The 124466-nt window shown below is 47.1% G+C and overlaps 1 long non-coding RNA gene across 1 annotated transcript; it reads left to right on the forward strand.

Moving 5' to 3' along the window:
- The first annotated feature begins 2223 nt into the window (after window positions 1-2223).
- LOC138527285 (uncharacterized) lies at window positions 2224-86226 on the forward strand. The gene is made up of 4 exons (XR_011283856.1): window positions 2224-2296; window positions 44259-44313; window positions 59788-59809; window positions 86149-86226. It is a non-coding gene; the product is annotated as an uncharacterized lncRNA (long non-coding RNA).
- The last annotated feature ends 38240 nt before the right edge of the window (window positions 86227-124466 follow it).

A 124466-nucleotide genomic window follows, 5' to 3' on the forward strand; every position in this document is an offset into this window, starting at 1 on the left:
CACGTAGTGCTCCAGAGGTGGTAAATAGTATGGCTCTGGGGAGCGTCTCAGGATTTGCAGTGTCCAGAGTAGGAAAAACCACCTGGAAGGGGTTTCCGCCTGCCTCGACTCTGTTTTTTAATGTTGTGTCCTGGGCAGTCACCAGCCCCGACTGAGGCAATGAAGGATGAGGGTCGGTTGTGTACCCTGGGGCAGTCCGGTACAGGCAGGACCGCGCCCGCAGTCTAGGTTGGTGGGCAACAATGTGATTCAGCGGGGGTATCCACCTCTCCCTCCTCCCCTATCCACAGCACGTACCTCTTTCTCACAGTGCATGTGGGTCGGGTGTGGGCCAAGGATCAAGCTGCACGCAGCAGCACAGCACCAGCACAGTCTGCGCCAAAGTGTGCATCAGTGTTTGGCGCTTCAGGCCCGAGGTCCACCGGCAGGATCTCGTGTGGTCGCGGACACCTGGCCCAGCATGCGTCGCCTCCACAAAGGCTCCGGTGATCACGGGCATCGGCAAGACCGAGCCGCCGGCATCCCGGGGCGGGCAAGGGCCTCACCTCCAACCAGGATCTATGTCGCGTTGACTCGCTGCAGGTCGGATGATTTCCACGGATCGCCGGGGCTCCCCAGTCGCCGTAGTTCTCTCGTCTTAGGCGAGCAGCAGGTTGCGTCTCCGAACCGCCTGGAGATAGTGCACGCAGCGGGATCGGTGTTCCGTGCCTCCGAACGAGGCGTTGTAAGGGATACGTGGTCTCGGAGGTCCGGAATCAGCCACACCACTATGGCGTATACGCCGCTTCTCACCCACGGCAGAGGCGCCAGAGAGAGCCTCGCATCCAGTCTCAGGGCATGGGCCGCGTCCGCAGGCCCCGCCTTCTCCCTGCCTGGCGCCGGATCGCAGCCCCGGGCTGGAGTTGATTCCTCTCAGAGCCTCTAGGCGAATCGCGTCCCCATCAGGGGCCGGTGAACCTCCAGGTCCTCCGAACTCCGGTGTTTTTCAACGCAGCACCCCAGGATTTTCAGGAAACAGGGACAAGTCCTTCGTACACCCGTGACTCGGTTCTTGCTTCTTGCGGCGGCCCAGAAAAGGATTTATAGGCATAGGATTTTGAGGTGGTGCCGGAGCCCGAGTATTAGGCGGCCATCTTTGCAGTGCGCAACAGCGCCCCCCCCCGCAAATGCCTGATTTGAGAGTAACTGGTTTGATCACTGTCTATAAATTGACCTTCATTGTAAGTGTGGGAGTCCGTCAACAAGGGTGCCAGTAAGCTCACTGGCACCCTTGTTTCCAGACCGCCACACTACGACTCTGCCTGCCGTGGACGCTGTGCCTGAAAGGTCTCACCGTGCCAGGTGCAGCTGCCGTGGTAGGCAAATTCATCACGGAAGCACTGGCACCGTTAGCAACAGTACTGCTGCTTCTGTCTCCACACTCCCATAGAGTCCTATGAGACTCCAAGGGAATGGGGACTTACAAAATCTGGCACCTGACTTCTCACGCCACTGGGATTTGTAATGTCCCGGTGGCACCGGGAATTCAGGCGCTAGATTCGGTGTTACAGGTTTGGCGACAACCCACCAGTGGCACTGGCGGGTTACCTCCAACCTCGTTATGAGGCCCAAAATTTCTTTGAATAAGGCACGGTAGCTCGCTGATTTGAGAGTAAGTGGCTTGATCAGTATCTATAGAATGTCTTTGAATAAGGCACGCCAGCTCGCTGATTTGAGAGTAAGTGCCTTGATCAGTGCCAAAAGAATGTCTTAGAATAAGGCACGCTAGCTCGCTGAATCAGGGCCTATAGAATGTCTTTGAATAAGGCACGCTAGCTTGCTGATTTGAGAGTAAGTGGCTTGATCAGTGTCTATAGAATGTTTTTGAATAAGCTGATTTGAAACTGACTCGATAAGCCGGAAACGGTATAAAGTCAATGGCGAGTCTTGCGTTCCTCCGTCTCAATAGAAGCTTAATTTTTTGAAATGTTGGAAGGTTTACCGTAACTACAGGAGCAAAAACAACAATGTATTTTTTTTGGGGACTTTGTTTTAATAAGACTCTTTGAGGTAAAGCTTTGATTCTACCGTGGTTTGCTTATACAACCAAAGCCATATGACAATGGCTTCCCTTGGGCATTCATTAATTTACCAAAGGCACAATTATTTGTCGGCAAAACATGTGTCAGTCAAGCACGAGGTGTAATAAAATGTGGTTCAGAGCTTTAAAAGGGAGGGATCTATGACCAGCTGAACATCTTCCTGGTGAAGCAGCACACAACAGGTGGTGAAGTCAGAGGCCAGGCGTCGAGCTGAGGTAATTGATTCATTCATGACTAGACACTTATTACACGTGTGTAATTATGACACGATCTTCTGTCATTTTACAAGTTTGATTGCATTGTTGGAAGGCCTTTTTTTTTTTTACAGACATGCTTTTCGCTCAAGAAACATAACTTTACTAGACCCTATGGGTTCCATGTGGTTTTACCTTTGAATTTTTTACCGGTTACTTTTTCACTGCATTTTTTAACCGACTTTTAACGATTTTCTGCTGCAAAATGCAAAACCCCTCCTCAGCCCCTTGTTAAACCGCAACCCCCACCTCTATAACTTAATTAACCCTTTCCCTAAACCAACCATCTTTTTATAAATGTGCATGTTAGAGGAATTTCTTTCAAATTAATATTCTGCTCTGAAAAATGTGTGCAGTGAATATTCAACAATGACATCACGTGGTAGAATACGGTACCAAGCAATTTCGTCTGACATTGGTGTCTGTCTTATCCATAACGAATACTTCTAGACTACTAGGATGAATGGGAAGTTTCAGTACAAGTCAGCCTGGCGAACATCAGATTGGACCTAGAAGCAACCGATTCTATCCCCGAACCGAGGAGTGGGAGAGGGCACAGTAGAAAGTCCCTTTGGATATGGCTGCACACATCTTTGCATTTTCTCTTTCCCGATTTATGAAGACATTGCCTCATCATAAATTGGGCGCTGCAGTAAATTGCGGCAGTAACACTGTATACTGCCACATTACCACACCGCCCAACTACGAATCTGGAGGCAAGGTGGAGGAAAAAACTCCAGCAAGAAGCTGGAGTTATTTCCTCCACCTTACTGCCCAAAATCAACCAATTCGGCGGTATTACCGCTGTCAGTAATAGCGCCAAAATCCCCCATGGAGTCCTATGGACTCCAAATAATGGGGACTCACACCACCTACCGCTACTCGTAATCTGGCAGTAACACTGCCGCACAAAGTGGCAGTAACGCTAATACTGTTTGTTGGTATCTCAGCGGATTTACCGTCAATATAACACCACACTCGTAATGAGGATGATTGTGCTGTAGCCCCATACTGGCTCAACCTCTCCCAATATTTAATGTGAGGATTTCATTGAATCAGGAGTACATGTCTAGAACATGGTCTGAGAATAAATGCTTGATGCACTTCAATTCATGAAACCTAAAGGCAACTAGCAGTCCCGGAAGAAGTACTGATTTAAGGTTGTTTAAGTTGCAACTAATTTACAAAAGGACTAATTCCTAAAAAAATATTCAACTCAGGGTATTGCAATCCTTTGGCATAAATTACAAAAGATTGTGCTACTCACACATGCATGACTTAATAACATGTCTGAAAAAGTAGGCATTGCAAGGGGTGCATCAAGGGGACTAATGGGCCTGGGCGGGGGGCTCTTGGGGGGGGGGACAGAGCAAATGTTGACGGAAAGCAAGTTGAGCCTACACGGGTAACAAAAAGCTGAAGTGCCTTCACTGTCTGCCCTTCCAGCCAATGTTAAAATATTGTCTGCTTCAAGGAACAAGGACTGTTTGGAAAAAGAAACTGAAACGTAGCCCTTTATGGTTCATATGCTATTATTAGGCAACATATGTCATAAGGTTTATACATATGAACATAAGACTTCACAAATTGTAGCTCCACAAATAATTAAATATGTTGAAAAAAACTCTGGAATTCTGTTACAACGCGACCGGCTAATCAGGCTTTAATTTTTTTTCCGAAGGCATTCACGCGGTAATTTGTTAACACTTGGAAGCTTAACACCATTTACTACCAACCAGCAACCAATTTCTTTAGAAACGACTGCTACGGAGCTTTCCCAAATCTGCCCACTCGCTTATTACCTAAATGCAAATGGATTTTTCATACTAGGGACGTTTTAAAAGCAGGAGAACATGCACCTAAGCATTGTGTGGGAACACACGACTAACTAGTACCTTGCCCGCAATTTGTCAGTTACTTATAGCTTCACACGCCCTGAGGACGGCCTGGTTAGAGTTGAAACACGTGTTGGCGTTTTCTGTTGGCACTTTATGTGAACAAGCGCCTCTGTAGGAATGCTTATAATTGTTGACACTTAGGAGGTTTTTTCAACATATTTAATTATTTGTGGAGCTACAATTTGTGAAGTCTTATGTTCATATGTATAAACCTTATGACATATGTTGCCTAATAATAGCATATGAACCATAAAGGGCTACGTTTCAGTTTCTTTTTCCAAACACTCCTTGTTCCTTAAAGCAGACAATATTTTGACATTGGCTGGAAGCGCAGACAGTGAAAACACTTCAGCTTTTTGTTATTAAATCTAAGGGTTTTAAAAAAAAATACCCCTGTTGTTTTTCACTGCTGATGCATACCATTTAACAACTATTCGTAACATTAGATATTTTTTGACTTTTTCTATCAGATTGTCAGTTATGCGCACATCCAGTTATAGGATAATTGCTCACACTCACTGAGTCTACACGGGTATTCACACAAAAAATGTAAATGCATTTACTGTATTTATCTATATTACACAGAAGTGATCTAGCTGTAAACTGTGCAATGTCTCTGGGAAAGCGCATAGATTGTTCTGAAATTAGCAGCATGTGTGTAGGAAATGAGAACACTCGTGGGGAAGTGACTTGCAGCAAGATAAAATGGGCATTGGCAAAGCAAAAGGTTTTTTTGCACCCTCAACTGACCTAATAAAGCCATCATATGTTTGTTGTAGTCACCATGTGTTATAGTATTTATTTATTTATATATTTATTTCAAATTCTTGTAGAGCGCTACATGCCCGCAGGCCTCAGAGCGCTACACAAAAGCAAAACTTAAGACAACATAGACAACGTTTATATACAAAAAATACATAAACCAACAATGCGAGAAAAAAAAGCATCAGTGGGGGCTCTATAAACAAAGGACATATCATATAATTAATTCACACTATTAATCTTAAATTTGAGGATCCCATTGGCAAATATTTACACATACTTAGAAACCCAGGGAGGTTACTGGTTCCACACACAATCACAACGCAATCCCGGTTCTTCAGCGTACACCAGCCATCAATTTTTAATCTGCGTTAAAACCTCAGATCAGAGCTTCTGACTATATCCGGGCCCGTTCTTAGGCGAAGCCATGCCAGTACTTTATTTCGCAGATCTTCCCTAGGTTCTCTCTCGCCGGGTTCATCAACTTTAGTAATTATAAAATTCCTAAGGTCAGTGACCACGACTCTAGTTGGACCATCCTTCGGTATAGTCATATGGGACATTCTTACACGTAAACTCCCAAGGGTAGCTGGTTTTGGGGCAATGTCCACAGACCCAGACATGCCAGCCAGGCATGACTTTGCTTTTCTGATGGAAGCAGGAGGTACAATGTTGACAGACTGTAGGGAGTCTGTTCTAAGAGTGGCTGTCGGCGTGGAAACAGACTTCACTAACGGCCTTACACAACAATTCGGGCATGCAGACGGTCCCTGACTATCAAGGTTCACAGGCGGCCGGTCAGTTTGACAGAAGCTATCCACTTTGTTAGTAACCACGTGTGCTGCTGAAGATACCAGGGGGGGTCGAAAAGGCAGAGTTTATCAGATTGAACAAATGATGATTCTTAACGGATTTCTGTACATGTTCCAGCCATGCCATAAAGTCACTAGGATTGGAACACTTGTGAAGATCGAAAATAATTTCGGCCTGAAAGAGCTTCCATGGCTCAAACGAAAGATTTTGCTCCGGACATGAGCCAGACGATGAAATATGATCATGGATGGTAGTAGAACTATCATGAGCCAGACGATGAAATATGATCATGGATGGTAGTAGAACTATCATGAGCCAGACGATGAAATATGATCATGGATGGTAGTAGAACTATCATGATCCGGATGGTGTAATCCAATAACAGGAGACATCAAAGGAGCGCAGCAGCTTGCGGAGCATGAACTCACGCCTGCGTGTGTTGCCATCACATGTTGAATGCAGCCTCGAAAACCCAAAGAAAACCATTATACGACACCATACATAATATACAGCCTCGCAGGTTAATCCATATTATGGCCAATGCTGCTTCAAATCCCAATAATGCCATCACATGCCTGGTATTGCCACCATAAGTAAGGTATAGACTTGTGTGTCCCAATGCTGCCAATGTATGCCAAGTCCACCATTAAATGCCCCAGTAATGCCATCATAAGCATGGTACAGTCAATGTATTAGAGTTTACAAGTACGCTTTTAAATGATTGGGCTCTTTCGGTTCACTATTTAAAGACTTACCAACAACCACAAGCATCACACCTCTTGTCCCATTTAATATCCGTTGATGCATCGGGAGGGCATTCTCAGATAATATTCAGATAAACAGCGCCAATACACTCCATTCTATAACCAAAGGACAGCAAAAAGGCACAAACCAATGCAAGTGATGACAGTCATTAAAGGACTCGAAACAAAACAGGGAGTAAAACACACATTGGGCCTCAGAAGTCTGTAGGTATACGTTAAAAGTGTCGGTAACAGTATGACCACCACTTTTACTGCACCAACAAATTAAGAGGTGATGGAAATACCATCAGCGGTGATAGCGCCATTAGCAATACCTTTGGTGGAATTAACGCTGACGGTATTACCACTGAGGGAATTACCGCAGAAATAACAAAACTGCATTACAGCTTTATTACAGGTTGAAATATGGTGGTAATACCGTTGAAATTAGGTGAGAATACCACTAAAAGCACAGTGCATTTACCTCGACCTGAAAGGTGGAGGAGGTAAATGAATCCAGGTGATGGAAATTAAACCACAGGTGCACCCAATCCACTCAGGAAGGGTACGCAAGGCCCACACCTCCCCAAACACACTTTCCAACACCATCATGTTACCACTAGCTCTTGTGAACATGGATGTGCAGCTGCTCCAGCTCCGCATTGAGCTACAGGGGCTGGAAGAGCAACAGAGGGTACAGGATGCAGAGGAGAGGAGGAGGGGGAGGAGGCACCATATAAGACGAGCGCCCATACCCCCGGGTCAAGCCCTAACCCTGGACCTTGACAGACAACCAGCTGATCACCCACTTCCGGCTGAACAGGGAGACCATCACTGAGCTGCTCATTTTGAGGATGGCATACAGAGCAGGATCAACATCAGTACATCCTTGCCCCTGCTGCTGAAGCTTGTGTCGTCCTGCATTTCTTGGCAACGGGCACCTTCCAGCACACTATGGGCATGCTGCAAGGCATATTGAAATGTGCTTGTGCATGTGCTGGAAGCCCCTCTGCATCATGTCTCCCACCACATCTCCCTGCCTAATACCCCCGCACAGGAGAACGCCATGAAGGCACGTTTCTATGAAGCAGCCCACATACCTAATGTTGCTCTGGATAGCACCCATGTGGCATAGGTGGAACCCCCAGGCATCTGAAGAGGTATACCGCAACCAGACGTAGTACCACTCCCTGAATTTCCAGGTCACCTGCGCTCCTGACCTCCTCATAACACACTGCTGTGCCAGCTTCCCTAGATCCACCCATGATGCCATGGTTCTGAGGAACAGCACACTGCCTGGATACATCGGGAGGCACAGAGGGCATCAAACATGGATATTGGGTGAGTAAAAGTGCCATCACACAGATTATTTTCACAGCACAAGTGAAATGTTGTGAGGCGGGATTACCACACCTGAAGAATGCATGCCCTGTACATGCAGGATCTGCCCTCTAACCACTCACATGACAGACTTGAACCCACAGGACTAGGACGAGTGACAAAGCTGCAGTAAATTGCCAATGCATATTGGCTCAACAAGCTATCAATACACCCATAGGACTACAGGAACCACAATGCAACATTACATATCCATATACATGGAACAACACTTGTCATCACTGCAACAAAGTATTGTGACACTGGCACAAGTAATGCCCTGTACTCAGTGACCATTTATGTGAAGTCATCATGGAATAGATGCAGACAACCTGTACATTAGGGCACATGTATGGGAGCAAATCCCAGGCCCAACACAGGCACAATGGCACTCTGGCCTGTTAATCACAGACCCTGAAAACGATTAGTGCTGGCTGTGAGCTGTGTGCATGATGTTACACGACAGATCAAATGTTCCTCCTGAGTAAATGACTCCACATGTAAGCACTGTCATGGTAAATCATGTTGTGTGACAATACTTGGGATATGCACACACAGACTTTCTATCAACATGCCATTGTAACGGGCAACACATCCACAATGCACTGTGACTGACACCTATGACCTTTTCCCTTGCAGGTGACTCTGGATAGCCCCAGCTACCATGGCTGATGATACCGAGGCAGAATCCACAGACGCCACAGGAGGTGGCCTACAACAAGGCACATATCTGGACCAAGTTCTGCATCGAGCAGACCTTCGGCTTGCTAAAACTTGTTTCCGGTGCTTACACCAGTCTGGAGGGGCCTTAATGTACAGGCCAGGAGAGGTCGGGCAAATTGTGCCTTGCCTGGGCCTGCACAACATTTGCCTCAGGCAGAATGTTTCCCTGCCCTGAATGAGGACATGCCACCCCCAGAAGAGGAGGACTCACTACCTGCGGGTCCTTTGCTGCCACGCAGTGAGCAGGAAGAGGGTAGGGATGGACGTCTGGTTTGGCAAGAACTGATTGCCATTTTGTTTAGGCTAATTGATATGCCCTTGCAATGCACCTCTGTATTCAGTCACATTGTGAATTAAATGCTAGCATACAATAAGGAATGTCCTAGCATTGGTTCAAGTGAACAACTATTTAATGTACAAATGTCAAAACACCCTCCCCAAACCACCTCCACCCTCCCTAAACAGCCCTCCCCAAAACAGCATCCCCAAAACCCCTCCCCCATCTCAAAAACCCACCCAAAACACCCTCCTCAAAACACCAACGCCAAAATACCCTTGCAATGTCAAACAAATAACGGTCACTTCCGGTGCCTCTTGGCCTTGGTAGCCTGCTCTGACACCTTAGGTGTCAAGTGGCGCATTGAGCAATGCCTTGGGATGCTGGGCTGTGACCCCTCTCTCGGGGGGATAGAGGTGGAGGGCTCAGACCCCTGACCCCACAGGGTCAGCAGCATGCAGGCATTTAGGGACTCTACAAAGGCCGATATACCCTCAGTGGGTTCCCTCATCCTCTGCCTGACCGTGGTGATGGCAGCGGTGGACTGGCAGAAGGAACAGGAAATCCAGCAGCACGACCCCTGCAGGCAGTCGCTCATGGCCTGCATGTGCTCCACCTGCTCGCCCGCCATTGTCTCCAGTGATTCCTGGTGCTTCTCTATGGTATCTAGCCATGCCCGAACGGCAGCCATATTGTGCAGAGATAGAGGCTGTGGGAGGGTTGGGGCTGAAGTACGAGGAGTGGAAGCCCATGCCCTCCTCCTCCTACTCCTTGTCAGTGGTGTGGTCGCTGCCAGTGACACAATGGTGTTAGGGCTGGCAATGCACTACCCGAGATGGTGAGGAGGTTGTGCTGGTGCCCTGATGTATGGATGCCAGTGCGGGGACAGCAGCCTTGGGGATTGCCACAGGGGCCAGTTGTAGAGTGGCTGTGGCAGCTTTGGCGACAGACGTCCCACCTGCATGCCAGGTGGAGGGGCCATTCGGCACTGATGTGGGGATGGTGCTTTCCTCCGTCCCTGCCAGAGGTTCCACACCAGTGATATCTTGTGGCCTTGCTGCCTTGCTCCCCCTCTTACTTCCACTGCCTACGAGTCCGGTCTGTGCAGGGGTGGAGATGGACGGAGTGGCAGCAGTGGAGGGTCCAGCCTCTTCAATGTCCATGGACTGTGTACCTATTGGGAGTATAAGGACATGAGTATAAGGGCATGCTGTCAGTCATCTTGCAGACATGTCAGCAGGATTGCAAGACACACAAATGCGACATTGTGTTTTTTCTACATAAACATATTTTGTATGATTGGCATGGGTAGTTTTAGGCCGATGGGTGCAGCTACTGCCAGGTGGAGGTAGTGCCTGCTGATGGTGTCCATTGTGCATGGATGTGCATGTTGACTGTTGGCCTGCCACATTTGCTTGTTGTCGTGTTTGTGCTCGGGGTGCACTTGCCAAAATGGATTGTAATGGCATACATGGGTGCTCCTCATATTTCCAGGAATCATGTAGACTAAAAAGAGTGTTTTGGCTGTGGAGAGCCATTACATTTGCACAATGATGTCAGTGGCACCCCAGTGGAAAATTCTGTCTTTTGCACTGCAGCGTGCACAAGCAAGGGGCAAAGGGTGGTATACAAGCATGTACCTCACCTCATGCCCTTCGCATTTGCACTCCAAAGTGCAAATTGTGTAGATGCTGACTGGCATGCATGCACTTTTGTTTGTGAGCGCTGATTGCCATGCTCACATGGCAGGAAACGTGTACAATGGTTCCCTATGGGGACCTCTTGGTTTATGCGGTTGCATGAAGCAGGCATACCCCATAGGGATTGCCACCATCTGAGCTGGCATGATGATCCATGTCAGCTTGAATGCATAAGCATGTGTATGGCAGAGAGGAAGATGGCTGCGGGAATGCAAGTTGCGTTCTGCCCCTCCTCTCCGCCATACACATGATTGAATATAAGCAGTGGTAACAGGAGGGATGGCCCAATACAGGGACAGGACTATGGGCTATCAATAGATACAAACGAGGGGGGCGTCCTGCCTATAATTATTTACTGATTGCAATGTATTTTAATGCAAATTCGGTCAATAGGAGACATTCATACAAAATACTACTTTTTGTCATGCAATGTACTAATGTGTAAGATAAAAACGAACACTCAGTATTGGAGGTATAGGTCAGCTTTACATTTTGCTGAAATTAATTTTATTATTTTTTGTAGATTTTTTGAAAGCAAAAAGTCTGTCTGTGGTCAGTAATTGACCTTAATCCATTTAACAAGAGGTTGGCGTAGCTCATTCCCTCTGTACAAGTATCCAGATTACTTTATAAAACATAAACACAAAACTGTGAACAACATACGCAAAGACAAAGGTTCACAGGTAACATTGCTAGCTGCAAAGCAGCCAAATGAGTGCAAAGGAGTACAATGTTACAGCAACAGTGTGGACTGCATAAACAAGAAAAGAGGTCAACAATAAGCATTACTTCATGCAGTTAGGCAAATTGGTGCAAAGCAATGTAAATACGTACAAAGCAGTTTAACATGTATCAAAAAAGGGTGCACACATATCTAAACTGACATGGAGCAACAGATACTGTATGTTAGTGTCTAGGGTAAACACTAAAGCTTTGTATAGTTTTGACATCCTAGAAAGAGCATAACTAATATAGTTTGCTAGGAGACATGACCTTGGAGAGGTCTACCAGAGCCAGGCTAAAGGGTGACCCACAACAAGGTAATACATTGCAATCAGTAAATTATTACAGGCAGGACGCCCCCCTTGTTTGTATCTATTGAATATAAGCAGTGACATTAATGATTGGCATCAAAGCCTGATGCATGCCTTTTATGCCATTCATTGATTTTGGTGTCTCATGGTTTTTTAACTCCTCCATGTTTGGGCATGAACGTTTGGAGTATGGTGCATCTGCATTGTCACATCCACCCACTCCCCAAGCACATGTGTGTAGTCACTGTGCATTTGAACAGATTGTCATGTGTCTGCCCATTCCTCTGCCCATTGTGGCCATCTGTGCTGGCGGATGCATGCTTGTGGCTAGTGCATTGACATGTCAGTTGGTTCTGACAGCCATCACTGTGGTTTCTTGCTCCAGTCTCTGTGCTTCCCATTCCCTTCAATACCCTATATGTGGATGATGGAGCTCTCCTTCTCTTCTCACGGCATGAGGGTGAAGGGTTCCACCGTGCCATCTCCCGTGGCTTCACTTTCCCTCCTGTGGCATGAGATGAGGCTGCAGAGTCATTCCACCATTTGGGGCAGTCCTCAGGCATTTTCTGGACTGGGGCGCACCGCTATCAACTTGTCCTTGATGGAGGACCATATTGCTACCTTCTTCTGGGCATAGGTCTTACGCTGCCTACTGCCAAACAGCTCCTTTGCATGGTGCATTACTTCATTTGCCAGTGTGTTCAGCGCTGACTCCGTGAACTTTGGCTTACGCAGCCTCAGTTAGGGTAGGCAAGGCTTTCCCTTGTGCCCCCCTTCTCGCACACAGGTCTTGCCAGTTTTGCTTGATTCTTCTACCCTGCTCCCCCCTCCAGCCTACTTCTGCAGCAGTCTGTCCTGATACATTCTGGTTTCACCTTCACCGTTTTTTGACCAATGCTGGATTTGACTTTTATGTACTTCATTGATTCACGGTGTGTCACCCTTTCGCAACACTCATGCTGGACTTCCTTTTCATCTTGTACTCATGGTGGCCCTGAATCATGCTGTTGCCATCTTCATCGTGTATCCTGACTTGCAACATTATGTGTTACTACTGACGTCTGCAATTGTATTCGCTCTCCTCCCCTCCTCCCCTTACTTTATTCTATGCACTTACTCTATCAGAATTGTCCCTGGACCTAGTATGATAGCAACCCCGTCTGTCTCCTCCCTCCTCCCCTTTCTTCTCCCCCCCTCCAGCACTATCTGAAATGTCATCAGGCCTAGTACGATAGCTTATTGTTTTGTTTCTCCCCTCCCTTTCTGCACCCCTCCCCCTCACCTTTTGTTTTCGCCGGCTCTACCGGAAATGTCGTCAGGACTTGTATGGTAGTCGGCTGTCTGTTTCCATTTCCTTCCCACTCTCCCCCTCTATTCCTTATCTATGTCTTAGATCTTGCACTATCTGAAATGTCATCAGGCTGAGTACAATAGTTAATTTCACATCCTTACTGTTCATGGCCTGTAAGAATGTAATTGGGCCTCATTACGACCCTGGCGGTACGGGTACGGTATGGACGGTGCCGGTATGGCACCGGCACTGTCCATACCGTACCACCTTATTCCGAGTTTCCCTCGTGGGTCCCTGACAGCCCACCAGGTCTGACCTGGTGGGCTGTGCGGCACCCACGAGGGAAACACATGGATGCACCGGCACCGTTAAAAACGGTGCCAGTGCAACCATGCTCCTCATCCCCACTCTGCCCTATGGGGCAGAATGGGAATGAGGAGCCTGGCATTACAGCCACCCACGAATAGGCAATTACCGGCTCATTCAACTCGTAATGGGTCGTTAGGTGCTCGTTCGCAGGTGGCGGTGCCGGATGCGAGTTCGGCAGTAGCCGTGCCTGTAATGCAGGCACGGCTACCGCCGAACTCGTAATGAGGCCCACTGTATTTTCCCTTGTTCCCCTCCCTTGCCTTGAAGCGCTTTAAAACACGTTGGGCCTCATTACGAGTTTGGAGGTAGCCATGCCGTTTTTAGCGGCATGACTACCCCCAAACCGGGTACCGGGTCCCGCAAAACAGGACTTACCGGCCCATTCTGACCTTGGAGTGCCCGGTAATTCCCTTTTGCGGGACCCGGTACATCCACATTCCCATTTGAGCCCCCATAGGGCTCAATGGGAATGGAGAGGATGCTAACAACGAGCCCATTAATGACCGGCCCGTTGTTAGCATCCTGGTCTGCTAGCGGGTCCCGCTCTGCACGTCTGGTCTGGCCAGGCGTCCAGAGTGGGACACTCTGCAGACCTCGTAATGTGGCGGCCTGGAATGAACGGTGCCGGTCCCTTAGTGGCACCGTTCATTCCGCGGCCGCCTTCCGTGTAATGAGGCCCATTGTGTATAGGCGCTATATAAATAAACAATCATATCATATACCGTTGTGTCTGGGTGGTATTACTGCCAGATGACCATTATCAGTGTTACCACCATGGGGGGTGCACGTGCCCATCAAGTCATGATACAGCGGTTATTCCGCCAGTCATTACAGCAGTAATCGTAATACAGCCAGGACGTAATTACTGCCATATTTGCACCAAACTCCCGATGAAAGTGATTGTGCTGTCATGTCCCTGACATCTGCACCTCTTTTCTTTGGATTGCTGTAACTAAGCCGCAATCAGAATAGTCACATCACACCAACATACAAAGATGGCATGTTTTAATGTAGTAAAAAGTAGTGATGATTTTTTGAAGAAGTTGGATTTTGTAGCTAATGATGGTCACTGATTGGTCAGCAATTCCCCCTGCTTTCCACAGTATTTATACACCGTTTTCCTACCATTGTCATTGATATTTTTCTCCTTACTAAATTTGTCTTGTTGATATTTGTTACACTATTCTGGTTTTATGTATTTCATTAGGACTTGTATAGATACCCAGTTTTTTTAATCTTCATCAATAAAATGTGATGTTGACTGCTGTAGATCAATCAATCAAACCCTTTGACCGCAAGCCAGTCGACAAGTCCAACCGTCCCAACACAGAGACCCAAAATCCCTCTAATTTCAAAAGTCAACGCAAGAGAGAGCATCCCCCGAGCCTGTTGCACCCTAAATGTTGAGAGGTTTTAAAGCCTGCAACTATACTGGGCCTGTCAGGGCCCTATTCTCCATGACCATGTAGTCTAATACTGGATTTTGGGAGGCTGTGAAGTAATTCTGCCATTAGACTTTTCTTGCCTATAACATGCCAAACCTTGTTCAGCCAGACTTGCCACAATGGTATTTTCATCTTCCCTGAGAGGAACCCCACAACTAGTTTGGCTGCTATTGATGTGGTGGTAATCAACCACCCCACAGAAGTGCAGAATGGTTCTATCATATCAATTGGGTGGCCAAGCAAGCCCACTCCATTCTGGTCAGATCCCTGTACGCTCCAGCAAGGTTCCGCCTCAAGAAGATGCAGGCAGTGCTTGAAATGCAGGAGCTTGGGGAGAGCATTCATCTTTATCAAACGGACATCGCCAAACCAAGAAAGTGGCAACTCCTCCACTTCCCCAGTTGAGCCCTGTGCAAAGTACCAATTTTAGCGGTAATGTTGACAACCTAATATTTTATAAATGTCCGCCCATTTGTACTTCATCAACCTCCGAAATCATCTTCTTACCCCTTTCCACGAGTCCAAGACGCAATAGCTCCAATTTTGAATCTTGGAGATCTTTGCAAATGCCCTAATTTCTTTATCGAATGTGGCCAAAGTTGTAAGAGAATAATCCCTTATCTAGGGAGTCAGCAGCAAACAATGCTAATTTGTGCTCAGACTAACCAATTTCATCCCAGGTATTCTGGTATTTGTCCTTCCCCCCAGGCAAATGGTTCCATTGTGAGAACAAATAGTAAGTAGGAAAAAGGCCAACTATGTTGGACATTCGTACCAGTCAGACCCCACCCCATTGACCTTTATCTTTGTGATAGCTTAGACATAGTTTACAAGGACATCCATGATGGATGAATTAATGAATCCCCACCTTTCAGAGTTTGTTCAATAAACAACCATTCCACCTTGTCAAATGATTTCCAGCATCTAATGTCTGTTCCTCTGAGAATTTATGTCATTTACTCAACCAGTGAGAGACCTTACGAATGCTGTTGAACTTTTGATGCTTGAGAAACAAAACGGATTGGTCTACAAGTGAAACTTGCAGTAAAATCTTCCCAGGAGTGGATTATCGTCAAGAACATGTAAACATCAATATTGAAGACTATAGGCCTGCAGGAACCCCAAAGTTCTTTGTCCTTGCCATGTTTTGGGATGAGTATTAAAGCGGCCTCTGTCATCTATCCTGTGATGACCCTCAAGCCTGGAATGAGTTGAATAGATTTGCAAGATTGGTCACAATCCTATGCTACTAACCCATAAAAAGTAACCTGTCTTCAAAACATATAAATGCGTTGCACTTATATGCAAATCCTCTTTCTTAAAATCGATGTCTTCTCCATGACTTCATTCTTGAGACTAACACCGACCTTGTATGCATTACAGAAACATGGCTTAATATTAGTGTAATATGCAAACACTGAACAAAGCAATTCCAACCAATTGGAAAGCTAAACTACAAAATCATTCTTCATACCTTGTGGTGTTGTTTCTCTTATTTCTAAAGTATTGGTTCCTGAGCTGTAAGGAAACTAACCTACTTGATGTAAAGTTTGGCTTTACTCCAAAGGTAACAATTGAGGTCAGTGGTTGAGCCAGGTTTTGATGTCGGGTGGGGCGAAGTGCTCCTCAGGGGGCACCACGGCAGTCGGGTCAAAAAGTGGTCGTGGTCAGTACCATTTCCTTAATTTTGCAGGTATAACTAGGAACTGTTGATGGGGAGGCATACTTTTTCATGCATTATGTCTGTATCTTGCAGCATTTATTTGGTGTTCAATTTTAAATTAAAACAATTACTATAATGTGTATGTTTCAGCATTCTTTTTCTCCTTCAATGTCCACAAACTGCTAATTGGGATGCTTAATATACAAGGCAAAACTCGCAGGTTTGTTTAGTTGTTTTACCCGATGTATGAATTGCCCAGAAGCAAGTGCTGCATGCTTTCAGGAAATGCCATTCAAAATGTACTTTCAGGTTCCAAACTTAAAGTCTCCGAATGGCCATGCAGCAGATGGAATTGTTATAAAACATTCGAAAGTTAGTCTAAAATGCAGCTGCTTATTCCAACGGCATTTATGGATCAACATAATTACAGTGCAGAATAGGGCTGGTAGTGGTATGCATTTATGATAACAGTACAGAAGAGGCCCTGTGCATATGCCAAACAACCAGTTGCCCCATTGCCCCTGAGTGTGCGCTGCTCGATGCACGCTCCCACATATGCAGGTGAATCCATGGGTCGAGTGCGCTATGAATCAAAAAACTGATGCAGATCCCGTTATGTATCCCAAAGTTATATATCCCAAAGTTTCGGATTGGGAAGTAACACAACACAGCTCTGTGGGGAGAAATGCACTTGTGAACACCTGCCAAAGAATTAAATGCACGTGTCACGCACTTCAACAGAGGACGGTTGCTTCCCAAAGCTAAGTCTGCACTAATAATAATAATGAAGCTTAGTACATTTGATCCGCGCAAGAACAAAGCGGTCTTGCCTTGCTCCGACCAAGGCAGCCCACTTGTCTTTCAGATCCTATACAGCCAAGAGACCATGCAAATGGCAGCTGAGAGTGGTATAAGAGTCACATGAACCATGAGACTACTTAGTTTAGGTTTAATGGCCACAGATTCACTGATGGGAAGGCCTACTTGCAGGCGATTCATTTCAAACAAACTGCACGGCACTGCGGGAGGCCTTGATGGACACTGCGCTTAGCAGCAACGCTTATTACTTGGTGTAATACTCCCATGCTGGAAAGAGCAATGCCACCCTCAGCTTAGCTGCCCAGTGGCCCCATACATACATGCCAACCATCCTAATTGATGCAGGAGGCACCTGATTTTTTAAACAAAATGTTGAAATGTTTAACTTTCTGCGTACTAAAAAAAATCCAACCCGAATGCAACCAAATGGCAAAATTACATCTCCCGCTTTCCGTCAGAAAATGTCTCTTCCAGGTGGTGCAAAATGTTAACAGGCCGATTCATCGAAATAATGTGCGCTGAAATTTTTGGCGCAAGCGTGCAAAAGCGTGCGAATCGCAGCACAAGTGCGAAAATCCCAGCGAAACCCGCGCACAGCGATTCATGGAAGTCCATGCGCGTGAAAATCCCTGGATGTGCACTAAATTCCTGCGTGGCGCACGCTGGGGCACACGTCTCCAAACAGCGTGCGCTAATCGCACAGCGAAAGCGCACATAGCGCAGCACACACAACAAAAGTAGGCGGAACAGGGGGCGTAACATGCGGAATGGGGAACAACACGTGAAAATGTGGGCGTCACGGGGGAAGTACAGGAGGCAAATGCGTGGAACGCCCACACGCGCGTCTACAACACGTATTCATGGAATCGAACGGGGCTAATGCGTGCGCCAAAAAAGATGCGCTAATCCAGAAACACGTACGCCAGCAGGAAGCAGGTGTACGTGGACCCGCACAGCATAAAAGTGCGCGCAAACAACAAACCAGCCCAGATGCAAAGATGAACATACCGTTCCTAGCAGCAGTGGTCGTGGCATACCGCAGGAGGAGGAGGAGGATAGTCGGGGCCAGAATTTTTACACCCAGAACCAGACTTTTTGGGATGCCTGATGACCAGGTGTATGGGAGGTACAGGTTTCCACCTCACATTATACTCGACCTGGTGAGTGAGTGGGAGGATGACCTCACATCACCCACCCTGTGCTCCCAAGCACTCAGCCCCCTGGAGAAGGTCCTCAATGTACTGCACTTCTTGGCCACTGGATCATTTCAGCGGACTAGTGCGATAGTGGGGGGGGGGGGGTGTCACAGGCCACGCAGTCACACTGCCTACACCAGGTGTTGGCCATCATGACTACACGCCCATCAGTCCGCAGGCACATATACCTGCCCAGAACACCTGCAGAAAGGCAGGCTGCCGTCCAGGATTTCTACAGGGTGGCACAATTCCCCCAAGGCAGGCTGCCGTCCAGGATTTCTACGGGGTGGCACAACTCCCCAAAGTGCTAGGTGCCATTGATTGCACCCATGTGGCTCTACGTCCCCCCAGGGCATCTGAGCACATCTATAGAAACCGCAAGCACTGGCATTCCATCAACGTGCAGGTAGCATGTGATGCCAAGGGAATCATCACCTCAGTATATGCCAACTATCCAGGGTCCACCCACGACAGTTTCATTTGCAGAATGTCAACCCTAAACCGGGACCTAGAAGCTGGGCGGCATGGCGATACATGGCTGCTTGGTGAGTATAAATGCCACTGCACATGCATGCATGTCAGATACTGAGTAATGTCACAACCCCACTAATGATACCCATCACCACCTCCCCAGGGGACAGTGCCTACCCTCTGAGCACCCACATGATGACGCCAATTCGGAACCCCACCACGCCACGCGAGGTAAGATACAACAAGGCCCATATTGCAACCCGGGGCATAGTGGAGCGCCCATTCGGAGTGCTCAAGTCACGCTTTCGCTCCCTTGACCGTTCTGGTGGGCAGCTGTTATACGCTCCCCCAGTAGTGTGCAGGATCATAGTGGCAGCATGTGTCCTGCACAACGTTGCAACACGCTGGGGCCTGCCGGTGGACATGGTGGTGCCCCCACATCCCTAACCACATACACGCCCGCTGCGCATGGGAGGCGAAAGGGCACGTGGTGAGGCAGCCCGTACGCAGTTGGTGGCTAATTACTTCACCTAAAATCACACCCCTGTGGAGTGCACACAGCCCTGGCACATACCAGCTGACAATCAATGATGATGACATAAGGGACAGTCAACTGTCACAACCATACCAGCCTGAGAATGGTCACCTGGAAGTGTTACATTGTGTGCATCCCTACCTACCCAAACACCACCAATGCTGTGTCATCAAAAGACATACATCTATGCTGCTAAATTCATTACCCCCTTGCCAAACACAACATGAGAACAGCGCCATGTCACCCAACCCCTCCCCAGCTCCACCACCAAACACACCATGGCATGTCATGCAATGTGAAAGCAAACAAAGCAATGCACAAGACCTGACACAAGTGTCACGAAGTACACTGTCCCTAATATAACTGCCCACACACAATATGCTCCCAGTAATGTATAACTAACAGCACACATTACCAAATACTTACCAACAACACAATGCTGCAACACACCATGGAAAAAAGCAAAAACATGACAGTACTAAGTTCAGGTAGTGGTAGTCTTACAACCTGAATACGCCAGCACATCGAGCCCTTCCAACTGTAGAGTGTTGCTGCCACGCAAATGTCTCAGTGTACTGCATACAACATGAACTGCATCTGTAAAGTAGACGGCCTTGTGAAGACATGAGGAAGAAACCTGCAAATTATGAGGAAGCACATATCAATACACCATGCAGTGTACAATACAACAACAATATCCACTAGGGATGTCTAAACACGAAAAATTGACTACAGACTGCCCACACAGCTCATGGGAGCCCAACATCACTGTGAAATTCACTGTCACTTGGTCACACCCTGTGCAAGCCCATGGAAACAGGAAGCAGGAGGGGTGTGTGTCTCACAAACCCAAGCATCTAACCCAAACTCAGGACAAGCCTGCATGTGCCCAGTCGGAATACAGTGGATGCCCACGGGAGCCACACAAGGCAACACACTGTAAAAAAAGAAAAATCAAAAATGGCCATGTGGGGGCCAGGTAGGGAGGGGGAGGCCACCCAGGAGGTTCGAGGACAGGGTGCACACCAACACCCACCTGCGTGGATGTTGCGAAAAAAAAATACCTCCTTGGGTTCATGGCCTGCACGGCTATGCCATTGTGGGAGAACTGCTGTCGCTCTGCTCATCCTCTGCTGCTGCATCAGGAGGTGGTGGCACTATGGGAGGCAGCCCACGCAAAGCCCTGGTATGGTCCTCCATGGCAGCAAGCATGCAGGTCTGGAAGGTCTGATTCTGGAGGATTAAAGTGAGGAGATCCCCATGCAGCACATCACAGTTTGCCTGCATTTCTGCACGCATGGCCTCGAGTGATGCCCGGATCTCCTTACGTGTTGCATGCAGCTCAGCTGAGAGCGAACGTGTGAGCTGCTCCAGCTGCTGTTCTGCCCTGAAATTACTGGAAGCCTCAAGTTCAAGCAGAGACTGCCTGAGGTTATGTAGTTCTACCCTCAGGGCTTCCCTGTGGCCCTGGGACTCTATTGTTATGGATTCGCGCAGAGACTCCAGTGCCGCCCGTCGGTCCCTGTTGGATACCAACATGTCTTCCCTGTGTGATTGGCAAATGGAGTCTGTTGCCTGCTGTTGTTGCTCCATCTGCCTTTCAGGGGGGATAATGGAAGTGGCCACCCTCTCCATTGCCTGAGCCATCATTTCTACTGATGCTGCCTGTTGGGTTGCCATTCCGTACATGGAGTTTTCCATACAGTATTGCCTGGTGGCGCACGGCCACCGTGTTGACGGGCACCACACCTGTTTGGGGCAAGGCGATCTGCGCCTTGCTGTGCTGGCACTGCCTGAGGCTGCATGACTGCATTCCCCCTCTGATCTGCTGGCCCAGGAACAGGATCAGATGCTGTGGAGTGTGACCCTGCATCCGTAACCGCCAAAGGCGGACCAACCAACACTGACATCCCCATAGAGGGTTCTACCCCTGGTCCAGGTGGGTTGGACAGAACAGAATCCCTGCCAGAAGCACTTACCTGCGACTGCACATGTCTCATTATCCGACTCAGCACCTGAATAGAGGTCTGTGGAGGTGCACCCAGAGGCACCCCTGGACAGTATGGTCTGCAGTAACATTGGGTTTTCACCCACCACCACACCACGTCCCCCACTGGTGCCCGGTCGTGCCTGAGATTCCTCCTGGGTCTGCACCATCTCCTCAACCTCAACAGCACCAAGTGCGTCATCATCTGCAAAAACATGAAAGACAACAAATGGAAACAGGCATGAGCACCATAGCACACACATAGGCCGTGACAAGCCAGAGATCCAGTACATGAATTACACATCTCCCACATGACTACAACCCTGCCATGCATGCATTGTCAAAGAGTTGGATGTGGAGTCAAAAAGGCAGACACTGGGGAGAGCAATATGGATATGCAACACATTTTCAGCATGTTGGGTAGCACTGGCATCACACATCAGGCTGTGAGTGGCATGCCCAATACACATACATGACACATGCCACCACACAGATGTCATGTACCATAGCCACAGTAAATTACAAAACTACAGCAATATGTCAGTGGATGAGTAATGTCACACATCCATGTCACATTGACATGATGCGAAGATTGATGATGAATAGTGTTGCAAAATATGCATGTGCCACACACTGAAACACATCCAGTGTCCAATAACACAGTCATTGTGGGCTGATCAATGGTTGGTCCCTTTGACATCACAGGAAACACCTGTCATCTTCCACATGCAAACAGGCCCTTATGAAAATGTTCTGCAGGCCAAGACTCCATCGGCCTGAATGGTCTAATCATTAACATAACCATGTGAAAATAGTGCCCCAGTGTGGGCTGTGAACAATGACCGAAACATAGCACATATGTCGCAATAGTGCAGAAACATGTCTAGCAAAAAGGGGAGAGTGGAAACAATCAGCCTGAATGAACACTTGCAAAATGTGAACTATGTAGTTGCAAGATGACAGTTCAAGGTAAAGTGCACTAATGTGTGCCTAATTGGCAACTGTGGGCAGAAGGGATACAGTCATACCCAAATCCAAGGCACGTGAATGTATGGGAGGAAGCAAATGGGTGACCCATAACACTCAGGAGTACACACCCTCACCTGGCACTGAATCAGAACCCATCACCCAAACAACATACACATGGATTACACACACACGCATGGCCACTCACCGGACAATGCTTCGTAATCAGGTAGATCTCCCACACCTTGGATCTGTTCCTCTGTGATGAAGGTCCCAGCAACAGACTCATGTCCAGTGAGTTTGTTGTCCTCTTGTGGAGACCCACCGCCAGTCACCAGAGTAGCGGCATGATTTGAGGCCAGCTTGTTCTTTGCTCTGCGTTTCAGGTCATTCCACCGCTTGTAGCAATCATCAGTTGTGCGCCTCACAAATCCAAGGGCACTTATGCGGTCCGCGATGGTCTGCCAGTGTGCCCTACGTTGACCAGGTGTGGTCTTGCACCCTGCAGTCACCAACATTTCGCGGCTATGTGCCGACACATAGGTCACAAGTGCATCACGTTCCGCGTCATTAAAGCTAGGCTTCCTTGACGTGCCGGAGTGTGTAGCCGTGTCTGGGGTCTCAGCCTGTTGTGCCAGAGCACCCTTCTTCCTCTTCTTCAAAGGTGGAGCGGAGCCTGAGTGGCTTACGCTGCTCTGGTCAGTAGGGGCAGAAGCGCAGGTGGACTGGATACTGGGAGTGTGTGTGAATGCACAATGACCATAGGTCCTGGTGTAGGCATTGGTTGCAGGGTGATGTTGGCAGGGGGAGCGTCAGTTTGATGGACCTGGACCGACACTGTCCTCGCTGGGAGAGCCAGAGCTGGGGCGGATGGAGCTGCAGCTGCCCCTGCAGCCTCCCCACCCTGCCTACTTGGGGCAGCTGATGACATAGCTGCCCCAGATTCATGTGGCTTGATGACAACAACTTGCACCGCCACACGTGGCCTAGACTTGCTGACCTGGAAGTCAGCCTGGGAGTCATCCTGTGCCAGGTCAGGTGCCACAATGGGCTGGTCCAACAAGGGCTAAGCTGGGATGGTGTCAGCCACGTTTCCCTCAACCATGGGGGGGCATGGGTGTCCCTGATTGGTCCTCCACACATGGGGTTATAGGGGCACCCTGCAAATCCCAGCCACGTCCCCTACCGTGCCCACCACGGCCACCTTTTGAAGGTCAGCCACCTTTGCCTCCCTTACCGCTTGGTCGCCTCCCAACCATGGCACTGATGTTGTTGTGCGTATGGGAGTTGCAGTAAACAATTGTCCTGGGCAATTGGGAGTCAAAGGGGTAGGGTACTAGATGGAATTCGTACCATAGTGCTCTAACAAGGCTGTCTGTGACCTCTGGGGGAAGATGACGGGTCACGCAACACACAGGCAGCCCAAAATCAAAAAATAACGTGCACGCAACCCCTCGTAGACCACGTGCGTGAAAAAATGAACCCGCACTACGCTGTGGCACCCAGAAACACAAAAATAAGCGTACGCGTAATGCACGCAGCCTACAATGACCTGTGAAGGGGTACGCGACACACGGGGCAGGCACAGTTGGTAAATAGGTGCGTGACTCCCCGTCTGCCTGGAAAAAGAAAGTGAAAAATACGCGCGTGTGCGCGTTGGCAACACCCCCAGCAAAAGAAGAATTGTACGCTGTCTGAGGAGACGGGACAAAAGAAGAAGTGAACGCTGTTTAAGTAAACAGGCCCAACAGAAAATCAGAAAAAAGCTGTCGGAGGTAACAGGGAGTACGAACTAGAAACGCTGTAAAGTAATCGCGTGTGAACCGACAAGAAGTACAGATTTCGCCCACTCGCTCTCCACGAAAAGCACGTACAAGGAAATGGCGTCCTACACGTAGCTTTTAAACCGCCCCACATGTACACGTCACATACGCGTGTACGCGGGCCCTTTCCTCCAATTACACGCGATGACACTCGGACGTGCAGTTTTTCCACGTGTGCTCTGTCATCATGTGCTATGAGGGAAACGCCTGTGCGCGTAATGTAACTTACGCGCTTATGCGCTAAGGGCCTTTGGTCCAATGAAATCGCGCGTACGTGTGCTGATGCGCTTACGCGCTAAGGCCCTTTCCTCGAATTACACGCTGACGTGCAATTTTGTTCACGTGCCAAATCACTCCGTATCAAGTTGGCCACGCGAAAACACACGGAAGACCACGCTCCTGCCCTGAATGCCAAATTACTGCCCCCAGACCCCCGAGCACACTCCCACCTGCCATCTGCTGCTGCCTGACTGCCTGCTGCCCACGTGCCCTGCCATTTGCTGCCTGCACGTCAGCCAGGGGTGCAGTTGCTGTGACCACCCCTGCTGGAACCGAAGACTCCCGACTGGGATTCCATCGCTCCACAGCCCAGCCCCAGGACCCAGTTGCCCACCCACTCCTGCCTCTGGGGTTGCCATGTCCAGCACAACACCATCTGGCAGCACTGGCAACCCCCAGCCAGAGAGGCAGAGGGCCACCAGCTTCAGTGCCAGGGAAGTTGGTGTCCTGGTGGAGCAAGTTCTGGGGCAGTATGATGCCCTCTTTGGAAGTTTGCGCGCCGACAACGAAGGACGGACTAGGATCTGGATGGACATCGTGACTGCCATCAACGCGGAGGGGGTGGCAGTCCGCGACTTACATCATGTCAAGAAGCGCTGGGAGGACTTCAGGTCCAGGACCCTCAACAAGGCCCGGCGCCTCGCTAAGGCAGCGGATGCCAAAGGGTGCCAGGGCCAGTTGTCGAACCACCAAATGAGGGTCCTCGAACGCATATGCCCAGCGCTCTACGTCCAGATCCTTGAGAGGCAGACCTGTCTAGAGTCGAGCTGTAAGTTTACATGCATGGTGATTGGACGCTGTGCGTGTCGTGGTGTGCCAGTCGTGTGCAGGTTGCACATGTGTTTTTGTAGGGCCATGTAGGGATGTGTATGAACATGGGCGTGAGGCTGCCACATGTGAGTCCTCTCAGGTGTGAGACACATTGATGGTGTATGTGTTGGTAAGCATGCTGGGCAAATGCAGGTGTGGGAGCACACATGTTTGAATTTCTGTGTATGTACATTGGCATGGTTGTGGCATGGATGGTGGTTCATAATGCATGTATCTGCACTGTGTGCATGTATGTGGATTTGACAAGTGTGCAACTGTGATCCAACATGGATGCATGTGACACTGATATGTAGAAGGCTGAATGTCAGATGTGACATGTATGGCGATCTCATCACTGCGACAGTTGGAGATGTACACATGCATGTAAGTGTGGTGGCGTGTGTGCATGTCTAGTGCACTCATAGTGTTTCATGTGATGTCAGGCTCACCTTTGGCTGTACATGCTGTTGTATGTGTATGGATGGTGCTGCCTGGTGAAATATTGCTGTGGAAATGCTCATGTGTGTGAGTTAAAATGACATGTGTGTCGTGGAGTGTGATGCTGTGTCTGAAGTTTGACAATGCCACTCATTTACAACTGTCGTGTGTATCAGTCCAATGTACTGTGCCCTGATGCCTGTGTTTTATCTCTCCCTGTCTGCAGCGTCGACTGATGAAGAGGGTGGAGAGGGTGCTGTGGAGCACAGCGGCATGGATGGCACCACCAGCCGGAGACGCAAGGCCCCGCTCCCCTCCCAGATTGTCATCTCGTCGGGGAGTGAGGAGTCTGGTGCCGCATCACAGGCCGCAGCTGCCGAGGGTAGGTCCAAGAGGTGGAGGTTGGAGGTGGACTCCTCTGCAGCAGAAGGGGCAGCTGAGACCCCACAGGGTCCGATGGATGAAGATGGCATGGAGTCATCCAGGTTGGTGGGGGGTTTGGTGGAGGAGGAGGCCGTGGAAGGGACACACACATGGTCTGGAGGTGGGGATTCCACTGGTGCTAGTGGTGCAGTGCAGGACCAGGGACAGGAGGCAGCACAGGCCGCTGCAGAGGTGCCTGTGTGCAATCCTGTCCCTGATCCTGTCACTGCATCATCTGGCACCAGCAGGGATGCCTACGTCCAGACCCGTTTTCAGGGAGGGGATGAGCGCACAACAACTGGCCTTCCTCTCCCTGCGGGCGTGGCTATCCGGGACCGTGTTGAGCCAATCCTGGCCGGGATAGCGTTGTGTCAACGGGGCATGCAAGTTGACGTGCAGTGTTTTCGTGAAGAGACTGCATGTCATCTCGGGTGCCTCTTTGACCGCGTTGACCTGCTGGGACGGGTCACCAGTGCTGGATTCCTCCGTGTGCTGGACCTCCTTGCGACCCCCTCCTCACCTGAACCCCCTACACGCCAGTCGTCCTCCATGCCATCTTCCCACCCATGTATCACCTGGGTACCCTGTGGAGCTGCCTCTGACCCTGCGGCCAGGCTGGTGGAGGACACATCCCTGCCACAGTCGGGAGTCGGATGTCCAGCAGGGATGGCCACCTCAACAACTGCACCCCAGCCGGAGGAGGATGTGCAGGCAGCAAGAGCCAGGGCACAGCAGCAGCAGCAACAAGGTGGGAGCCATGATGGCTCTGGGCCTTCGACATCGGAGGGGCAGGCATCAACCAGAGGGCAGGAGGACCCAGGACTGGAAGTGTCTTCCGTGTGGCAGCGGGTAGGCCATGCTATAGATGCGGAGCGGCAGCGGGCAGAAAAGGCACGGCTCACGATGGTCAAGGCGGAGAACTCCATGCGTAGGGCACTGAGGCGGGCCGAGTGCCTCGAGGCAATTTGCAGGGAGTTGGGGGAGATCGTCCCTGCGAACCCTCAGGGCCATGGAAGAGGACCGCCTCCAGGACATTGAGCAGGAGTTCGATGATGCCCTGGCCTGGGACATCCAAAAGTGAGCCGTCGGACTAGCCCGCTGCCATTGTAAACAGTTTTTAGAGTTAGGTTTCCTTTTCCTTTTCCTTTTACTTGTGGTCAATGGACAATGCCACACACATTTGTATATAGTTTTATTTTTAGGTAGTTTCTTAGGTAGGTTTCACTTGTTTGTTTGGGCTCATGGACCCTTTACATCGTTGGACAATGGATTGATTTCTTTTTTGTAATTTTGCACGTGGATTAATGGATTTTTATTTTGGACAATGGATTGTATGTAGTTGGATTATGGATTGATTTCTCTTTTTTATTTTTCATTATGAACATGAAACAATGGATCTCTTTGTTTTACCTTTCCTTTGGATTTGCGTTGGTGGAGGGAGAGTTTGGACTGTTTTTCTTTCAAATTTTTTTGGATTGGTTATCATTTTCATTCACTCTTCTTTTTCACATGCTTTTCATTTCATGTTTGATATTTTGGTATGCTTTCATTTCATTTATTTATTAATGTACATAATACATTTTCATATTTTAGTTCCATGTGTGGGATTCGCTCATTGGGTTGATGCATGTGAAAATGTGGGTTTACACAAGCAATGCCAACCAGTGTATGTGTGTGATGGACATGTGTTGATGTACATAGTTGAGTTTTGGTTTGTGTCTTGAGCTAGGCATGTCAGTGTGGGGTGGATTGGGAAATCATTGCGTCTCAAGAATGGGGTGGCGTGATGTGGTTTTTTGGTGTAGAAGTGGGCCATGATTGTGTATCTTTATTTTGTGTAGGGGGGCATGAGTGGGACATGAGTGGGGGCCTGCTGGCAGGTGCACCTGACTGCTGGGAGGTGGGGGTGCAGGGGGACATGAGTGGGGGCCTGCTGGCAGATGCCCCTGACTGCTGGGGGGTGGGGGTGCAAGGGGACATGAGTGGGGGCCTGCTGGCAGGTGCCCCTGACTGCTGAGGGTGGGGGTGCAGGGGGACATGCGTGGGGGCCTGCTGGCAGGTGCCCCTGACTGCTGGGGGGTGGGGGTGCAAGGTGACATGAGTGGGGGCCTGCTGGCAGGTGCTCCTGACTGTTGGGGGGTGGGGGTGCAGGGGGACATGAGTGGGACATGAGTGGGGGCCTGCTGGCAGGTGCCGCTGACTGCTGGGGGTGCAAGGGGACATGAGTGGGGGCCTGCTGGCAGGTGCCCCTGACTGCTGGGGGGTAGGGGTGCAGGGGGACATGAGTGGGGGCCTGCTGGCAGGTGCCCCTGACTGCTGGGGGGTAGGGGTGCAAGGGGACATGAGTGGGGGCCTGCTGGCAGGTGCCCCTGACTGCTGGGGGGTGGGGGTGCAGGGGGACATGAGTGGGATATGAGTGGGGGCCTGCTGGCAGGTGCCCCTGACTGCTGGGGGGTGGGGGTGCAAGGGGACATGAGTGGGGGCCTGCTGGCAGGTGCCCCTGACTGCTGGGGGGTGGGGTGCAAGGGGACATGAGTGGGGGCCTGCTGGCAGGTGCCCCTGACTCTGGTGGGTGGGGGTGCAGGGGGACATGAGTGGGTGCCTGCTGGCAGGTGCCCCTGACTGCTCTGGGGTGGGGGTGCAAGGGGACATGAGTTGGTGATCGGTAGTGCAAGCTGACATGTGGCTTGGCTCGGGGGCATGCCCATGGTGGATGGGCTGCCTGCGGGACATGACCAGGGGTGCAGGGTAGTCCCCTGTGGTGTGGGCTGCCTGCAGGGGCCGTGGAGGGTGTAGAGGGAACACCTCGGAGGACCCTCACTGCCAATTCACGTGTAGGACTCCCCGCGCACCCCCAAAATTCACGTACCCCCCTCTAACAGCAAAATCACATGTGAAACTTCCCGCGCATCCCAGGAATACACGTACCCCACTCGCACGGGCCCTTTTGCGTGTGAAACTTCCCGCGCACCCCAGGAATACACGGACCCCACTCGCACAGGGCCAATTGCGTGTGAAACTTCCCGCGCACCCCAGGAATACACGTACCCCACTCGCACAGGGCCAATCGTGTGCGAAACCTCCCGCGCACCCCAGGAATACACGTACCCCACTCGCACAGGGCCAATCGCGTGTGATACTTCCCGCGAACCCCAGGAATACACGTACCCCACTCGCACAGGGCCAATCGCGTGTGAAACTTCCCGCGAACCCCAGTAATACACGTACCCCACTCGCACAGGCCCTTTCGCGTGTGAAACTTCCTGCGCACCCCAGGAATGCATGTACCCCACTCGCACAGGGCCAATCGTGTGCGATACTTCCCGTGAACCCCAGGAATACACGTACCCCACTCACACAGGGCCAATCGCATGTGAAACTTCCCGCGAACCCCAGTAATACACCTACCCTACTCGCACAGGCCCTTTTGCGTGTGATACTTCCCGCGAACCCCAGGAATACACGTACCCCACTCGCACAGGCCCTTTCGCATGTGAAACTTCCCGCACACCCCAGGAATACACGTATCCCACTCGCACAGGCCCTTTCGCATGTAAAACTTCCCACGAACCCCAGTAATACACGTTCCCCGCTTGCCGTGTGCCGTGTGGCGGCCCTGTATACTGGTCCAGGGTTATCGCAGCCCTTTGCGCTGGATTGGTGATTTTGATGGCTTTTCCTTGCACGAGGGGCGTTCTTGGGGGCGTAACTGGCGCTGCTGCAGGGTCGCTGCGCCACTGTGCGCCACGTCTGGTTTTGGTAGCTAAAATCCATGAATACGCTGTGCGCGGAAATTGATTTTAGCGCACGCGGCTGGTGCAGAGATTTGCATGCGCACACTGTGCGCCAGCCGTGTGCGCCACCTGTGCGCTGAATTCTATGAATCACCCCGTGCATGTCTTGTGAAAAACGAAAGTTACTGAATAATTAACACTGTTACTTACTTGTGCGGGGCTTGAGGACCTCTTCCATGTCAAGGGGAAGTCAAACTCAAAGTAATACAAAAAAGCACAGACTTGCTTAAAGGAGGGAAAGCAGCGAATGAATAACCAGAGGAATTGGGCTTAGTCTTGGGAGGTATGTGTCTCTGAACCTATTGACTGTACCGCTTGGCTGAATCCGGAGAAAGGCAAAAGGGCCCGTGAATGCCAGAGTGATTCAGGTGCCCAAGTGTCACCTTAAATACACAGACATAAAAGGAAGTCTTCTAGGAGCAACAAACGGCCAGGCGTGCGGGACACCATCTCGCCTGCTATGTGGGCGGCTCTCTCTCTGTGCTGCAGAGTCTCCGACTTCAGCATAGGCCAAGCAGGCAGCGTGGAGTGCAGCTATGGGCGGGGCAGTCCAGGGCACCATGGAGCACCATGGCACGCTTGCACACACATGGAAACACTTGTGTATTGGTGCGTCATAAATGCCATGGTATATCATATCACGCCCAGCGCCTCGATGCCTTCGGGCTGCAAGTGCGCAATACAAATGCAAATAAATAAATAAATATCATGGGCAGGTCGGCAGGGGTGGTTGAGTGATCCTCACTGGGGGCAGACAGGCAGTGTCTTGTTTCTGGGCTGCACGTGCAAATGGATCATTTGCTGCTGTAGCAAATGTGCCCTGCACGCTGTTATGTCACGGGCCCGCGGCTCCCTGTGCGTGGGAGCTAGCGCGCGATGAGCGGTAGGCCGCACGGCCTGTGGCGCAGCTCCGGCAGGAGCTGAAGAAAAGCACATCACATGCGTGAGGTGTCTGCCCGGAACTACCTCCCCGTGCACGGGGCGGGGCTTTTATTAAGACGCCCTGCGTCACGCGTAGCGGGACGCAGGGCGGATGCAACATTCCTCCTTAATTTTAACGAAACAACAATAATACTAAACAGTAGCATAAGCTTACAACAACATAACCATTAATCACGAGACCACTCAGTCTCTACCGTCTACACACTATGGGCCAACATTACCACACATAGTCATTTAGTCTGGCGGGCGGTTTTGTAGCAGTTCTCAGACCGTACCGCCCTACTCGGGGGCTAACCCCTACTGTCCCACTGGGTGGCTCACCTTCGCTGTCCGGGTCCCCCTGATTCGGCTCGCTCTCCAGTTCCCAGGATCGATCCTCCGCCACTGCCTCATCCTGGATGGATATGGGCTCTTCTTCGTTGGGCTGACCTCCTTCGTCTTCCTGGTGGCACTCGCCATCGGTCCACAGATTCTGTGGCACCGCCTTAAACTAAGATGCATTTTTCGTCACCTGGCGGCGCCCTCTTGTCACAGTCACCATAGTGCCTTAGTTTTTCCGAATGGATGCCATTAATGATTTGCATCTGGATCTCCTTCTCGACATTTGTAAACTCACAGGACATGGCTAACTTCCTCAACCGTGTGTGGTAGGCATCCAGTGTTTGATCCTCGGCCTGAATGTTGTGCAAAAGACGAATGTCTCATAGTCCGGGTTTAATTGTGGAAGGAAATGCGCCGTTAGGGCACCTTTCGCACTCAGATATGCATCCTGGCCATAGTCCACATTGAGGGAATTAAAAATGCGTAGTACCTCATTGCCCCCACGCTTAGCAGTAGGTGCGCTTTCATCTTTCTGGCCGTCGTGATGTCCTTGCATTCCATCGCCATTTCGAACTTTTGTATCCATAGCTGCCACCTGGGTCCACTTGATGACGGGTCGGTGAATGGTTAGACTAGTGTCGACGAACTCCCTAGTGGGCGAGACTGTGGCGAAGACATCGACAGGTTTGCCACGATTCTTGACGGCGTGCCAGGTTGAGGGGTGGTTGTCCCGGTGGCCATGGTGTTCTCCGTCGATGTGGGTCTTTGTGCAACCCTCCGATTGCGCCACAGCGCAGTGGTTGCCGGATCCGGCACTCACCTTGTGTGCTTCCTTGGAGTTAGGCCCGCTGTGGCAGTTTTGGGCCTTCCCAGATGTCTTGCCTGGTGGATTCTGGTGGGATACATATGCTCCTTTGGGCGGATTCCATCAGGAAGAGGAAGAGAGAGGAAGAGAAAAAAATATATATATATATTTTTTTTTGGGGTGGGGGGTCATGTGTGTGGTCCCCCCACCGGGTGTCCAAAAATTTGGGCACGATGGTTTTGCGCTCAGTGCGTCCGTTATTAGGCGAGCGTGTGTGTTTACGAGCTCCATCTTGTCGCCATTGTTATGTCGCGGGCCCGCGGCTCCCTGGGCATGGGAGCGGGCGCGCGATGAGCGGTAGGCCGCACGGCCTGTGGCGCAGCTCCGGTAGGAGCTGAATAAAAGCACATCACATGCGTGAGGTGTCTGCCCGGAACTACCTCCCTGTGCTCGGGAGCAGGGCTTTTATTAAGACGCCCTGCGTCCCCACGTAGCGGGACGCAGGGCGGATGCAACACACACCTGCCTGCGCGCCCTTGTTTCGGCTCTAGATAGTGTGTGCCTAGGAGCCCTGGGCGCATTTGCAAAATGATGCGATTTTCAGCACCTAAAGGCGGACGCCTGGAACAAACACTGTTGCCTGACGCTTGGATTATTACACCCCCTGTTTTGCAAAATGGATGGTTTCATAACAGCCAGGCAGCAAAGGAGGGAGGGCCGCCCGCAACCGGCGCCCACAGCAGTGTCGCGCCCATGGGCGTCATTTTAGGGGGGGACAGGGGCGTTTGTCCCCCCCCAACTTTCATGACAAACCATTTTGCCTCCATTCATTTGGCTGGGGCAACATTTATTCAGATGTCATTCCCCCCCCAACATTTTCAGCAAACTTACACCACTCTCTTGTCTCCTTATTGCACAGTACTCGTGCGTGCACATTGTACAAAGCATTTTTTGTGCCTTTTTTTTTACATGCTGTGATGATTCATCAAGTTCATCACGGCGTGAGTAATTTAGTGGAGCTCCGCCAGCCCAGGACCAGTGGGAGCCTGGGGGGGCACACTGGGCACCAGGTTCGAGCCGGTCGGCAAGCAACCCCCCTACCACCCCCGGCTCCACCACTGATAGAGGTTCTCCTCTGTCCCCTGTGGCCTGGATTCAAAATCGGTTGATTTTATTAAAGGTTAAGTGAAACACATTTGCCTTCTGTATCTCAATTCTACTTCCTCCGCAATTTTACGTTTTGATAAAAACACTCAAGTAATACAAAAAAATATGTTTACTTCTAGACGCCTTAGAAACATGATCTTGATTCAATGTATTACATCTAAAACACAGGGTTGAGCCCTCACCTTGTTTGGGATTTTGGTGCTGGCAACTTTGATTGCCATTGATGAGATCAGAGACTTGAGCTGAACAAAGCATTCTCTACTAATAATCAGCACCATTCCCACTACCAATAAAAAACAAGCATTGGGAATGGCAACGATTTGGGCTTTTGTGTATGCATGGGAAAGGTGTTTTTCCGGCACTGCGTAGTGGTATTCACTGCCCATCCATGGAAGCAGCTGTAAAATGGTGCGGGTACCTTGCCATAAAATAGCAATGCCTGGGAATTGTCTAATACTTATGAACAAGCCGAAAATGTTAGCTTTGCCAATGCTTGTTTACAGGACGTCAGTGAGGGACATGCGTAGTGCTTATAAATCGAGTGACTGAAGGTAGACCTGGTTAAGACATTTTTGTTACAGCAGTAGTGCGTTTACAGCTCCAATTAAGTTGTTAGTCCTCCAAAAGACTGCTTTGTACAAGAACTGGCAGACACTTCTGATTGGAAGGCCTAATAAAGCGAGCTCAAAGAGATCCCAGGAGGATGTGTTTTGGATGGAGAGGGGCAGAATATGGGTGGGAATGGCTATAGGGATTAGCATGGCCATGGGAAGTCAGTGGGTGGGTAAATAACCAAACAATACCATGCCATTTCTCCCTAGCTGCACTCTAAATAGTTTTGGCTTATAGGTGGTGCTTTAGCGCCGCCTAATTGGCAACACTAAACATTGATTCTGAAAATGGTCACCAGTACCTGTATATGAAGTGTCTGGCACCATTTCTTAATAATTTTACAAAGCAATGAATGTGGGAATCTCAACATGAAACAATACTTATTTCCACAAACACTTGCTTGAATCAGGCATTAAAAAAAAGTCCACCAACCAAACAAAACCTATACAAACTCAAACATCAAGGTTTCAGCTATGGTGCACACGAGAGAGCCCAATTTAAGCTCCGTATAAGGCAACTACTCATGGAGGGAGGACGCTGTAAAACCTGTGCGATTAAGCTCCCCCATAGTTTTGCAGCCAGGAAATATAAAAAGATAATTATTCCGTTTGACTATTTTATTTTTAGATAAGATAACTATGAAAGTTTTTATACTTGGTGTAATGCAATTACCAGTACTAGATTTGAATTACGTGTACACTGCTAGTGCAATCAATAGTAACTTTATTTTGGGAAGATAACACCCCATGCAAGCACAGACCAGTGTATAAAAACTTACAACAAATACAGACTATACAGAATATATCATAGCAAAATAAAATATTGATAAAACAGTTAAATACTTGGCGTTCCTTAGCACTTGCCTAATTCCGAATTGATCCACCACTCCAAAAAGTGAAGTATAGTCATCACTATGTTCTTTGGTCCCTTAGTCAGAAAGCGCCAGAGGGCCCTAAACACTTCGCTATAGGTTGGCCACCTCTCCTAAAAGATAATGGGGGAGGTAGGCGTACACCTGTATAGTTCAATTTTTGTTGTTGGGCATAATAGCTGTATTGACTATGTTTGCGATCGAAGGCCCTAAAACACAATGGGCCAAAGTCCTTTCAAGGAAAATGTCTCTATGCAAGCCCTTGGGGTCTCTTTCATCTCATAATGTGGACATAACCACAATACTCACATTTCATTGATCCTAATTCGGGTGGCAAGACGTTTAGGGATTTCCATTTGCTGGTACCTCTTCCCAGCTTTTTCTGAAATTTCTGGAACTCAAGTTAATGATTCTGCATCAATGTATGGTCTGCTAACCATTCAGTAGTGGACTGGTCTCTGGGGAGCTTTGGGGATGTCAAGTGGGCCTGTGCACCATGGGCTTCTTTTGAGTGCTGACTCTGCACTTTTTACCTTCTGCATGGCACATGCACAATGATGATGTAAAAAATAAAAATAACATGCACCATTCTCTTAAAATGTCACTCAGAAATCTAAACAAAATGGTAAGAAAACATTGGCCAATCGAAAGTCTGGTCAAGTCCCATTTGCAGATGAGATGATCTCTTAGATCTGGATAGTCAGTTTAGGCAACTCCACCAGCTCCACCTGAAGTGTGTGATGCCCCGATCCCGCCATGTTAATATTCTGACTCAGTGATCTGCTTAGAGGTGAAGGCTTGTTCATGTAATCAAGGGTGCTTATATCATCAAGTCGGGCCATTACATATCGATCCATGGCAATGCCAAATCTCCATCCCAGTGCCAGATGTGTGCAATGATTTTCCATCTTCATGAGGCTTTGGGATTTATTAGCGCTTTTAACAGCAGGGTCATGGGGCTCAATTCCAGAGAGGGGCCAATCCAATGTATTCGTAGCCAGATTCCTTACGAGATGCAAGAGTAGGGGCGGAAGTGGGGAGACCTGACACGTTTTACGTTTTATGGGATCATTTGCAAATACTCCCCATATTTTAAAAACCAATATCCTAGAGCCGTAGAGGGCAAGTGTTTTGAAGCCGAATTAAGTACCCTGGCTGGGCCTTTAAGCTCCTGGCAAAGTGGAACATTCCACCTGTAGCTCGACTCATTCTAGCAGCTTGCCTTTCCCTCTGTTGTTTGCTTGATAGAATCAGGCGTAGACTGCGTTCCATCAGACATCTACAAGAACGACATAGAGGATCGGTACCCTCATTTTCTTTGTGCTGTGGTTTTACAGAGACAATAGCATGATTCATGGAGCCAAGCGATCATTTTTCCACATTTTCGAAAATGGGAGCTCAGTCTATCACATGTACCTCCAAGCCGATGATCTCCTGGCTTGAAAGCTACATCCAGCTGTTCATCAGGGTTCTTCTGCCGAGAACGTCTCAGTGGCTAGCGACAAATTGTATTGACAAATTGCGACTGGAAACTATGTCCATCCGAAGAGAATAAAGCTAATTTAACTAATATCTCTCGGCATTATAAAAATGAAATCTGCCTAGCGAAACGTAATTCCTACAATGTTCGCATTGCCAATGCCAATTCAAGTATGAAGGAACTCTTCTCTATCTTGAAAGAACTTGAGTCCCCCATCGCCACACCAGATACCTGCCTTAAAGACCAGACTTGGTGTACAGATATCCAAACAGCCTTAGCAAATAAAATCACCACACTGCAAAATAAAATTCAATTAAAAAAAGACTCCCTAAACCTCATAAACAAACCGCCACTTAACAATACCACTAAAGACCCAACCAACAAATTCTCCTTCACTAAAACTACCATCTTAGAGGTAGAGAAAATCATCCTTTCCCTTAAACCGTCGAATTGCAAAGGCGACATCTGCCCAGCGCAACTAATAAAAGACGCTGCCAGAGACCTCTCACCGTTCATTTCAAAATTGATCAACTCCTCCTTCGCCACAGGTATTATCCCGGCAAACCTAAAACAATCATGGGTGCTCCCTCTTCTCAAGAAGCAGACTCTTGATCCCCTCATCCCCACTAATCATCGGCCCATCACCACCGTACCTTTCCTTTTGAAGATACTAGACAAGGTTGCCTATACACAAATTCAAAGACACCTTGATTCTAACAACCTACTGGGAGCCAGACAATCTGGTTTCCGTCCACTCCACGGTACTGAAACTGCACTCATTGACCTAAAGACCCAGATAGACGATCTGAGAGACCAAGGCAAGACGGCACTCCTCCTCTTACTTGATCTCTCAGCTGCCTTCGATCTGGTGGATCACAGGGTCCTTTGCAAACACTTGGACACTGCTGCACACTTCTCCACGCATGCCACCAAATGGATTGAATCCTTTCGGAGTGAGAGAACAATGAGAGTCTTCTCCCCTTCAGCAGCAGCCGACCCTCTTCCTATCACATGCGGCGTCCCTCAAGGCTCCTGTGTTTCACCAACCTTGTACAACATATTCACCAAACCCCTCTTCGATGATCTGGACCTTCTAGGTATCACCTACGCTAACTATGCAGATGATACACAGATTCTCCTCCCGCTTTCTGGGGATCACAGCAGGGACAGGGAGTTGGTGAATAGGGTGTACCTCATTATTCAGGCCTGGATGGCATCACATGGCCTCTGCCTGAATGATGATAAGACTGAGTTGATCATTCTGGGTACGCAGGCCAATATCAACAAACTAGGCAAGGACTACTCCACATTGAACATAGATGGCAATAGCATCAAGGTCTCGAGTGAAGCAAAACACTAGGCTTCTATCTTGACTCCACCATGTCTTTTGCCAAACAAGTTAACTCCTTAGCCTCCACGACAGCCTATGGGCCTCATTACAACTCAGGCGTTAAGGGTTAACGCCGTTGTTAACCCTTAACGCCTGATTCCGATTTTAACGGCTGCTTTTAGCAGCCGTTAAAATCCATGGCGCTAAACCGCCTTGGTGTTAATTACGCCACCGTAATTTACGGTGGCGTAATTAGCGCCTTCCCCATTCCCATTATGCCCTATGGGGCAAAAATGGGAATGGGGAAGGGTAAAATGGGAAATGGGGATTTACCGCCCCACTCACCTTGGAATGGGACGGTAAATCCGCCATCCACCATGGTGTAAACATAGTTTACACCATGGTGGTAAAGTCGGCGTACTTACCGCCTGGGTCGTAATGACCCCCTATGCCTGCAAGTTAATGAGAGCAGGTAAACCCTTCTTATCTAATAACAGTTGCATGATCCTAGCGAGAGCCTTAATACTATCACGACTCGATTATTGCAATGCCCTTTGCAGTGGTGCTAAAAAAAACATCACCAAAAGGCTACAAATCCTACAAAACAACACCCTCAGAACCGCCTTAGGCATAAACAAAAGGGACCATATCTCATTCATTAGACAACAATACAAATGGCTCTCCACTGACAATAAAATTCACCTAAATATGCTCTCCCTGACGCACAAAGCCCTCAATAACGCTGCCCCCATTTACCTGATGGACAAAATAAAAAGAAACATCTCCAGCAGACCTACAAGAACTCCCAACTCCAACTGTTTGGAAATTCCTAGATTTAAACTTGCCAAAATTGGCGGCACAAGCTTCCCTGTGCTAGCTGCTAAATGGTGGAATGCCCTACCACACAACCTGAGATCAGACCAACCTTTCCTCCACTTTAGAACAAATCTTATCAAACACCTCAATGACAACAATATGTAAGGTCTGAAAGACTCTAATCTGTGTTATGTTACTTATCTGTATGTATATATGTACCATCAAGATTTATCACTATTGTACATTTTAACTATGCAACACTGTAATTTGCTGTAACACTGTAATTTCCATGCAACATTGTAAGCTTCGTATATTCTGTTCACTGTGCCCGGTTACCCTTGGGTCTGGCGCGCAATACAAATAAACAAACAAACAAACAAACAAATTATAATCTCTCCCCTAGTCACTTATGTTTCCAGGAGGGAGTGGGTACTGTCTAGCAAGGCCATTTTGTGAGGAAAGACATGCTCTTTGGTTCGCTTGTGCACCTGGACACAGCTTTCTATTCTCTTGACCATGTAAAATCATTAGGGACTTCATATAACCTGAGGCCGACTGATTCACTGAAAGTCATTGTGCAGTCCATAGCATCAATACATCAATGATAAGGTACAACGGAAAGGGGCAGGTGACCCGTCCTAATAGAATGGAACGCGATGTCCGCCTAGGATGTGTCCTGGCCCCTCTTCTCTTTAATCTGTCCACCAACTGTCATATAGGCGACATGAGCATTGCCATATTGGCATATGCACATGATATCATGCTACTAGCGCCCGATCCAAAGTCTCTGCAGAAATTATTAGATGCACATATTCGCTCTATGGAAACGCCTGAAAGTTATCACAGCCAATTAAGACGTAATGGCATTCTCCATAGAAGTTTCAACTTAACATGTGCTTTTAGAAGCATTCTGGTCAGTGGGCCATCAGTAGACCAGCTGCGCATGTGGTTTGACTCTCTTCTACATAGGGCAGGAGCCTGCATCCTGGGCCACTACACAAAAGGCCCAAAGGCATGGATTCATCACTGCCACACTAACACGCTTTGTCCCCAGGGAGCACAGACTGCACTGTTCCCACAAGCAGGAACCAACCATCTCCTCCACCCAAGCAATCACTAATGACTGGTTTTTACAAATTAATGTTTAATGTATGTGTGCTGTAAGGACACCCTCCTACTCTTGCTCTCTAGAACACTGTTTGACTTGATGAACATGCTAGTTTCATGTGCCCTTTATTGGAGGCAGGCAGCTTTCATTGGTATAGAGGTTGCCTTACTTTCATGATAATTAGCATCAATTAGCAGGATGAGTTTACTTGAGCAATGTTTTAATGTATTACTTATGGGATGGGTATTACATGTGGATGTTCAGGAAATAAAGCAGCAGTGGTAGGACAGCCACAGCCCTAGTCTGCGGCAGCATGGGCGGCACAGCGATTACACTTTCGCAAGTTATGGCAATCCTTAACTCATTGAAACAATCAAATACTGTGTGGCAGAGGCAAGTGCAAATATCCTTAAAATGAAACACTTAAGACCAGAGTGGGCTTGAATGTGCAGAAATTAGAACTGTATGCGCCTGCCTGGCGCTGTAGCCTTCCGTGATTTGGGAGGGTCTACTTCTAGATATGAGAGAAATGGTCAGTGGGGTACCTTGGTCTGGATTCCACTTGATTAAAACTGAAGTTTAGCCTTTACTGGCAGATCCTAGTTATGGACATCTCTACCCACACTAAGAAGATCCATCTGGGAACCCCCAAGCCCCCAACTCCAACTCCCCTCTCGTTTCCAATTTAACACTTTAAACACCCTGTGGCCAATCCTAAGTGGCAGATTAGCAAACTAGATTTATTTTCTATGTGTGGAAGAATGTGCTTTAAAATTCAACAATTGTCCACATTTTGGCCAACACTTCCTGAGAGAGAATCTCCACAAACACGCCTCAGAGAGTTTGGGCTTCCTCTTTACATTAGTTTGCACCTTTTATTTTCCAGTTCACCCCACTTTAAAGGAGATCTGCCAGTATGCCAACACATTAATTGTTTTAGTTCTTCAGAAGTGGCCTGTTTGACAAAGTCACAGGACACCTTTTAAATGTAGAAGGACTAGAACTCTGAGCAAGGGCAGAACACGGCTCCCGCTTTAGATCCCATTAAACAAGGAGGCATGTGAGAATCAGTCTTTGCCTGCAGCCATCTTCTGTTCTGAAATCAAACCCGGATGGCCGAACTTGCCTTTATTTGTCCTCATAAGGGGAAGATCGGCGCAATCCCCGGAGAGAAGACAGAAGGGGCAAACCACTGCAGAGTCTTTGGCAATGAGAGCCACCATCATAGGTTTCATATGGCCAAGACCCACTAAAGCAATAGAACCTCAGGAGGGGGGACATTACCGGTCTGGTAATGCCTCTGGGCATCAGTTACAAGCCCCAGCAAAGTGAGGGCTTTAACGTAAGCCCCGGGCATTACCAGACTGGTAATGCCGTCCCCCCCACCCGAGGGTTATATTGCTATTAGTACCCTGGGACATTATACCAGGGTACTAATAATAATTTTTCTTGGGCTCCGAAATGGCGTGAAAGCCGTTTCTGAACTTGAGAAAACCAAAATGCTTCCATGGATTGGGGAGAAGGGACTACAAGTACTCCCTTCTCCGTTTCCATGGTGGCCATTAAAAAATAGTTGAAATAAATAAAAAAATAAAATGGCCGACAGGGAAGGGGAGAAGGGACTTCACATACTCCCTTCTCCCTTTCCATGCCGGCTAATCGCGCAGAGGAGATGCGCCGGGAACCGTGCTGTTCCTGGTGCAAGCGAGGGGCAGAGCAGCGCAGGTAAGTGGGCTTGGGGTAGGGAGGGGAGCGGATATGTGAAAAATGGGGGTGGAGGGCGGGGTGAAAGGCTGGGGGATACAAGAGCACACTTCACTTCGATGGCGACCTCTCGCTCTGAGGAGGCTTGGAGCAGGGTCTTTCCTTGTGTGGTAAGGACTCTGTTCTGAGCCTCTTCATTGGCTGGAAGGCCACCACACCCCCTATCTGGGTATTAATGGGCAATACTAGTGCCTCAGTATACTGTAGAGCTGTTCAGAAGCCAGGACTTAACCGAGGGCTGGTGACAGGGGAACCAAAGAGGTGAGGCAGTGGAATGGGATTCATTGACCCATGCAGAGGGCATGATCTGAATCTTTAAGAATAGGACAAAGATATGGGTCAAGACATGCCCTAGGCAGGCTGTCTAGTTTTAAAATGGCAGCCTTGAGAGAAAAAAAACATTGAAATGTGGAGCTAAGGACCTCCCAAGCCTCCCATTGGTTCCTTTCAGGGAAGAAACTGCTCAGTTATAATCCGACTCGCAAGGCGAGATAGAGGTGCATCTAAAGACTTGTGGTCTGTTTCAAACAGCCAATAATGATAGAGATAAAAGGGGCTTGGCATAGAGCAGTAACATTCACCATAAGGAGAAGGAGCCAGGCAGTGGCCAGGGGACGTGAAGCCAGGATGCTTGAGACGGAGAGGGGCAGAAGGTTGACAAGGGGAATGAGAGCCATTGAGTGTCACAAGCTGACTATGAGGGACGTGCCACCGAGAGGGACAGCTGAGGACATAGAAGAGGAAAGAAGAAGTATGTAGTTGACAGGGGAAGTGAAATTGTTGAATTTGTGAAAAAAGGTAGTGAAAAGAAGAGTAGTTGCAGACTTAGGACAGTAGAACCAATCAAAATCTACGGAGAGGTCATGGGAAATTGGCTGTGGAAGGAAGGGCACAACAGTAAATAAAAGAGACTAGAATGGGCAACATGAAAGAGCCGGGAGACAGAAGACTGGATGAGAGAGAGAGAGAGAGACAGAGAGAGAGAGAGAGAGAGAGAGAGAGAAGGAGGGGACAAGGAGGAAGCACATAAAAGAGATGCTATCTGAGACACCCGAGTCAGGATGGAAAGAAAACGAAGGCACAGGGGAAAGAAAGAGTACATAGAAAATACAGCAAAGGACTGGGGGATCATTCTGAGCCAGAAACAACAAGAAAAAGAATAGGGCCGAAAAAGGGTGGAAAATTAACTAAACCAAAAACCCTAACGAGGAAGATGAAATGTTAGAAAAGGCAACAAATGAAAGGAGGTGAATAAGGGTGAAGAAAAGGGAGATGGGGAGAGAAAGAAACGCAGGACTTTGGGAGAAAAGTAGAGGAACCCCCTGGAGGAATCATTGGTGATGTAGATAAGTGGTGTTTGGGAGAGAAAGGTGGAGAGTAGGACCCAATTGGAAACAAAGGTAACGTAGGGGGAAATTAAGAAAAATGTATGAGACTGGAACCCAATCAAGAGGAAGCAAAGGGGTTTGCAGGGAGTGCGTGTGAAGAGGAAACGGGTTCAGAGTAGACTACAGAAAAAGTGACAGGAAAGTGACCAACCTGTGACATCAGACGATCAGCAGACAGAGAAACAGGGACGTGACCAGGAAAAGAGGACCGAGTGGAGAATATGAGACACCAATGAGTCAAGAAAGAGACACAAAGAGAGGTGGGCTCCCGGACTCGTGATGAGCTGCTTTGAGACAAGAACAGCAGTAGGTGAACCTTTCAAGGAAAGAACGGAAAAGGGGACAAGAAGAAGGACCCTGTGCATTACACCAGCAAGAAGTGAGGAGGAAACAGGTGAAACTGAGCAGAGTCCTTCACCAAAAGGTGGGGCCCATAAATCTGGGGACAAACTGGGAATCTCAGAATAAGAAAAGAATGGATTGACTCAGAAAAGAACCCGTCGCAAATGGAGACGATGGGCACTAAAAGGGCTAGAAAAGGTGTCTTTCATTTGTCTTACATTATTCTATGTACCCCAGATGTGACTTTGTATTGCTTGCATATTGTTGTTCTGAGATGCCAAGCTGGACCCTAGAGACTTCATTGGATCCATGTATGGGTTGATCAACACGAGGGACAAGATAGAGCCCTCTAATGCACAGAGCAGTAATGTGGCAAGTTCAAACTCCCCACCCACCCCCATGTATCCTGAGCTTCTGAAAGAGGCAAGAGTCATTCCAACACCCTGCCATCAAATCCCATAGAATTGAGACACTGAGACATTGGAACACGGGTTCATTGAATGCACTTATCTTAATAACTTGAGAGATTTGACCTTTGGGCATTTTTTCATGGTAGTGACTTCTGAATGGGTTTCAGGTCTCTTTGATTATTGCAGCAGCACAATTTATCATGCCAATTTTAAAATGTGTACAATGAATGTTTTATCTCTTGGGATTGTTAGTAACATTGGTGATTCAGTTACATTTTGTATAGCAATATATTACTGTTTATTTTCTATGAAGTTAACTCTTTATGTTAACCTCCAGCACACAATACAAAATAAAACAATTCAATAGAAATCTCCAGATAGTTGTGGGAATTTGATGGCCATTCATATCCAACACCACCAACAGATCCAAAGCATGCATTGGACTCCTTTGCTTCTTAGGCGCAAGAATTAGAAAAACACCTAGAGCAGCGCACCTTTTTTAAGGGGCATGCTAAGATTTGATGCTCTGTATTGGATTCCCCCCGCAGATTTTATAAAACGAAGGAATAACGCAATCCGGTGAATTTCCTCCTGATGCATTTTCAATTTTTTTGTAAATTGAAGGTATTACCACTTTTGAAAAAGTCAATCTATTTCCATTCATATTTGTGAATATGCAATGTATTAACCTTGTGTGCGCCCTAAAAAGTTGTCTTGTTTTGCTCTGAAAGCATCCAGTGTCCTCTGGGCAAAGAATGATTTTATTCTTGCCGCTCTGGCCCGTGTGGGCTGGCGGCATTCAAAGGGTTAAACTACCGTTCTTTCTGTAAACAGCATTTAGCTTAAGGAGTTGAAAGTTGCCATTCAGTACTCCCATTGTATCGTCTTTAGTTCTTTAAAGAACACGCCTATGTTTTTTCTTGTCTTTTAGGTGTATCTTCAATCATGCTGTACTTCATGGCTATAAGTTTTCTTTTTATTTCAATGTAAGTAAAACATGTTTTCTGAATTCGCCATTTTTTTGTAATGCTTGTATTTACTACTTTAAGAATAGTAATATTCTGTAAATTTTTCTAAAATGAAAAGCAATTGTATATATGTAGGTGGTGTACCATAGTAGAACTAGCGCTCACTCTCACTCTCAAGCTCTCTCACACACAAACCAAAACACACATCAAAGTAAAATAACAGCTAGAGGGGCAGATGGGGCAGATGTGTCTTTTTTTGCAAAAACATATATAAAAATTGAAATTATTTGTACTAATATTTAAACAGTTTTTTTTATTTTTAAAGTTTACTAAGTTTAGTTCTAAGGACCACGTCTGTAGATATTTTAGTCATAATAAGAATGTTACACTCGTTTTACTGAGACTAGCACATGATCAGAAACTAGAATAACAATATATATCATTTAACTGATATAAGATGTTCATTCAAATGGCACAGTGTGCTACACTCACGTACTTTTTCGAAATACCCTTGTGAAAAAAGGAAAGTGGACCAATAGCACTACTCAGGGCCCGATTCTCATCTTGGCGCAGTGAGCATGCTAAATATCACGACTCACTGCCCCATTTCTTGACGCCCAGGCACCACTGCTATTCTCATGTGGGCCTCTGCATCTTCGCAAAGCACGACAGTGCTTTCGCTGTAATCCGCCTGTTTCTAATGGAAACAGGCGGATTGCAGAATTTCAGCAGCATTTTCGTTAAATAACAAGGGACTCGTTATTTAACGAAAATGCTGCAGAGAACACAGTTCCTATACACCAAAGTGAGCAGCTTCAACATTGCAGGATGTTGAAGCTGCTTACTGTGGTGTATAGGAAAGTGTTCATATACAACCGTGTGGTGTATATGGACACTTTCATTTTCGTTATTTAACGAAAATGCTGCAGAGAACACAGTTCCTATACACCAAAGTGAGCAGCTTCAACATTGCAGGATGTTGAAGCTGCTTACTGTGGTGTATAGGAAAGTGTTCATATACACCCGTGTGGTGTATATGGACACTTTCATTTAAAGCAAGCAGCTTCAACGTTGCATCCTGCAACGTTGAAGCTGCTCGCTTTGGTGTAAATGAAAGTGTTCATATACACTCGCACGGTGTATATGAACACTTTAATTTACACCAAAGCGAGCAGCTTCAATGTTGCAGGATGCAACGTTGAAGCTGCTTGCTTTGGTACACATGAAAGTGTCCATATACAACACGGGTGTATGGACACTTCCATTTACACCAAACAAGGCTTCTTGTGTCACTCCTCCAGTTTAACGGCACCAAAAGGGTACCGTAAATGTGCGCTAGTTTAGCGCACATATTAAACTGGAGGAGTGCCACAAGAATAGGCTTCCAAAAAGCCAGTTTACGAATGTGGCGGTTGCTAGGTTGGTTTCCAACCCATCCTAGCAACTGCCACATGTATTCCGAACGTGGCACATTCCTTCCAACTTCGGAAGAATGCGCCACCTTCAGAATAGGTCTTAAGTACCGAAAAGGTTGTTAAGCCTTTTAACGTCCATTTCGGTACTTAACACCTACATGAGAATCGGGCCCTCAGGGTTTCAGCCTGATTTGCACAAAATCAAAGTACATGTAAGAATGAGCACAGATTTGGTAGTAAAAGGGTTGTATGCTTGAATGACTGAGTACAATGCCGTTGATTTCATTTTTTCGCAACACGTACCCTCACATTGAAATGTTTGTAATATTAACCCCTTAACTGGCATGGGTTTTCCCCACCAGTGCCAAGGCCTTTTTTGGTGATTTTGGTATGTCGCCATTCAATTCCATGTAACTTTATTGTCACATGAGATATCTCAGCCAAATTTGGCCCCTTTTTTTCCCACATGAAGCCGGTCGCAATGGCACCAAGGAATCCTAGTTTGCTGTAGGGGGGTGAGAGAAAATAACCAAAAAGTGAGAACATTTTGGGTTCTTTCAGAAAATACCAATAAAATGATGAGCTAGGAACACATTGTTTGCTGTTCTGAATTTGTAATCTTCCAGGCTTTCAAGAACAGGTTGAGTGGAAACCAAAAAAAAACATATTTTGATATGGTTACCAGCCGTTTTGTGAGAGGTAGGCAATTTTGGCCTTTTTTATCCAATAGGCATCGTGGAAGGAATAGAAGAGAAGGGTAGGAATGGTAAGGTAGAAAGGCATACATTTCTGAAAAATTCCAAGTTTAGGAAGGGGTGATTTGCGCAGGTCAGGCAACAACTATGTAGGAAAAAATTCCATAGTTTGAGGAAAAATTGGGAAAATGACAGAAAAAAAAGTATGTGGTGGACATGGTTGGCCCGGTAATGCAATGGCTTCTGTGAATTGTTTGAAAAACAATGCTCCACTACATTCCCCCAACTCTTCCAGTTAGGAAATCACACATTTTTCGTAATATTTCACAAAACAAGCAATACCACAAGCCAAAAACAGAGCCATGGTACACAGGATTTTTATGCTTATGGCCTAAACAGACGTGGTTAGCATGTGTAAATAAGGAAAACAAATGTTGAGGAAGGGCAAGCATACATTTCTTGAAAGAGCAGAGGCAGACCTTTTGAAGGGTAGGTAACTTGTTCAGATTGCAAAAGTGTATAGTGCCTAAAGCAGCCACTAAATGTAGGTCACATTTGGGAAATGAAAGGGTTGTGTGGCAAAGTGCAGCAGCAAACGTATCGAAATGTTATGAAAACCAAGCAAACACAACAAATGTCCTAGCTTCCCGCATTCCCACAGGCGTCCCAATGAAAACGGTATCTCACATGTGTGGGTGCACCTACCTGGGCGCAAAGGGAGAAGGCTAAACCACTTGAAAACCCAAAGTCTTTCAGCAGAGCAGATTTTGCGGGATTTTGCTCATGTGGACAACCTACAGATTTGGGCCTAGGGTGTCGAAGCCACAGAGGAAAACAGGGAACCCCATGCACTTCCGAAAAGAAGACACCCGTGGGCACCCTCTTTATAGTAAAAACATCCATGGTGGTTTAGTGGCCTCCCCCACACCCACCCAAAACAAGTTATAATTTATTTTTATTTTGTTTTTGTTTTGCCCCTTTCCTAGGGGAAGATGGGCAAATAAGTGTGCCCATCTGCCCGTAAGGTGGGCAAAACGTACTGCCCCATGCATTGGGGGCGATTCCAATGTTTTCTGGTGGCCCAGCCCCCCCCACCCCAAATGGATAGGGGGCATCTCATGTACTCATTTCTAGGGGCAGATTGTACTTTTAATCTTCCCCCAGGGAGGGCTACATGAGATGCCCCCCATCCATTTGGGGTGGGGGGAGAGGGCCCCCCCTTTCCACTAAAGATATTCATGGTGGTTTAGTGCCCGCCCCACACCCACCCAAAACAAGTTATATATACATATATGTTTTTTTGGGTTTTGCACCTTTCCTAAGGGCAGATGGGCACATTTGTGTGCCCATCTGCCCCCGGGTGGGCAAAACGTACTGCCCCATGCATTGGAGGGCCATTCCAATGTTATCTGGTGGCCCTCTCCCCCACCACCAAATGGATGGGGGCTATCCCATGTATTCGTTCCTAGGGGCAGATTGAACTAGCAATCTGCCCCCAGGGTGGGCTACATGAGATGCCCTCATCCATTTGGGGTGGGGGGAAAGGGCCACCACACTTTCCACTGAAAACATCCATGGTGGTTTAGTGGCCCCCCCCACACCCACCTAAAACAATTTACAATTTTTTGTTTTGTTTTGCCCCTTCTCTACGGGCAGATGGGCACATGAGTGTGCCCATCTGCCCCCAGGGGGGGCAAAACGTACTGCCCCAGGCTTGAGGGGCCTGTCCCAATATTTCCGGTGGCCTCTCCTCCCACCCCAAATGGATGGGGGTCATCTCATGTACCCCTTCCTAGGGGCAGAAATCTGTCCCCAGGGAGGGCTACATGAGGTGCCCCCATCCACTCAGGGTGGGGGGGATGGCCACTCCCCATTTCAATGCATGAAAATCCTGGTGGTCTAGTGGGCCCCCCGGTACCCACCACCCCACCCAAATATTGTTTTATTTAAAAAAATGTTTTCTTTTCCCCTGGGGGCAGATAAACCCACATCGGCCCCCAGGGGGCCCAATACTTGTGGCCCCATGCTTTTGGGGACAGGGAGAGAAAGGGATGCTTACATAGTAAGCAGCCCCCTATCCCCCACATCACAAACAGAACCCTGGTGGTCTAGTGGCATTGCTGGGTACGGATCGGGCCCTCTGCGCCCATCCGCGCCCAGCAATGCTTAAAAAAAAGATGTCTTTGGCAAGGGGAGAGTCTCCCCTTTCCAATGAGACCTCACTCGATCTGAACGGCACAATACCTTCTGTTTTCACTGTGGCAGTCGATTTCGTGTTGATGTGAAACTGAGGGAAATCCAACAAGGACACTTATTAATTACTCCTCGTCAGCTGTAGTTATAAAAATACAATTACATTTATTTCAAGGCCTTTGAAAGTCATACTTATAATAATACTCCACAGTAACACTATTAAATCAACACAACACAATCACAGGATATATATACAAGACCAAGGGGCCTAAAGGGTTAACTACATAGAATGGGTCCACAACCTAGAAGGAAGGAAACAGATGTGCAGATATAGTCTTTAGGCAATTTCGGCATCAATCACAATTCTAACTGAAAGGCAGTCTAGTCCCTAAAATGAGGGGACCCTATTGCTCAATTGTACTTTCGATGCTGGTGCACGCAGTAGTGAAGATGGGCTGACCGGCGTCTCTTCAGGGGTCTGTAGCAGCTGAGTAAGGTGGCTGAGGTGATGCAGAATAAGTTCCCACTATTCGAGGACGGACACCCCGACAGGGCAGAGCGATTGCCAAGAGATGGGAATAGTTCGCCAATTCCCACTAGCAGTGGAAAGGAGAGGGGCCCCCAGTGGCCACTCGTGCGTAAAAAAGGATGGAGGGGCCAGGGGCCACCATTAAGGGTCGTAAGTACTCACCGCCCCCATGTGCACTCTAGACCAAACCTCGGCTGTCGAGTCCACTTCGGTTGCAGGTTCAAATGCAGTAATTTTTGAGTCTCTGTGGCTTTCAGTCGTGAAGCTGCAGCGTTGATTCCCAAACGGAACAGTGGCGATTTCTCCACTCCTGGTGGATGGATCAGGCCAGTTTTACTGCAGCAGGCTTCAGGGGGCAAGAGGGACACAAAAGTAGTGCACCTGCAAAGTTCATCACCATAGCGGGGCGACACAGTAACCGCGGTTTCTCTGGTTCGGGCTCTCTCACTTTACTCCAGACCTGGGAACTCCAAGTGTACAAAATTTGGTGTGAGAGTGCCATGAACACAGAGCTTACAGGATACCAAGTTTCAAGGGCCTCCTCGAAACGGCAGCAGAGACAGAACAAAGATCCTGCGCAAGCTGCTCAGCCCACTGGTTGGCCCAGGGACACTTCCGAGTGCAGGGTTTGATGAAGGTGCCGAGAATAGTTGGTCCCACTATTTTAATGGGTCGAAGCGTCTTCGCAGACCTTCTAGTTCGATCAGGTGCCAAGGGGTCTGATGGAATGGCAGCAGGTTCAGGGTGCCAAACCTTCCAGCGGGTCTCCAGTGGTTCCTCGACTCAGCTTCTGGGTTTCAGGATACTTGGATCCTATCCTTCGTTCAGTGAGGATTCCAGAGATCGACATGGTATGGCTGTTTGGGGCCTTCTGTTATCCAAAGTCTCCTTCGCGCCAAAACGGAGGGGACCTAATGAAAGATCTGCTCACATACAGTACCATACGTGGATCAATCATGGACCACAGTGGTCCGAGGCATTCAGAGCACTCCAGACTCTCTGGCCCCCAGGATGTGTATTGGAACTTGACAGTCCAGCCCACATCCTGGGGGTGCAAACACAAGGCATGCAGAAGCCCGCGAAAGCAGAGTCCCTCACAGGAAATTGCATGCCTAAATAAGGACTGCCCCGGGTCGGCTTGACCTGGGGAAGGTGAAGGCGCAAGATGGCCAAAGGACAGGACAAAGAACCTCGTGGCATGGCCAATTTCGGAGCCAGGCCACCTTTCTGTGCCAAGCGCGGTTAACGTGGTTTACATGGCCAGAAAGGGTTACAAATACACAAAAAGATAAGCTGCCAGCAGCCCTGTCTGAAGCACATCTGCACTTCTCCAAGAAATCCCTTTGAGAGTGTGTATGGCCCTGTGAAATGACTAAAGGTCCCAAGCACACTTTACTGTAAGGACTCTGTGCACTTGTAACATGTTGCAGAAACGTTGCAACATGACAAGGACTAAGGGAAACAAAGTATCCCAGTAGTGACTGTCTTTAAGGGCATTTCACTTTCCCCATAAAAAAAGTGAGTGAAAAGCCCAGTGGAGTGCAGCTGAAGGCTGTGCTCCACTGGCAAAGTCAGACTATGGTGTTCAAATCAAAGCAAAAAGTTGGGGGCTTCACAACTGCAGGGAAAATTACACACGAAATGGAAATTTTTCCCAACACTCGCCCCTCCCAGACCAAGGACAGGGGCAATAAATACACCCCTGTATGAGTCTCATGTTCAGGTCGGTTAAACATTCTGGACAACCCATCAGTATTGCTATGTTGGACACTTGGACTATGCTCAATAGTGAAGTCAAAGCCTTGAAGATTTATGGACCACCTGAGCAGCTTTGGATTCTCTCCTTTCATGTTCATTAGCCACTTTAAGGGCTTGTGGTCAGTTTGCACAGTGAAGTGGGTCCCATAGCGGTAGGGCCTCACCTTACTTAGGGCCCACACAAAAGAGAAACATTATTTCTTCACTGTGGACCATCTGAGCTCTGTCCTTAAGTTGGCAACTAATGAAGCCAATAGGGTGTTCCTTACCCTTCTTATCTACTTGTGATAGTACAGCTCTTATCCCAGTGTAAGAGGCACCTGCTTGCACAATAAAAGGTCTTTGGTAATCAGGGGCCCTGAGAACAGGGGCCTGACACAAGGAGTCTTTTAAGCCATTGAAGGCCTTCCCACACTCTACAGACCAAGTTACCTTCTTGCGTTTCTTAGGAGTTGTGAGAGCAGTCAGAGGGGCAGGTATGGTGCCATAGTCTGCCATAAAGTTTCTGTAGTACCCAGTGAGTCCTAAAAAGGCTCTCACTTGGGTTTGAGTAGTGGGGTTAGTCCAGTCTTGTACTTCTTATACTTTATTGGGTAGAGGCTGTATCCTCCCTCCAACTACTTCATGTCCAAGGTAGACCAATGATCCTTGTTCAATCTGGCATTTGCTAGCCTTTATGGTCAAGTGGGCCTTCTGAAGAGCCTGTAAAATAATCCTAAGGTGCTTCACATGATCCTCCCAGGTGGCACTGAAAACTGATATATCATGCAGATATGCAAGACAGAATTCATCCAACCCATTAAGGACATGATTTTGCCTCTGGAAAGTGGATGGGGCATTCTTCAACCCAAAGGGCATTACCCTAAACTGGTAAAGACCCTCTGGTGTGGGGAAAGCTGTCTTCTCCTTGGCATGTTCTGCGAGGGATATTTGCCAATAGCCTGCTGTGAGGTCAAATGTGCTTAAGGCACCAAAACTATCTACCAGCTCATCTGTTCTTGGCAAGGGGTGAGCATCTGTCTTGGTGACAGCATTCCGAGCCCTGTAATCCACACAGAACCTCAACTCAGAGGTGCCTGTCTTTGGTACCAAAACCAATGGGCTGGACAAAAGGCGACTAGATTGTGCAATCACTCCAAGATCCAACATTTGGTTGACCTCTGTCTTAATGTAAGACCTTACTTTGTCTGACATCCTGTATCCCCTACCTTTGGTAGGTACACTGTCTCCTGTGTCAATGTTATGTTTGCACCAAGATGTCAAACCAGGGGACTGTGAAAACAAGGGGGGAAATTTCCTCAGCAAACTTTTCAGCTCAGCTTGCTGATCAGAAGTCAGGTGAGGGGCCACTTGGACACCCTCAATGGAGCTATCTGAAGGACTGCTTTGGACCAGCTCAGGGAGAGGTTCCGACTCCTCCTCGTTAATGTCTGACGCCAGTAGCAGTGCAGTTATTTCAACTCTTGGGATGAAAGCCTTCAGCCTATTTACATGGAACACTTTTGGAGCCGGACCAGCCATTCCAAGGTCCACTAAATAGTTCACCTCACCCAGTGACTCCACCACTGTGTAAGGGCCTGACCATTTGTCCTCTAAAGCTTGAGGCCTTATGGGATTCATGATCAGGACTTGCTGACCAGGTGTAAAATTGATGAGGGAAGCTTTCTGGTCATACCAATGTTTCAGCAGTGCTTGCCCTGCCTTCAGGTTCTCACTAGCCAGACCCATCAGGAGTACCATCCTTTTTCTGAGTCCCAGCACATAGTCTACTACATTGATAGCAATAGGGGGAGAGGGCATCTCCCACCCCTCCTTGACTTTAGCTAAGGGTCCCTTCACAGGGTGACCAAACAGAAGTTTGAAGAGGCTGAAGCCAACACCCTCCTGAGGTACCTCTCTGTAGGCAAACAGTAAACATGGCAACAGAAGATCCCATTTTATTCTTTGAGGTTCTTCCAGAGCCGCAATTATGCTTTTTAAGGTCATGTTAAACCCTTCAACTAGACCATTGATTTGGGGGTGGTATGCAGATGAAAACCTATAAGTGACACCACATTCCTTCCACATGGCCTGCATATACTTGGACATAAAGTTGCTGCCTCTGTCAGACACAACTTTTTTAGAGAAGCCAACTATAGTAAAGATGCCAATTAAAGCTTTTGCAACTGACTTGGCAGTCACAGTCTTCAATGGGATGGCCTCAGGATACCTGGTTGCATGGTCGACCAGCACCAGGATAAACCTATTTCTTAAGGATGTTTGGGGTTCAAGGGGACCAACAATGTCCACCCCTACCCTTTCAAATGGTATTCCCACAACTGGAAGTGGTACCAATGGAGCTTGGATTGTTGTGCCACTTTTTCCAGATAACTGGCAGGTAGCACAACTCCTGCAGTGACTTTCTACTTGTACCCCCATCTTTGGCCAGTAGAAGTGCATGGATAACCTTTGCTTGGTTCTCTTGATGCCAAGGTGACCAGTAAGGGGCACTTCATGCACCAATTGCAAGAGGAAGGGTCTTACAGCAAGGGGAACCACCAACCTCCTATGGTCTCCTTCTGTAGACTCTGTAGGCTCACTGTACAGGAGCCCACCTTCCCAATAAATCCTATGCTTCCCAGGAGGTTCACCCTCAAGCTGGGAGCAGGCCTGTCTCCTTAGGCCTTCCAGAGATGGGCACTCACATTGGCCCTTACTGAACTCTATCCTGTCAGGATCACCTTCCACTAGAAAACTTTGTAGTTCAGGATGGTCATTAGGATCAAAGACTTCAGGCAACCCCTCTTCCTCGTCAGGTTCAGGGGTTTGACCAACTACCTTTACCTTAGTAGTAGGTGAGTTTGGGGGAATGTTTTCTTTCCCTCTTTTCGATTTTCTGACTCCTTTAGTCTTTGGTTTCCCCTTTGGCTTGGGCTGGGCATTCCAGTGCAGCCCTGGTTTGTGACCTTGTGGAGGGTCTCTCTGCTGTGTCTCCCGCAAGTCCTAAAGCTCTGAGATCATTCCCCAGAAAAGACCTTCCCTGGGACATCTCTCTGAATGCTCACTGGAATCCTAACCACTGTACCATTTATAGTAAGATTTACAGGTATAACTGGGAACTTGAGAGGTGGGCCATGAGCTTACTTAGTGGGTAACAGAGGAGCTCTGGCAACTTCCTCTGGGTCTACCAAGGTAGAATCCACTACAGTTCTGATGCACTCAATTTCCCTAAGGGCAGGAGTATCTACTCCATTAATCAGCACACTGTCCTTAAAGTAGTGCTTGGTATTATCAGGAATGCCAGGATAAGCCTTTGAGACTTTAGGCTCCCAGGAACCCAGGGAAACTAAAACTACTTCAGAGTCTATCCCACTGGGGAAGGAATCCGAAGAGAAGGATGCCCCTGTAATCTCTTCTTCCTCATAGGCGGAGAAGGCCAGATCAGCAGAGTGGACCCCCAAGGTTTTGACCCTTCACATCATCACCTGCTCCACAAGCCACACAAGAACCACTGGGTCTTGGGACATAGGGAGGCTTACTGTAACCAGAGTTCTGTTTTGGAGGATAACCTCCACTACCCTGTGTGTTCTCCTGTGACTTATCCTTATTTTTCTTTTTGTGGCTCTTTTGGGAGGAAGATTTATCAGATCCCCACCATCCTTATCTTTGGACTTTCCCCCTCCTCCTGCTTACCAGGATGAGTCTTGTCCTTATGGGACACTCTATGTGAAACCCACAGATCTGCTGCTATGGCCAGTTTCTTAGGATCTAACTCCTTTGAATCTGCCAAATGCTGCTTAAGCTCAGGGGCACAAGATGAAAAAATATGTTCAAGCATGGCAAGACATATCATACCCTCAAAGGTGGAGACTTTATAACCTTCAACCCAACCAGTCATGTTTTTCAAAGAATCAGTCACATATGACACCTAAGTACTTCCTTCTTTCTTTTTATACTACTCTCTGAACCGTATAAGGTATTGGGCAGGAGTCTTCCCAAACGTCAAAATGAGAGTTTGCTTCAACATTGCAAAATCACCTCTTTCAGGCTTTCACATTTCCATAATGGCACTGCAGCCAGAATGGGGCAGTCTGCGGAGCAACCATGCAATCTTATCAGCATTCACAACTTCTTCAACTTCACATGCATGCTCAAATGCATTCAACCAGTCCATAATGTAATTCTTCTCATCATATACAATGAGCAGATCTTTAGGAAACATTGGATGAGAGGAGGACCCAGACCCATGTCCAGACCCTTTGGATCCATTTGAAACCTGGAGCTTGGACATTTCCAACTTGTGATCCCTGTACTTCTGTTTTTCTGCCTGCTCTATTTTCAGCTTAGCCATGTTAAATTCAAGCGCCTTCTGCCTAAACAGCAGCTCTTGCTTCTTGAATTCTAACAGGGCTTCACTTTCAGCACTGGCAGAGGAAACTTGGGACAAAACATCATCTTCAGCTTCCTGGGCACCATGGATGAGGGCAGCGACAGGACTGTAATTCCTGTCAGTGGAAGCAGCCCCACCTCCTTCTGCACTCTCATCTGTGGTATGGCATCAAGCTGTAACTTTTGCCAATCTATGATCTTGTGGATCATTTCACCCTTTGTGCCTTGAGCAGGTAAACCTCTCTCAGCACACATCTTTCTTTATGTTTCAGATTTAGACGTGTTTAAGTTCATAAAGTTACTTGTTTCCATTATTTTGGATAGGTCTATGGCCTTTTTAGATATGACTATACAGTTACAATATGTCCTGGATAGGTGCAATCTGAAATGCCTTTATCAGTGTGCAACACTGGATACCTTCAGTCCTATCCCACCGCTGTACACCAATTTGTTAAGATGGATTTCTGAACTCTGACCTGGTGGGCAGAGTTTCAGGAGACCAGCCTAGTTTCTTGGAACAGGGTAACCTTCTGGACAAGCCAGACCAATCAAGGTAGCTTGGCGCTGGTCAAGACTAGATCTCAGGAGGGGTGAGGGTGACTGAAGGACCTCAATGAGCACAAAGAACAAGGACACTTACAAATTACTCCTAGTCGGCTGTAGATATAATAATACAATTACATTTATTTCAAGGCCTTTGAAAGTCATACATATAATAATACTCCACAGTAGCACTATTAAACCAATACAACCCAATCACAAGGTATATATACAAGACAAAGGGGCCTAAAGGGTTAACTACACAGAATGGATCCACAACCTAGAAGGGAAGGAAACAGGTGTGCAGATATAGTCTTTAGGCAATTTGGCATCAATCACAATCCTAACTGATAGGCAGTCCCTAAGATGAGGGGAGCCTAGTGCTCAAATGTACTTTCGATGCTGGCGCATGCGATAGTGTAGATGGGCAGACCGTGGTCTCTTCAGTGGTCTGTAGCAGCTCAGGAAGGTGGGTCAGGTGATGCAGAATAATTTCCCACTATTCGAGGAGGGTCACCCCGACAGGGCATAGCGATTTCCAAGAGATGGGAATGGTTCCCCAGTTCGCACTAGCAGTGGAAAGGAGAGGGGCCCCCCAGGGGCCACTCATGCATAAAAATGAATGGAGGCACCAGGGGCCACCGGTAAGGGTCGTTAGTACTCCCCACCCCCAGGTGCACTATGGACCAAACTTTGGCTGTCGAGTCCACTTCAGTTGCAGGTTCAAATGCTGCAATTACGGAGTCTCTGTGGCTTTCAGTGGCAAAGCTGCAGCGTTGATTCCCAAACGGGATAGTGGCGATTTCTCTGCTCCTGGTTGATGGATCAGGCCAGTTTTACTGCAGCAGGCTTCAGAGGCAAGAGGGGCACAAAAGTAGCACACCTGCGAAGTTCGTCAGCCCAGCGGGGTGACATGGTAATCTCAGTTTCTCCAGTTCAGGCTCTCTCACTTTACTCCAGACCTGGGAATGCCAAGTGTACGAAATTCGGTGTGAGAGTGCCATGAACACAGAGCTTACAGGATTTCAAGTTTCAAGGGCCTCCTCAAAACGGCGGCAGAGACAGAGCAAAGATCCTGCGCAAGCTGGTCAGCCCACTGGTTGGCCCAGGCACACTTCTAAGAAGGCTTACTTGCAGGGTTTGATGAAGGTGCCGAGAATAGTTGGTCCCACTATTCTAATGGGTCAAAGCGTCTTCACAGACCTTCTAGTTCGATCAGGTGCCAAGGGGTTCCACAGGACGACAGCGGGTTCAGAGTGCCAAACCTTCCAGCGGGTCTCCAGCGGTTCCTCGACTCGGCTCCTCGGTTTCAGGATACTTGGATCCTATCCTTCATTCAGTGAGAACTCCAGCGATAGACATGGTATGGCTGTTTGGGGCCTACTATTATCCAAATTCTCCTTTGCTCCAAAACGGAGGTGACCCAATGGAAGATCTGCTCACATACAGCACACCATACGTGGACAAATCATGGACCACCATGGTCCCAGGCATTCAGAGCACACCGGACTCTCTGGCACCCAGGATGTGTATTGGAAGTAGACAGACCAGCCCACATCCTCGGGGAGCACACACAAGGCATGCAGAAGCCTGGGAAACCAGAGTGCCTCGTGGGAAAATGCATGCCCAAATAAGGACTGCCCCGGGTCAGCTCGACCTGGGGAAGGTAAAGGAGCAAGATGGCCAAAGGACAGGACAAAGAACCTCGTGGCATGGCCATTTTGGAGCCAGGCCACCTTTCGGTGCCAAGCGCGGTTTACACGGTTTACATGGCCAGAAAGGGTTAAAAATACAAAAACAGATAAGCTGCCACCAGTGCTGTCCGAACGAACATCTGCACTTTGAGAGTGTATATGGCACTGTGAAATTACTAATGAACCCAAGCGCACTGTACTCTGTAACATATTGCAGAAAAGTTGCAAAATGGCAAGGACTAAGGGAAACAAAGTCTCCCAGCACTGACTGTCTTTAAGGGCATGTCAGTTTCCCCATAAAAAGTGAGTGAAAAGCCCAGTGGAGTGCAGCTGAAGGCTGTGCTCCACTGGCAAAGGCATGGTGTTCAAATCAAAGCAAAAAGTTTTGGGGTTCACAACTGGAGGGAAAATGACACATGAAATGGAAATCTTTCATAACACCCACCCATACGCCACCCATACCTTAAGTCTTGCTAGTTTAGCTTGTTTCATTCTTTCATGGGAGTAATTATTATGTGAAATAAGTACGCTTGTGTGATTGATTGTGATCCCTTGACTAATGCACATGGCAGACTGAACCTCCTCTTTGGTGCTCCCTCCTCTTATACTGCCCTTCCATCCACTGTTTCTAAAATGGAACACAGTAAAATCATATTCCCAAATACATTGCATGCAGAGAGGTGAAATAAATGCCTTGGAACAGGAGTCTTCAAGACCGCTCTTCTGGTGCTCCAAACCAGAGCAGGCTCTTTTTCAGGATACCCATTGATTGTGTAAATCACTTCAATCTAGGCTCCATGTGTCAAATGCTTGTTGTGCCAGTATCCTGAAAACATGGAGGGGATTTTGCACTTCAGCATCGAATTTGAAGATGCCTGGCTTAAATGACGCAAACAGTGAAAGCAATCCGAAGCCGGCCTTGCACTATTAAAATGAAAAAATTAAAATAGAAAATGTGCTTTTCCAAATCATTCCTGCTTCATGGAGATACTTGTGGGCTGTCAAAGGCACAGTGTGCTGCTTCCAAAATTATTTACAAAAAAGCAAAATACCAATGATGCACACATTTTTATTTATTAGAACTTGGTGAAGGGTGCCTCCAAGCCAATCAGGAGGCTCAGAACGGGGCTTTACCAAACAGTAAAACCCCGGTGCTGACCCTCCTTGGAAGCGGGATCCTGCTATCTTCTCTGCTGGGGATTCAGGTAATTGTACTGTGCCCCCCTTTCCCCTCCTTTCCCCTACCTCCACAATCCCAATGTCCATGTCCCCACCCACTCCAGATACACTTATCTTGCCCTTGTTTGTCCCTGGACATTCCAAGAGCATCTCCATCACGTCAATAGCCGCCATGGAAAGTGTAATGGGACTATGTGTAATTCCCTTCTCCCTACTCCATGGTGGCCATCTTGGTTTGTAGTTTTTTTTCAGGTTGAGAAACAGAAAAACACCATGTCTCAACTTGGAAAAAAAACTATTACCATCCCGGTAGAAGTGCTAGGATGCTAATAGCAATAAACCCCTTAGGGCAGGGGCAGTAAACCCCGACAGACAGGGGCATTACCGGATCTGGTAATGCCCTGGGGCTAACGTTAAGGAGCCCCGGGGCATTACCAGACCCAGTAATGCCCCTGTTCGTCTGGGTTTATTGCTTAAATAATAGCGTAATATTGTCTGGTGAGAAGATGGGGCTCGTCAGGTGTGGAAGAGAAATAGATATCAGGGTGATATTGGTTAACTACCCCAATCACAGTCCTGTCCTTCACTGGTATTGATAGTGTTGACAAGAGTCACTATGTCCTTTTACTGTAAATATCGTGCAATGCATCCTCCATGTTACTTTCTGGCCTGAAGGCAAAGAGATAAATGGATTCAAAGAATTGAGGTTAATTGACACTCTTCTCCCTAAGGTGATGCTCCAGCATTGATTATCTGTAAAATACTGTCCAACAATATGGATTCAATTTGCAATATGTTTACTCTTCATATTTTGTAATGAAAATGAACAAATGTATGCTTTTGCACACAAAATACTTGTTGGCTCCCTGTGCTGCAGAAAAAATCATGTATTTCCCTAACTTGCAAGAATTCCGATCTTAAAGGTAAAGTTCTCGTTGTTGGATATTTGATCCTTATGCTATAAACAGTTGGGTCAACACGTGTTTTCATCCTGAAAAGGTCACAATACTTACATAACTTTGTAATATTAGTATATAAAACATATTTGTGCAAGGATAGTATTTTAAAATATTGATGAGCAAGCAGATACTAATACCCCTTTATTCCACTTTTGGTCTTAGGGCATCAGTGAAAGCAGCATTTGTAAGTTTATTTTTTTAATATATTTATCCAATTTATCATCATTGACATGTACAGATATCCAAATGACCTACGGCATAACTGAAGTTTAGCAGCATGAAAGGAGAGGACAGGGTGAATATTGCACACATTAAAGAGAAGAAAGTGACAAATGCAGGCTTGTACAAAGATATATACAAAGCAATGGATAGTGATGAGTCAAAAACGACCCCAAGATTGCAGGCAGAAGTCGAGAAAGGTAGGAGAGAAGCTAGAAAACAAATACCAGAAGGAGGCCCGGGGGAGTGGGAGAAGTAAGGGGAAAATAGAGGATCTCAGTTTTTCCAGGGATTAAGATTAAGAAAATGGGAATGCATCAAACATTGGATAGCAGAAAGGCAGGATAAAACAGAAGCATGAAGAGAATCAGAAAATGTCAGTAAGGAGACAAAGGTTTGCAAATCGTCTGCAAAGAAATGAGAGGAAAGATGCCTGTGCTTACATCTCTTCCCTACCCCTCCCCACATTCTATCGCTCCCTCCCTTTTGCAAACACTCCTTAACGTTAAAATCTTGTCGCTGATCTCCCGTTGCATCCCTGCAACTTATTTTCAGGTCTTTGGGGATAGAGTGTTTAATCTTTGAAAATTCCGGCCTCCTTCACTCTTTGCTCTGCCCCTCGGGGTACGAAGCCCTCGAGGTCCACAGGAGCCGGTTTCTATGCCTGTTCAGGTGCTGTCTCTTGGGGTCTTGGAGAGGGATGACAAAATTCCCTCTGCCTCCTCTCTAGTGGGGAACCAGTAATATTCGCTGCCAATCTCAAAACTCAGGTTAACTGGGTACCCCAACTATATTTCACTACTCGTTCTTGTAACCTGGTGGTCAGGGTCTTGCATTCCCTCCGCTTAGTCAAAGTGAAAAAAGACAGATCTTGATGGATGGTAACCCTGGAGCCCTCAAACCTCCATTCTAAGCATACCCTAGCCCTGGATAGTATATCAACCATATACTTGTAGTAGTGATGTTTGGCCAGAATTGAACACGGTCCCCGTGGACTCCCAGCCCAATGAATCCTATCAAAGACAAAGGATCTGTCCTGCCTTCCTTCCGCATCGAAGAGGGTGTTCAAGAGCATTTTGACCTTCTGCTCAAGTCCCTGCAGGCTCTCGCCCTCTCCCTCTCGTAATACCAGAATATGAGTATTTGCTCGTCATTCTCTATTTTCAGTTCAATTCACTTAAATTCAGCTTTATTTTGGCTATACACCATAAAAGCAGAGAACTATTACAAAGGGTAATAAAACCACATCTCATAACATTTTACAAAAGTCGATAAAACAATTGAGCTAAGTATCAATTAATACACAAAGTATCATTAATAACTTCTCTCATCACAATTCATATTTTTGGATATAACACAGATCAATGTTTTCACTGTTTGAATGATTCAGAAAACTGCTATCTAACAGTTTTTAAGAAACCACTCCTTTTTTTGAGGGCAGTAAATAGCAATATAGAAACCGCATTAAAAGCATTAGGTGAAGAAGATAATTTCAAAGCAATGGGAGCCTCTCTTCTAGTGCTAAACCCGTGTGGATTTATTACTGGCTTCAACCATTTGCATCTCAAGTTTTTATACAGTGGACAAAGCAGTATAAAGTGCAATTCATCTTCGACTAAAGTGGGACATACTGGACAATATGCAGACAACCTCTTTCCTCAATGTCTCGTAAATTTCGCAAACAGAATTTAGTAAACAGACATTTCTTCTTTCTTCCCACTGGGTAGTCAAGGTATGACTCCATAGCCATATTGGATCTAAACACCATGTAACTTGTGGATAGTCTGCCCGCATAACAAATGTACAGTCTTGTACCTAGGACCCAATCATAGAATTTCATCTTCAGCACTTTTTTCGATTGGCGATTTATACTAATAGGGCAAAGCCACAAAGAATCAAGATCTAGCACCGAAAACAGGTGCTTAACCTGCTTCAACCACAGTATAGATTGTACACCTTACATTGCTAGAACTTCCACAAGGCCCTCCTGGTGTGAATCAAGTTCCACTGTGGTCCAAATCTTAATCCATTACAGCAGGGGTTTCAGCATCACCTCATATTTGATTTCTACATGTCTTAGTTCTAAAGCCACTGGGGCCGATGGAGCACTGACAGGGAGGCCTAACAGACGATTCAAAAATGTATTTGCCACTGTCTGTAGAGAAACAGTTGGCATATAGTCCCACAGTTCGTCACCATAAACTATGGCTTGAACAGGCTTCATCCTATATAACCATTGCTGAAGACACTGACCTGCCTCCAAAATGAGCTGAAAAGATGGCCAGCGCGCCATTTTGCTTAGCCGCTGTCAGATTACTTTTTTCCATCTGTTTGGTCCATTTCAGATTATTCGCAAATGTTATCCCCAGATGCTCAAAATTCTCCACAGGGATCAATGGATAATTGTTTACACTCCATAGTCTTTTTTTTAGATGCGTTTATGGTCACACTTTTGGCCACACAAAGCAACAAAAAGGTCGTCAATTGTAAATTATCTAATTTGAGGGTTTTGCCATATTCCATCACTTCAAAATCCTTCAATCTCATGTCCTGCTGCATATACAGAATATCTACTGCCAATTGTTCTCCAAATCCTCAATTTTCTCTTCTGTTTTGTCAACTGAGTTGGATATCTCTTTCAAGGACGCATGGATGCCCCCTAGCAGTGATCTCATTTATTTAAGAAGTACATTGATGTTCACCATTCTAGCTGGTGCCTCTCTTTACAGCTATTGTGGTAACGTCGTCGGTGCTGGCTCCATATCTGCCCTCTTCTTACTTCTCTCATGAACTTTTGAAGACCTGAAACTGATTGGTTATTGCACATCAGGTCAGGGTCCACCAGTCCTGTGGTCCTCTGTGCTACCGGGTAGCCCTATATAGGAATACCTCAGTCACTTTTGAGGTGTCTCATTTAGCTTAAGTACAACGCACCTCCCCACCCCCTCAATCTGCGCTCCTCGCCACACCTAGCAGGCTTGGTTTCACCATCAAGATAGAAAGCCAATCCCCACACACATGTTCCCAATTTCTCACTGTCCTGGGTGCATGGAAGGCCACCCACTGCTTTTTCATGTGCCCAATATGAAAGTAGTTCCTGATGTGCCTATAGACCCTACATGTGGGTCTTACCTGATAGGTTCTCCCTGGTATAAACCAAATTTTCCGGGCAACCTCCATCTCCCTTCTCTCCACTGCGTCCCCTTTCTGCAGTTTCTCCTCTTGCAGGGGACTAACCTGGACTGAGTCCTGTGGCCTGCGGGATCCTCACACCACTGTCCAGCCCCTCGGGTACCTTGCATGCTCTCACAGGGCTCTCACGGCAGGCACTGCACCATTGCCCGGAGCTACAACCCCTGAGTTGGTTCATCACACCTCTGTTACTGCTGGTCTCTGCCTTGCATCTCCCAGGCTCCGTATCATAGTCGACTTAGGTTCTCATTCTCCCGTTCTCCCTGAATCCACCGTCACGACAGGAGCGACAGAATTACCTCAGTGATGCAAGCCTTGCTCTACCTAGACTCCTCTGAGGGTGAGTTGCTCTCTTCCTTGGAGCATTTCTTCACCATGGCCGTCAGTCACCACAGCACCGTGACCCTTCCAGCTTCACAGCCGGTTCTTCCCGGGTGCTTATTTACCTCTTGAGTTCCCTTTTTCCAGCCACCCTCGCCATAATTAGAGCAGCACCCGGTGGTCTTGAGGGCTCTGGGCTGCTGGGGGTGGGCCAATCATGCTGTTGCATCGTGCCTTTGTGGTTGCCGGTCCTCTTCACATTCTGATTAGGAGGAGCTCTAGACTCAGGGTGCCTTCTTGCTCATGCCCCTGGTGGTTTTCATTTTTTTTTTTTTTAACTCCAAATTGATTCTATCTTGATTATATGGATCAGCAAATGGAAGTTCACTTACATTATATTATGCAAAAAACAAAGTATTAAAGGGAATGACAGTGTGTGGCAATTTATTATAGGGAATAAAATACCCCATACCATACATAAAAAGGATATTGCAAGTCACCTAGGAGTTCCGTGACTCCATTTGGTCATGAGACTCCTCAGTGACTTGTAATATCCTAATAATGTAAGCTAGGGAGTACTTTATCCCAATTATAATAACTGACTACAGAGAGGTACTTTAAAGAAAAATTCTCGCTTAATATACCTAAGAGATGCCTCAGATCAGCAGATGTAGGTCTCCTGAGGGTCCCAGAGGTCAAATGGGCAGCGGGTCAAGGCAGAGCTTTTCCGGTCAGGGCAGCCAAATTTTGGAATGGGCTCCCGGCAACCCTGGACAGGAAAGTAATTACATCACGTTTAGGAAATCACTGAAAACATTCTTATTTCAGTGAATTCCAAGGTAATAGGGCACTTTCAAGGCATAGTTTTGGTCAACCTAAAACCCAAAACTCCCACCTTTTCATGCAAATCTTATTCTTAGGTTTCCCCGTGCCCTGATGCCTGCGGGCTTTCGGCGCGTTACAAGCACATAGAAATAGAAATAGAAATAGGTAGTGATGTCTTTTTCTTATCATAGGCCAGTAGTGATGTCACAATTAGCATGTAATAAGAACATTATTTGCAGGTTTTTATGCAAGTATTGCAGGCTACCATGTATTACACAAGTATACAATGCACTTCCTGAGGTGGACTCTCTAGTCTTTGCCAAATGCAGGAAGGGGAGGTGGGGGTGGTGAAGAGAAGAGGATGCCTTGTATAGAGCAAACAGTTATGAACGTTGAATTATGTATGTGCATTACCTCATGGGGAGGTTGAGAGGAGAGGAAAAGGGGGCATCTGTTGTACTGTGCCCTAACAGAGATATAGGGACCACTCCTCTGCCAGTGTGCAGCATTTGCTTGAAAGGGCAGGGATATTCGGTCCAATCTAGGGCTTGGTCCACAATACATATTTCGGCCTCTAGTGTGTAAACATGGAAGCAGTAGTATTCATCTTGGAAAAACAGATTATAGTAATGACCACTTAACTATTTATTCTGGATGCTCAGAATCAACCTGGATTCCGAGCATACAGAGGCACGGAAACTGCTCTTCTGAACACCTGTGAAGAACAGCTTGCCTCTCTTGACTCCAACTCCCCAGAGGTCCTTAACCATCTTGATCTCTCCTCTGCATTTGACACAGTTAACCATTGCATCCTCATATAAAGGCTCCACGATACACTTGCTATCTTGGAGCGGGCACTGGACTGGCTGTCCTCTTTCCTCACTAACCGCTCTTCCGAAGTCATCCTGGGCCCATTCTCCTCTCCTACTTCCATCTCCACCTGTCACGTCCCCCAGGGTTCTATTCTCTCCCCCTGGCTCTTTAACATTTACCTTGCTCTCCTTGCATGCCTCATCTCCTCCTTCTCCTCCAACTTCCAGTGTTACGCAGACTCCCTGCTGACCCTTTTGCACGCTCCATCATCCATGACTGCCTTTCTGCCATCCAGTCCAGGTGCGCCGCCAATGATCTATGACTCAACGCCTGTAAAACTGAGATCCTTCCCATTGGGATCCCTGTTCCCTCTTTTTTCCCTTCACTATGGCCTTCCTCCTTGGGTTCTCCCCCTGCTCTTTCAATTGAAGCTAGCAACCTTTGAGTCATCTTCGACTCCTCTCTCTCCTTCCTCCCTCACACTCAGCATATTGCCAAGAAGTCCAACTACCAGCTCTTCCTTCTAAAAGGAATTCTACCTTTTCTCTGTTTACCGCAGAGGCTCAATGTCACCGAAGCCCTAGTTCTCTCTAGACTTGACTACTGTAATAGCCTTCTCCTAAATCTTCCATCCTCCACTTTGTGACCCCTTCAGCTTATCCAAAATAGGGCAGGAAGGCTTATCCTTAGCCTGTAGCCCAGGGACCGCATCTCTCCTGCTCCAAAAAACCTTCACTGGCTCCTGGTTACTGCACGGATTAAATTCAAATCCCTCTGCATCATCCACACGGCTGTCTGGGACAGGGGACCACACTATCTTCAACTCTATCTCACTAAATACTCTCCCACTAGACCTCTTCGCTCCTCTGGCACCAACTCTTTGTATGTAAAGTGTTTGGCTAAAAAGAGGGCAGGGGATCACTTACTTTCCTCTGTGGGCTCCCTCCTCTGGAAAAGCCTCCCCTTCCCCTGAACCTTGAGCAGGATCTTCTCAAATTCTGGGAAACTCCTTAAGACTTTCCTTTTTTCTCCTCCTTCCCACCTTCTCTTCTCTGCTAGTCCCACAGTTGCTGAATCAGTGTCCTTGGCCGTAATGCACTTTTTTGTTCGGGCCTTGACCTCCTTCACCGATTACTCCCAGCTCCGGTCTATCCGCAGCACTTTGCATCTGCACACCCTCAGCTCTGGAGAATCGCACTTACACCTGTTGACGAGGAGAGGAAATTACTGACGGGCCCATTGGTCAGTACTCACTCTCGAAAACTAGTAATACAAGATAGCTGCACCATGCGAGGACAGAGTGCAGGATTCACATACTCCAGCAAGGTTCAATAATCAGGACTCAGTAAATTGGCAAAGGGAAGTCCATTTAATGATGCATACATCAGCTTATGGAAATCAGCAGCATCCCGAACAACTGTCTTACCCCGACTTCCTCGAACTTCAGTCAAACAGTCTCTTTTATGGGCAAAATCCGTCATCATTGACGTCTTATTCTACAAAAAATCATCATGCAATATAATTGGTTGGGAAAGGTAACTTAAGTATAGGTGCTATATCTGTATATGGAAATAGCGCAAGTGGATTGGATAACTCTTATCGGGTGGGCGTCTACGCCCATCCCTCTACAACACACGTGATTGACGTCACTACAAGTACGACGTCTCATTGGTTACAGTGTCTATAGGACCCTAGATTACATGGTCCCTTGTGATTGGGCAAGTTACACCCCTAAACATAAATCTCCATTTTAATTAGCAGCATGCAGAGTAGACACCCAGGTGCCTATTGTCCCAAGATTCACCCTTCCACCCTTCCATCAATCAGTGTTTTAGGGCTATGTGTCAATTAGTTGGCTGGGTATGGCCTTGGATCTGTAGTCTCTTATCAGGAAAAGTTATGGCACCCTCGGGTTCTGGATGACATCAGGCGGTGGTACATCTTCGCACCTGTCTGGTCACATGCTGGTCCACCGTGAATCTGCTTCAGTTTCCAACCTTTTGCGCATTTAATTCTGTGTGCGCTTGGCCACCTTCATGGGCCTCCCTTATCTTGACCTTCACGGGTGGGCTGGTATCCTCTGAAGCTGGAGTCTCGTGAGCTCATGCTCACCTCCTCTTCTCTGGTACACCTCGATCTCCCCGGCATAAGCCTCTCTTTGTTGAGTTTCAATTCCGCTCCTTGTCTGGTCTTTGCTGGGTTTCGAAACTAGGCCTTTTCAGGCCTTTGGCCGCCTGGGTAAATTTCTGCTTTCACAAAAAGGAGTTGCACGTGTACATTGTGCAGTATTGAGGTAGGTATATGGTTGGCGCTTGCCGCTCTATTCTTCTACTAAGCATTGCAGGCAGTATCGATTTCTTAGCATCTTGCGTTTCAAGCTTATTTACACACATTCAACAGGGTGGTTGCTTCCATCTTGTCTCATGGCACCATTCTCTTACGTTTTAACAGTGTCTCTCCCCTGCATCCATTATAATTATCCTTGCAGTTACTAGTACTGGCATACGTGCTTTCAGTAGCCAATTCCGTTTGTTCTCGGGGCTGCTCGGGCCCTTGGTTTATTTCCATTGGCCTTCCATTAAGGCTTTAGGGGTCTCCTCGTGGACGGTATGTAGGCATTCCTCATTTCGTATCAGTGGCTGGTAAGGCTGTCTGATAGGGTACCGTGCTTCCCAGGGTTGTCGTGTTATGGCTGCTTCAACCGGTACTGATCTCCTTATGTACACGGGGCAGAGTCCCAGTGTGGCTCTCTGTTGGTTCATTTGCTCCTCATACGTCAAGTACCTCGGCGAGTACCTTACTGGCAACTCGCAATGGGGGGCAGGGGTGCAGGTCATATCTGGGACCTCCTCTACACTCCCCCCTCTGGTTGGTTCATCGACCACTTCTACTTCCTCCTTTATATTCATTTACTTTGATTCCTCAGATTCTTGCTCATCGTCTCCTGGGTTTACACAAGAAGGCGTGAAAGTATGCAATTTTGGTGTCCATATCTTTATCACCCCTTTCAAGCTTCCTGCTGTTCTCACATGCTCATCTTTGTTCCAGTTCATCAACTGGCATTGTCCATTTGGACTGCAGTAAATCCATTTGCCTTCATACCTTCTTTGTTTCTTGGGATAAGTGAATTTTGTTCCCTCTGGTGCAAATTCACTGGCCTTCACAAAGTCCTTTATCTCCTCATCTGTCAGGTATCTCGGCTTCCAGCCTGGCTCGACATCGACCATGATTTTCATCCCAATGGCCTTCTTTGCCATTTTCTGGCATTGTGTGATGATTATCTTGATTACACAGAATCCTAGCAGTACCATTGCTAGCAAGGCTCCCAGAAACTTGAATATATCAGCCATCCACTGCGGGGCCCAGGAGAATAGGTTTCCAAACCAGCTGTCGTCGTCCACTTCACCTGTTTCATCGATCATCTGGTTCTTTAGGGTTGTCAACATGCTTATGGCCTCTGTGAGGGTTCCATTTTCTTCGTCGTGTGATGGTGTAAAAGTGCAACATGATTCTCCAATTTTTTCGCAAACACCTCCATCCATTGTAGTGATCATGTCAAGCACATATCTGTTCTGGAGGGTCATCAGTCTGACTGCTCTCAGTTCTTCCTTGATTGCGTTGAACCCTTTCATGGTGGTATTGATGGTCTGCAGTAACTCCCATCTCGTTATCTGCAACCACTTGGTATTTGCACCAACCTGGATGTGCGGCAAAAGTATTGTTGTAAATACGGATGAAGTTAGGCTTAACAGCCTGTGTTCGTAGGGAATGGCATAAAATGCGTCCTCTGATTTGGCAGAGAAGTAATTCTCTCTCATCATTCTTGACATTAGTTCCACAGACCTCCTTTTCCTCAAATGAGCATCTGCTTTCGGGAAACTGTCCAAATTCAGTTCATTTTTTGGGATCACTAGTGCTGGAACGTGGACGTTCACCAGTGTGCATATGCCTCTCCAGTTCCTCGGTAGTCTTATGTAGGCTTTGGATCCACATGCCCAATAATGGTCCATCAAGACTGCGGTCCCTTGCGACATCCCTGGGGCTTCGTATATTCACCCGCAGTTTTGATTCTCCCCCATTTTCCTTGTGCCATTACTTCTAAAGCACAGTTTCGGGTTTTCCAGCGGTACTATTTGCAGGGGGCCTCCTCTATCTTCGACCCACGTTAACAGCTTTACCAATTTTGGCCAGAGTGGTTTACAGAGTCTTTGTGAATTTTCTATTGCTTCTTGGCAGGCTCCAAGGACCATCCACGCTCGGCAGATCACGACTCCTTCTTCCCAACCGTCTGGGGAGACTACTGATCCCCAGATCTGCATTTGGCCTCAGTTCTTCCATATTTGCGCTTCTTCTGCCATTTTCCCGTGGACGTTCAGTCTTGAGTTTATTTCCCACCTTATTTCTGACCCTTTGACGTCAGGGTTCTCATATCTAATCACATGATTCTTGGTGTGCGCCCTATTTCTTGTTTTGATGTCCTGGACATATCCGTCTTCATCAGGATAGTCCTTTTCGTTGGCCCATATCAACGAGGTGTCTCTCCCCATGAATTGTCCTCTGGTGTTGTACATTGCCACATGTGACATGCAGTGTGCTATGGGCACATCTATTTCTACAGCCACAAAGATTTTGGACTTGCCCATGCTGTACGGTAGGAGTGCACAGACGAAACATTCTCCTTCTGATTGCCTTCGTCCAACTTCCTTCATGTGCTGGTACCATATGTTGTTTCCAAGATGGGCCGTGCTGTCCAAGTAATCGTTTAACTCATTATCTGTTTCATATGGACTTCTCTTGATCCTTAGCGTTTTTCTGTAGTTGGCTATCACTATGTCTCTGAATGCGTCTGTACTGCTCTTTCGTTCAGGCAGACTCTCGGGTGTTATCCTTGGAGGGGCAGGTTTCATTTCCTGCCCTGCAGTAATAAGGGAGGTTTTGCGCTTCTTTTCCTTCCATCCTGAATTCTTTTGTAGACCTCCTCCCACCACATGTGACTTATCATCCTTCCAACACGTGGCTGTGTCGTAGGCTCGGTAGTCACTTCTGGCGTTGGAGCTGGCGTACTCGCTATCACAGTTGTGGTGGTTGTCTTGCTCAGCTCCTCATGTAGCGTCTTAGCTCTAAGTATGAGTGGAAACACATACTCAACTACCGCATGTGTTTTCTCAGTGAGTTCTTTCATTGCTTCCTCTGTTCTATTGAGTGATTTTGCTATTTCACTTCTGTTCGGTTTCTCACGTTGCTCCCGGCTTTCTGGAGCTGCTTGTTCCACCGGTAATTTCTCTCTTTCAGGTGGTTTGGCCTGTGGTTTCGTAGCCATTGACACTTGCCCTTGTTCGTGTGCACTCAGTATATGGGTGCGTGCCGTGGCCAGTGCTATGTTATCATTCATTCCGTGCTGACCCTGTCTACAGCCTTTCTCACCATTCATTACTTGAAGTGTATACATATTACTGCTAATTACATTCAACTGTAAATCGTTTGCTTTATCATCAGTTTTTCTTGGAACAGGGATGACAATATACGGTCTGGGTGCTTTTGTGGGCTCCAGATGTTCATTACCTGGTGGATGCACAGACATTGGGACGCTTCGTGCACCAATAAAAAATGCAGTTCTAATAGTTAACGATAAAAATACTACAATAACCACAATGCATATACATATGACGGCTTTGAAAGACAGCTTGCAGCATCTCCTTCCAGGGAACCGTGGGCGCCCTTCCACTGGTGGCATGACTAAATTACTGTTTTGGGCCCCCATTTCAAATATGTCCACAGTCAATAGTTTATTTTTCTTCTTATTCTGTTTTCGGCGCTCAAAGTTCAGTAAACGCTAAAGTGACAAGTGCAGTTCAATGTCCCCCCTCTTACGAGTGATGATGTTGATAGTCTCTGAGTATGGAGTACAGTTCCTTTGCTAGACTATGGAAAAAGGTTAGACTGTCGTTTTCAACACATCATAATTATCCTGCATTTGTATGGCCATCGCATTTCCAGGGCACTGTTCCAACTTGCCTTGGCCCTGGGGACATAGAGGACTTTGTTTGCAGTGACACCAGGAAAGGATGGATTTGCTACAAATCACGCAAAATAAAGTTTTGAAAAAATAGAAATAAAAATAAAAATAAAAGTGAACATATGAGAAGGTAGGAAAAAATAAGAAAAAGGTTGAAAAAGATAAACACGGCAGTGAAGTTTGTGTCTCTGTTCCTTTCACTTGGTCTTTCGAGGTCAAGTTGGTGAACAGTCTCTCTCTCTCCCCCATTTACTCCACTGCGGAACGATGATGCAAAAATAGAAAAGGTAAGAAAAATAGGAAAAGAAGTTTAAGATGTCGTTGTCCTTGTTTCCGCCTTTTCAGTCCGTTCTACGTTGGAAGCATGAAGAACTGTGTCTTTGTTTCCTTGCTCTGTCCCCGCTTAGGGGATGATGGAAAGTTTTATCTTGGATCTCCCCCTTCTAAGGCTCTTCTTAGCAGTGGATGTGCATAATTGCTTCTTAGTTGTGATGCAATGGCCCTCAGGAGCCGACTCAATTGGGCATTTTTTGCTGGATCATTAAGAAAAGCGGGCACATCAATGTTGTGGGGTCTGCCCACTAGTTCTGGAAAGTTTTCAATGAGATGAAAGAAAACACGAAACGCATACCGACTGTCTTTGGGTGTTAATGACATCTGCTCTGACTCTTTGGCTCTTAGGTCACAGGCCTTTCATGCAGTGTGATCAGTCCTTGCCTCCTCGATCTGTCCCTCGCCGAATAGTCTCACAGGAATCTCCTTAAGAATTCTCGCTGGAAGTTGGACAGCTCCACTTGGAGCATGATTCCATGGAGACGGGTTTTCATGTGTAGGAAATTGACTGGGTCTCTAAGGAAGGTTGCAACATCGACATCAGCAGGCCTTCCCACCATTTCTGGATAGTCTGTGACTAGCCTGATCAGGACGTTGTGGGCTAGCTGCGTGTCTGCAGGGGACATGGACATTTGCTTTGTTTTGCTGGGTCCCGATCACAAGTCTTTTTGTTGTCGCGAACAAGTCTGTCACTTTCCTGCTGCGTGATCTGCTACCACATTGTTCAGTTTACTCCATATTTGATTCAGGATGTGATTATTTCGGGGGTCTCTGATGAAGGCCAGGGTATCTGTGGTCCTCCCGACAAGTTCTGGGCACTCCTCTATGATTCGAAAGAATAAAGTGTAGGTAAGGTCATCAATGACCGCTTGAGGTGGGAGCATTAGTCTTTTTGTTCACTGTGTTCGGGCAACTCGGCAAAGACCTCTGCGATGACAATCAGTAGTTGCCTGATTACCTTCTTATTTTCTGGATCTTGAATATATTCTGTGACACTTGTTTCTCTCCCTATGAGTGACGGATAGGACAGTACAACTAGCTGAAAATAGGTGAGCACATCCCACTTGAGACTTCTGCTGGGGTGAACCATATGTCCGTGAACAAAGTCTTGATACTGGATGCTTCAGGGTACCAGTTTTAGTTTACAAGAGTGTCTTGTTTTTACAGTTTATCAGAGTCTGAGAGTTTGTGTTCAATGCTTTGTGGCTCAACATGATCAAGCTATCAGTGTCACTGCAGGTTCAGAGTATGCGACTTTTACCTTTACCCTGCGAGTTCAGCTGCACTTTGCGTTCGTTTGAAGGTCTTGTACCTCATTCAGTGCCTGGAGGAGAAGCTCAGTGTACAGCCACAATTTCCACAGCGAGTTCCTTAGTTTATGTTTTCTGCTTGTGCGTCCTTCTTCCTTGCCATAGACCTTGTCTGCACGTGCTGCGGTCCTTCCCCGTTGTCTGTGGGTTCCTCGGCAGTAGATGTAGTAGGAGTGCTCTCTCCTATAAAGGGTTTTGTATCGTTCAGGAAGATCCAGGCTCTTCTGCCTTTGAGCTTGACAGCTGACGGGGTGCAGTCCTCTACGATGAACGGGCCATTAAACCTCGGCTCGTCCCATCTTTTTCTTGTGAAGTTCTTCACGAGGACGCGATCTCCAGTGAAGACAAGGGGCATGCATGGGCTGTGAGTTGCGCCTGCATCAGCACTATCTGTTGTGTTTTGAGCCGTGCTGTCCCCTCTCTGCCGTCGCTGCAGCTGGCCTGAAATGACAGTGGCACTTTTCGTGAGACAATCCAGATATGCTTTCATCTCCTCTCCTAGAACCTCCCTAGTTGACTGGGCATCACATCTAGCTCTGTCTCGGGGGTTAAGGGGAGTTCTCATTCTTCTCCCAGTAACTATTTCGTGCGGCGTAAGATGATGGTCGGAGCCTGGTTGGTTCCGAAGCGCATACAATGCCAGTGGTAGGCAGTGCATCCATCCCTTTCTTAATGTGAGCTTCAACTTGGCTATCCTTTCCTTAAGCAAGACGTTGATCCGTTCACATATCCCGTTTCCCTCTGGGTGATACGCCGACGAGAATTTGTACTTTATACCAAGCAACAAGCTAATCTGTTCAAACAGAGCATTTACAAAATGCACCCCATTATCTGATCATATTACTTCACACACCCCCCACCTAGGGAAAACCTCCCTCACCAGGAATTTGGCAGCACAGGCAGCGTCAGGGTCTATACAGGGGCCTGCTTCTACCCATCTGGAAAAGGGACACACCATCACAAGTAAATATCTGTACCCATTACACACCTGAATCATATCGACATAATCAATATGTAGGTGCTGGAAAGGTCCATTTGGTCTGGGGATGACTCCTCTCACTACTTTTAATGTGTGCCCAGAAGTGAATTGCTGGCAGACAATGCAGTTTACCACAAAGAATGCAACATGCTCGGCTAAATTCGGTATAAACCAGTCTTCCGCGAGCGTAGCAGCAAGATTTTCTTTTGACATATGAATGGGGTAGTGAAGCTGTTCTAGCGCTACTTTTAGAAGGGCGACAGGCATTACTGGTTTACCAGTGCTGTCTTGCCTCCACAATCCGTCAGAGGGGTTTAAAGAACACCCTCGACGCTTCCATAAATTTTTCTCCTCCTGAGGTGCCTCCCCCTGGAGCTCCATTAATTGAGACGGCCCCATATTGCTATAGGCTTCTGGAGTGGCTCGTGCTACCATCATTCGTTCATGGGTACGTGCCACCTCCACGTCCATGATTGTTTCAGTTTTAGATGCCATACGTTTGGCTTCCGTGTCCGCTTCATGATTCCCACGTGACACAAAATCTGTCCCTTTGGTATGAGCGGCGCATTTCACGACCGCTATGCCCACTGGGAGCTGTAGTGCTTTTATCAGCCTGTTCAACAAGGCTGTGTGTTGCACTGGCGTGCCATCTGCTCGGAGGTAGCCCCTCCTTTTCCAGCGCGCTAATCCTGCGTACACTGTAGACGTCACATAGGCGGAGTCACTGTACACTGTTACTTCCTGGTCCGCGTGATTCTCAATGGCGAGTATCAATGCCACTAATTCTGCGGCCTGTGCCGAATAATGAGATGGTATTCGTACACTGACAAGTACTTAGAACTCTCCATTCGCCATATGTTTTATCACGGCCATGCCTGTATACCTTTGCCCGTTATCTTGGTCAATTCTCGATGACCCGTCAATAAAGACGATCTCTCCACTTGGCAGGGCATTTTCCTTGACCCTGGCGATCTCATCATAGTATTCTTCATAGTTCGCACAGTCATGCACAGGTTCTCCCTCTGTGACTGGCTCAGCAATAAACATAGCAGGGTTCACCGTTTTGCACCACACTATTTTGATCGATGGATTGGAGATAATCACCTCGTAGACTGATGCTCTCTGAGAAGTCAGCGTACCCTTTGGTTTGTCTAGTATGGCGAATAATGAGTGCTCAACATATAGTGTCATGGAGCACCCCATCACAATGGATGACGCCTTCTCAATGGCGAACGCGGCGGCAGATACATTTTGTTCGTACGGAAAATGGCCTTTCATGACCGGGTCCAAACTTCCACTGTAATATGCTAGGGATTTATACCCCAGCGAAGTTCGCTGCGCGAGCTCTGCAGTCATAAAATTGACATCAGTATGAGAGAATAGATAGAATTCCTCAGCATAATTAGGAATGCCGAGGACTGGGGCCTTACAAATTGCCCCCTTGAATTCTGTAAACCCTTTCTCCATCGCTTCATTCCATTCAATTTCTTCTCTCGTCGCCTGGGCCTTTTTAAGGGCCTGCAACAGGTGCTTGGTATATGAGCTGTAGTCAAAGATCCATGCTCTGACATAGTTGCACAGGTCTAAGAAGCTTTGCATTTGCTTTACTGTGCGCGGCTTGGCTGTGTTCATGATGGCCTCAGCCCTTTCTGGGGTTACCCTTTTCCTCTCATGTGAGATCAGTTGCCCTATGTACAACACCTCCTGTTGGCAGTACTGCAACTTATCCTTGTCTACTTTGTATCCCTTCTCAGCTAATATAGTCAATAGCTGGACAGAATCATGTTGGCATTGCTCTTCAGTGATGCTGCAGATTAGAATCTCATCTACATGCTGCAACACAACACTGTCCACAGCAATATTGCTTAGGTCCATTTGCAGGACTCTGTTGAAGATAGATGGGGACTCGCAATACCCCTGTGGCAGCCTCGTACTTTTCAGGCGCATTTGTCTGAAAGTAAATGACGTCAGATCTTGCGAGTCACGGTGCAATGGAATCGAGAAAAATGCATTTTTCAAATTGATCACCGAGAAGTATTTTGCCTCAGTGGGTATGTTGCACAGAATTGTGGATGGATTAGGGACTAGAGGGAATTCGGCTTCGACTATGTTGTTCAATGCTCGTAAATCCTGGATTAAACGCCAGGACCCCCCTTTAGATTTCTTGACAGGGTAAATCACTGTGTTGCATGGTGATTCCGACGTCACCAGGATGCCCTGTTCCATCATGGTAGAAATTGTCTTTGCGATCCCTTCATCTGCTTCCCTGGACGTGGGATACTGTCGTGTCCGTGGCAGAATTGCTCCTGGTTTCAAGAGACCTACATCATAGGGCCCTGTAGTCCATACTTTGGCCGGCACTAGGGCCATGTCGTTTTCAAAGTATTCTGGGCGTACCAATGCTAACATCCTTCTCTGTGGTACCTCCCGCTTGATCATTTTGACCCAACATATGAGACTCACTTCCACCCGGTCTCTTCTAGGTCAGGGTGTTCCTCGAACAGATCGTCATCGGTGACATCAGTCACTTGATACCCTTCTTCGATGGCGACAATCGCACACCAAGGCCTGCCCTCGTCGTCACATCCTTCAACTAATACTACTTTTTCTCGCACCGCGGCAGATTGTATCATTAAAGGAAATACTTGTCCCTCCTCTTCGTGCATGGGTATTCTTGGCCTGAATAGAAACTCATCAGGGGTTCTCATAGGTTTGTCTGCGAGGCCTGGCAATCCCGCCATAAGCACTCGCATGCCATATGCGAACACTTCTGGCTCCAGTGGTATAGCTCTCACGGCTGCACGTCCAGAATATTCTCTGATCATTTCGCACACGTTTGAATAATGCATTCCTGGAGTGGAGCATACTATGCCATCCTCAGTGAACGAGATGGTCATATTCAACTTTGTCATCAAGTCCCGACCCATGATATTCACCGGGGACTGACGAGAATACAATAAGGGTACATTCATGTCGCACCCTCCCACTGAGACTGGGAGTGCATCAGTAAAGGGAACTCTGCTATGAGCTCCAGTAAAACTCTGGGTATCTATGGCCTCGCTGGACAAGGAGAACCTTCCTTCTCGTATGCACGAGCGTGTTGCACCCGTGTCAATTAAGAAGGAATATTCCTTCCCCCCTATGATGACATTTACCCTAGGCTCCCTGTTAGGGTCTGGTGTCACTGATAGGATAGAGCACATCAGAGTTCCCTGTGAGCCGTCCTATTTCATATATAGGTTCGGTCCACTGTATACCTGTGGGTTTCCCCCACCGGAATTAGTGCCCTGAGCCACTTGCGGCAGTGTCTGCTGGGGTTGTCCCTGTGGTACATTCTCCATGTTCTGTGGCTGGACCATTTGCTGCGCACCTTGCTGCAAGCCAACCGCCTGCTGCTGCACAGTATCGTTTTGTGCACTGCCCTGTTGTGGGGTAGCAGGTTGATTCACTATGCCTGTCCCCAACCCTTGGTTGATCTGCCACATGCTTTGGCTTCTGCACATGCACGCCGCGTGTCCTGTTACTCCACACAACCAACACACTGGCGGCGGTCGGGCCATCTGTCCATCTGGCATAGTCGGACTGGCCATCGGTGCATTCTGGATACCATTTTGAACATTCTGTAAACCTCCTTGGTTACCTCTAAATCCTCCCTGATTGCTCTGCCATCCTCTTCCTCCAAATCCCCTTCCTCTCGGGTAATATCCTACGTTATCCTGATTGTTTTGTGGCGGGTGAGAGGCACGTTGTGCACTCGATTCAGCTGGACTTGTTAGCATGGCTCCCTCGAGAGCATAATTTGAGAGCTTCCTTTGCACCAGCTTCGCCTCCTCTCCCTTACGCGTTGCCTCTTTCTTCCGATTCTTTTCTTGCAACAGTCTACAATAATGGGCAATCGTCAATTGGATTTCGGCCCACGGTTTCGCTTCTATTCCTACCAATTTTTTTGAGCTGTTTTTGCACCGGTTCTGGTAACCCTTGGCACAATATATGATAGAGTACAGGGATAGATTTCTTCCAAGACTCATGCGTTTCGAGCACCCACGTGTCTTGAAAATTCTGGATATAAAGCAAAGGGTCCTCTGACTCCTTCATTTTTCTAATCATTATAGCTCTCATATCAGATGTGTCTGGATATAGCGTACGCAGCGCTTTCCACACTGCGGCTCTACAGTTGTTAAATGGCGCTCCGTCATGAGAGGTGTTAGTTATGGTTACCCTGGGGTATCCTGCCCTTTTCCACACGTCATCTGCTCTTTCATGAAAGTATAGCAATTAGAAGACCCTTGATGTCCCCTATGGCTAGAGTGACGCCCCCCCGACATTTTCTCTAGCTCATGTATTCACTTTCCGGCTCCCGATGTCAGCATTGGAAGCTTATTTTTAAGATTCTCTCGGTCCATGTGTGGCCATGGAATATATTGCGGTCTTGCTCCCCCCTTTTCTAACAGTGGGATTTGGAATGCGCAATCCTCCTTTTCCTTCTCTATACCTCCTCGGTCTCTTGCCTGGGCGGCGTTCCCGCCTTGCCTTCTACCTGGCAATGCCCTTAACCTATCTGTATAGGCAGGTGCCGACGCTCCCCTCTGACCGTGGGGTGTCTCTTCATGTCGGCTGGACCGTCCAGCGGACTTCGATGTCCTATTTATGGACCCGCTAGCATCTGACCATCGTATCTCTCGGTTCCCTGGGAGTCACTTTTCACACCGCCTCTCTTCGTCATACGCCACTTCCTCTGCTTCCCCATCGGAGTCAGACTCTGAATACTCCCAGTTTACACAACTTCTTGCATCATCTTCGTTCTGCCCAATTTCTAGTCTATCTAGGGACTGTCCCCTACTCCCACTACTTTGGGTGACATCCTCAGTGTCATATAGCTGAGTGCTCTCTAAGCGCTCATCTTCCCTTCCCTCTTGGGAGATTCGTTCCAGTCCCATCTCATCATAGATTTTATCAATCGTTTCCCTGATGCTTCTGGTGTCGAAGTCATCATCAATATTTGTCCTGCTTGTACCTTGTACCGCATCGCTTGCAGGAAAGAACTCTTCTATGTCTTGCCAGTCTACAACAGGATTGGGTTTTTTCACTTCCTGTTGCAAATATTCTAAATCTCGCGCCCTTTGCCTGCATTTACTTTCTGCTTCCTCATCCATTTCTCTTCGCTTCTTCGCTTCCTTTCTATCCTTATCCACTTCCCTCATCCGTTCATCTCTACGTTCCTTTGTCCTTCCACTTTCTTCGTCTTCTCACTTTTTTACCTTTCTTTCGTGCACTCTCTTCCCTTCCTCTAACCTTAGCATGTTCTGACTGTACTTTTCATAGGCTGCATATTGAGTGCGACTGAGCGGTATACTTTGCTCTTCGCGATATAGTTGTTCTCGCCTCAACCTATCCTTTTTTCTTGCCCTCTCGTTTCTTATGTCCACTTCCTTCTCCCTTTCCTTTCTTTGCGCCTCATCAGACCATTCACTCGGCCTTGCACCATCACTTCCTTTTCCATCTAACTTCAACAGTATCTGCCCTCCCATCCATTCGTCCTTTATAGATGTTAACTCATCGGTTCCTTTCCCCTTCTTTCCCTCTCTCTCTCTATCGAGAGGTGCACTTGTTTGTGCCTGGTCCTTCCTTTCCTCACCTTGCCTCTCTTTTTCCCATGGGACTGTGGAGGCCGAGTCAATTTCCTGTTCCTTCTCTTTCATCTCGTCACTGCTACACGCAGGTGACTCATATGCAGGGTTGCTATAACCTGTGGCTGCCTTAAGTTCTCTTAGTGGGTAAAGACCCTCCGACTTACTTCCCTCAACAACTGGTTCCGGCGGGGCAGGTGGCGCGGTAGTTGTCTCACCCCCCTCCGTAAATATATTTAATATCCAGTCTGTGGGGGGGTTCTTCTTCTTTTACTTGTTCAAACATTTTCCAGAGCTCGAGAACAGCAAGGCGTTTTTCGAGATTCTTCCCGCTATATGTCTTCCCGCTATATGTGGCATGTAAGAAGGTGGTCATGTGCTGTAAAACAGCCTTAGACAATGACCCATTTTGGGGCCACGGCATAAACATTTTATTTGCGGTGCCCTTAACCTACTCCTGACTATATTTCTTCAATTTTGTTGCGTGCTTTGGCAACTGCTTGCACAAATGTGCAAGTGGGGTAACTTCTTCCATTCTTAATTTTGTCATCAACAATGTTCATACAGTTTTTCAACTATACGCTATTATGAGCAAGCACCACATACGTGAGCTCCAATCCGACTTTCCCGCAAAATTTTATACCAACAGTTTTACTCAGTGGCTATTCCCTCTCATTTACAGAATCGCTTAAAGCAAAAATACATTGCCATCAATTAATAACACAATAATTCCACATTCAGCAAACACAGGACATATAGGACAGACGCTTGACAGACTAGACAGACACCAGCTGGTCATACGTATACCTGCCTTCTAATTGTTACTCCGTCATGGGATTTGAACGAACCCCATTCTTACGCCTTTAAACGTAAGCGTAGCCTACTATCCCCCCTCTGTGGGCTCTGGGTTCACGTTCTTTCTGACCACTCTTTAAAGCACAGGAACAAGGCGAATTTTACAGTTTTCTCTCGGGTGCCCCCCGGTATTCCTTACAGTTTTTTTTTCTCGGGTGCCCGCCCAGTATTCCTTACAGTTTTTCTCTCTCGGGTGCCCCCCCGGTATTCCTTACAGTTTTTCTCTCAGGTGCCCCCCCGGTATTCCTTACAGTTTTTCTCTCGGGTGACCCCTGGTATCTTTCCCCAATTACTTCAGGTGCTCGGGACTTTACCCCCTATACATATACAGTCTTTTCTCCTTCTAGCTGTTTTATTTTTTCTCTGCCACCCTCCGTTACCTTTCCCGTTCTTACTCTGAGGCCTATAAGATCTTTGCCAGGATAACGAGTTTTGTTGTTTCACTCACCGATCGCCTCTTTTCCTCTCTGGAACTTCAGGATCACTGCCCTTTCCTCTTCCTGCTTTTATGGATTTCGTCCGATCCGCTGCCCGTGGGAATGAGAAGGGTTATGCTTGGGAAGCCGGATTCCTTCAGACCCACTGCAGATTTTTTGGGGAATAATTACACTATCATTGTCCACGGGTTGCTTCTCAGCCTACTCAGCCGGAATAGCGAAAGGACTCGTGATGTAACCGAAGGCCCAGAGTTACTTCGTGCCGCCAGTCTAAAGGTGTCTTATAATATATCAATCGATAATCTATAATCGATGGCCGAAACCATCCTCACGCTACCAAGTGTTGACGAGGAGAGGAAATTACTGACGGGCCCATTGGTCAGTACTCACCTTCGAAAACTAGTAATACAAGATAGCTGCACCATGCGAGGACAGAGTGCAGGATTCACATACTCCAGCAAGGTTCAATAATCAGGACTCAGTAAATTGGCAAAGGGAAGTCCATTTAATGATACATACATCAGCTTATGGAAATCAGCAGCATCCGAACACCTGCCTTACCCCGACTTCCTCAAACTTCAGTCAAACAGTCTCTTTTATGGGCAAAATCCGTCATCATTGACATCTAATTCTACAAAAAATCATCATGCAATATAATTGGTTGGGAAAGGTAACTTAAGTATAGGTGCTATATCTGTATATGGAAATAACGCAAGTGGATTGGATAACTCTTATCGGGTGTGTGTCTAACGCCCATCCCTCTACAACACACATGATTGACGTCACTACAAGTACGATGTCTCATTGGTTACAGTGTCTATAGGACCCTAGATTACATGGTCCCTTGTGATAGGGCAAGTTACACCCCTAAACATAAATCTCCATTTTAATTAGCAGCATGCAGAGTAGACACCCAGGTGCCTAGTGTCCCAAGATTCACCCTTCCTCCCTTCCATCAATCAGTGTTTTAGGGCTATGTGTCAATTAGTTGGCTGGGTATGGTCTCAGATCTGTAGTCTCTTATCAGGAAAAGTCATGGCACCCTCGGGTTCTGGATGACATCAGGCGGTGGTACATCTTCGCGCCTGTCTGGTCACCTGCTGGTCCACCGTGAATCTGCTTCAGTTTCCAACCTTTTGTGCATTTAATTCTGTGTGCGCTTGGCCACCTGCATGGGCCTCCCTTATCTTGACCTTCACGGGCGGGCTGGTATGCTCTGAAGCTGGAGTCTCGTGAGCTCATGCTCACCTCCCCTTCTCTGGTTGACCTCGATCTCCCCGGCGTAAGCCTCTCTTTGTTGAGTTTCGATTCTGCTCCTTCTCTGGTCTTTGCTGGGTTTCGAAACTAGGCCTGTCAGGCCTTTGGCCGTCTGGGTACATTTCTGCTTTCACAAAATGGAGTCGCACGTGTACATTGTGCAGTATTGAGGTAGATATATGGTTGGCGCTTGCCGCTCTATTCTTCTACTAAGCATTGCAGGCAGTATCGATTTCTTAGCATCTTGCGTTTCAATCTTATTTACACACATTCAACAGGGTGGTTGCTTCTATCTTGTCTCATGGCACCATTCTCTTATGTTTTAACAGTGTCTCTCCCCTGCATCCATTATAATTATCCTTGCAGTTACTAGTACTGGCATACGTGCTTTCAGTAGCCAATTCCGTTTGTTCTCGGGGCTGCTCGGGCCCTTGGTTTATTTCCATTGGCCTTCCATTAAGGCTTTAGGGGTCTCCTCGTGGACCGTATGTAGGCATTCCTCATTTCGTATCAGTGGCTGGTAAGGCGGTCTGATAGGGTACCGTGCTGCCCAAGGTTGTTGTGTTATGGCTGCTTCAACCGGTACTGATCTCCTTATTTACAGGGGGCAGAGTCCCAGTGCGGCTCTCTGTTGGTTCATTTGCTCCTCATACGTCACGTACATCGGCGAATACCTTACTGGCAACTCGCAATGGGGGCAGGGGTGCAGGTCATATCTGGGACCTCTTCTACACACCTCCCCTGGATCTGGCTGTGTAGCGCTCAACATTCCTAGCACTTCCTCCATGGCTCTCCCAAAAGCTCCGACTCCCCAGCACTTACCCCCTCTTCCTATCTGCACTTGTACATTCTGAATACTCACAAGGCATAGTAGGTTCGTCCCTCTTCCTCTTCCCCTCAGCTCTTAATATTATGTTATAATGAACCCTCCCTCCCTCTCTGCCCTGTGGGCACTTTGAAACAGTATATTCTTATTGTTTAAGTGCCTAACAAGCAAACAACAACTAAATAAATACATAATTACTGTAGGAAATTCAGCAGGACTTTGCCCCTTCCTTATGATGCATAAAGCTAGTCTATGCTTCCAACCTACAGTCTCAGCTTTTATTTTGTTGTCATTAAAATGTTTATTAAATATTATTTAAATAATACACAAAGAAACACAAAGCACTCCCAGAAAGCGAGACCAGATATCATCATAAAGGGTAATCTTCTTACAGGTTTTCTATAGGACTGCATAATTCAGGAACCCATTCTATCTTAGTTGGAGAAGGCACAGCTTTCCTCCCTTTCAAGATACATTTTTTTGCCATTGTGGCTTTTCTGAACACGAAACACATCTGTGCAAAAAGACAACTCATCCAATTGTGTAGCACTGCCCAAAATGGGAGTGCCAAAAGTATAATCCAGATCCATAAGCAGTACAGTATTAATGGGACTTGTTACATCAGACCAGAAATTATAGATTTTGGAGCAGGCCCACAACATATGTTCTATAGCACCTTTTCTGTGCCTGCACCCCCAGTATATTTCAGTCTCAGAGACCTCTATCAAACATAGTAGCTGGTGTCTAGAGAACTGTGCAGTAGCACCTGGAGCAGAGGTGTTGCTAGTGGGGGGGCTGAGGGGGCTATAGCCCCGGGTCTTTTGGTTGTAGTCCCAAATAGAAGCTCAGGTGTTACATCCACATTGCTGCCTAGCCCTGAGTCCCGCCAGTCCTGACATTAGCTGAGCCCCTGATCTTCTCCAGACCTAGCAAAACCCCTGACCTGGAGCATTCAAGTGCCAGATGGAATTACCAATAAATGATCTCAGACCCAAATACCCAGACAAACTCAAGGAATATGGCAAAAGAACTACGTTATTATCAGCTCAAATAAAGTAGGGAAACCTAGAGAACAAACAGATTGCAGCTCACTGACTCTCAAATAAAGTTCAGTTACGAAAAACCTTTATACCTCAATGTACGTCAGCCCTGACGGCATCCTACATGGCAAATAGTAAAAACCTGTCGAAAGGAGGGGTTTGTTAGGTGAACACCTATACATATACTTAGTTTAGTTGTTAGTAACATAATTGGCTCTCCCTTATCTTGTAGGCATGCCTTAAACTTCCTTTAACTACATGTAATACAGATTAATGGTAGAATAACAACAGTAGATTGGCTTCTGCAACAATGTATGGTTCATCCTTACATAGGCCCTTTGGATTGGTTGGCATTCTCTCCCCACCTTGGACATTCGGCTTGTTAGCAGCACGTAAGCAAAACGAGACCCGGGTGCGGGGAACAACGCCAGACCACTACCCACTTGACCAATTAGCTTACCATCTCTCATCAGTTAGGCCCTAAACCAATGCTTTTCTGTAGTTGACCTTGCCGATTGTGCTCTTCCTCTGAACTTTAAAGGGAGTGAAGGTATATTGCTATCTTCACCTGGAGCTTCATGAATAGGCCTTGTTTTCTGGTCTTGCACCACGTGCGAGGAAAACAACATTTTGCCCATTCTCACCATTTTATTTAGTGCTCTTTGATTCAACTATACTGGGTGCTATTACTTCTCTTGGCCTCTGGAGACTTGGTTGCTCCGTCTTGCATATGCTTTCTGCATCTTTAATTGTTCAATACTTGGCACTTGCAAATGCTCACTCCTTTGCTTAATTTAAGAGAAATATGTCATGCATATGTAGCTTATCCTCTTTGACTCTGTTTGTGCCTTGCAGTTGCATCTTGCTATGGCACACTTGATCGCAAGCCAAACTGATATTCTTAGTTCTTCGCACAAATCTGTTTTCCAGCACCTGTCAGCTATGCAGCCTTGGTCTCTCTCCTCGAGGCTTCTCTTACTATTTATACAGAGTCAACGTCTATCTTTTCATCATGGCTGCTTTACCCATGTTCTATTTTCTACTGCAGAAAGCTTCTATATGATGTCTCATCTACCTTGCCTTTCTGTGTATATACATCTACTGCATCTCTTCTCACTTGTCTTCTCAGTGTATATAATTTCTTTGTGTTTACATACATGTTCACTTTGTTACCTCAGTTACATCTTCATTCTTCAAGTATTCACATATCATTTCAATGTGTCATCATGCCTTCTCTTCATGACATCACTTTACACTTGTCAGATTTCACTTCTAGCTCTTCTATGTTCTATGGTGTATACAGACATCTTTCTACCACGTCAGTTCGAGGGTACATTCGATGCGGTTATCTGAGTGCATAACGTCTCTCATATCTTCGATGCAGTACTGGGCTGATACCTGGTGTCATGCACAGTGCCATCTTGTTGGTCTTCCAATATGACGGAGGTGAGGGGCCAGGCACTATAGATGACATGTACATCTGCCTCTCTACAAAACTCTGTGCAGAATTTTGAACGTTCGTGCTCTGTTCCCCCGTTCAGGAAAGACAATCTTTTTTCCCACAACATTCAGCTCAGTATTTATAGCGAGAAATCAGCAGTTACTGATAAAGGAGCAGACAAAGAGACAGACAGTAGAGAAAGAGGAAACCGATGTTCGTATAAAATGATCTTAAAGCAATGAAAAACAGACAGGAACAATGATAACAAATAAACAGAGGAACACATTTTCCTGCCTTAACACATATGAAATGACTTACATTGCTTTAGCCCTATTGCTTGCTTTTGCGGTCAGTAATCCTGATTTAAATGTATGAATCTCCAGTGAAAGAAGGGCAGGCTCTAGGGATGAAGGCTGATTATTGAGGTATTATTGACTGTCAAGGGTACCAGTACCTGTAGCAGCACATAGTGAGTGTTTATTGATAGGTAGTTTATAAGAAAAATGAAGTAAGTTGTGTGATAATGCACTGTGGCACTTGAGGTTTGTGCAAGTTTGTTGAAAAAATAAAATATAGACATTGAAATGAAAACGAATATTTGAGTATTCTGTATTAGTAGGTAACATAAAAAGAGGGACATATATGTAAAAACGTATGTTTAGAGGTAAAGAAATAGTAAAGAAATAAAAATCAACATAAATGATATTTTGCTGTAGTAATAAAGCCACTTGACATTTCAGAAATTGATTTTTATAAAAGTAAAATAAAAAAATACATTAGAGGAGAAGATGAATGTGTGTGGTGCCATTAAGAGAATTATGTAAAATATTACGTGGATGTTGGGCAACGCCCCAGAAAGGCAATTAGTGGAGGGGGAGAAAATGTCCATCGACAATCTGCTAACAGAAGTCTAGGTGTGACATCCTTATCCCACTGTGATTTAGCCATTTAAAGGTATAATGCATATTTTGGAAATCAATATTGGCAGCTCGTCAGTGCACCTATTTGTTAATGCCCTGTTTCCATTCACAGATAATGCCTTTCAATGGAGGATTACAATCTCATCAACGAGTAAGAGTGGTATGTGCTATTCCAGCTAATGCAACAAGGTATGTAAGAAAATCTCTGCAAGTGATGCTGTGGGAGAGGGACACATGTTGGTACTGGATGTTCAATTGCAGATCTGTGCATTTCCACATTGGCCTTCTTTCTGGACACAGTCTCTACATAAGGCTGCATTGCCTTGAGATGGCAAACTGATTTTCCCTTTTAGTACTTTTTATGGGTCCCCCGACATGGGTATATTGTGAAGAAGGACCTACAGAACACACACGTCATAAATGTATATGGTTCAACAAAGCTTGTGTTAACTTTATCAGGATTGAACTCCTATAGGTTCTCTAGGTGGATCACTCTACAACTAATAAGGGATACTATGTTAAAGGTCTCAGGACGGGGTAACGCAGTAAGGTTCCTAATGCCTAACTATGGGAAAAATGATCTTCCGCCAGATACTCTACTGTATGATACAATCTCAGGGATAGATCACCCAGGCGCTTCTTGCTTCACACTTAAGGCCTTAGGGATATAGCTCCCAGCTCACTTTCAACCTTCACAGTCTCAGTCACGCGGATGCGCCACCAAGCTTCTACTGTCACCTCTCCTCCTCTTAGGGTGCTTGTCAGGCAACCCTCCAGCCATGGGTCGCCAACAAGTTGCCACACGTCTAGATATTGGAACCTATCAGCCATGGGTTGCTCTCTTGCGCCAACATGCAACTCCCTACCATCTCCTCATTTATTTCTCTGGTGTGTTTTTTTTCCCAAGGATCTCATGCAGCACTCGGTAGATTCTTGGGTCTCTCTCTAACTCCCAATGTGTGAGATAACCCTGAGCTCTGGGGTTCTCTTCTCAGATTGGTCTCTCCCAGCGGTACACTAGAGGTTTTTTTTTTTTTTACATTTATAAAGCGCTCACACAGCCCGCAAGGCGCTGTTACAGGAATTGTTTTTTTTTTTTTTTTTGTTTTAGTTACGTATTTATAACGCGCTTAAACACCCAGAGGTTTTTAAGCGTGGACCCGGGGATCGAACCTGTTGTTGCTTCGTGTCGTCTTGCTTCCAAGACGCGCACGCTGCCACTGAGCTATCCACCTGGGTTCCCCAAGCTGCTTCCTTTAGACTCCTTACCTCCTGCCCCTGCTGCCTGATTGGTAGCCTGGTATCTGCCCATTCTTAGAGTAAGCTCAGCCTTTCCATTGCATCTTGATTGAGGTAATTGCAAACTAGAAAACCTGATATGTTAGTACATATTCACCCTGTTAGTAGTAGGTTATTCCACTTTCCACATGCCATTCAAATAGCGGGTGGGCATCCCTGGTGCCCAACGCCCCTCTGACCCTCCATGGAGAGAAAGTGTGTGTGACTTCGACAAAATATGTATACTCAGCCCGTTAACACTAACTTCGTGTTTGCCTTTTGTCAAAAACTGGCAACTCAGTGGTGCAGGGCTTTCTGCTTTTTTTCTCTTGCAGAATACCTTTTTTCTTTCTTTGTTGTTGTGTGTTTGTTTCTTGATTCAGCATATTGCTCTTGCCCGATGGCCTGAAAAATGCTGTTTCTATTGTCAAGTGCTTTCCTATTGGTCAGGTGTTGGAGTATCACTCTCTGATATACTACCTCTCGGTTATTCCCACACAGAGAAAATAACCTTTGTAACTTGCAGACTAATTCAAGTTTGATCTGCATTCCTTGCTATTTTACGAGTAGGAGAATGCTTCTGGTGCATTGTCCTAGTTTAGATTGGTCACCTGTACTTCTTTTTGATGTATTTGTTTGTTCTGTAACATGCCGACATGCTGTATTCTGGCTACTTTGCAGCGTTTGGGTGCTCATCAGGATCATGACATCATGTAAAGATTGGGAGCAATGTTTGCCTTTTTCCATTTGATTGATTCGTGTATCATTGCAAATTTAGAAAACACCAGATCTTTATTCGGTTTCTTGGATTTAGTGAGTGGGGGTCAGTGTTTGAGCGTTTTGGTAAAGAGGGTAACCCCAAAACTGTGTTGTGTAGTGCTTTAAATGATAGCATGCCATTCTATTTCCAGCACTGGCTAATACTGCAAATACCATAGGACCCATTTTTCCCAGACCTGGATTAGTTCAAGGTTTTAAGGCCAGGGTTCTTCAACAAGATAGAATACTTTGATAGTGGGAGTCTGAACAACTTCTTACAGGCTACATATCTACTGTTATTTCACATTTTTGACTACAGGATAATTGCACAGTGATGACGATTTAATGATTGACTTCTCAATGGCCACCCATCTAGAGGAGGTTTAGAAATCCTGGATCAAACAAGTATCATGGTTGGTGTAGGGTAGCATTCACATGAGTGTGAGGGAGCCAAAGTCCCCCCCTTTCCATTGGCATACAGACATTCTGGGTAAATATTCATTATTATGGCATTCAGTTCAGCGGAAAATGAGAGATTAAGGGTGTCCCACCTACCAATGTCAGTGTCGAAGCTGACATTTTATAGATATTGGTGGAGAGAGATTTATATATTTTTTTTTTACAGAGGATAATATCTATGTATGCAAGATAATTGCCCATCAATTTCAAGGTCATTACATACCATTTTGAACAATTAATTGTATATCCCTCAATGGCGTTGAACATCCCAATTAGCTATAGGTGATTTGGGATTAAGATGAGGGGGTGATGGAGTGACCAGCATATTGTCTGAAAGTATTAGTCTTTTGGTTTCTTCTCTGCCAAATCTTATTCCTTTGTTTTAGGTGTTGTTCCAGATCACAGTTGCCAAGGGGTGTAGTGCTATTACGGATAGGAGGGGGTACAACTGGCAGCCTCGTATGGTTCCTTCCCTCATTTCAGGTTTGTTAGATAGGATGCAGTTTGCAAGTATTTGTGCTGCGGAACCTGTGTCTATGACCTGCTAGCCTGGCACAATCTTTCACAGTGGAACATTCTTTTAAGTAACAATGGTCTTTACCTTGGAGGTCTCATGTGTCAGCTTTCTGCCAATGTGGATCTATGGGTTTCTGTGAACAGATTATGGGGCTCATGCCCTTCATCCCAATAATGGCAGCGGGATGGAAAATATTGACATTTAAATATATGCGTTCACTGTTCTCTCTAAATAAGGAAAACTGGGCAGGTTTCTCAAGGGTGGATTTAGGGTGTTCCAGAGTTTTTGGGCAAGGTCTTTAATGGTTTGCCTCTGTGCTTCAATGGCTGAAATTAACTTAGCAGGGCCCTATTTTAAGGTTTAGCACAAGATGTAAAGGCTTTGTAAATAGTGCACGGCTATGGCAATTTCATTGTTTACTCTACTGGGAGTGAGTGTAGTTCTTTCAGTGTTGGGGCAATATCATCCAGCTTCTTTGGGATTTAAACACAGCCTAGTAGGTTAACAACAGAATTCCTGGAGTTTCTGGATCACCTTCTTTGATGCCCATACTTAGATTAAATAGGATTATTTTTAGACCAAATTGAATGTGTGATTTCGATCATTTGCTTTGTTTGGTGGATTGGTAGTTATGCTTCTTAGTATCATGAGTTTCATGATCCATTTTAGGACATATGTTCTTCTTTTTAGACAATCAGAATGTGTGGAATCCAGGTTCTAACCACCAGTAGGGGTCTGCAAACCATGCTTCACCCTTGTTCTTTTCACCTTTTCCAGCTCTCTTCCCAAGCAGCAAGCATTGAGACGAAGCTCTAACTCCCTGTAAAAGCTGCATTGCAAGTTTCCCTGTGTGATGTGTACACACTGAGCACAGGGCAAAGAGATACAGACAAGATCTGTCACAAGAGGTCCAAGGTGAATGTTCCCTTTGTCCCACTACACAAGCTCTAACAGTGTGAAAGCCCTTAATATCAACCTCTATTGAGTTCCTGGTGATTGTCACCCTTTCTAATGGTCTTCAGCTGTGCCTCAAGACTACTAACTAGGGTGACTGTCCTCCACTTAACAGTGGAACCCTCTGGAGCAGACTCTAATGCTTCAATATCAAATGTTGGTCACAGCTCTAAACATATCAGATCATCCGGTTATCCCGAGCCATCTAAAAATAGCAGATCCCCTCTACCATCAGCTAAAATCTTTTAAGTGCCCGTCAGTCTTCTTAAACAGTTTTTTGGTCATTAATGATATGCTGATATTATTATAGTTCTGGAGCTTTTGTTTGACCTCATCCTCCACGATCTTGAACAGGACGGGAGTTTGGGTCTTGTGCCATAGCTAGATTTGTATTTGGAATTGATTGCTGGCCTTTGCATATATGATTGGGACACTTGCCGTTGTACATTTTCTGGTGGATGGGTTTCTCAACTCTACAATATTCGGTTCTCAAGCATCCACAATGGCCTTGAGGTTTATCAATGATCATGGCTCAGTCAGGAGGTTGCACACTTTGATCATTCCTGCCACATGGGTTAGTTAATGTTCATCGTTGAGAAAGAGCAAGTAGGGTGGGGCACAGTTGTAATGTTCTGTGACCTCCTGGATGGTAACTGTGATATTTGGCTATATGTGATTTTACCAACAGACATTACAGAGTGGTACATTTCATCCAGAACAAAATACAGAAAAACACAGAATATTCTTTCATTTTTTATTTGCCCCCTACCCCCCATGCCTGCTGGTTTTCTACCCTTATAATGCCACCCAACCCCCTCCCGGCTCATTTTAACCCCTTACCCCACTACACTTTATATATTTATTTAATGTTTTTGGTGTTTTCCGGTATTATGGTCCTCAGTGAAATGTACCACGCTGTAAAGTTTTCGGTAAATTGACTGGGTACCTGCTATTCTTGATGCTGGTCTCAAAGATATCCAGGAGGTGATAACTGGTGGTACTATTCTAGTAATCTTCTCTAATTTGCACCTCCTTTCTTCCCTTTTTTCCTAAACCCTCTCCTCCTCCTGCTCTGGAGAGAATTGTGAGGTAACAGTGAATATGTGTGAGAGTGTGCTGTAAGGGTCTAGAAGTAGGAGACCAACACACAGGCGCCATCATTTTGGTGATAGTCTTTTATTAGTGAGAATATTAAAGAAAAAAGCCCTATCTGACCCTAGTTCTAAGAGGGTTTTCCCTGCCTCAACCAAATACTAAGGAGTCTGTTAGGATGTCCGTCTAAAGAAAAAGAGTTCACCGTCCCGTGGCCAAACCTATTTCCAGCCTTATACTATAAACTAAACTTAACGAAAAGGGGGGGCCTTGTTGGTCCAGAAGAATTCTTTCATTTTGTCATTTGTTATCATGCCTTTCACCATAATTATGGTTCCAACACGCTTTTGGTTGAATGCCCTCGGAGGGACTGGAGTATAGAAATTTGGAAGAATTTGGGAGTTGCTATTATGCGTGTGTGCATTTCAGCTATAAAAGTTATGCAAGGGTGGCCAAGACCGTGCTAGACACCCATGTCCATGTCTAAATGGAGTGTGTATGAGCGCAGCAGAGGTATACTATGGACTAAAGGGGGCGATTGTGTTTAAGGAGATAGAGTGTTATGTGGGAAGCTACAGTTTGAATTGTCATTAAATGTAGCTTCAGTCTTATGGCAGAGGTGATGTGCAATAGTGTTTGTGTGATATCTGAGTGCAGGGTGTGAGGGTGAGACTGTGTGTTCCAAGTTGTGAATGTGCGGTCTGCGAGAGGAGAAATGGGTTAGCTGTACAAACAATCATGCCTACTTCCTGGGTTCCATCTACGTACAAGGAGCAGTGCTACGTATCATAGGTGATCTAAGTGCTAGATGAATGCATTATACTCACCCTCTGAGAGTGGGAGATTGCCATCCCTAGTTCATTCTAGTGTGCAAGGAAGGTTCCCATTTCATGATTACATGCAGTGGCATGGCCCACCCTCCTGTGCTTTAGAGTTACATGCCGTGCCAGTCACAAGCGAGTGGTCTGAGGTGCCTAATTGTCCTCCTACGGGATGATCAGTGTGTTTTTCCGAAGGTGCATTTTAAGTGTAAAGCATTGCACATATGAGTTCAGTACCTGGGCCACTGTCAGGAATTGTTCCGGGTACAATTTGCTAGAGTGACTACCAGAGTCCTCCATGTGCACTTGGCATCCCACAAGGAAGGTTGGGTGTCAGAGCAAAGCGGTTGTAAGGAAAGAAGGGGCTAGTAACTGACAGGATGGATGGGAGGGGGAGTGTGCAGGGGGTAACTGCAGGATGATTTGTGTGTGCGAGAAATGGGGAGTGGGCGCAGGGAGGCAGGGGAATCAGGAAGTCTGGGGGAGCAGCTAGGTTTTGAGGGCTTTCCTGAAGGCCATGTGATCCTCTATGAGGTGCAGCGCGAGGGGGTGGGAGGTCCAGAAGGTGGGTGCGAGGACAGAGAAACATGCACCTCCTAGCCTGGAGAACTTGAAAGGAGGGACTATCGGGGGGTGGGGTGGTGTGGATCCTGATCTGAGGATCCTGATCTTGCGATTATTAATGATCATTATTATTATTATTATTATTATTATTTAATTATTATTCTAGTGGGGCATGTGAGGACGGCATGGTATCACAAGTATACACTGACACAAGTGCTGCACGTTTCAAAACCTTTTATTGATGGTTTTAGAAAGGTTGGAAAACTCATATCTTGCCCTATAACCAAGATGGGAGTATTCTCGACCATCAAACAAAAAAGAAAATACAGTCCTAGTCAGTCAAAGTTAAATGGCCTATACCAATAAACTGAATGCCTGCCCTCTTTCTGATACAATACATGTGTAAAGGGGAATGTGTTATGCAAAAAGGAAAATCAGTATTCAAAAGAAATGTCGGTATGGCTGGGTAAACTCCCTTCCCCACATTTTGTAGCATGGGGTAAGGTCGCACACTTGGACCTTGTGACACACTCTGGCTTCAGACACAAGGATGCAGTTTGTTTCGTGGAGCAGGGCCCAGTTGGCCTTCCACGAAAAGAGTTATTAGTTTGTATGCTGAACCTCTCGGCCTTCTCTCAATCAAGCCCAGATCACCGTGTATCTTGAAAAACAGTTCAACACAAAGTTAATTTCCTTCTGATTACCAAAGTTCAGTGCAGGGTTTCCACCACCCCGCCGGGCTCGAACGTTTCAATCACAATTTGTGGGGCTCCCTTCCCTAAGCTTCACTCACACTTTCATAGGCTTCCCTCGGTTGGGATCAAGCTTCCTTCAAAAGTTTGTTTCCTTCCACTGTTGAAGACTTTCGAAACTGCAAGGCTTTTGATTTGACCTCAGCATGACCATTTCGTCCTCCTTTCTTCAATTTGTGGGGTTCCTTTCCCCAAGCTGCAATCTCACTTTCATAGGCTTCCCTCAGTCGGGCTCAAGCATCCTTCAAAATGTCACTTTCACACTCTCCATAGGCTTCTCTCAGTCAGACTCAAGACTTGCTTTTCAGTTCCTTTTCACGTCAGCCTCCCCGGGCTTCTCACAATTATTCACAAGTTGCTACTTTGCACACATTTCTCTTTTCATATGTCCTTTCACATTAAATGATACGTTCATTCATCACACGGAATCTTTCGAAAATGCGAACGCACCTCGCAGGACCACTCCATTGATACAGTATCTTCACTTCAAACAGTCTTTAATAAAAGTACATTTTCACTCATCACTCACCGACCATGTGGTCGAAGTCTTCTCCGTAGTGACACCTCCTCCTCTCTTGCGAAGGCCACCACCTGTGCACTCCGGAATCCTCCCTCGTTTGGTTCTCATCTTGGGGAGGGGAGCATGCTGCTTTTTGCAGCACCTGGCACGCCACACCCCCTTCTCTCGTTCGCTGACCGCTTGCACATTCAGCGGTCACAGGGCAATGCGAGCATCCAGCTGATCGCCTTACAACTCAGCATTCCTGCTGATCAGCTCTCTCGATCTCCCGTGTGTCATAGCCCGCTTTAGTGGCTCCAGAGAAAGTGCTTGCCTGATCCCCAGCTTCACTCTGGAAGAACTGCTCCTTCCTGTGCCTCGCCTGGCTCAGAGCGTTTCTCAGTGTTACACCTTGTAACCATGTGTGAAGAGATAACAGGTACCCAGTTTTTGTAATTAAGATCAAGGGCCTGACCTTGCCTGATCTCATTAGTGGGACATGTCCAATGTATTGAATGGGTAGTAGCCCTTGCAGCCTAAGATCTCCCCTTCCTTGTCTCTTAGAAACGGTGGGAACTGGGAAGTTGGAATATCCCATAAAATAGGATGGGACCAGGGTATTTTGGAAGGGGGGATACCATGTCTCACCGTCGGGTGTTCCTTCCCCATTCCCTGAACACCACTCACCCAGGTGATCCATCCACACTTGTTCACTCCCAGGGTCTGGATCCAAAGGCGATGGCCGTGCCCTGGCAAGCTGAGTAAGGGTTCCCCGGGGTCTAGGCTGTGAAGCACCCTCTGGTTTTTCACAGGCAGTAGCTAGTACATTTGTTTTGGAGGAATTCGGGCCCTTTCTTGTGAATTGCATGGTGGGTAATGCACATGGCTTTGAAGGAGGCCCGTTGGCTGATGGGCAACCACTGGAGTGTTCCGAGTGCAGGGAGATGTGTTATCTGGGGGAAGAGTATGAGGAGTAGCCTTGCTGCAGGATTTTGAATCCATTGCAGCATTCTCAGTTGGAATGTAGGAATCTCTCCCTTCTTCTGGACGACAGCCCAACATTAACTTCTGGATAAATTATAATGCAAATGAAATGTTCTTCTCAAAGGGTACAAATCAAAAAGTCTCAAAAGGTTCCTTGGATTGGGGCTCCAGCAAGGCATATAGAAAGAATGTCTTGTATCCTCATAGCGGTAAGGGGATGACTCCCTCACCATATCCCTTATCAGGTTTCTCAGTGGTTTTCCTAATGCAAGGACAAGTGTCTTCTCTTTCCTGGCCTTTATAGTGTAATTCACAATGCCAAGAGAATGACTCCCTTCTCTTGGCTCCTTTTGCAACGTTCATCAATACCAGGGGGTATAACGTGCTTCCCCTGTTCATCCTCAGGCTTTTCACAGTGCTAAGAGAATAACTGTCTTCTCTTGGCTTTTTCACAATGTTCATCAACACCAGGGGGTATGCCTCCCTTCCCCTGGTCTTTTTGAAACTCTTCACGGTGCCAAAACAGTTACTCCCTTCTCTTGGTCCCTTTCACAATGTTTAACACCAGGGGAGAGGCCTCCCGTCCCTTGGTCTTTCTCACAATGTTCTCATTGTACACAGCCCACCTGGTTTCCTACCCTGCCAGGTAGTATGACTAAGAAGATGATTTTGGCGGTAGTTTATTATTGGTTGCTTCTTAACTCTTCTTGTTTCCAAATAAATATACCCGGTTCACTTTCCTGCCAGGTATTTTTTTTGTCGAGTCCCAGTACCCTCATATTGTTTTTTTTACTTTCAGGTCCCAGACCCCTTTGGTATTGGTTTCTTTCTCTCTCTTGTTGTCTAGGCAACCCTGGTCTCTCAGCCCGTGAGGGACTGCCATGAAGAAGAAGTCTCTTGATATCACTCCTTATTTGGTGCAGTTCCCAGATCTGTAGCTCACTGCGGTGTAACCCCTCTGTCCTAATGAGTCAGGTGCTCTCTCCCGCATCTCAGTACATAGGGGATAATAATAATAATAATAATAATAATAATAATTTGGCATTTATATAGCGCTACGAACCCTCAGGTATCTGAGCGCTGCTTATTATTACCCACGGTGTGTGGTGCTCATTTATCGACCTCGGAAGGATGAAACGCTGAGTTTGGCGCTGCCGGGATTCGAACCTGCGTTCGCAGGCTCTGCACTGATGTCAAAGCGAGCGCTCTACTCGCTGTGCCACTTGACCGGCTAAGAGAATAGGGCCCTTGAGGAGTCCACACACTTCCTCGACCCAGACCTAACTTACTGGTTTTAAGGCAACAGATAGGCACACTAGGGATGTGTTGTAGGGGGTTAGTGAGGAAGGTGGGTTAAGGTAAGGTGGGCCATGGGGATACCACGTTCTCCCCAAATCGTCACTTATCCCATAGGGGACTTCCCTTACCATGCGATCCACCTGCTGGGTACCACCCCAAGGCGGATTATCGGGTAGCGGCAAAACCTCCCTGTCCTCATGGGAAGGGGCTCCCCCAAAGGGATAACTGATGACATCTGGCGATTTGTCACAGTGCACATGTGTATGTGTCAGTGTGTGAGTGTGAATGTGTTTATGAGTATGAGTATGTATATGCACAGAAACCGAACTTCTATACATGAGAGAACACATACTACTCGCACTGGGTAACAACACTTCTCCTAAATGCCTGATCCTTCTAGAACTCTCTTTAGCATTTAACACTGTCAGTCGCTTCACACTTCTTAAACACATGCATTTCCACCAAGGCATACACAACTCTTCCTTACAATATATTAAGCCTTTTCACCAAACCTGTACCACCACAGTAACATTTTGAGATTTCCTATCAATTCAATGGAAATAACTCAAGGTGTCTCATGGATTCACCTTATCCCCATGGCTCTTCAATGCCTATAACAAGCCCCTCATGCACATTATAGAACAATTCCCACCAACATTTTAAGGATACGCAGACAACACATAACTTGCCTTCTCCATTTCACCAAACATCAAATCCAACAGCTCCACCGGTCAATGCATTACAGCAATACAAAATGGATGTCCCAAAACAACTTATATCTCAACCTCAGCAAGACAGAGGGCATGGTCTCTGGCACCCAACACATTCACAACCTTCCTTTTATGTGAAATAATGTAGCTCGGGGAACTTTTTGTATAGTCACTCTTAGACCTCCGCGACTTGATGCAACATAATAGTGTTACAGTGTCGCACTGTTGTGTGCAGAGAACGAAGACACAGAGTTCCCCCACTCCGTTTGTAGTAAGTGAAAAAATGGTTTCTGCACTCATCTATTACTGCGCCACAGGGAATTCAGTATCAACCAACACCAGTTTTTCTTAGTTCATCATATATTCATTGATCTCCCATAAGGATGACACGTGTTTCGGCACCCTACGTGTGCCTTTTTCAAATCTGGGCATAGATTATTTAATACACTATATACAAGATAGCCAAAAATTAATTGAAAGAATTTAAAGACAATTTTTGTAATATGTCGATAGAACAGATTCCCAGGGGTTCCCAAAAGCCAATATTCATATCAATCATATTATCAAACATATGACCGGAATGAATTAGCAATTGTTTTTAAAAAAACAAACAGAAAAAACAAAAAATCACAGGTTAGTTTCAACACAATAGTAATTACGGCAAATCGTGTGTAAATCCATTATAAAATAAAACATACCATCATGGTGCCCAGTTGAGGTGACCGGACATAAGAAAATGTCGTGGAGGAAGGAGGAAGGGAAGGGAAACATTGTGATAAAGCAGGATAAAGAAAAGCTATAAAAGACATAAACTCAAGTTAGGTTAAATTTCACTTGCTAGTTTGATTTAATATACATCCGCCTCCAAATAGGGCTTACTATCGTCGGAGTGCAAAAAGCTCACTGATGTCGTGTTGTCAAAAAGAGTCCCATCAGACTCACAAGCGCTGCGAGCACTTGGAAAATATAAAAGAAAACAATTGGAGAATATATTATTTTCCTGCGTAATACAGAGTTTAAATCATAAATCTAACACGTCAGGATTTGGGTTTCCACCATTCCTATTGTTTGTTGTGGAGTGATTAATTCGTTTTTCTTCCTATAACATGCAAAGCGTCAAAAAAGTAGTCCTTAATACATACATATCTCGTATTGTACACGCATTTGTATGCGCATTCGTAAAATAATTGTCGTCACAAAACATAGCGGCATACGGAAGCCTGCCTGTTTACTGCGGACCTAATTTCCATTGGGAGGCTAACAGGGTGGGCTTGCGCTGGCCCTCAGGGCTTACCTCATAAATCTGGTTTATGCTGCAATCCTACCCTTCCTTCATTCTTCCTCTTCCTGCCCACCTACTACCCTCACCCCTTCTATGTCTCCCTAGCAATTCTGGAAGGAACTCTCTTGTGCCCTGAACGTATTTGCTTACTAACCCTCATTAAATGTCAATGGCCTGTTCATGCATTTACATCTTGGCTTCGAACAGATAACTTTGGCATCTTGAAGAACTTGTTCGACCTAGCACCTGGATACAAGACACCAATAAAATAAACATAACATGAAAACAAATCATGATGGATTGCATGTTATAGATATGTGGCATGAACCCCACTAGTTAATGATATATTTTTGCTTGCTGAAATGATGTTGAAGGCATACTCTCAGTGAAGAATGTATGAAGCATAAACAGTAACTATTGGATTTTTTGTCCTGATGAGGAACACCTTTGTGTAATAGGAACATCAGTGACTGTTCTCTCTCAAGAGTGTTAACACTGTACATATCCTTTTAGACATTTGCTCGGACCGACCCTGATAACACAGGATATCAGTTGTGACTGTGTATAGGAAGAGGATGAATAAAACATTTAAACATTTTTAACATCCTATCAATAATCATGATAGCTCAGAGCCGATTAATCCAGTATTTTAAATTGTTATTTACTAACTTCACTTTCCTGTTTGCCGTTTATATTAGAATATGAAACAATTAATCAAGAAATTAAACAATATGGATGTTAAAAGACACTTCAAATATAGCCCATGAGCTGATATCTAAATCTAAGACTTGGAATAAAATGGGTCGTTTCTTTCTTATGGACATATATGTATTCCATTTGGTGTAGGCACATAGACACAATTCATCCATACTCTATATAGTTCATTATGTTGTTCTGGATATTGCTGCATTGCCCTTCAACTATGTTTGGATCTATGACACATCCAGGACTTCCACAAGTGATACATGAATCTAAAACAAGCAACACTCCACCCTAATGCTCACTGTAGGACATATTGACTGACCAGCATGTAGTCTAACAGGGTTGATGGACCTTAGTGGAACAAGACTAGGCTCCAAGCTGATGGAACCCACACAAATAAAGTGGGTGTAAGAGAAACATCCACACACACACCTACAAACTACATTGTGACCACTCTAACCTAAAACAGTAGATAACTGTAAGGTCTGAGATGTTGTTGCATATGGATAGGACAGTCTTACACTTATATGGCTCAATAATGCAGAGTTTGAAGCTTGCCTGCGCCCACTTCACTTATATGGCTCAATAATGCAGAGTTTGAAGCTTGCCTGCGCCCACTTCACAGGGGCTTATGTGAATCGAAGGCAGGAACGGTCGCTGTGGTATGCATAGTGCATTGAGAAAGGTATCTTTCAAAAGCCTCTCAAGCGTCTCTGTGCTGGCCTACAAGCCCAGCATGCTTGCTTATGGCATGCTCAAGCCTGTGTTACATCGGCAAACGGCGTAAGCCTACTGCTTAAGGAAACATGTTTTGTATCACTTAGTCAAGTTAAAAAAATTGAATGGAAATAATCGTATACAGAGTCTGGACGTGAGTCCTACATGTACCAAAACAAAAATATAGGTACTAATGCAAATGCATGCAACCGATGCTATTGAATGCAACAGGAAATCAATTTTTTGGCTGTAACCTAAAATGAAATAATCAAACACACAAATAAGCTGTTCATGCACAAATTGTTCTTTACTTCGAATAAAACAGATTCGAAGGAAAAAAAAAACAAATATGCACTCAAAAAGACTCTGATCAAGCGAATGTGTACAGACAGCGTGGCTGCCTTACTGTGAATAAAGCACGGGGATCCAAAAGAAACATAGTAAGCAAATAAAACACATATACACAAGAGACTTATTACATACTAATAAAGACAAAAAGGGTATAACCATAGAACCTAGAAACAATGGGAAAATATGCAAGATGTACACAAAGAATGTCAAGTGTAACTTAATCAGCCAAGCCTGTGGCCATAATGCACATGATTCCAACCAGAGGCGTTGCTAGGGGGGGGGGCTGAGGGGGCTATAGCCCCGGGTCTTTTGGTTGTAGCCCCGGATACAAGCTCAGGTGCTACAACCAAAATGCTAGCTAGCCCCGAATACCGCCAGTCCTGACATTAGCTTAGCCCCTGATCTTTTTCAGACCTAGCAACACCCCTGATTCCAACACATAACTTTATCAGCTATTTTCAATGCAGAGGTAATTGTCCTGAATGCCTGTGTCACCAACAAGTCTAACAGTTTGCTATACCTTGGCACTAACATTTCCACAAGGCCCACCTTGCCCAACCACATGGTTGGCAATGACTATTAGGGCAGGGTTAATTTTCAGTATTTTACATATTTTCCCCCACACATGTTTAAGGAACTATCATATTGCAGGGCAATCCCATATTACATGGTTAAGGATGTTCACACTCACACACAGAGAGGTAAGAATGCAAAATGCTCCCTTTTACAGCATAAACATGGTCTTTGTTATCACTGCTGGGAAAGAAAACTGAGTTTTCATCCAAATTGTCTCCCACTTCTACTCGAAAATAGAGGCCCCACAGTCCTTATTCCACTTTGTTTGTATTTTGAAGCAGCGCTCATCCATTCCCACCCGATTGATTTTCTGATATACTGATGTAGAGCAGAGGCTGATGCCGCCATCCCACCATAGGGCCCCTCAAACTCTATTTCCCCTCGGTTTCTGATGTAATGCATCAGGCCCATGGCGGCTGATTCCCGTTTGTGCCCAAGATTTATAAAAGACATGGCGTCCCCCAGTAGTGATATCCTGGGTGTACCAGATCAGCCGGTTGACCTCCTTGTCCCCCAAACTGCTTCCCATTTTCTCAGCACCTCCTGCATCACTTAATGATCTCCCTGTTCACCTCTGGTGGTGCTCTAGATGCAAAGCTGAGAAGTTCCCTGAAAATGGGGGTCAATACTAGCTGCTGCCAAAGAGACCCAAGCAGGTACAGCATTCTCTTGGTTCTTGATCTGTCACTGAATCCCCTGCCCTACGGTAAAGGCCTGCTGATAATTGTAATCATGTGGGTATTTCACCACACCCATCTCCCTAGGAAGTTGAGGAGCCAGGAATGAGATGAGGACACAGGGGAGTCATGGTTTTGGATAAAGACCTTTATTTAAATAAAAAGGGGTTGGGAAATGCTTCTCTGTCCCTGTTCTAAGAGGTGTTTCCCTACCTAAAAGCAACACTAAGAAGTGGATCGGCAAGTGCAAGTAGTGTTTGGAGCTTTCGCTATCGCTTGCTCTTTTTGGTTGCTGTTTGGAAGCAAACTACTGTGTTTGCCCACTGCTCTCCAAGCCCAGCCTGGATCCTCCTATATTACCGGCGTCCACTGCGAAGCGTGCAGCGAAGTGGACCGGTAAGTGAGAACAGTCTGCCATCCGCAGACTGAGGGCTGGGGCGTTCGGCACGCTGCTTTTGAGTTGTGTTGAAGCTGCGCTACGGACATTTTTTGGAGAGTGTGCGCACTGGAACAGAACATTGCCATAATTCTATCTTGACTGCTGAATTGTGTGTCCCAGAGGCTGTGGGGATTGTTTTTTCTACTTCAGAGGCAAGTAGCCCACAAGGTAAATCGATATTTACAACACTGTTCTTTCAATTGGTTGATTGTCAACGCTGAGAGACTTAAAGCGACCTAGAGACTGCAGGTGATTTTATTCCCCTTTGATCTAGGTCAGTAATTTGCTACCTTATAGCGCAAAGCTTCTCTTACTCAGCGAATATGAGATCTGGACTCAGAAGTCAGTCAGGCCATGAAAATTACCCCGAATTATTGGGTCCAGAACGCACTGTAAGCTGCGTCATCCATGCTCCACAGGAGTCCACCTCACTATAAGTTCTCGCCTCCCTCCTCCAGTGTTCGGGAGCTTTGGCAGGAACTTCCCAGTAACTCTGAGGCGAAGGGAGTACCCCAGATAATTTTAAATCCTGATGACCAATTCAATCCGGCAAGGATGACAAATGTGGACATGGCTAACTCACAAATTCAAAATTCTGGGGTTTGTGTAAAAAAACCCACAAAAACACCAGCTGTTTTCAAAACCCCACAAACCAACTCTGTCTATTCCCCCATTGCTGGCCAACGATTTCTAGACCACTACTTTGTGAAGAACGTTGCTACTAGCATGGGATTTAAATATGTGATTCTAGTAAGAGGTTCCACGATGCTTGACCACTCAGCAATGAAGGAACATAACATCCCTGTTGGGCATAAAGACCTCACAGATCTTAATGTTATTGAATTTGCCGATCAGGCCTTTGTAAATAATGCTCTCTCTGGGGCTTTGCTACGTGATTATGCCGGGCGCGTCATCCAGCAAACCTGTGATGCACCAATAACGGGTTCTTCATCAGATCTTACAAATATCATCGATAAATATTCAATAACCAATTAACCTGATGGTCATGCTCGTGTCAGAGTGGAATCTTCTTCTGAGGCAGCCGACTTCAACGAAAATGCTGCCATGCTCCACACGCTTCGTGAAGTCGATGAAAGAATGTGCCTCACTCATCCTACAGTCTCTGCTTTAAACATGGTTCTAAGCTATTTTGTGGTGCTTTACAATAACATCTGGAATGAGCTGAAATCTACTAATTCCATGTTAACTGAGGTAAACGGTAAATGGGACACTATTGGATCGAAGCTGCGTCTTCACCCAATTGTGAACGGCGTGGGATCCCTTGGCGTTGACCTCCTCTCATCCATTATAATAATTGCACAAATTGGTGAAATAATCGAAATCACTGATACATCTAATCTGTCCACTGACCATTGCTCCCTCTACATCCCAATGTCAACATTTGTTTGACCCTCCCCTGCCACCTTGCCCTTTTTGTTAAGGGTGTTACTACGGTAGACTTGATTGAGGAGCAACCGACTATCTCCAGCACATGTGTAGGGTCACCTGTGCTCTTCGAGGTCCCTTCAGTAATCAAAACGCCCAAAGTAAAATGTGAAGAAAAACGTACCCTCTCTGAGAAATAGGCAAAGTACATTAAGACTTATTTCTAAGCCATTTTTACGCTGAAGCATATCCCGAATGCTGGAGGAAGGAACACCACTGGAACTGGTATCAGTGAAGCCGTCGAGGGTTAACTCTATCACACAGACTGACCCTGTTCACCAGGATAATCTTACGCCTTTATGTATACCTTTCTCCAATATGATGGCAAGCACAGGTGTTATGAATGATGCTACATCTATTCCTCCTGTGGCATCGGTAACTCAAACTGGTGTTCCCTCATCCACCTATGGGAATAATTTTGCCAATGTTTGTTTGTATGGCATCAAAACAGTTGAGTTGAAGGGAAAGGGTCCCAAGCACATGCGTCATGAGTGATGTTACATCTATCCCTCCTGTGGCATCGGTAACTCAAACCTTTGTCCCATCATCCACCCATTGGAATAATGCTGCGACAGTCGCTATGCCACCCAGTTAGCATAGTCTCTGACCAACCTAAGGTCCTTGCTACGGGATGCATAATTAACTGCCTGAATCTGGTTCCTAGTCTACTGGGCTCGCAGCAGATGCCGGGTGGCAGAACCGGCCTCAGGCTGTTACTCAGGCCACTCCTCAATTTGGTAACTCTGGTATTAGGTGACCTGATACGCAATATGATCTAGGTGCTGAGGGTGCCCCTTTAATGGGGGACTTAACATCGAACCTCTACCCTTCTTTGGCTGCAGGGTAGTCCAACTATTGGGTCGATTACAGATGTTAAATGTACAACAATCATTGGGGCCCCAATTAAGCTGTGTTGAGACAAATAGGCCTAAATCCTATAGCATACTGCAACAGGAAAGAGGTAATTATGTTCCATGGGGTAAGAACAACTGTGACCAGGGGGGCTGGAGGAAAGACCTCTGCATGGGCAAAACTGAGATTCAATTAAAAATGAGCAGCCTACTGGGTGTTAACATTCCAATCTGTTTGAACAAGTCCAACATTTTATTGATTTTTGCTGAAATCCCAGCTTTAGGTTTACTGTGTTTGTCCGATATTGATCGAGTTGCCTTCCCTGACAGAAATCACCCCGACATCTCCATTGTCCACTTTAACTCGAATATGGTTAAGGAGCTTGTCCTCTCGCAGAGAACCAGCCTACAGGCTTTGGACTTTGAGTTCTTTTCCATTATGCCACAAGAGTACAATCTCCCGCGTTCACAGGGGGAGTTGCGTTTTGTGGTTCACACTACTAGTCAGGGATTCAGAACAGTGGCAAAGGCCGATGAACAATCTGATGGAATGAACATCGACTGGTCGGCAGTTACATCAACTTTATGGCAGAAACCAGTCCCATAATTCTCTTAGAATAGTGCCCCCTGCGAAGATAGACATATCCCTGTGTCTTAAATCATGGAATACGTGTGGGAGTCGTCATCTCTTTACTAACCAGCTTGCTGTATCCACTCTAAAAGAGGCAAATAGTATCCTTCTCCAAGAGACCTGGCTGATCAAAGCCCCAGTGCTTGATGGTTACCAAGTGTTCACTCAGGCAACAAGGGCTAGCAAGGGTGGAAGGGCATCGGGAGGGCTTTTAATTTTAGTTGACCCAGCTTTGGGAATGTCTGCAGTGCCCATTGCTGACCTTCCGTTTGGAGTCATGGCAGTCGCCCTGTGTTCAGAAAATATAGCTATCAATTTGCTGGTGGTGAACGTATATTGGCATAAGGGGATTGCTGAACTTGCTCATTTCTTAGAGGTGGTCTATGAATCTATTGTTGTGTGGTCATCTAATATCCCTGATGGAAGGGTTCTGTTAGCAAGGGATCTAAATGCCAGCTGCCTCTTCCAGGACTTGGACTGTGATCTGTGTGATCTATCTCCAGATATGATCTAACAGAACTTCAAATCCCAAGCTGGAAGAAGCTTGTGCCTTCTTTGGGGGTGTTAGGGATTCAGCCTCTTACGGGGAAGGCCATTAATCAAGCAAATAGTGTGGAGATGCACACATAGTACAGAAGGGCTAATTCTTTCATTGTGGATTATGTTTTTACTGATGATTATTTGTTAAATTGTTGTACCTCATTCTCTGTGCTTAGGAATAATTGGAGTGACAATGCAATTCTAAAAGCGGAATTTGATATCACGCTGATTACCAGAGAGTAAACAAATCTGTCACATTTAAAAACGACTCACTCAGGTAATGCAATTCGACGGCCTGACTTCAATATTGCAATCCTAATTCAAGATCTCTGCTCGATTATGTCAATAACTACACATGAGTGGAAAATGTTGAATTTTAATGTGAATGGGTTACATGATCTCATTACTGATCTGGTGACTCATGTAAGAACTAATACTAGATTTAGGCCAATGAGTCCGTATTTACTGCTACAATGAAGCGCTGCATGTAGATAAATCTCATATGAGGAGGGAGCTAAACTTGCAAAGAAGATCAGGCAAAAATATAAAAAAATTAGCAAGTCTATGCGAGCAGCAATGTTACAGAGCGATGCTGAGACCATGCTCAAACTCTGATAAACTCCCGTGTGGGGTCGTTCTGGTCATTAATTAATGGCCAAGACCCTAATCTAGCTATCTCCCAACTAAATGCTGTTCCGGAGCCGGAATGGGTGAATTTTTTCGAGACTCTAAATGGAACATCTGCTGGCAATGATGGTATTGATTTATTACCTAGCCTTCCCATAAATGACTATTCTTGGCAGCTAGAGCTAGATATTGAAGCTATTTACCATCTATTAAAGAAATGTAAGTAGTCTCGTGCCTCGGACCCGAACGGCCTAACTAATAACATCTTTAGGCCCACCCTATTAATTGGGCTAACATACTGTTCCTATAATTCGGAAGTATTCTCTGCACGGGAATATTGCCAGTCTCTTGGAGCACGGCGCAAGTCGTTCCTATCTTTAAATGCGGCAGTAGGTCAGAGCCTAAACATTATCGGCCAGTCTCCTTAATTGACGCTGACTGTAAGATGGAACAAGTTACTTACCTGTAACTGTTGTTCTCCAGCATGGGTCTGGCATGGTTTCACATGCTCATGAATATTCCCTGTCGTCAGGCTGGGAATCCCCGGTAAAGAAAAAATCAGTATCAGTTTCGTTTCTGATCTGACTTTCGTAGTAGTAACCAATCACTGATTTCTGCGTCATACTGACCACAGCCAATGACTGCCCTCTCCCTAAGCCCTGCCTCTGGCAGCCATCTTCAGATTTGGTAGCACGTGAAGTGGCAGTATGACCAAGTGAAGAGCCGCAGAGGGGTAGGAGGGAGGGTTCGCATGTGAATCCATGCCAGACCCATGCTGGAGAACAATAGTTACAGGTAAGTAACTTGTTCCTTCTCCAGCATGGGTTCTGGCATGGATTCACATGCTCATGAATAAGAGAATACATAGCAGTACACACATGCACAACCACGGGAGGTGGCAACAGGCTCAACATTAAGCAATACAACAACTCAACATTAAGCATCTCTTACCTCCTCACCAGGCTCACCTTAGGCGAACAGGTTGCGCAGCACTGCTTGGCCGACCCTGGGCTCCTCCCTGGAATCCCGGTCGACGCAGTAGAATTTCGTGAAGGTGTGCGTCGACCTCCACGTAGCAGCCCTGCAGATGTCCAGCAGGCGCACACCAGATAGGAACGCCATGGTAGCTGCGATCGCTCTGGTGGAATGGGCTCTCGGACGGCCGGGCAGCGGTCGGTTTGCCAACCGATGACAGTACATGATACAGCCGGAGAGCCATCTGGAAATGGAAGCCTTTGAGAGAGCCTTCCCCTGATTGACAGGTCCAAAGTTCACAAAAAGTTGTGACGTCTTCCGAAAACTCTTTGTGCGGTCCACGTAGAACTTCAGCGCTCTAGCCACATCCAGCGATTGCAAAGTCCTTTCAGCCGGCGACGAAGGCGACGGGAAGAAAACAGGCAACACCAAGGGTTCGTTGAGGTGGAAGTCCGACGGCACCTGGGGCATGAAGGAGGGGTGCGTCCTGAGCACTACCCTCCTGTCGTGAAAAGTCAAGTAGGGGGGCTTGCAGGAAAGGGCCTGGATCTCTCCCACTCGTCGTGCGGAGGTGATGGCCACAAGGAACGCTGTTTTCCACGACAAGAACTTCAACGAAGCTGAGTGCAGAGGCTCGAACGGAGGTCCCATGAGCTTGGTCAGCACCACGTTGAGCTCCCACGCCGGGGCCGGCGCCTTCACCGGCGGGAACGATCTGAACAGTCCCTTCATGAATTCCTTCACCAGACGATGAGACCACAAGGACGTCCGTCCCGTGCTTCTGGTGTATCGGGAGATCGCAGCAACATGAATCTTGATGGAAGCGTGCGCTAGTCCAGCCTTGGCCAGCGTCAGTAGGTACGGCAGTACTTGTGGAGCCGTAATCCGTAGAGGGTTAATCTTCTGTGCGTGGCACCAGACAGAGAACCTCTTCCATTTGTCTCCGTAGCATTTAAGAGTTGAGGACGCCCTGGCCTTTGCAAGAACCTCTCTGCAGTCGGCCGGTATGTCGTAACCTCCAAACTATAGCGCTGCAGGAGCCAGGCCTGTAAGTTCAGCGACTTCGGGTCGTGATGGAGGATGGCGCCTCCTTCCCTGGAGAGAAGATCCACGTCCACTGGCAGCTTGATTGACGGGGACGTTGACAAGTCCAGAAGGTCCGGGAACCATATCTGCCTTGGCCACGCGGGTGCGACGAGTATCATCCTGCGCCGTGACCTCTTGAGCTGGTTGATGAGCCGGATCAGCAACGGCAAAGGAGGGAACGCGTACAGAAATAGGCCCTCCCAGGGGAACGAGAAAGCATCACCCATGCTCCTCGGCTGGGGAAACCTGCTGGCGAACCTCCGGCACTTGGAGTTCGTCGCCGTCGCGAACAGATTGATCTGGGGTGTGCCCCACCGTCGGAAGAGGCGGTCCACTAGATCCTGTCGTAGTTCCCACTCCTGGCACGAGCGCAGCTCTCTGCTGAGCGAGTCAGTGATGGTGTTTTTTTATTCCTGCCAGATGAAACGGCACCAGAAACATCCCTTGGGCGACGGCCCAATGCCACAGATCCTGCGCCTCCTTGGACAGGGCTGGGGATCTGGTACCGCCCTGCTTCCTGATGTAGAACATGGTGGTGGTGTTGTCGGTGAAGATCCTCACCACCTTGCCCTTGAGGGATGGAAGGAAGGACCTGAGGGCCCAAAACACTGCACGGAGTTCCAGGACGTTGATATGGAGGGATTTCTCCGTCGGAAGCCAAAGGCCTCTCGCGTGCAGATTTTCGGTGTGCGCTCCCCACCCTTCCAGGGAGGCATCCGTGGTCACTGTCTTCTGGTGGCCCGGGGTCTGGAAGTCCATGCCCGCCATCAGATGCGCGCAGGTGCCCCACCACCGGATCGCTCGTCGGAAACTCTCGTCGAGTGTGATCCTGTCCTCGAAGCTGCCCGTCATCTGGACCCTAGCGAGCGTCCAGGAACTCCTGCAACGGGCGCATCCGAAGCCTGCACAGGCGGATGAGATAAATGCAAGAAGACATCATTCCGAGGAGGGATTTGATGGACCTCACCTTGGCCGCGTCCGCAACCAGCATCTGCTGCACCTTTCCCAAGATGGCCCTCGTTCTTTCCTCCGACGGCGAGGCCAGAAGTGCCACTGTGTCGAGTTTCGCTCCCAGAAACAGTGCGTCTTGCGCGGGCACCAGGTGGGACTTGGCGTAGTTTATGGAGAATCCCAGGTCCGTGAGTAGTTGGACGGTCCTCGCTGTGTGTTCCGCGGCGAGCTCCCTTGTCTTTGCTTGGATGAGCCAGTCGTCCAGGTAGGGGTAGACGTGTATCCCCTCCAGGCGCAGCCGCGCCGCCACCGGTGCGAGGCACTTGGTGAACACCCTGGGTGCCGACCTCAATCCGAAGGGAAGGGCTCTGAACTGGTAGTGCCGCCCTTGGACCACGAATCTGAGAAACTTTCGGTGTCCCTTTAGGATGGGGATATGGAAGTAAGCATCCTCCAAATCCAACGACGACAGGAAATCGCCCTCCTCCAGCTGACCCAGGACGTGCTGGAGGGTGACCATCCGGAACTTCTGTGCCTTGATGAATTTGTTCAGTCGTCGTAGGTCCAGGATGGGGCGCCATCCTCCTGTCTTCTTCTTCACGAGGAAGTATCTTGAGTAAACTCCGGAGCCCCGAAGCCTCTTTGGGACGAGCTTGATGGCGCCTTTCTTGAGCATTGCCTTTACCTCCAAGAGAAGTTGAGGGACGTGATGTTCCTTCCTGGCCACGGGGGGGACGCGCGGGCACTTCTTTAGAAACTCGAGCGCGTGACCTTGGGCCAGGGCGTCCAGCACCCAACGGTCGGTGGAGATGGACTCCCACACGCCGACGAAGTTCGCCAGCCGGCCTCCCACCGGGGTGCTTCGGTGGGGGCCCGACCCCACAGCCGGTTCAGTCCTGCTTCGACGAGGCTTTGCCGCCTTGTCCTCCCTGGCGACGACGGTGGGGTCCGCCCGACTTGCCTCGTCCCCTGTAGGCTTCCTGTGACGACGAACGGGCCGCTTGACGGTAGGTGGAATATCCGCCGCCGGAACCTTTGGAGGCACCCTGCTTGCCTCCGGTGCTCCGAAAGGGCGGCCGTCGTTGCTGGAGGACACCAAGAGCCCGGGCCGTCTCTGTGTCCGCCTTGATGGCTTGCAGGGAATCGTCCACTGTTTTCCCAAACAGGTTGTTCCCGTCGAACGGCATGTCCAAAACTTTGGTCTGCACGTCCTGCCGGAAGTCCGTTGCCTTGAGCCATCCACGCCGTCTAAGGCACACGCCGTTGTCCAACTGGCGAAAACCAGTATCAGCGATGTCCGTCGCTACCGTAATGGCGTGGTCCGACACCACTTCTCCTTCCTGCAACATCTCTAGGGCCTCAACCCTCTTGTCGTCTGGTAGGAAGTCCAGCAGGGGGGCGATCTTGTACCACAACTCCCTGTCGTAGCGTGCTACGATAGCCAAGGCGTTGGCAGCCTTAATCGTCGTCGCTGCCGATGAGATGACTCTGCGTCCCATCGTGTCCAATTTCTTTCCCTCGCCGTCCGGGGGGAAGTTGACGTGGAGGCCGATGCCCCCCCGCTTTCTTCCTGGCCGCCGCGGAGACGACCGAGACCGGGGTTGGCTGTGCCCGAAGGCACAAGGGGGCCGCGTCCGGGACCTGGTACTTCTTCTCGTACCGATCCCTTCTCGCAGGCGTTGAGGATGGGTTCATGAGGAGGGAGAGACCCTCATCCCAGATATCGTCCAGTAGAGGTACAGCGAGGACCGTCTTCCTCTTGGTCTTGCGCCGTTGATAAAGGAAGCCTTCCTTCTTCTTCTCTTCTGGGCAGAGCTGGAAAAGCTCGGATGCCCTGGCGATCATGGCATGAACGATCCAATCTCGTCGGGCGGGGAAGCCTGGGGAGGAGGTGACGACGGAGGATCCTCGCCGTAAACTTCGTCGTCTGTACCCGTCGCGGCCGTGTCCGTCCCCGTGTCATCCCCCCAGGTCGTGGACGGGGAGGAGGGCTGAGACGGGCGCGATGGTTGAAAAGGAGGTGGAGGATGAATCCTTCTTCTCTTAGGATGAGGGCTCCCAGAAGGGCCCGGCTCCGGGTCCCCCGTCGGGAGCGGTTCCTCCGTCGGTGGTAACGGCAATCTCGTCCTTATCTCCGAGCATAAGGACTGTATAGCCAACAAAATGGCCGCCGAGTTGTCTTGCGGCACTGGTTGAGGGGGTTCCGACGGGCGGACAGGAACCTCGTCGGTACCCTCGACGTTCTCGTCGTCCCCCTCGTCGGGGTCCCTCCCGAGGGGCTGGTCTTCCTCCACGCCAATGCCGTGGCTTAAGACTTCGATCAGCTCCTCTTCAGAGGTTGAGGCCGAATCCACGATGGCCTCCTGCCCCCTCTTTTTCTTCTCCGTTTGGAGGTTTTACGGGGGTCCTGTCGATGGGCTTGAAAGAGGACTCCCTCCGCGGTGGCAGGGAGACTCTGGGCCCCGAGGTCGCCTCCATTGGTGTAGCCTCCACAGGCTGAGCCAGGGCCGCCGCGACTGTCTCGATAGAGGCCTTGGCCGGGTGGATCAAGACTTTCGCCACCTTAGATGTGCTCACCGCCTTCTCCTTAGGGGGGGGGTCACCGCCTCGCTCCCCCTCCGAATTGGCCTTTGAACTCGACCGGGGCCTCTCCAGAAGCTTCCTCTTACCCGAGCCAGAGCGTTGGCTCGTGGTTGATGGCGCCGGGGAGGTTGCGCCCTGCCTGGCAACCTAAGAGCCCGACCGTTCGGCGCTCCCGGTGCCCGCGGACTCGCGGTGCTTGGCCTTCTGTTGGGCCCCCGTCGCCAGGGCGCCCTCAAAGGTCTTAGAAGACCGCTCAGACTTCTTCTTCTTTTTCTCGCCTGATGGGCTCTTCCCTTCCAGCCAGTTGGCGAGATGCAGATGGCGGTCCTTCATGGTCCGCTTCGACATATTCCCGCAAAAAGCACAGTCCTTCTCCACGTGTGTCTTGTCCTCATGCAGGCAGTAGAGGCAAAGGGAGTGTTCGTCCTCCTTGAAGACATTCTGAAGCTGGCATGCAGGGCAGACCCTGAACAGCTTTCCGGGCGTCGAGCTTCCCTTCTCCTGGGCCATGTCCGAGATGGGCCTGAGAAAGTTCTGGAGTCCTAGCTCTAGCCTTGTCTATTTGAGTTCCATTTCGGGGCCCAATTGGGCTTGAAAAACATATCAGAGATTCTTCTGAAAAAAGCAGCCCAGCTTCAGAGACAGATCATCAAAATCGATCGCAAATTCTGAAGATTTTCCCTAAAACCAGTTCTTATGTTCTATGAGGGGAAAAATCGTTCTGAAATGTATATATGGCCTTGAACTATATGGCGACACAAACCTTTGGATCGGATTGAGGCCATGCTGTGGTGTAATATTTTGGGTGTCCCCAAAGTAATTCCCCTTGCGGCATTCAGGTTTGAATTGCATATATCTTCTTTAAAAGCTTGTGTTGAGTTGTTGAGTGGTGTCTGTTGTCACTATATTCAAAATTGACCTCTCCACTAGCAGATTCCCTTTATGAGATTTTGAGTGGTGCCTTAAATGTCACAATGGCCCCCAAGTGAATTCTCACTATCAGGCTCAGTTTGGCCAGAAATGTGAAGCAATTCTTTCAAGAATTTACTTGGATCTGGATACTTTAAATACTAACCCTACTAAGGTGAAAAGGGCCCTCTTTGACCTTGATTGGGCTGCCACAATCAACCAATTTCATTAATATTCTTCAATGGGCCATCTATCCCATGAGCATACATGCAGAGGGAATCTGTCTATATTGCTCTCTCAATTCCCTGACTGACAGCACAGGGCTATGCTTCTCCGGCTACAATGGAATTTGTTTCCCACAAAAGATATTTTGCTTAGGAGAAGCATAAAAACCAAGGCTAATAGTGGATGCAGATTTTGTAATTCAGTAACTGAATCAATCAAGCACTTGGTACTTGACTGTAATGCATTAACTGCTAACAGAACCAAATACATGGGGCCTCTTCTGGTGTATCGCACAGGATTTACAGATGGAAAAGATGTCTAAATATCCAGAATGTACATGAAGGTTTAGCAGTCTCAGGATTCATTAATAGCCTAAATCTGATGTAATCCTAGTGCTTGTCTGTCTTTGTTTATTTTGTCTATTTTGTGCATTTTATCTTGTGCTTGGTATTCCACCCTGTTTGTCTGAAATTTGACTATATCTGGATGAAATGTAAATATTCTTTGATCCTGTTTTAATGTTTTTATGCTTGTTTTTATTATTTTGATATGCTTGTTTGTTTTGGAAAGGTTTAATGTAAACCAAATACAATTAAAAAAAAACTTTGAAAAAACAACACTAAGGATCTGTCAATGGTCAGAATGTCCAAAGCAAAACGTCCCATGCCCAAAGAACTATTCTGGCCCCCACGTCTTTGGCCTTTAGTATTGAATAATGGTTTAAAAAGGAAAATGTATAACTCCAACACAAAAGTTCCAGAAGGGATAGAGTTCCTTCGGGTGGTTCCCTTCCGCTGTATTTCTCTTCAATCTGATTTATGTTGAAAACTATCAGTTCCTTGAGTTTCTCTTGATCAACAACACAACTGGTACACACACCAACTTGGCTCTTATTCTTTATATTGTTGGATACCTGGTGTACTCTCCTGCCAGGTTTTCACTTCTTTTCTCTTGATCAGCACAGTCTTTTTTCTAGTCCTGATATATTTTTCTCAGGACCATACACTGTTCAGCTTATCCTTGCCTCGTCTGCTTCCCTACCACAGCATTCTCCTATAACCACAGTTGCAACTGCCTGGTATACTCTCAGAACAAGGCTTTCTTATATGAACACACTTGCTACGGCCTGGTATACTCTCCTGCCAGGGCTTTTCTCATGTGAGCTCTGCGAACACTTCCAAAGTTGATAGTCTCTTATATTTGCTTTATCTTGTACTGTATATGCCTGGTATAATATCCCACCAGGGCTTCTCTTCTATGTGTATTGCATATACCCACAAACTTGCAAGCCTTTTACTTTTGTTCCGTTCTCCCTTTTAAAGCAATGCCCACTTGTTCTTTCTCTTTTATGCGCTTCATTATCAATTATTCAGGGTTGGCATGGTTGCCAATACGCCCCGGTTTCCCTGATTCCCTTGGGTGGACTCGCCAGCTCTTACTCTCATATTCTTTTTCTCCCGCCGCAAGCCGGAGGTGGTCGTGCTGCCTTTCCTTCTTTCACGCCACCTCTGTTTCTCGGCTTCTCTGCCTCTTGTGGTTCTGGCTTGGTACTTCTACGTTGTTTGGGGCTTCAGGAAGGAAAGAAGCTGCCTTCCAACACTTGCAAAGGCCAAGAAGACTTCTGTTGGCATCTGGCGTTCCTACAGAATGTTCTCTCCCGTGGTCAGTTTCCCTTTGCCTCGTCCTCAAGCCGGTTGGCTCCATGGACCACTCTCCAGCCCACAGCATCTCTGTCCATACCGAGAGGAGGTGAGCGCTTCAGTCACCTACTTTGCCTGTTTACATTTCTTGGGTGCAGGTATGTGTTTGCAATAACTAGAGAGCAGCTAGTGCTCTTGGCCTCCGTTGATCTGTATTACTCGGTTCATCTTCGTCGTCACAGTATTCGTTTATTTATGGGAACGGAAGTCCATTCTTGACAAATTGCAGGTCATTTCTGGGTGACTTGTAGGTAGAGTCTGAGAAGGTGTTTTGATGAGCCTTAAAAGGCAAGTCAGATTTTGACAGCTTGCATTCAGCTCTTGTGAAAAGGTTTCCAATACCCTTCCTAGGTGGATGAGGGGAGGTATGACAATTGTAATTGCAATTGTAATTGTTTATTTGTGAAGCACTTATACACAAGTGAAGTGCTTCAAAATGCTTCAAATATGCCATTAAGGCATTGGGCATGGATGGGGTATTCTCAAAAAGAAAAAGGGGGCTACCATGTCTCGCCCGATGATGCCATGATACTCTCCTGGAGGCTGTCTCCATTCATGTGATCCTCCCTTATAAAGTTGCCCCCAGGGTCAGGATCAGATAGCGGCTGCCGTCCCCTGGCCACATGGGGAGAGGTCACTGTCGGGAAAGGAGTGATGACATCATCCGATTCATCACAGAAGTCTCAGCCTGCACCCTGATATCTGAGGCCTTTTAGACACCCATAGGAAGACTAACACTGACCGATCCAGGATCTCAAAGAAAGATTTGGGCCATCTGAGCAGCAGCATGGCCAGTGGATCAAGGGCTATTGGGGAGAACATAACCTGTATTAACTCCATGTGCCCTTCCACAAGAGAAACAGATGTGATCAAGAGTCCACACATTGCCTGTCCTTAGAAAGGGTACAGGTGCCATATAATACTATAGTGTAACATAACAGGCGTATTTGTAAAGCACACCTTCACCCCCGAAGTGGCATCTTGGAGCTAATAACAGATGTTAATAACAGATGTTAATTGTTACCCAACTTAATGTTACTCATTTTATCGACCTCCAAAGGATGAAGGGCTGAGTGGACCTGCCAGGATTCGAACATGTGACCATGAGGTCAAACACAGGCCCCTGTAGTGGATGCATTAGTCCACTGAGCCACAGACCCGGCATGTATTCCATGTGCAAGTCTTGTGCAAGTCTTTATTGAACACAATAACTAAATATGTTATATGCATGATATGATATGATATTTTATTTATATCGCACTCATACACAGGTGTTTCTGCCTGCCAAGCCTCTCAAGCCTCTTAGAAGGGATCCCTATTACACAGAGGTTTGATAGGAAGGGCCTCTTGCTGTGATTTATATCACTTCTACCTTACAGAGCCATTCCCCCACCCCCAGGGGAGTGTCCTAGACCCCCCTCCCCTCCCTGCCTCCAGTAGGAGCTGTGGAAGGACTACAGGTAGAGGAAAGCAGATACTTGTCACTATGCATCAGAAAAGAGTAAGCAACCAACCCCTGCAGTGGGTAGCTTCTCTGACTCATCCACACAGGACTGATGTACTAACGCCACATATATTTGACACACCAATATTCCACAGAAAGTTTTCTTGTAGACACTCAGCAGATTATAGGTTGTGACAGGGCTGGTGAACAGACCCTGTCAAAAGGGGGGAAGGGACACAAACAGGGTGTTGGAATGTTGGCAGGCCCCCTCCCCACCCATCCTTACCTCCACCGATGGCGCCAGAGCTGGGGAAGATGACAGCAATCATGGGAAACAGCTGTCTACCCGAAAACCTAGGGGGTGCCGTGAGCGGCACAAGACCGGCTGCCTTATGTCGGAGGAGAGTTGCAGTGAACCAGGGGGTGCAGGAACTCCCACGACACCGGCCAGCAACAAACACAGCACATCAACCTTGCAGCAGAGGGAGCGGAGACCAAGACAACACCGGTCGAAGCAGGTGGAAGATGAAATTAGCCCACTAGCCCACCATGGATTGTTCCTAAGTGGGAAAGGCCCTATAAATCAGGGCCGACACTAAACCACCATGGATTTGCGTAAGGGGGAAAAGCCTCCAGAGAGGCTAAGTAGAACAGTTGGTTCTGGAGAGCCGATGTAGGCTCCAGTTGAGAAATTTGTTGGAAAGGGGTGGTGCTTACTAGCCCTTTTAAGGCCTCCTATGGCCTTCCCCTGTCACACCCCCTGAAGCCAGGTAAGTAATTGGACATGGTGAGTATCCAATCATGGGAGGGGTGGGTATTTAAGAAATTATGTGGGAGTGTACAAGTGTGCGTTAGTTCGGTGAGGACAGGAGGCAGTGGAGGACGTCCGAGAGACAAGAGGAGATGAGAGCGATTGGAGTGCAGAGGCTGTTGTTAAGGGGGGGGTGGGACTGTGGAGTGGTTGTGTGAGAGAGGGGAAAGTGTGTGTATTAGAGGTAGGTTAGGAGTAGTGGCAGAGGGGAGTCACGGGGGAGGTGGTGGCAGTAGTTGTAAGTAAGTAGTGGAAGTAGCGAGGAAAGGCGATAAGTGGTAGGTGGTAGTAAGTTGTAGAAGGGATGTGCAGGGCACAATATCCCTGAGTTCCCCTGAGGGTCTGACCAGGGGCTAGTGAGAGGAGTGAGCAGGGTACGACATTCCTGGGAGTCCAGAGAGAGAAAGACAGTGGAAGGGTATGGGTAGTAGCAGAGTGGAAATAGTAGAAGAGGGAGAGAGAAACTGGGTTAGTGACATTGAGTGGGAGTGTGGGAGTAGCTCTTGGTATAGAGTAAAACAGAGCTAGGAACCAGAGGAACAGTAAGAGGTGGGTAGTAGAGTGAGAGGAAGGCGGGAAAAGAATAACAGAAGTAGAGGGATAGTTGAAGGTACAAGTGGTAGTAAGAATAGGAGTAAGAAAGTAAGATCGAAGGGTGGAGGTGCAAAGGCAAAGTGAGAGGTTGGAGGGACGGTGAGGTGGTGGGATGAGAACAACTTAAGAGGCCCGTATAGAGAAGGGTCAGATAAGAGAAGGTGTGAAACGAGCGCGTGTGACGCAGGGTGAAACACAGCACCATTCCCTATTCCTTGTGACTACTAAGCGGGTATATGAGAGGGAAAGTTAGAAGATCCTTAGGAACTCAGCTAGCCAGTGATTTAGGGAAACCACCATTAACCCAAAAAGCGACAGACAGATAGAGTTTATCGTTCATAGTGCTACTAACATTCCCCGATAGGGACGCCTGGGTTATGAAGGCAGGAACAAGGCCAGGGTAGATCAGTGAGAGAGGGCCAGCTCTAGCACCAAATATCCCAAGCCCTGCTAGACTTAGGCACCATAGACATTAGAAGTATGACTGTCCCATCTGCATGGAATTACAATAAACACCCTTGAACTCTATATATCAGAGTCAGTGTGGTTCTTTGTGGCGGGCCACCCATCAGATGTGGTGTCAGAGTGGATCCCTGACCCTGATACAGAGGTCAAGACCACGCACCAAGAACGGATACTTTTAGAAAGCTGCTTTCCTACCATCCTGGATAGGAGAGACAAGAGAGGCTCAGCTGGAGTCACATTTTTTCAAGGTGAGATCAATAGGAGACTCCAACACTGGAAGGAATTATATCAGTTACCCTTTTTGGAGCCATGGTAAAGAACACAACGAGGCATGGAAGAATTGACCCCGACCAGAGGGAAATCGCAGGAGAAAATACAAAGTGCAGCATGTGACACACACCTCGCGCAGCGCAAACATATAGAATCCGCGGCATTAGAAAGAGAGTGTCTTCTTTCTGTCACAGTAAACCCAAACCCAGGGGTCACCTCAACTGAGGATTCAACAAAGATAAAAGATCTCTTACAGGGCTTAGTGGAAGGACAACTACATATCAGTAGACAACATCAGAAAAACCTTACGACCCTGAAATGATGGCTGAAAGACGAGAGCATCCAGCTACTTCCTCGAGCATTCTCCAGAAAATGCGCATTGGTGAGAACCCAGCAGCCTTCTTTGTCAACTTTGAGAGGGTTGCTGAGACAGCTGGGTGGCAGCAAGACCTATGGACCCGCTACATTGCTTTGTAAATAAAAGGAGAAGCCAAGCAAACCTGCCAAAACCTTAATTATTGAGGCCCGGCCATCCCTGCGATCGAGAGATGATAATACTTTCATTCCAAAACTGGCACCGGTTTTTCCAAGTTTGCCCGGGGACTGGCACAAAGGGATGAAAACCATGGATACCCACCCTAAGAGATTGGTTACCCCTGAGGAGCGACCTGATAGTCTGCCCTACCAGGGCAGAACCCATTTGGTGCTATACTGGCCCAATAGGCCACTTTTGCCCAGAGAAACCACAGGAGGAACCTATGGAGATCGGAATTCTTGGTGGGAGTTTCAACCAGGAGACTGCTGGAGAAGAGCTGGTACCTTTGGATGAACCAGATCCTGAATATGTGGCCAATTTATTCCAGGAAGAAGAGATAGAGGATCCTCCTGCAACGGATAACTGGGCAATTGTACCTCAGGAGAGAGTGCCCCGCGGTTTCACCTACCAGTATACATCAATGGACAGCCAGTTAAGGCCCTTCTGGATTCCAGGAGCAAAGGGACGGCGATATGTGCTGATTTAATTTTGGCTGAAGAGCTGGAACCAGATTATCTTGCCCAAACAGTTTGTAACCATGGGAATATCGACTTATGTCACTGGGCCAGAGTTCAAATCCAAATCTTAGGGCAAACCCTTATGTTGCTCATTGCCTCACAGAGCGCAGACACTGACAGCCCCAGAAGTCTCTTTGTGTAATTGCGCAGCTAGCCCAACTGCAGAAGTAAGTTTCTAGGCTACAATCCAACTTCCCTAGAGCAATTTCCTCCTGTTTTCAGGCAAGTGGTGTGATGAATCACATTCTCAATCTTCCTGCCAATAAAGCCACTGTCTGAGGGATCGCCATTACAATCTCAACATTTTTTATCAGCACACTGTAAACATGCTTTCTCTTCCATCAAAGTAGTGATAGTAAAATGTATTTGAGTGCTCATGTAAGGTATTGTGTGATAATAAGTTGTGTGTGAGCAAGAATTGCACCAAGGCACGCCAGAGCAAATTCCTCCTCTATCCAGGCAGCTGGTGTGTTGCATCACACACCAAAACCTCCTGCTATTCATGCCAATGCCTCATCACCTGCCAGCATGTTCCCAATCACGCCATAAACACCTCTTCTTAATTCCTCCAAAGTGATGGCAATGGAATTCATTCAAGTGTCTGTGGCAAGTGTGCTATGGTATTTTAAGTTATGTGTCGGGTGCATTCCTGGGAGGATTGCTCAGCGGCAACATGCTCGCCTTGGAAGCAAGACAACACGGAGCAACACAGGTTCGGTCCGCGCTTAGAAACCTCTGGGTATTAAGCGCGTTATAAATAACCTATCCTATCATATCATTTAATCAAGCAGCTCCAGCTCAAAATATGCAATTAAATTGGGCCTGGCACACACATTGAAATCTGTCACAAATAAAATACCAAACCCCCATAGACCAGTGTAGCATAATGGTCTGTTTCTGCTGTTCTGTGAAGTACAGATAATTCCTTTTAAATGATGTTAGCAAAAAGAAAGGTATATTCTGTTGCGCACCGCCTAAAACCAAAACTAAAATCTAGGCCTAAAAGCCCTGCCTAAAACAAAATGCACCAGTTCTCAAACAGCACCAGAAACAACCATCCTCCCTCTGTGAAAGAATCACAGTGACTGCTCAAGCGTTCAAGAAGCAATTTTGTCTAAAAAATATGAGGTGTTAGGTGGATCCCGAATATAGAGGAAATTTAGGTTATTCGCGGCTCAGTCAAACAAATTCTTCCAGGCTTAATTCCTAGCTGAGTATCCTTGCTACATGTGTTGAGCAAGCGGACGCCAGACACTTAGTGAATGACAGGTGCACGTAGTCTGCTAGCTCCTAAAACATCAGATAATTAATGCTGTTTCCTTGATATATACACACACACACATCGGGCCCAATTCATGGAAAAGTGTGCAGAAATCCCACAACGTCCGCGAGCTGAGAACTTCTGCGCGCTCCGCATATTCATGGAATTGTTTGCGCAAAGTAACCATGTACGCAAGTCGTGGCCGAACGCCCCTGACATGCCCCACGCATATCAAAAACAGCCAGAGACAGCCACCTTTGTGTGAAAAAACCTGCACCCTAAAAATAGTGCGTGGTCCCAAGCAAGAATGCCTACATCTCAGGGACCGCAGGGCTCCCCTGTAACTGTTACTGGCACCCCGACAACATGCATACAAATTATCGTAACTCAGGTAAACCTCTGACATGCAATCTCACCTCCATGCTGTGTATCCTCTGTGCAAGTGTCCTTACGCCTGCCTTTGGGTGGCAGAGAGATCGAGTGATTTGCGTGGGCTTTTTGCATGCGAGAGATTGCGTGGTCACATCCATGAATACACTTTGACGTGCTCATTTGTGGGCATGCTATGGACTGCCTGCAGCCCGTCCCTCGTAACGCCCACTTTTTCTCTTGTTCTTCCTCATTTTCTGAGTTCCGCCCCCTACTCCGCCCTCTGTGCAAGCCTCGCCATCTCTCTGTGTGGAGTCTCGCACAAGGCATTCGGCCGCTCGCAGAGATGTGCCGGACCTGCGTGAAATCTACGCAAGTCCAACGATAATCCTGGCCATTTGATTCCAGGAATCAACCAACAGGATTACGCACAAGTTCCGTATTTTCCGCGCAAATAATTCCATCAATCAGGTCCATAGAGCCTATGTTCTGCTGCATTGATAAAATGACAACGTATGATAAGAATAAGAAATAAAGATAGGCAGAGAGAGTGAGAGACCAGAGTGCAGAGTGAGCCAAGCCTTCCCTACATAAATCGCCCTGTTCCTGCACATGCCGCTGTCTCAATTCATGACAATTTCCATAATAAATAGGGGATGGGCTATTTGTAATTTTATTTTTCACAAAGAGGCCAGATCTTCTGAGGGACACACGTCGAATATGGGGGCAGAGCTGTCTACACAAGCGCACATTTTCCTGGTCTGTCAGCTACCACGGACCACTGATAAGTAAAAGCCAGGTTTACACCACCCATGTCAAGTCACATGAATAGGATTCGTGGATTACATTAATGCCCATATTCTATTGCCCAGACTCATGTTGACAGCAGAATGTTATCAAAATTACTTTCAAAGTCAAAAGAAGATGATCATTGTGGAATATTTTGTCCGAGGTGCCAACTAGAGTTAAAGGCAAATGGAATGGAGCTTCCCGTGCAGCATCTTTAATTGTGGTTACGTTAGATTTGGTTTGAATAACAGTTGGTATGAGCTGCACAGATAACGGGCTAAAGAAAGACCATTTGCTCATTGACTTAACACAAAATGTGGGGGCCTTCCCTGCAAGCCCTGCTGAGGGGGCACCGCCACTGGGCCCCCCTGCTGCACATGGGCAGCATGGGCCCCCTCATACCATGGGGAGTGCGGGGGACCCCGTTACGCCAGTGCCTTTGCTGATGAACTTATACATAATCAATGCAAGGGTAATATTTACTCAAATCCTTACGGTCACAAACCCTTTTTAGAGAAGATTTCAAGGCGAAGGTTCTTTTTTAAGGTAGTGGAGTTTTATTGATGATCAGTCAGATAACCTATGATAAGAATTCAACCGGTATGTAACTCGATCGATGGACAACGTATCACTCGGATGCAGGGGTCAAGTCGTAAAAATTTAAATGGGAGGACTCATCAACAAATGCAATGGGATTTGACGTCACCAGAAATTAGCATATCAAGGTGAAATATGCACATTTCATTAAATTGGCTTTGCATAACCACCCACATTGCACAGGACAAATGGCATTTGCCTTTCATAAAAAAACAACATACACACAAAAACAAGACAGGATATTTTCTTCTAATAGTGTTTTTGAAAACGTTAAAAGATGTGCATGTTTTAAACTCCAAGAACCAATACAAATGTTTTCCCTGGGAGCTGCAGTACCGAAATGAGACCATTTCTCTTTAGTTGTTCTTTTTCATCAGGGTATATAGTACAGGGGTGAAGTGTCCGCCCTACAAAATTGACGACTGTGGTTCGATCCCTGTGGTCAGCTTTAATTCATACATTTAAAGAGGACATGCAATGTTTCTCATTTTAGCTAGGGGGGACTGAGTCCACCCTGTGAAAAAAGTGTGTGGACTCTGTCGCCCCGCATGTACCCTCGACTTGAGCCCTTCTCGGATGGCTTCATGTTCCTGGCCTCACTTTGCATGCCAGTCTATTTCTGATCATAGCTGTTAGGAAAGATTTCGTAATTGTAGGTAATTTTCCTTCCATGTGGCAACCCCTAAACTTTTTGCTGTTGTTTTTCACCTTGTTCTCGACTTTGCCAGAGAAGTGCAGCCTTCTGCCGCACTCCTCTGGGCTTTCGCTCCATTCTTACGGGGAAACTGACATGCCCTTAAGACAGTCAGTAACGGGAAATGCTGTTTTCCGTAGTTTCTTTTATCATGTTGCGGCTTTCGTGCAACATGACACAAGAGGGCACTGTAAGCTAAGTTACTGCTCTCTTGGGTCTCTAGCCTTCTACAGGCCCTAGATACTCTTTTTGGGATTGTAACTGATCGGTGCAAGTGATTCACGGACAGGAATGGTGGCAGCGATCGTTTCTTGTGTTTTGAGCTCCTTTTGGCGTTTTAAGCGCGTTTCTCGCGCTTAGCCCAAAATGGTGGCCTGGCTCCCAAAATGGCCAGACCACGAGGCTCCTTTGTCCTGTCCGCAGACCGTCTTGCTCCCTTCATCTTCCCCAGGTCGAGCCGACCCGGGGCCTTCCTTATTTGGGCATGTACATTCCCGCGAAACACGGATGCTTTCGTGGGCTTCTACATGCCTGGTGTGTGCCTCCAGGATGTGGGCTGGGATTTCTGGTCCCAATACACATCCTGGGTGCCAGAGAGTCTAGGGTGGTGTGAATGCCTGGGACCACCGTGGTCCGTGATAGGTCCACGTATGGTGTGAGTGTTGATGAGCGGATCTCCCATTGGGTCCCCTCCGTTTTGGCGTGAAGGGAACCGTGGATAAGAGGGGGCTGGAAACACCACTACCATGTCGATCTCCTGAGTTCTCACGAACGAAGGAATACAGGAGCCAAGTATCCTGCAACCAAGAGGCTGAACCGAGGAATCGCTGGTGACCCGCTGAAGGACTGCTCCTCTGCACTGCTGTCGCCTTGTGAAACCCTTTTCACCTTTGATCGAACCAGAAGGCCTGTACTGGTACTTCGACCCTTGGAATAGCGGGGACAGCTATTCTCGGCATCTTCACTATCTCCTGCTAGTAAGCCTTCGGAAGCGTCTCTGGGCCATCCAGCAGACTGACCAGCCTACACAGGAGTCTTGCTCTGTAACCGCCACCAGGTTGTGTAGTATTTCGAGTCCTTGTCACTCTCACACGATTCGTACACTTGGCGTTCCCAGGTCTGAAGTGAGTAGTGTACATTTGGCTCAGATACACACGGCCGCCCCGTTGCCCTGCTGTGGTAACAAACTGTGCGGGTTCCTTCGTTTGGGGCGTCTTTTACTCAACTCTGCTGCTGCAGACTCAACACGACGAGACGTCCCCTGCTCTTCTGAACCTGCCAGCGACTGAAACTGACGCGGAGAAGCCTGGGTCTGCTTGCATCGGGGACCGGTGAGTAGCATAGCTAGGAACTGGTCGCCCTCCTGCAGGAGCCCATAGCTTTTCCCCGCTGTGTCAAAACAGCACGCCTTTCCGTACTCGCGTTCTGCTTCTGCCCACAGTGGAGGCTGCGCTTGAGTCGCGGAACACTGTCCTTCTTCATTTGTGCACTAAACTGAACTACCTGATTTCCCTCGAAGAGACTCCCCTTTTGCCCGTTGGCACCAGCGTGTGCAGGTACTTTTGAGCACAAGGCTCCACTCTTCGTAGGGCTCGGACTTCCTTTTAGTTAGGTGCCTCTGAAGGCAGACTGGGTCTAAGCATTATTTCGCACTGCCTGTTTTCCTTCCCTTTTAGGTGGACTACACATTTCGTGCATCTAACGCTTGAGACTTGTTGTATTTGTATATATATTGTATTGGTATGGTGTGTGTTGGTTTACTAGAGTTGTATTGTGATTTCTCACTACGGACATTGTTTCAAAGGCCTTAGAATAAATGTGTATATATTTTTAATATAACACCTGTTTGGAGTACTTTGTAAGTGTCCTTGCTTTGTGTGCTCATTGCAGGCTTTCAGTCACCCTCACCCCTCTTGAGACATAGTCTTGACCGCCGCGATCGCTACCCTGATTGGTCTGGCTTGTCCAGAGGTTACCCTGTTCCAAGTAATTAGGTTGGCCTTCTGAACTTCTGCGCCGCCAGGACAGAGTTCAGAAATCTTAACAATAGCATTTTCAAAATGACCCTCATGCTAGTTTATTATTAAAGCCTTGAAGAAGGTCCATCACAGTAAAACACTTGTTGGT

Source organism: Ambystoma mexicanum, chromosome 14, assembly GCF_040938575.1.
Source record: "Ambystoma mexicanum isolate Mex_15411 chromosome 14, UKY_AmexF1_1, whole genome shotgun sequence".
NCBI lineage: Eukaryota > Metazoa > Chordata > Amphibia > Caudata > Ambystomatidae > Ambystoma > Ambystoma mexicanum.